Source organism: Harpia harpyja, chromosome 8, assembly GCF_026419915.1.
Source record: "Harpia harpyja isolate bHarHar1 chromosome 8, bHarHar1 primary haplotype, whole genome shotgun sequence".
In the NCBI taxonomy this organism is placed as follows: domain Eukaryota; kingdom Metazoa; phylum Chordata; class Aves; order Accipitriformes; family Accipitridae; genus Harpia; species Harpia harpyja.
In genome coordinates, this window is record NC_068947.1 from 10,988,135 (window position 1) to 11,101,346 (window position 113,212).

Genomic DNA, 113,212 nt, shown 5'->3' on the forward strand with positions numbered 1-113,212 from the left:
AAAATTCCACCCATGTTTCACAACATATTCCAGTGAAGGCTACTGTCACGTGAATTTCAGTATCTCTAGGACAAACAGTGCTGAACCTGGATAGCCTCAGCATCATGAAAATTATCTGCTTGAGGGGTCCACAGATGCCGATCCAAAGCCCTTGTCAGCCTCCCGCTGCCCTGCCTCGTGAACACAATCCTTGGGGGAAAGTTCTGCCGCATTTAAATGAAACTTGACTTGCACATTACTTGTTCAGACAAGCTACGAGTACATATGACTCATCATTTCCCTACTTTGTTTTGCCTGTTAAGCAGCCATCAGCATTTACATCACAATTGATCATAAAAGAGCAAAAACGATGTAGCAGTTCCAGCCTCACCCCTTGTGAGTTACTACAGGAAATTTGCAGTCCTCCCCCAAAACTCTCCACCTTAATGTCCCCACTTTGAATATTCAGTGGAGAAAATGTTCTCAGAGCTCTACATTTCTCTGCATTTCTTGCCTGTGACTTTTTCTCCGTTCAGTGATATCCTTTGGCTTCCCAGTACCTACCCTCACAGTTTTGGGCAAACAACAAACATGATGACCTGTTGTGAAGGGCAGACTAGCACAACCCAAAAAAAGAGTTTATAAAACTGAAAACAACCTAGTGAGAAACCTCAATGCACAGGCACAAAAGCTGTTTCTTGCTCTTTCAGGCTGATCCAAAAGCTCCAACAGCATCACTCTCTAGCCAGGTAGCTCCGTGATACAAAGATGGCATGGTGAAATGCCACATCAAATTGGCTTTAACTGCAGCAGTTTACCTAGGTCAGCTATGTAACCCTGGGTGCACTTCACCTTGGTTTTGTCTTGTCTGCTAGAACCATCCTGCACGGTGAACTGCAGCCACAGCACAACAAGGCCACAATAAGGCTGAGATACAAGAGCCTGCTGTAGCTTTGGCGTGGTGCTGGAGCTGGCCCTGCAGAATGCTCTACCCTTCTTGGTGAGTACAGACTGCCATGGCTTTCCTCTTTTTTGGGGAAAAAAAGTTTCACCGGCAAACACAACCTAAGCAATTTGGATGCAAACACAATTTGAAATGGCAGGAGGTAGGGTATGAAGGACTGATTTGCAACCGCAGTCACGAGGAGCCCTGTATGCATTTCATACTGTGCAGTACAAACGGTCTGACTGCAGCCCTTCAACATCGCAGCAATATTTGCAAAAATCTTGTCTCATTTCCTTGCCTCCCCATGCTTCTCAATACATTTTTAAATAAGTTGTTCTAGTCTGAAGGGGGTTTTTTTGTTTCACGTCTCAGAATGAAAAAAGGCTTGTTTGTGCTTTACAATCCCAAGGGCTCAAAGCATGTTTTTCTTTAAAAGTTTTACTCGAGGGAAGATCTTATGTTAAGAGGAGTACAGGTGCTGCGATTTTAAGGCACGTACTATACAGGACTTGAGTGCTAGCTATCCTGGGCAGATGTTCCTCAGCTTCATCCTGTCACACAGTACATGTGCATTAGCGATAGCTGGATGGATAAATATGTGCACACCCACATCCATGCAATTGGAGCACTGCACTTGATTTTTCTGAAAGCACCCAATTTGTCAAGGAACCCAGGAGAAGCATACAGAAAGTGCCAGCATCTTGCTATAAACAGTGTCTGGGGAGGGAAAGAGAAATTCCAGTCATGAATGAGAAATCCCAGCGGCAGCTTCACTTTCTGTCTGATGACAATAAGTAAGTGCCTTAAGAGTATCCCTGTGTGGGGAAGGCACAAAAGAAAGATTAGAAGGGGCAGAAAGTGTCAGACCTGAAAGTAGAGAAATGTCATGGAAACTGGAGATGTCTGGAAAGCATGTGATTTATTAATGATGTTAATTAAAGCCAGGTCTGAAGCAGGGTTTAGGTGGACTACAAGTCCCTGTTATGTTACGGATTGTTTTGTAGTCCATGCCAACGTTAAAACTGTGACTTAGTAAACCTTGCTTGCTGGTTACCTATTTTTGGAGGCAGCTGTCTCAGTGGACTCCTGCAGTTCTAGGACTGTCCATGCCCACCTCCCTCCTGCCTTCCACACCAGCCACGAGCCAGCGTCCCTCTCTCCCGGAGCGGCAGGCTGGGTGGGTATCCCCTGAGTGTACTCACTACCATCTCTCTCTGGTGCAGTAGCAAAACGTTAGGGAGCTACTGAACAAAACAGAGGTGCAAATGAAATATTAAGAGCCTGTCCTTGACTTGAGTGACTACGAGCAGTAGAATACTATAATGCTACCGGTGACAATGCATTTCTGCTGATGTGCTACTGTAATTTTTCCTAATTAAACAAAGCCAGGTAATTAAATATGCAGAGAAGGCAATTCACTCATTTTCCATCACAAATGATCACTGGCTGTACTGAGTATCTTTTGGATAAAAGCCACGAAAGAAAAGAAAAAAAATGTTTGTGTGTGGGCAATGCTTAATATTCCATCCTTGGTTTTGTTTCCTTTTTTTTTCTCTGAACAGCAAAAATTTATCATTTTCTTTTTCTTTAAATAATCCTTCTTGCTGTTGGGACAACTCCCTTTTAAGGCCAGTTTTTTGCTCAGAGGGAATGTTGACTGCACTTATAAACACCCACTTCCTAGGGTTTATAATAGTAACAGCAACATAACCTGAACTATAGTTTCAGCAACATGCGGCAAACACATTCAGACTAAGGCTGGCCTACCAGCTTCTTCAGAAATGCTTCGGAAGTGTTGGCGATAACACCGTGGTTTTATTTGCGATCCTCACAAAGTCACATCTTTGAAAACCTCCTGTCTTTCTCCTTTTTTCTTTGAAAGTAGAACCCTGTGCTTCCAGCTCCAAAATGCATGGTGAGAGTATTTGGATGGGGCAGTAGACACTAAAGCAAGAAAATGTCACCCTCTTTATAACTTGGGAGTTTTAGGTGGGTGCAAACTGTGATCATGGAGAGAATTTCCAAGAACTACAGTGAAGACCAGATTTCACCATATGTGTTATTCTGCTCAAAATATCCACGTTATCTCCAGGGAAGGTGACAAAAAAGCCTAATGACTTTTCAGCTGTTAGGCTGCCATCCCCAGTGCAACTTACTGTAATCTGGTTAATTAGCTTGGTACTTTGGAAAAAGATCTGGTGTAATAGGGTAAAAATAATTTCCACTTCAAAAGTATGCACTGCAGTTAAAAAAAAAAGTCCAAAAAGATTAGACACATGAACTGCAACCTCCAGAAGTACCACTGACTTCCAAATATACCCTGCACTAACATGCCATCAACACTGAGCCAGGGAATGATACCGGTGTCTGAACTTTACTGGCCTCACTGGTGACTGCAGATACGTCAACCTTTCCAGTCATGCAGGTTTGCAATTGCTACCTTGTATTTAAGCTATTGCCTATGCATTTGTGTCACCTCTCAATATTTCACACCATGACGCCCATTTGCCAGGAGCAGGATGTGCAACTTCAGTGCCGTACCAGCTGAGCAGATCCTAAGGGCCTGATGCTGAACTTGTTCACATGCTCATAAATTAGGAGCAACTCCGCTGCTCATGGTGACACCGAAACACACAAGCCTGGTTCTTCATACCTATTGCATGGTTTCCAAGTGGATGGCTGGGAGGCTAAACGTAAAATGATCCACCCCCACCTTCCTGGAAAAAAAAAAAAGCGTCAAAACCCCAAACCAAAACCCCAACACATGGAAACACATCAAAAATGTGTAGGGATTGGGGAGGAGGGGGAATCCTTGCTGAAAACAAAACAATCTTCTGCCAAATGAGTTGTCATGGCTTTACTATAACATTCCCACAGAGAGGAACAGAATTTTCTTTATTGTGAAATCTTCGTTGTGAGCCTTGCTGCTCCTGGGAAAAGTCATATGTCAGAATAGAACAGTGTTTCCAAATATGACTAGTCTGAACAGATAAACAATGAATGTCAACACAGCATTCAAGGAAGTCTCTATCTGCAGTTAAATCCCTTTCTGAGGGAGTTTATATTCTTGTTCTGGTAGTACTTGCACGTCATGAATACCTATAGAGGTGCCTGCCTTTGTACAACAGGCCCTATTAAACTCCAACTAGAGTTCCTGGGGTCCCAGTTACGGGCAGCCAAAGCATCGGCTGCGTCTAAGAACATCCTGCAGCATTATCTGCTGAGTTCAAAACTTTCTATTACTTTTTCTTGAGGCTCCATGGTGCATAAGAAACTGACAAAATTAATATTCTTGTTGACTTAGGGTTTTTTAACTGACTAAAAACCTGATAATTTGGGGGTTCAATCTCATTATCTCCCAAATTTTTTTGGGGGGTGTCATACACCCACTTTGGTTGTTCTGGGGCAGGGAGTAGCAAAGTTCAGAGGACCACGAGGAAGCAGAAGGAAAGAAAGATTCCAGTCCTGTGCCTTCTCTCATTACAAACACTGGGACCAAGCTCATCTCATCCTTCAACAGAGGCGAAAACAAAATGTACTATTAGGAGGAAGTCTTTGAGAAGCAAAACACCACTGCAACAATCCTGCTCCTAGGGCTGCTGCATTCAATAGCTCTTTAATGCAACATGCCTAGCAGTCTTGGGCAACAGGTTTTCTACCTCACGCCACCCTCTATTTCAGTCATGTATGCTTTGACCACCAAATCACAGTTGTGTTTCTACTCTTTGGACGTATGACCTTCCATTTCTTTGCAGCAGAGCAACATCACTTTAACAAAGGAATGCATCTCTCTGTTGCCCAGCAGTCTAAAACTTAGGGGTCAGAGCAATCTGCAGGTAATAAATTTGGGTCTCCCACTTCCTCGGGCTATATTCTAATTTTTATAGGCTGTGGCAGTAAAGGCAAGAGCTCTTCTGATCAGCCTCCAAAGCCTTCCAAAACCCAGATCCTCTCCTCTGCCTTCCAACTTCTCTTAAATATAGACGACAAACTCACTTTCAGTTCTCTGCAGGCTTTGTAGAAGTGCCTTCCTTCCCTCAGGGCTGAGAAGCCACTCGAGACACACCATTTCAGAGACTTCTGTTCAAACCTGATTTTCACTTGGAGAGGGGGGGAAAGGCTGGCCCTAAATTCCACTGTGCTTCAACTCCCCATCCGCAAAACAGGGACGCTACAGGACAGATGAAAATCCCCCATACTTAGAACATGTATTCTGGACAGCAACTTTCTTTTGTGGTCCCGCAACATAGCAGAAGTTTGGATCCAAGAGAGCACATTAAATCACGCTGTCCTTGTTGTTAGGGGAGAACTGAATGGAGTTTGGCCACTGGAAGGGTTTTGTTTTTTGTAACACTATTAAACACAAAGAAACCCAGAAGCTTGGCAGCCTATTCCACCATGTAAATCCATGTCTTTCTACATTACCAGAAAGTTCACTTGAGGTGAAAATCCTCTATGAAAAATTCGCTTCTGAAATACCTTCTAACCAGTACCTCAAATCCTTTTTTCATCATTATCCACCATAGGTGAGGAAAAAAAATGGGGTACCACTAGCCTTTGAGAATGGCATGAAAGTTTCAGGGGATTGATGACAAGACCAATGGGATATACACTGCATGATTAACATCCTTTATTGTTTGGGAAGCTCCAGTGACTTCCATGTTACTGCCACATACAGTGACCATCCCAGGACTTCAGTTATCTCTCTCTTACTGTGTCAGGTAAGCCACAGGCTGTTAACCAAGTGTGATTAAGTGCCTGTGCTAGTTTAGTTTAAGAACTTAATGTGCTTTAGCCTAAAAGCTGATAGCTCCATTTAGCAAGCAAGCAAACTCTGCACAAAAGAGCACCCAAAACGTGTGATGCAGCATGCCGGCATAAGCTGTAGCGATAGCTGAGAGCAGCTAAACCTCGATCAGCAGCAAAGTCATACCTCTCAGGAAGCTGTCAGACCCAGGATTAACAGTGTAGCAGAAAGGATCGAGAACCTTCATGCAAAGCACGCAGACAGGCCGTTCAACAGCGGGTACAACTTACTTTCACATCTTTATCTATCTAGCTAATCTATCTATAAGTAAATAGAGGGAGATATTAGGGAGGGTTGTCGCAATTCCTAATCCTACAGCTCATGAGTCAGTTCTGTAGTAACCATGACAAACACCACCACCATGCTTTGCAGCAGTTGCCTAGGCTTACAGAAGAAGACAAAAGGCAGTGGCAGGTTTGTTTACTTTTACATTCATTCATTTTTTGCTTATTGGAAAGGCTGCAGCTACAAAGTTGAGGTATTCTTGGCTGTGCTGCTGTAATTTTAATGTCTTTTATGTAGATGTTTTGCAAAGACTGCAATTATCCAGAGTTATCTCAGTGCCCTGCGTAAGTCTACAAGACAGACTCTACTGTGTGTGTATCGCCCAAGTGAACTTCATGAAACAGAGAAAGTACACTCAAGGAAAGTAACAGCAACTCCTGGTCTCAGTATACAGGATGCCCTGGTTCAGCTACTGATACTCTTCTCGAAAGAGGCACAGCTCACCTCCCTGGATTATACAAAACAACCAGCAAACAAGCACAGGCAAAGAGAAGAACAAAAATACCCAAAGTGTCTGGTATAGCACATACATCTAGTGGAACAGTATACTGAATTTCTAGAGGTGGGGGAACGGAAGGTATAAATCCTTCCTTCTATGAGACAAAACAGATTAAAAGAAAGGGAAAGTTTCCTATACTCCATCAACTCTTCCCCTCACATCTTCCCAATGCTTGCCCCTCCCTAAAATCCTCAGCACCTACCCATTCAGGTACTGGTTGGCCAGCCTTAGGGCACAGGAAAACTACCTACCTAATGATTCATCACAGGTCCCTTCACAACTCTGCACTTTAAATAAAACTAAGCTTTAAAGAGAGATATTATCACCATAATGAATGAATTAATATTATACGTGTGCCTCCCTGCAATTTACTTCCCCTTCCAGAGTTAGTGTGTGTTTCAGAAGATACTGCTTTCTTGTAGCTAAAAAGAATCAGAGATTCACCATATTAGTGATTCTGCAAGTGTCTTTAGATGGGAGAATTAACACCTACAGCAGGCAACATGATTGACTTGAATCACAGCACCACTACCTTTCAGGAGCTTGACAGACACTAATTTTGGAAAGGTGTTTTGCATGGAAGACTGGCATTCAGAGCACATGGAAGATTGAGTATGTGCGGGTGTTACTTAGCAACCTACAGAACAAAACTTTAAGAGTAGCTAGAAAAATTACTAACTTAAAAGGATAAAGTTTGTTAATGTGTAGGAGCAGCAACTGTTCTTCAAAGCCTTCAAACTAAAACTTGCTGCTGTATACACAGACAGCCACTATCCTATTAGCCGAGCAATGGTGTGCCACTTCCTTAAAATTAAGAGCGGTCATCTTGTCTTCTGAAACCGTTCAGCATCTTCTTTGAGCTACCACTAGAAGCTGTAAGCCACATAGCAAGAGAAAAAAAATGTCAATATTGAACTGGATCTCAAGACTTTTTACAATTTTGGTTAAGTGCTTTTATGAGCAGCTGGCTAGCCACAGACAGGATAGATTCAGAAGTTGTGGAGCTCTCCAATGCCGAGGACCACTTAAGCTCAATACTTCTTTAGTGGAGCTTTGTTTTGCATACACCAACAAACAAGGTCTAGTTTTTCAGTTTATTGTAAAAAAAAAAAAAAAAAGATGTGACAGTACAAACAACCCCATGGCAGACAGACTCTACGAGTGCTGTAGCACTGTGTCTAAGCACTTCTATGCTACAGGACTTGTGTTATGACCCTGTGTGAAAGGCCCAGATAAATATAATACAGAGGTCCCAGGGCCATCCATCTTGCCTGAAACACCACTTCAGAAGACCAATTTTCACTGTCAACTCAGAGGAGTATTTACAGAGTAAAAATGCACAAACACACCAACATCATTCAAGTCGGACACCAAAGTAACACTGTTAAGAGGGTACTTCTGGTGAGGAGTCCCAGGTGTGCTTATGCCTTTGGGAAAGTGCTTGCTCATGCTGAGGGAAAGAAAAGGTGCCTGCTGGAAGGTTTCCAAAAGACTGCTCCAAAACCCTCAACACCTTCCTTCTGCCCTGACCTTCCACAGGTAGCTCCTTATGGAATTCCTTTGTGCAGAGCAGAGCTGGGAAGACAGACACAGCCCAGGCAGCCCCCATCAACCAAACAGCCCCAGAAAGCAGTTGTGCGCAAGACAGAATCGACCCAGTTATTCAGGACAGCAACAGAGGTCCCAAATAACAGATGGTTTCCATAGTTTAATTACAAGCCACCTGCCCAATGGACAATCCCATCAGGAATGGCTGTTCACACTTTTGGGCAATTAAAGCAACCCATTCACCATTCTGTTCTATTTAAAGCCTGGTTTTGGTTTTTTTGGTGTGTGTCTCCCCCCCACCTCAGGTTTTAAATTTGTTATTGCCATTTTAGAAACTTAATGACTCCAGCTTTTTTTGAAAAAACTTACAGAATGTATTTGTTACTACTATGTACTGATATGGCAGCACATGCTGTAAGTGCATCAAAGTCAGACTAGATGCATCCTTTCAGTTCTTTGAATCTTGATTTGCATAGAAAGAATAAACATAGCCAAGAAAATAAAGCTTAGAGTTCACAGAGCTATTCATCACAGAATAGAGAAATAGTAGGCAGTGAGGCTTTCCTAGTAGTTATCTGGAGCCAGAAAGTAAAAATATTGTTCTTCCTGGTATTAAGATTTAAATAGATATTCAAGTAAATTCTAAAAGAGTCAGAGGACCAGAAGAAATATCAGTGTGGGAAGGTATTACATAACCTGAGACACAACAGAAAATACAAAATTATGAAAGTGCTGTGATCTCCTCCAATCCACCAGTCCAAACAGATCCAACTGCCACTGTTGTCTTAGTTCCCATTATTTGCTTGATGAATTGTGCAGAAAAAAAACCCCAACCAAGTCTGAATGTCAAACTTCAAGCTCTGCCTTTGGGAGAAGGGATATAGCTGAGTAATTTAGCAGTTGTGTTCTCACCATTTACTGCCTTGACCTGGCTTCAGAGATGCTGTGTGATGAGAGGGACCGCTTTGGCCAGGCAAGAGCCTTGGTCTCACTTTCCTTTCTGAGAAACAGCACACACTCTAGTCAGTCCTCACCCTCATGAGCATCACAGTGTAAGAAGCATCATAAAAATACAGCCAAGGTTACTGTTGGGAGTGAAAGCTCAAAGAAAATGGAAACTGAGAACCCCACTAAGGTTGAGCACATGGAAAATGGCATGTCACAGGATCCAGTTTCTTCTGTTGAAGCTGAGGGAGGACTTCAGGCTGCTGTTAGCAGCAGTTTAATCAGGAGCAGTAATGGTACCCTCAGTAGGGGAGAGGAAAGGATAAGCATTTATTTATGCCAGTTTCACTGAAATCCATACAGAAGAAAAGGAACAAAGAACTAAAAAATAAGTATCACAGTAGGAGGAGTAACCACTTTTACATACTTCCATTAGCTACACTAGACACTGAAAATAAAGCAAGAACTTCAGAATAAGGTAACAGAGGAGGGTGTGTGCTTTTTTTTTTTAAAAGGTGTCTGTATACAAAAGCAAGTAGCATGACAGAAAACCAAGAGGAACCAGAAGTACCTGCCCACAAAGGGGATTTCAACATCGTAAGTTTAACTGAAACAGTGGGGAAGTGAAACTGAATAGGAGAGGGGCTTGATGCTAAACATCAGGTTGATCTGCTTTTGAATTGCTTTATGGTGCTTGCCATATAAACAGTTGGCATAGACATACTTTATTCTGACATGAATCCTTAAAAGCCCAGTTGAACATCTATAAATACAGGAACAAAGCAATGCTATAAAAACTGCTGATATCTTAATACTGTTGAAGCTAAATGAGCCACAGAAATATTGCAGAGAATAATATATTGCCATTTTTATGACTATTGTGCATATGCTGGTCAAGACTCAGGAGGCTATATGGAATGAAACATCAGTAACAGCACTGAGAAAGTGCCAGTTAATTTAAGAAAGACTCAGTTATATCTAAGTCTTTACCAGTTTTGCAAAGTCAGAGACCTAGATGCCAACAGACTGGCATTGAGGAAAACAACATATAAAGCAAAGGACAAACACTTGTTCAACCTTAATAAGTAGCTTTCAAAGCTATATAGACAATCCACAGTTAATTTCAAGGGGGAGTGATTATTTGCACCAACTATTGGCTGTAGGCAATTGTCTGTATATTTTTACTTAATGTAGGAATGCGTAAGTGAACATGTATTTCTTGAGCATAGTCAGACTGATGCAAGTACTGGGGGGCTGTCTATACCAGACATTATAATAAATAGCTTTATACTCCCTAGGTCCTAGAAGACTTGGTGCAAACCTAGTTTGATACAGTAAACAGGAAAAGATACACAGTTCTTTGCATAAGAAGTTTTATTTGTTTTAGCAAAAGCAGAGTTTTTAACAGCAGCACTCACTTAAGAACCCTTCTGCCTCCTGAAGCATTGCCCTTCAAGAGGAAGAGTTCTGGATGCCAGCTGATCTAAAACCACCCATGTATAGTCCAACAGACAGACAAGCTTAGCCAAATCATACATTCCTTCACCCTTTGAGTGACCATCACAACTCTCCTGATATCCACGGTGAAAGTGCAAATGGCACGGAGCTTGCCAATGAAAGGTTAACAGTACAGACTTTTGCTCTACAAGCTTCCCCATTTACTACTGTGACTGTAGTCCAGGTCTGAAAGGACAACAATCCCCTGCTATTCCAGGCTTACTCTTCTCAAATTGAAGCTGCTGGTTTTGTCACTGCATGGCTGGATACAGTGCACAAATGAAGTGCACTAGTTTTGGTGCTGCTCAAGAAACAAGACATCCAGCTGGTATCAGCACTGAAGACATTATCTTATTCCTCCCCAATTATTTCTAGGCACCTTCTGTGTATAAGCCATGCTATGTGCAGCACATGTTTTAAAAAAGTCAAACCTATAAATAGCTCCCCACTACTCTCTTCTCCAAAAAGATTTCCCTAACTGTACAGCACACACATATATAGCTCTCCAACTGAAGTAAAAAAAAAAGTGAAGCACCATTACCAAGGCAAACTAATGGTTACATAGGTAGCAGGCATTAACTTCTGCCTGACAGCTACTCACACTCAGGTAACACTTCAATCCCTTGAACATTTTTTTTCCTTAACTAGTTTCAGACCTAACCTGGCTTAGAGCTCTAGTTGACACCAGCTGGATCCCTTGTGTGAGAACAGAGGGGGAGGCAGCAATTGGACATCAATTGCATTGTCTTCCTCAGAGATACAAGGGAGGTAACTTGACCAAAAAAAAAAAAGTGTAGATAACCCTCCACTTTGTATTTCCAGGCAGCTGGAAACCCAGCAGACAATGTAGCTGTTGCTTAACAAACACAGAAATCTACATTGTATGCCAGGTTCATGCCCCAAACCTGGACAGTCTTCCCATACAACCAATAAAAACAGCTGTGCACACCACAGTTCACAGTACATTTCCTCCCCTAACACATAGTAGTCATGCAATCAGCCAAGGTGACTGTTTCAATACCTATCCTTTGCAGAAGAGGTTAAAGATTCTTCATTGAAAAGAGTGAAGTTCAACTACCTTCTTAGCTCAAATTTGCAAATACTCTCATCAGTTTTGATTACTACAAGCCCCAAGACTAGGCTACAGAAAAGACTGTTGCTTTCCAATAAACAACATCCAGGTATTTAATCTGATTCCCACTGTGAAGTAGATCCAACACCTCAGGTGGGGCCACACCTCAGAAGTTAACTTGTTAGCACTGTGAACTTGCTCTGCACCCAGGAGAGAAGATAAAAATCCAATAAAAAGTCTAGATAGAAGATATGAGATGTCATCAGAGACCCAGTAGCCAGATGTAGCTGCTGATTGTAAAGACAGAATCTACACTGACTACTGAGCGATTGATGGGCAACTACAGGTTCTGGGTTGACCGATCCACAGCATTAATCCGACAGGACCTGCAGAAACAATTAGAAAAAAAAAGAAATCAGTATATGAAACAGTTCTGTAGATAAGCCTTCTTAAAGAATTTCCTACAGTTGGTATTACACAGATTTCTTGTAGATAGTAAACAGAAAAGTGTGTTGCCAGAACAGTCACCTCAGGTATGCAGTCATTAGCTTTTATAATTAACAAGTACTCAGTGTTCTGTATCTTTATTCTGAAATAACCTCTCATTCCCATGTACTAGTAAAGACCTTCTCCCAAAAACAGATAAGAAATGCTCACAAATATGAAGTAGAATAATAGCAGAACCAAAGTCACCCTAAGCTTCTCCTCAATCCTCAGACAATATTCTACAAGCAGCCATGAATTATTCAAAAACAGGCTGTTCTTACCCTGTCAGAAAGGGCATTCAGTAAATAAAAGTAAACTTAAAGGCACAGAGGTAATCCCAAAATGGGGAAATGTATCCCACATTGCAGTGAAAAAAAAAGTACAATTCCTACATAATGTAGCAGAGAGCAGGAGGAGGGCTGCTTAGAGTTAATTTCTATTAGAAATCAGTGCAGCATTTTGAGTCTTTGCATAAAAACTCCCGTTCATGGCAATTTGAAATCCTTTCATCTCTGGTGTCAAATGCAGGAATCCCAGCTCCTTTCTACCAGCTCAGGAGCCACTATAGCATAGTGCAGCACATCTGAGAAAGATCCCAGTGGATACATGCCTAGCTTGGCCTTCCAATGGTAACCGAAATATACTCTAGGTAACTCCTTGAAGTCTTTGAGTAAGCATTAAGGTTTTTACATTGCAAGAATTAAGCCAGTAAAGACATAAAATGGCTATCAAGTTAGAACTGCTCATTAAGTATTTCAAGTATTTGTTTAAATAAAACATTTATTTGGGAACTGGTGAGACTTTCAACTTTAGTGACAGAGTATTTTAACACTGTCACTGGCCTGACAAGTCGTTTTTTAAACACAGAACCATAAGTGACAAGAGCATTTTTATGTATTTTTAATCATGTAATTTTTTAGAGCAGTTTTACCACAAATGTTTGACTAGATTGTAACAATAATATCAGTGATTAAAGACTGGTCTATTGGAAAGGAAATAACTGGAACAGCTTGCTATCAAATACTTCTGGAAGAGTGGTTGCTGTTATGCCCCCATTGTAAGAGAAGCACAAGAGGTGCATGCATACACCACTGAACTTTTCCACAATGCAGTTTCACAAACATCATTTATTAAGCATGAATCAACATTATTTAATCCCTATACAGTACCGATGCTAACCTCTGGAGCTTGCACAACTGACAGAAGTTTGCCAGGAATAAGTACGTAACACTGAAGCATGAGAGCAGCAGCCCTGAAGCTGGGAAACAAATACTGGCATTTCTCTGCTGGAGAACTCACCTCAGTGATTTTCATTTACTGCAACCTGCCTGCTTCTCCCTCCTTTTGTAGGCAACACTTTTACACTTCCCTGGCTTCAATTGTCCTCAAGAGAAGCCAACATAACCCTCTACTGTATTGCCACCATGCTCCAGCCTAGGGCTAGCCATCCCCGACCTCAGAACAAGCAACACTCCCAGCTTCCCTCTCAGTTAGGGCCCAGCAGCATGCAGGAGGAAAGGGTCATCCTACCCTATCCCATACCAGGACAGAGCTTTTCCACCACAGGCACTTCTGGCTTGTGGCCACTCAGGGAAGTCAGAGGGAATATCTCCCCTCTGATCCTCAGTCAAGCAGGATCTGGGATAAGCCAGAGAAAGCACAGTCACTGTGTCTTCAAGGAGAGGCCAAGAGGCTCAGCCAGCAGATTTACAAGACTCTTGGTGTTACAAATGCTTTTTTAAATTAAGAATTTTTATTTTAATGAAAACACTTCTGATTTATCATCAACTATTCAGTCATTTGTGCATTTTAGCCAGGCCCCTTGCATCTGTAAGAGGAGCAAGTGAAGCGAGGGGAGGAACAGAGCTTCAAACCCAGACACCACCCTCCCTCTGAGGGCAGGCTATGCTGAGGGGCAGCCACCAAGCAGCATTTAAGACCCCCAGAGCACTGAAGCAGTGGGGCACGCATGTGCACCCACCACAGGAAAAGGTCAAACCCCCCAGAAGACGAAGGGTTCATCACTTCAAGTTCAGGGCTCTCACAGGAAAGGAAAGGGAGGTGGTTTGTGAACACCTCAGAGATGCAGGGGCTCTTCATGCATCCATAACATGAAGTCTCAAGCTGTACCATAAGCCTGGGCCATGGATCCTCAGATCCAGTTGAGCCATGCCCGAGTTTGATATTTGTGCAGACAGGAGTCTTACTACTTCATGAAAGCAAGAAATACCAAGTTACTGAGAAAACCCCCACCATCTGTCATCTATAAAACCTCTACGTGAAGCTTTTGACACTGGTGAACTGCACTAATATGAAGGTTTATTGCCAAAAATGCAAGTAGCAACTAAGCACATCACCACATCAAGTAAAAATTAGAAAAAAAACCTACTAGATGTGTGTTGTGCATCAAATAAAAAGGCAGGTGACTAGAACACTTGTGAATCACCTCCTAACAGACTCCTACCTTTACTTGCTGAATCAAGATACACTTAATATGATTGAATGACATTTATGTAGATCAACCACGGCAAGAAAGGTAACTGATACATACACCACTGTAGTTTTTCCAGTTTGAATAAAGCCAATAACTCAGTTTTTTAATCAAAGGCCTAGCTGTTGAGTTGACAGGAAAGAGAACAAACAGGTCCTCAACAACCAGCTTTGCTGTGAGAGTCATATCATGGGCTAATACACTATAAGGATAGGGCTGGCACTGACAAGCATTAAAATCTGTAATGAAAACAGGGAAAAGCTATTCAGCATAAAGACCAAGGAAGGTGGGGAAGGAAGAAGGGAAATGCCAATTACTTGGGTTTGAACAATAGTTCTTCCCATGAAGTTACTGAATTTGGTAAAAGTTTTTTCTTCTGGACAGTGCTGCCACAGGTTTCAAGTGAACTGAACACAAAGAAACAGGTGCCATTTTACTAGTTTGCTTAGAATCCGTATTGTGATATTTATAACTCGGGCAGGGGGATGCTTTCAATAAAGAAGTCATTACCTGGATGTTGGCTTCAGTAACTTCCCAAACAAAGCAAGCCAGCAGCTCTGTAAGTTCAGAGCTGACAGTTTCACCAAGATTTAATAAAGCCATCACCAGGGACAGCCAAAACACTTAATTTCAGTGCACTGGCACTGCAATTGAAGAAATATTTCTCCATGCTTAATGCACAATACAAAGGAATTTCAGTATTTACCAAGCATGCCAAGAGCTTCTAATTACCTAATATGAACTTAGGCAAAGAGCCATTATGTCTTAAGATCAATGCATTGTTTCAACCAAGTAGGCATACACTTTATAAAGGAAATGCATAACTGTGGAGTTCAGCTATGCACTGCAATACACACTACTTAATGAAATGGGAAAGTTAACCGAGGCGGTAACTTTTTTTAAAAGCCCACAGTAATAATACAGAAGGTGAAACCAACATTAAATACAGGTGTCTAATTAAAACACATTCTTACACACATGAATTCCTCTGCAGTTACGTAATTACACCAGGGCCAGGATATCTCTGCAGCAAAGTGTGTTTTCAGTGATTCCAGCTCCTGCATACCTCAGACCCTGTGACTGTAGTGGTCAAACCCATTCAGACCAGCTGATGGTCACTTGACTCTCCGCACTATTTATACATTGCTCCATTAAGTGAAGCTTCTGATTGGGCTGAATAGATTTACGAAAATCCTGCCCAAGACATTTTTTAAATTGCTTTGCCAGAGAACACTAGAATGAGCAAGCCTAGGGAGGTATAAAGTTGGCACAGCCTTCTAAAACAACTTCCTAAAGGCAAAACCACTTGCATTCCCACAGGCCAACTAGCTAGCTTGTTTTTAAAACTTAATTGCTGATAAATGCAAACACAGTTACCTTTAACCAGGACCTATTTTTGAGTTGACTTCAGACAGTCTTTGAAGGATTTGATACAAATAGATAAGAAACTGGCATAGTTGTAAAAACCCATAAAGGATGCTGTAAATAATTATTTATTCTAGCATGCAAAAAGCCCGCTACAGATCAACTCAAAATAAGTTATACAGGCATAAATAAAACAGGTTTGATATGGAGTTAAGCAAACTGTTCACTGAAGTTGATGGAATAATGAATAACTGAGCCTACAACTTTGAAGAGTGGCACAAAGCTTCCATGGAAGGGTACATGCATGAGTTAAGGTTCCTAAGCTAGGGGGTTCTGTATGCTATGAAATTATAGAACTTCCTTTCTGTAATGCCTGCATCAGGACCACACTGTTCTGCAAGTAGCATTCAGTTGTTAGCTATAGTTAGTAAGTGCTTATACCCCAGTGCATTGTAACTGTCCATTGGATGGTAATATAATATGAGAAACTGAATTAACTTACCCACCAAATCACAATTTTGCAAGCAGTAAGGTAATTTTTTTATACAGACAGCAAACAGTGCTACTGAAGTTTCTGTTTAGGTCCGCAGTGTTAAACAAACACCTTGCCAGAGGATTCCAGCTCAGTTCTTTACAAGACATATGGAAGGTAGCTTTCTGCACGCTAATGGTATTACAGAAACACCTACAGTTAGATCTGCTTGTGTGGACACAAACCCAGTGTTCCTATGCATAAGGCAGGGTTACAGTGCAGAAGATTGCCAAAGCAGAAGAGAGGTGACAAGGGAAAGCGAGAAACCACACTCTCCTCCCAAACTGTGCACCCCTGGGCTCCTCTTTTTAACCCAGACCTACACAGGGCATGAGACACAGACTGTTGGCAGCCCCCATGCCTGTGCAATAGGTTTGCCAGACTCGCTGCACATGGATATTACAGGCATACATCAGGGTATAGCACATATATGAAAGAGGCCCACCCAGCCATTTAAGAGGCAAATGGTTGGTGCTTACAGCATATTAACATTGCTGTAGCAGAGATGCTAGGCAAGATTCAAATGTCAAAGAATTCTTTTGTCAGATCTTTAGCTAGCTTAACTTTCTTTTCTAAACAGCATGCATGCACCTTGCAACAGCACACACCCAGTATGCCAAATACTAATAATTTGACTAACAATCTAACTGAAACACGAGTAGAAACTAAATGGGGTAAGCAAAAAATACTGTATTTTAGTGCAGATATGATTCAGCTGAGATTGAGACTAAGTACTACTAAATTCTGATGCTGGCTGAAGTTACACAAATAAGCCTCTCTCAATACCCCTACAGCACATAATCTTTGATGGCTGGGCTCTAAAAGCCCTACTATGTCCTTACCATGCAATTCAATTCAAGCTACCATGCAGTTCAAGCTTGCATAGTAACCCAGTCTGTGTGGAAAACAGGGGCCCTCATCTTTAGTAACACTGTCATTTATTTATGCCGGATACCTATGTGCAGAGAATTATCAGGGAAAGAAAATATCAATGTGAAATGGCAACCTAGTGAATAACTGAAAGCAAGCCAGGGATGACACAAGTTTGATCCAGAAGTTGGTTAACAAGCCAAGTGGCAACAATTCCTAAGACTAATTCCCAGCACTGACAGTGATCCTTCCGTATACTCCTCCAGGACTTACTTTAAAGATAATTACTCTTCCAAGTGCAGTTAGTACTTACTTCAGAGGAGAACAGCATTCATATGTTACTTGAACTTTGCAATATAAGGCACTTGATTACTCAGTGATTATTATTACAAAGCCACCTGGTCCTGTATCACACCCTAACAGGCAATATGACAGTGGTGAATATAAATTAATTTACTGTCCTTTTCCCCACCCTCTCCTCCTAATTGCCTTCCTGTGAAGTGAACTCAGCTGGGGGAGATAAACATCTCCCCCAACCCACTTTCAAACAAATGCAATATGAAGTTTACTACATTTATGCTGTAAACTTAAACTGTTTCTGATCACCTTACTATTCTATAAGGAAAATAACTCTGCCGCCCAAGCAGACCTGGGTAAACTGAGGAAAGAAGATACAATAACTACCTAGATAAGAGTTTTAAATCAATTGGTTGTAAGCCTGTAGGATGGGGATCCTGGACTACAGACATGGTTTGGGTATTATATTGCCTTATGGCTCAGAGGGACTCACTTTCTCACTCTGAGACATGGAGTGAGATGACAGCCACCTTCCCCGGTAAATGCTAGAACCATCTCAACAAAAAGGAGAACAAGTCCACCCAACATGTCACACCTGTTATGTTATACAGCAGCAAACTTTACCCTGGAAACACAAGGGGCAAGTTACACATTAGGAAGGTCTGAGTGTTACATTATCCACATATAAATTAAGAAGATGCAGAGTCTACAACTAGAACATACATCTTAAGTAGTGTTAAGGTAGACATCTAAAAAAATCATTACGGAACATTAAAGCTCTCGGAAGCCTGGAAATATGAACATAACTCCCAGATTACAGTAAAGATGCAGTTAAGGTCTTCAGAAAATTTGAAATTAAGTTAGAATTGGTATTCTAGGTAAGTGTTCTCCAAATTATTTAGAAGATGAAGCACCTCACAACAACAAAAAATAAGGATGATAACACTTAAAGAATTAAGAAATCTTCACAAGAGAAATCTGAAAGCCAGGGACACATTTTATCTTGTCTGAAGATTATCACATGACAACAGCATGCTACTATGCCATAGAGACCTAAATGCATGTTTATCCCACAGCTCACATGACTTTGCTTCCTTTAGACCATAAATGGTAAAGAGGAATATGCCCAGCAAAAGAGCAACAGGTACAATGTATTAAGAAGCTTCCCAAAATAGATGTCTGTTCTACAGAACCAGTGCTAATATTTACCAATATTAAATCCACATGAAGCACTACACACCAGCAAGTCACACGCAGGTTACAGACACCAATTCACACAGCTCTTGATCAGCAATATGCTATGTTTAACTTGAGAAAGCAGAAATAGTGATGTGTAAGGGACACTGGCATCAATGCTTTAAAGATACTAAATTTCTTACTCCAAATTGGTACTCCTAGGCATATTGTGGAAGAAGTCACACAGATCTAGCTTTACAAGTTAACCAGCAGAGGAGTTTTAAAATACACACAGGACCAAGAGTCCATAGGGAAACAAAAAGATTGTGCCTTACTGGAACAACCATTTAAATGAAGATCTCCTCCCCATATATAAATATACAGACACATACACACACTTGCACTGGAGTGATGAGATTAGGTAAACATGGACAAACAAGCACAGTGGCAGGGGAGAGAGATGGCTGTCAGTACTACTTTACCTTCTTTGAGCATTTAAGCAGAAAGACCTATTTGGATCTGGGACTGTACTACATGGGCCATCAACTGAGTTATTAAATAAGGCCCCTCGTGCTTGACATCATACAGATAATTAAGAGGCAGGCAAAAGAAGTAGCTGCATCCGTCAGTGCAAAAGCACTCTGTACATACTGCTAAACGGTAAGTTTTTAGAAAATGTCACATTAACTAAGGTAAAAAGGCACAAGTCTGGGGTAAGTCTCAAGGATGCCAGAGATGCAGACAGTACTACTATTGTTGCTGATAAATTAAAGGCTATTTGTAACATACGAAGATGACTTTCATGGATTTTAGCAATGTAATACTAGAAGAGGGAGATAAATGGGATACTGCAGAAAAAACATAAAGCCACAAACTTAATAGGTCAAAAAGTATACATGACCACATTGTAGTATGACAATTTAACTTTTACTTCATCCCTTTCTCAAAGAGGGAAATATGGAACCTGGAAGAGAAGACTGAACTTGCGGAAATATTTTGTGCAAGTGATAACTACCATGAAACAGAATAGAGGAGGCACCAGCTGGAGAAGCCTCTTCTCCCATGGTAGATACAATCTCCAGGCTGTTTTACCCAGTCAGAATCTTGCCAAGATTATCCTCTAGTTTTTCCATAACATGAACTGTTTTTAGACCATCTCCAAGAAAAACACAAAAATTAGCCAAGGACTGTTTTTGTGTAAAATGTAACTGGAAGGAACCAAAAGAGTAGCTCATTTGAGTATCCAATTCATTGGGACAAGATACGTCAAGAATCTCAGGAATAGTCAGAGATTCAAAAATATATCCACAACAGAAAAATAGCAAGCAGTATTGTCCTTTGCTAAGGTGATCTTAGAATGAAGAAGGCAAATTTATTCAGGGCAGGCAGCAACTATGGTAATAGGAATTTACAATACTGAGAAAACAATAAGGACTAGCATACCAGTGGGTTTGAAAAAGGACTCATGAAGGGAAATCCCAAATAGTATGAAATATCAGTAATATTTAATCTTGAATGGATTGCTAATAGGTTCAGGTTATGACAGAATAGTAGACTACACGAATCACAAGGTTGTCTCAGTTTTGAACTGTATATTAAGCAATATCTCCTACCAAAACTTTGAGATTAACACTGCACTACAGTGTGTAGTGGACAGTGATTAAACTCATTCTGCAGTTTGAGAAGCTTTTCTTGGTGAGTTATGAACACTGCATTACAACAGCAGATCTTAACTGGAGCTTCTCATGAGGACTCCTGACCTGGTTCAAATAAGCACTACTTCAAGGGTACATGAAGTGCCCACATTACACAGGAAGGATTTCAGTCTCCAAGTGGAGAACTCTGCTGAGAAGCCATTATTCCCAGTTCCTAATACATACTTAAACTACTCAAAACAGACTGTGACTACAGGCCATGTTATAGAAACATGGGCTATACCTGACCATTTAATCCAGTTTGATTTACTGCAATGCCCACTCACTAGTCATTGTTAAATTCAGCTGCTTAATAGGACATCTTATCTTAAATGCAAGTATTACCTATTCCTAATAACACTGCAGAGCATGAGCAAGTCCTAAGTATTCCTCTGGGAAGTTTTACAAGTTCTGTGGGATTGTTTGCTTTTTTATTCCAAGTATTTAAGGTATTCAAGTACTGCATTATCCACAGTACACTAGAGTAAACAAGAAAGCCTTTTTGAATCAGGCCTACTCCAACTCAATAACTTCCTCCCCAAAAGGGTTTTTCATTACCAAAGATACAGCATGAAGAAATGATGGCAGAGTATACTCTAAAGGTAGAGTTTTAAAGACCAAGCATCTAAGCAGCACAGTGAGGCTGACCAACCAAACCAAAAAACTTATTGTACATCTGAACACTATAAACATCTCAAAAGCCCAGAACTCAAAATGAACTTAGAGTAAGTATGAATTAGCAAGCAGAGGATACAGACCAACCATTTCACATGTGCATTTGCATCAGTATTGTGAATTAAGATTGCACTTCAGAACAGATATGGCTTGATGAGTGAGGTGGTCTCCATCTCCCTACAGCTGAAAGACATACTGACATAAGTATATCAGTACACATTTTGTTTAAAAAAAATCAGTAGCAATCTCTGTAATAAGCACAGAAGACAAGTGGCAAGGAGTTCTATATTCATTCACAGTAGTCTAACAGCAAGGTTACCTGAAGAAGGGAAGTTACATTCACTGTAAAATAAACCGCACAACAGTCAGGAATGTGTCGGATCCATTACTGCAATTAAATTTAATCTTTGAAGCAAAACCTTTAGAACTAGATTCCTGTTACAGGTCAAGATGACATTAAGAAAACTTAAATGTGGCCATATTAAATTTAGATCTCACACGGTATACTTTCATATACTTAATATCAGATGAAAAGAATAAAAAGGAAAGATGTCTTTGTAGTATAATAGCAGTTTAAAATTGTAACTATTATTAAAGCATATTTTAAAAACACCAGGTAGATTTGTCCTGATAAACCATTTAGTAAAGTCTAGATACGCCTGATATTTTGTAATACACAGCAGTAACACAGGAACCACTATCAAATAGCCAGTCTCATTAATCCTCGCTCTTTTCTAAAGGTGAGGGAGGAAGCCCAAACAAAAACATGCACATGAACAATTCTGATAGGCAGCAAGGACGACAGGCACTCTTGACTTTCCATTCTATGTCTTCTAATGGCATGATCAGCTTCAGACTAAATCTTAATTCTTTTTGTTTCTCTGCCCATGAGAGATTCACAACTACTGCTGTGAACATGCAAAGTAAGGCATGAAAAAATTCCTTTTTCCTGTCAAAGACTGTAAGGAAGGCTGAACACCTTACTAATAAAGCAGAGTCACTCAATTACAACCTTTAGAGTTACCGATAACACAGCTTTTCCACTCTAATTGTTTTCTAACTATACAGCATAGTTAGCACTGTATATAGTGCACAGATAAGAGACCTGGGAGTTACATTTTCCAACACACATTCAAAACATTTTCCCATCATCTGTGTAGTAGCATTTTCTTCTAAATGAAATGTATGTTGCCATTTGGAGGCTTGCTTCACCATTCCACTGCAGTAGCCTTCTAAAGGCTCCCAGGGGAAACATCTCCCTTTTGCTGGCAGAATGCCTCATGCAGCATCACTGGGTAACCAATGGGGAAATCCAGTGCACTATATGAATACAAACATCAGCACAAGATAACAATTAGGCAGCAGAGTTGCACATATCAATAAACTAGAGGAAGTGTATTAAAACAGTCACTTTGGAGATAATGCCATTCAGAGCCTAGATCCTGGTATATTCCCAGCTTGCATAATGTGTACATAATCACAAGTAGTACATGTACAAAAAATCCACTGCAAAAGTCAGGAAGACTATAGTAAAGTTGTTTAAAACTAAGGCATTCTAAAGAGGCAAAGATTCAGAGTACAAGACAAACATTTTCAGTGAAAGTAATCCACCTGACATCTCAAAAAGAGAGACCCCCTTTTAATAACTGATGCCTTCAAGAGAACTTACTCAGCTAAAACTATATATTAAATCCTAGGAAGTGCAGCACAAGTGTTTTGTACCACATCTTGCCATAACAACTGGGAAATAACACTACAGGTTCTAGTGGGTTTAACTGGTTTCAGTATTACTTACATGTGCTGAACAATTAAATGTGGCCTAAAATTTGTCAGAAGCTGTTTCTAACTACAATGTCTAGCTGACATACCACCAGTGGAGTAATGAATCAGTCATACACAGACACATCATTGGAAATTCTCCTGAAAAATAACCAGGCACTTCATCTTAAGGGCAAGAAGTGCAAACTATGAGGGAAAACAGACTGAAGCAAACAAGCATTCCCATCCAGCACTGCTTGAGAGTTCTGTTAGTGGCAGGACAGAGGAGTTCAAAGTTCACTTTCACAGTTGATGTGGGTTTCCTTTAAGATGCCTGGAAAATGACTATGTTGACCACATCCACATTCTGAAATACTTTTTTGAGAACTCCTAACGAAGCTTCAGCCAAAGGAACAGGAACTGACTCATTTGTACAGTACCCATCCACTGCACAGTCACTCTCAGATGTGTGCTGGAGATGCACGTGGGCAGGAATAAAGCAGTCAAAATTCACATTGTATTTGAGAGACTTCAGTTAGGGATTTTTGTATTGACATGCCAGCACTCTGCATGAAGGTGTGCTCACAATGCATCTTTATCACTACAGCCTGCCACTCACTGTCAGTGTCAGCTCTGCTATTTCCGTTTCTGAACACAAATTTATGTACAGAACTGAAAACTGTGAGCTGAGCTCAAGACCATGAGCTCTCCAGTGTATTTTACTATTTGCAACTCAAACTGGCCATGAACAAAGAGATAAAGATAAATGAGCTAGCATGCTATGAGAAACTGTGTGTAGAGTGGAAAAAAAAAAGTGTACCATTTCAAATGGACTTGACTGTACATACTGTGTGAGAATCAGCTCATCCATAGTTATGTTTTACTACAAGATAAAACAGTTCTGAAAGTGAAACTTGAAGGATCAAACAAATCATTCCAATATTTCCGATTCACTTGGCAATCTTCAGTGCATTGGAAAATAGTATGCAATGAAGGAGGCTCTGTACAGGACATGTATACTACCAAGTATCACCTTGCGGCTGTTAGCTATGTATAGACTTGCAGAAAACAGGCATCCCATTTAAAAGTCAGCTTTCTACAAAATAGGTGTGCCACTAAGCCATTGTTTAAACCCACCGAAACTGCACTGAATCATTTCCCTGAATAGCATCACAATGAAGTGGGTGTGTTGTTTTTAAATCAAGGTGTCTGCTAAGCAAGTTCCTTTAACAATTTTTGATTATCAGCACATCCCCAAAGCATAAGATGTATCTCCTAAATTCCATAAAAATTGCACTTACAAGCACAGGATACCAAAGAAGCAACTCTGCACCAAACAAATTAGGGAAGGTAAATGCCAGATTCCAGGAAGAAAATACCTTTGGTCTGACTACAGAACTATGCTGCTCAGGATATCCATTAGAACCTCTGCTGCTCATATCTAACTGGGCTTCTGAATGCAACCCTTTAAAAAAAGGTTAACCTGACATCCCAGAAATAGTTTTTCCAATGGTTGTGGCTCTCCCAGCTGTCACAAAGAAGCAGCTTTATCTACAATGTACAAGTGTTTTGTTCTGGTGGTTCCCCCTCCCCCCCCAAAGGAATATTTTATTTGACTAAGCTTCCCTGCCCATATCTAGGCACTTTTTAATTGACATTCACTTATGTGGTATTGAATTGCATACTGCTCCTCCACCACAGAATTACATGCTCTTAACCTCAGCCAAGATGTTAGAAAGTTCCAGTAGGCCAATTTATCAGGCAGCAAAAGTATATTGAAGGTGTTGAAACCAAACCAGTCAATCTCTGAAGTTACATGTTATTCGTGGGGCATTCTGGCTACAACATTCACCTCTTCAGGCAGAAACTCCTGGGGAAAATACAGCACTCAGCTTGTCAATACAGCTTTTTTCCCCTTCCCTACCAGATCAGATAATCTAGCAGATGTGTTCTGTGCCTAACAGGAGAGCAAGACATGCCATGGTACTTCACAGTTAAGAGGCAATTAGACATTTCTTATTCAAATATAATGCCACCTTCTGAACTCATTTTCTAGTATATGATCCACATATCTTTTTCAGAGGAATTTTTGCTATATAACAGTGCTACTAAAATACGTCATTTCTAAGAAAGAGAAATCTAGATAGGTAAGTCATAAGAGGTTTCTTTTGTGGCGTAAGAAACAAGTGGTACATTTCAGTTTTTATTACATAAAGGTATCTCCTACAATAACCTTGCTGCTATTACTAATAACTACTAGAAGACAAGACATCACCTTTCGCGTTCAGAAGTGAACCATTCCTCCCCATCATTCTACGTACCGAAAATGAGTGAACAAAACCAGCAAGGCAGTTGCAACTTTGAGCATCATCCTGACATCAGTGTCCTTTCACTAAGATTGTGTATGGATTTCAGAGTCCCAGAGGCTCATTCTTCCTGCAGCCATGAACCAGTTGTGAGAAAGCACTTTGGTTTTCTGGATGTGAAGTGAGATTTTTGCCTTCTCCAGCTACTGCATAACAGAAGGTCTTAGTGAGACCTGTTTGATATTCCTCAACTAACAGTTTCTAAGCAGTTTGAGGCAGGTGATCACCCAGCTAAAGCAGTGCCACTATTGAGAGTCAAGCTCATGCTGCACCTGTTTGACCAAGGGTAGCATTTTTATGTTCTATATATGAAGATGGAAAGCTTGGATATCATCAGTCATTTCAACCTCTCAGACATCCAAGCATCACAAAGCAGAGCTGGACTACTGCAGCTGACAACAGTGAAGGAGACAGGACAACTAGTAGCATTCAAGTGAACAACTCCCTTAAAAGAAAAAGGGACAAGTAAATCACAGACAACTTCCACCAAAAGATTGCCTACACTAGGCAGCAGACCAGCAGCAGAGTGGAAACAAACCAGTCACTTGACTTCCAGTTCCTCACCCCAGCCACAAGGCACATCCTCTTCTCTACTTGCACTAACAATTACTCCCAAGCATTAACGACACTGCACTGCAGCACTGTTTAGCTGGCACCTACTAACCAAAGGTCAAAAACCTTTTAAGGATGCTCAGAAACCAGAAGAAAAATTCCCCTAAGCAAGGATCAGGGCAGTTCCCTGGTAAAGCAGTTTAATACTTTCATAGCCCATACTGCAGTTTTTCCTCTCCAAGAGCATCAGAGTTTCTAACACCTTGCTCTCCTTGTGTCCTACTCAGGCTCTCCCTATTGCAACTGCAAGTACTATTATGCAACTTACGTGAGTGCTACATTTCCTATAGTTTCCGGAAGAAAGAATAAACATTGGATTTCATCCTCATTCCACAGCTGCTTGTGGGGAGGGAGGCCTCCCATCCACTCCTTCCTCCCCTGAGGAATTTCAGCAGAGGGACAGATCTCTCCCAGCCAGGGCTCCAGCTCAGCTGCAGAAGCCGGTGCCGCAGCATGCCTACTTCAGCTACCACCCACCCAACCCCACCAGGCACATCAGGCACTTTGCCTACATGTCATTTTGTATGACAAAATACCTGCCCGTTTAGGGAGCTGGCATCCAGAAGGCTGGGTTTGCTATTGTTAGACATAAATTGGAAGCGCCAATTATTGACGATAATCTCAATTTTTTTTTTTTCATTCACTAGGGACTACAAGTGCAGACTTCATTTTTGAGGCTCATTAGTAACTACAGTGCAAATTGATCACTACTAGCACACATACTCAAAGCCCAAACAGTATCCAGCAGAACACTATTACTGTCACTTACTTATTGAGAAGTCAGTGCTTTATCAAGCACCTAAAGAAATACCCACAAGCTTTAAGAGACACACTCAACTGATTTAGGAAGAATTATGCACTAAGTGATTAGTGGTACTACAAATGTAGCCATTAATGATGAGTATTTACATATTACACCTCTCCTGAATTCATTCAGAAGCTTAAATAAGGCCATAGGTTTGAAGAGTTAAATATTTGTTGATGCTACTTGAGGATCTCCCCCATGCAAAGGTTGTCATTTTACTAACTAGTGAACTTGGTTAGAACTTTTGCAACTTGCAAGATTTGCCTGAAAATTTATCTTTCCATGTGTTAACTAATTTAAGGAAATACCTCAAAAAGAGACCAAATTCTCAATTCTTTTAATTTCCAATTTGCTAGCACAAACTTCCCCTTTGTGCTTGCAGGTGGATACTGGCAAATACCTCCTGCTTTTATACAAAACCAGGAATGTTATCATATGTTCATATTCACATGATCATGTCCCATTCAAAGCATTCAAACACCATTCTGTAAAGCACACCTCCAAATGCCAAACCTTCCTTATCACAGTATCCTACCTTTTAACTAAGCCCAAAATATGAAGTGAGATTGTGTACAAATGTTATAGAAGTGTAAGTCTGTTCTTTTAAATATTTTCAATGGAATTATTCAGTGTTTTGTTTAATGTCTGTTCCCCCCCAGTACAAATTAAAAAGACAAAGCAAAACAGGCCCCTCAAAACCACAACTACTCCAAGTATTTTCAGTGAAGATACAGACAGCATTTGCTAATAGAAACCATTTCATGTTTATTGCCCAACCACACACTTGTTGGGCAAGGGCAGCAAAAGATTAGTAAAATACAAATACTTAATTATTCACAAGTCATCCAGACCTGTGACGTTTTCCTTAAGGTGTGAACAGCTGGCTGCAAAATTTAGACCAGATGTTGCTCTTAAAATGAGCACTGATTTATAAACACAGTTTCACCACGACCAAGACAGCTACAAAACTGCACAGCACTATGCACCTATTTATAGTAGATATTTCTGATGGTGAAGAAAAGTGAAACATCTGGTTCAAGATGATTATGAAACAGATAAATCTCATCACTTAATAACTACAGAGCATAACTTTTCAATAGCACAAGCCAATGTGCAAGAAAGAACCCCAAAAGTCTGCAGAAAGCTACTCGCACATGTATAAGGCATATAGTTGTGAAGATGGGGTTTAGAATGACCATTAAAAGGCCAACAATTTTTTTCTTCAAGCTGTTGATTTTATCTTCTCATTATGTAGAGGATAAGTCCAATCTGCAGATTCACTGGGAGACCTGCATTACTGTCTAGTACTAAAAGCAAGCATGTATTGTTGTAACACAAGCATTCACATATTCAAAACGCAGGTTTTGGGGGTTTTTTCCCCCTCCCTCATTGACAAGATCTTTGGAGACAGCCAGAAGTTAACATGGATGCATGCACTAATAAGAGTTTGGCATGGCTGGATGTCAGGACAAAGCCAAATGTTTTAAGTTATGTGCATATGACACTAGGGTAAAAGCATGGCTTCTGAGTGTGATCAGCAAGACAGCAGCAAAACCTGCAACAGAACTACTCTGGCCTATAAAACTTATTTTATTTCTTGAGTGAACATTAGAACAGATCAACCATCATGTGCTCTAACAGAGCAATAAAGCACATATTAGGAGTAGGGAAGAATCTGAACAGGGGTATACAAAAAGTAGGCAAGTATTTCCATTTGAGAAACATGCTGCCTGCTCAGTGTTTCTAGGCAATAATTCTGTCAGATCATCAGTTTCCCTGGTTCAATACCCCATCCTATAATACATAGTATGAGCTGTGCCAATAGTGTACTTCTTCCCTAAACTTAGATGCTTGTTATCCAGCAACTTGTTGTATACTATAGTCGAAGATGAAAATTTTCGCCTTTAAAAAGAAATCAGACTCTGTAGAAACAGAGTAATTTCTAGATTACAGACAGTGCTCTCCTGTGAGCCATAACCAGTCCCAAGCTCTATTTAGGCAACAAGATGATCTGATTCTTTGAGACAGTGAGGGGAATATAACAGTGCACAAGCATATCAGCTTGAAAAGGAGGTTTAAACTGTTGTTCTTGGGCAACTAGTTGCAGTTTAAATTTATCACTAGGAGTAGTCAGGTTAGGCATCATCTTTGTTGTTAGGCAAGGCTACAGAAGGCAAGCTTTTCTACAGGGAATTGCACTATATGCCTGTGTCAGTTATCTTTAAGAACATGTCAGAAACACAGCTATCAGGATTTGCTTAAGAACAGTTAGCCTAACCCTTTGGGCAGCATGATCATCCAGAGAACCTCTTATGCACCATACAGTTCTTTCATTTTCACACCTTCTATTTGTAGGTCATCACTCCATCATCAACTTCAAAGCCATGCAGCAACTCGGTAAAGTTTCTGGAGTCAATTCATTCTTAAACTTCACTTCATCCATCTGAGCCATAAAAACAGATTTTTCTGTCCTGCAACTTCTAAGAACTTCTAAGATACTGATATTTGTACCAGTAAATCACTTATTTAAATGTTACTCCTCATCAGCCTTTATGAGCAATACAAGATATTCGTAGAAATGAGTGGATAATGATGTTTTGGCATTATGAACTGAAGCCACTATAGTTACATTTATCATGTGCGTAGGAGACAGGAGTATTTAGATATACACTCCACCTCAGTCTACCCATCCAGTAGCTTAGGTTTAACTTTTTTTGGTGCTGAGGATTTTCAATAAGATGTTTAAAGCAATATTAACAGCCTATCACAAGCCTATACAAGTGCTACATCTCTTACGCATGTATTTTGAAAGGTGTTTCCTTTCTCACAAATCCCAAGGAAACAAGTAACATCAGTTCAACACTTCAGCTCTTGCTGCGAGAAGTAATTTGTAAGAACAAATCAATTCGGACATAACCTGATCACCCCCCAAGACAACTACTTCAGTTATATTACACTGCATTTCTAACAGCTATAGGTGCAGAAGAACTATCTGCAGTACTAAAGTTAGACAAGTGAACAAAAGGTTTCTGCGTTTATATAGAATGGCTTCCACATAAAGAATCCAGTTTTCAATTAGAATATAGAGGGAAAAAAAAACCCCCTACTGCTCAGAGAACTGCAGTCAAGATAAGTAAACCAAGGGGCAACTCCTCCTTCCTTTTACTATATAACAAATGCAACATATCTTCAAAGATTGGAAACAAGCACCCTTGCTTATTAAAAGCTTTCCCTAAGTTAAAGGTATCTAGAGGTTTAACAGCTAACCCAAAAAACAATTCCTGGGCAGGGGAAAGAATAACATTCTAAGAGGTGGTGAATCATAGTACTACCAAAAGCAATCCCCCACTGCCACATTTTGGGGAGGGGGGGATCTATTCAGACATTGAAGTGACCTATGTAATCTAACCAGTTCAAGATGCTTGGGGGGGAGCACACACCATGCATTGGAAGTTTCCATAGGTCACTGTAGCTATTATGATTTCTGATCTCCCTCACTCAAAAACCCATTTGATCAGAAAAAGCTATCTGTGTCCAGGAGGTGGGTGCATGTATGTGTGACACAGTAGTGTGGCATGCACCAGCACATTGTCTAAGAACATCAAAATTAATAAGCAGTCCAGAATTTGCCATTATCTGACAATTCTGTGTAACACTATTCAGCAGTGTTGTATCACACAAGCAAGCATCTCCACACATACACACAGTCTTGCCATCCACACAATCAAAACATTTTACAGAATCCATCCACTGCTGAAGTGCTACTAAACAACTGAATAAACCAGGGACAGAAGTGAGCCAGCCACATAACCCTTTCAGCATCTAAGATGCCAGCTGATGCAGACTACAACTGTCACCGTAAAAAAAGCTAGTTTTATGCATATCTCATGTCTGCCCTTCTCTATATCAGTCAAACACCACCACTTGCAATCATTAATAAAAACAGTCATCATGACACACAGCAAAATTTACTTGTAGCAGTTTTAATTTCAGATTACCCCCCAGCATTTTGTAATTCCAAGTGTTTTCTTTTTAGAACAAATATTTTCATTATATATGCTCACAGAAATCAGACAGCAAAAACATACTAACAGAATGAGCATAAAATGTGGTTTTGCATGAGATCATATACTACAAAACGTAAGGGGTTTTTTTTTTTCATGAATAAACTGGAACAGTCAACAGTATGACACAAACCAAAATACAAGTAACAGACATGATCTAAACAGAATTAGACTGGAACATGTTTGTTTAATTCCCAAAATTTCAGTTTATGCTTAAATCAGTCAGTCTTCACCTCATACAAGTATTTCAAAACAGGTGAGTGAAACCCAGTGGGAGGTAGCTGATCATTTTCTTAATGGACAACAAATAGACCACAGTTACATTTTTTCGAGCTTTGACTATTTAAGCAGAGTAGTATGTGCTTTTTATTTTCAGGAGAGTGGGGGGAAGGGAGCAGGGGGACCTCTGGCAAGAATGCTAACCTTATGAATTCTTCCTCTGGAATTTTAATTGGTAAATCTATAAGTAAAAACGTACCCAGCTGCAGGGAGCTGCTCCCCAGCCCCACCACAATCACAGAACCTCAGAGCCTTTTGCTCAAGCCTGAGAACAGAGCATTTTCCTTAGGTGGTATCCAGCCACACCTGAGCTAAGAAGGAGACTCTGACAACAGAAGTTGGGTTACAGTCTTCCCTATTTGCAAAGGCACAGTGCCTCTAGAAGACATGCTTATCTCAAAATCTATTCTTTTTATTGCTTCTCTTATTAGACATTTCCTACTCATTTTTGCAATAAATTTAGCTACACAACAACCTTGAGCTCTATTTTTATATACAGCATTGTTCAAAGAGCTTCCAAAAATTGTATTAGGAAAGAGAGAAAGGCCTTTGAACAATTAAGACAAGCTTCATAACAGAAATGTAATCTCAACTCTAGCTAGTTTCTTTTTTTCCTTTTTGGAGAAATCTTCATGTGGGAAACAGAGACAGATGAAAGCAAGAGATTTAAAAATAAGAAAACCAGTGGTTTATGCATCAGGACCAACCGATAAGGGCATACTCTGGATAACACCTTTTAACTTGTAACTATTACAGCTCAAAAAGAAAGTAAAAAATAAAGCTCACCAAGTTCACAGCAGATTTGAAACATAAGTTACCATTTCCACATAATACATCCACTCTTTACTGACCAATCGGCAAGGTCTACAATATATTACAGGCACTACTGTTTCCCATCTGACTTGCAGGCAGCTTTCACTGTAACAATTAATATACCGTATTTCAATAAAATTGAAAGAAACATTTTCATATGCACCCGCACAGTAACTTGGTTTCTTTAGAGTTTCTAGGATCGCACTGTATTCAGGAGTAAAAACCAACATTCTGAATATTGAGAGACACATGTAACACTACATGTCTGCCTTGAAGAGAATAATGCCTCTGAACTATATTACATTTTTTTCTAAATACTTAGGAGGATATTAAGTAACAGGCACGTGGGAAGTTGTATCTAGTTTTAACATGCAGAGAGCAAGCGATTTTGCCTAGCTAGTGGTTTAAAGTCACTTCAGTTTCCACGCACGAAAAACAATAGCTAAGCAAACTTCGCCCAGCCTGCCGCTCCAGCCTTCCCCTTTCGGCAGGAGCCCGGACCCCGGCACACGGCAGACATTTCGCTCGTCACAGCTCACACCTGAACACCACCGATCCACGCTCGCACCTTCCACGGAAGGCGAAAGAAGTTCAGCCACGACGAGGAAGTCGCGGCCACACACGTGCTAGAGTTCCTTTTAGCCAGACAGGGTTCCGAGAAACATCCGAAAAAAAGCTTCCCCCTCCACGAAAAGGGGGGAAAAGAGGAGGGGAGGGGGGAGAAAAGGGGGGAGGGAGAGCAGGGAGAGCGGGGAGACCCCCGGCGCCCCCCCCCCCCCGCCCGCCCCAGGTGCGCTCCCTTCCCAGCCCGCGCTCACCGCCTCGCCTAACCGGGAGCTCACGGCCGCGGTACAGAGCCCGGTAACGCCGCCCGCCCGCCGATCCCCCCGAAGCGGGCGCAGCCGCTCCTCACTCACCCGTGCCGTGCCGAGCGGAGCCGAGCGGCGCTTCCTGATGACAGGCGGCTCCCGTGCGCCCCGAGCCCCGCCGGGCCAGCCCCGCCGAGGGGCGGCCGCGCTGCCGGGGCGGGCGGGGGCGGCCGCCGGCGGCGGGCAGAGCCCCGCGGCCCTCCGGCGGAGCCCGCAACCGGCGGCGAGAGGAGGCGGCGGAGGCGCGGGGCTGCGGGCCGGGCCGGGCCGTGAGGAGAGCGGAGCGGAGCGGAGCTGCGCGCCCGCCGCCGCCGCACGCCGCTCTTATAGCGACCCGCCAATTAAGGTCGGCCAATCGGCGGGCGGCAGCCACGTGACGGGGCAGTTCCAATTACCGCGGAGAATTTTCTGAATTAGCGGGGTTACACAAAGGACACTCATTGAGGGGGAAGGAAAAAAGGGCAGCGAGCGGGAGCGGGAACGCCCAGCCGGAGCCTGCTGGTGATTTAAAGCAGGAAACTCCCTCGCCTCACACAGACACGGCCGCATTCAGCACCGGCCAGCATCTCCGCGGGAGGAATGTCTGGCGCACATTACGCTAATCCTCGCCCCCGAGGTTGGGTTTACACAGCCATCGCGGCCATCGCCTCGCTCTCTTCCCCCTGCCAAGGCGCTGGATGGATTGGGGGGGGGAGCGAAAACCAGCACCTCCCGCCTCACCGCGGAAAGAAGCCCCGTTTGTTAAATCTATCAAAGTGTTTTCAAGTATAAGCTGGAAACGGCTTGCAAAGCAAAGGCTGGTGGTGAGCGGTGCGCCGGCACCGCTCCGAAAAACTTTTGCGTGCAGCCGATCACGCGAGTCGATAGAAAAGGGAATTATTGAAAGGCGCTGAACAATTAACCATTACCGGCTCTCCGTGCCAGAAAAATGCGCCCATGCTAACTAACGCTTTACGCCTATATTTTGAGGAATCGCCGCGAAAAGAGATGAATAGCATGTAAGAAACAGACTCTCGCTTAAAAGCAATACCGAAAGCCTCACCTGCCCACAAACCCTCCAGCAACACAGGCCAACACCTCCGAGCACCTTCGACGCCTGCCTGGGATAGGCCACCGAGCCGCGCTTCATCTCCATTTTCCTACCCTAAAGAAACACGTGTGGCCACGAACATCACACGGGCGCAGCGAACGCCATCCGAGGCACAACCGGAACAACGGCGAGGCTGCCTGCCGCTGACAAGCCTTGCCAATCCCAATTTATGGGCAGGAAACGTATGCCAGGACAAACCAGTCGAGATGACTCAAATCGCCTCTCCCCCACCCTCCTGTTCCACAGAACAACAGCCCTCTTTAGCAACGGGGAGTAGGACCTCTTGGAGGAATGACTCAAAGTTGCTCTCGGGGGTAGGGGAAAAAAAACCCCAACAGAACAGAAAACACCCAATCTCCCCCCTTTTCACATTACATTAATTAAACACACAACAACCGGCTTGAGGTAATAAACGCAATCAAGACAAAGAAATCTAGTTTTACTGCAAGATAAGTTTACTGAGGTCGAACCCAAGGGAAAACTAATCTAACCACATTTTCAAATTGTTTGGAATATTCCATAGCCCAATGAAACCATAAAATGACAAAAACATCCTATCCTAGAATAGCATGAGGATAACAAAAAAATGCTATGTTTAATTAAAGGCAGACGACCTAATAAAAATTTCACACTTGCACTGTATGCATATAAAACTCAGTATCGGGTTTTCATCTATTGTAATTTTTTTTTTTTAAGAAAATGATCATACGGTTTAACCTTCAGGTGGTATTTTTTATCTTTGATTAAAGTGATTTGATTAGAATATCAGATATTAGAATACTTCAAAATTTTAGTCTTTATCCTGTCATGACCATTAAGCCAGTAAATGATTTTAAGTAACAGATAGTCAGATTAGCTTATGGTGAGTTACATGTTCCATCTTCTTGAGGGACAATGAGGAAATCTCTCTCAAAATGGCCATGGGCTTTCTATTAACATAAAAAATGGGAGACGAACTGCCCACTCTTACTGGAAGTTTAATGATAGATAACAGAATTGAAGAAGAGACCTAGGACAACAGGTGTAGCTGAAGAAATTAGGGACTGGAAAGCAAACTGGCCAACACCTCTCTGATGATTTTTTGAACCTGACTGTATCTCCTTCGTGAAAAAAGCTGCAGCTTCTCCTCCACTCCTGCAATTGGAAGGTTGTTCCAGAAGTCGCTTCTGATGACTTGGACCTTTTTTTTTTTTTTTTTTTTTTTTCCAAAATTTCCATCTTAAACTTATTCAGGGCCAGCTGTTGGCACAACATCAAATGATCAGCATTGTCCTCTCTTTGCTAGAACAGTGCTTTTCCTTTTCCTGTGCTATACCACAAATGCCCCCATTCTTCCATTCTGCAGCTTGTTGGTAGACAGCAGTCATATCTGCCTTCAACTGATATTTAAGCCTAATGATTTTATCACACTTCATCTCTGAGTTCTTCCCAAAGCATTTATAATGAGGTTCTTCATGAAAATAATTTAGATTAAAGCAATCAAATTATTTCACTGTTCTTTTTGAATGGAAACTGTGACTCAGATGAGCCAAACACAAAATATTCCACCAAAGTATTCTATGTATAGCATTTGTGTGAATTCGTGTGGCTGAAGCCAGCCAAATAACATAAGTACTCCATAATGGAAAAGCTGATTAACCATTATAAATACCTCAGAAGTACATTTTAAGGTAAATTCTCATAATATCCCTGTGAAATGGTAGACCTTAGTCTCCTTTGAAAAATGAGAAAAGAGAGGCCAAATGACTTGACCAACGCCACAGAAGTTTCTATCAGGAACCAAGTTGCATCTAAGGAGCTGTTGGCTCCCCGTCCCACACTGCATCTCCTGGAGCACGCTGTGCTTCTCATTCCAACCTAATGCCGAGCTGGATGATCTGCAGTCACCTTCTATGTGGCTAAAACATAACATTAAAAAATGATAGCAGCTGGTGCCTAATGGGGCGAGGCGTGCTTTCATTGTTGACCTCACTGTTGAGAAAGACTTTTTTGGTAAAGTCAGTATATTTCATGGTGATAGCCTTTTAACTTTTGTTAGAGGGATTAGGGTCAGAGGCTGAGACTTTTGTCCTACTGCAGAAAAGGAACGCAGAAAGGTGCATCACTGAATTGCTGGCAGTGATGGTCTAATTTCAGCAACTTGGCTATGCAAACATGACTGAAGTTCAGCTGGATTCTGTCTGTTGTACTTTCTGGGAGAGGGGTACTTCATTTTAACACAGAAACACGATTAGAGCAGGAAGGGAGAGAATGAGGAATGTGAGAGGGAAGGCACTGTTCTCTTCACCGCACTCCACGCACCCTCACAGACAAAAGTGCCCACCTATTCTCCTACGGTTTACTCTGTTGACTATTTCCTCAGGAGACCTGTTTTTCTTTATTGTTCCAGCAGAGCCTGTTTCCTGCTGTACTCAGCAATTCTCCTCTCCCAATAGGGAAGTTTCCCTATTTTTCCCTTTTGACTTTCTCACCTTTGTGTCTTGGTCCAAACACAAGGGGTAAATTGCCTGATTCCTTTTAAGATGCTCATCATTGGTATCGGACACAGAGGCCATCCAGTTGATGACACAGGTAAGGGGGCCTGATCCAGTAGAGGTTTCAGCACCCCACAGTGCTGCCAACAGCCACCACCTACCACACCTTAGGAACTCCTGTTCCATATGGAGTTAGACAGCCCAAGCTAGACAGTTCCCATCTTGCATAAAGCAAAGATGCAGGAGAAGGAGAGGAAAAGGCCACAAAGAGACCATGCGGGCAGACCACCGTTCCCTCTCCAGGTCAAGATTATTCATGACAGTACTTTGTGACCAGGACTCAAAGTATGGAAGTCACCTCAGGACTGGGGAAAAGAGCAGATGCTCTGTCCTTCGTGCTTCCCTGAGGAGGGGAGTGAGCTCCACAGTAAACAGACACCACCCTTAATGCTAATTGCACTGAAGGCCCTCCTCTGCCGGAGGGGAAGAGCCCAGCCCACAGGGAAGCACCCAGCATCACCGGGACGTGTGAACTAAGTACACAGTCACAGACCATGGACATGTGTGGATATATCCATAGTTTCCTTATAGTACGTATACGGAAGCATAGGGTGTTAGGGAGAGGAGGAAGAAATGAATTTTTTCTTTTCTCCCCTATAGATCCCCTTTCCTTTTCTTGGGATATCTCTTGCCTTTATTGAAAAAGTAAAGCTTGTAAGCACAGAGCTAATGAAACATGCATCATTTAACTAGTAAGTTAGTAAGTTAATCTTTTCTGGGTAAACAAGTGATCTAGGCTCTGAGGATCTTTTTTTTCTCTTTGATTTCTACCCTTAAGCTACCACCTATTTGTCTCTTTTAGTAAGAGTGGAAGGGCTGCGTTAGCATGCTTGGTTAGAAGTACACTTTCCCACCAACTTACACAAGTTGTGGTAGCTATTGTGAGTGATTCATAGCATCAGTGTGCATGAAGTCCTCTGTGCACACATGTGTCAACTTTCAGAGGCACTGAGCTGCTGCTGATTTCCACTGAGATTGTTGGACTGCATCACCTCTACATACCAGATCTCTGTAAACATCTCTTTTTCATGTATAAAACATCTCCTTTGAATGCTTCTAGTGTCTGATCACAGAACGTGAGCTGTGTTCAGCCTTCAGCTCTTAGGAATCAAGGCTTGTCAGGTACAATGGTGAGCAGAGCCGTAACATTCATACTTCCAGTGGTGGGTGAAGACAGAAGACTGCCATCACCCATACAAAGAGGCATCTGACACAAGCTGTAGGAAGCAGGGCACACTGCTATCTCTTCTTGGGGAAAAGCTTGCTAAGGTCTAAAAGTGAGATCATTAAGACTAATTAAGAAAAAGACAAAAATAATATTAAGGTAAGCTTTTCCGGTACTCCATTTCAACAAGAATCCCTATATATGGTTTCCTCAAAAATCTTTTTTTTTTTTTGAAAGACAGACTCACAAATACAAGAACTTGAGCAATTTTAGCATCGCTTGCTGTAGCTTTGCTAAACTGCTAAAAGCAAGCACGTCTCAAGACCAATACCGTACTGTTGTCTGTTAAAGTAACATGAAAAACAGAGTACTGCTGCTGCCTCCATACCACTTGTGAAAAGGAAGTCTTATTAGACTCGTATCAACATAAGTAATACAGCAGCTTGAAGAAGGATTTCATTTGCTCTGTTTTTAAAGAGCTACTCAATTTTTTCAGACTACAGTGACATAAATATACAGTGGGTGAGGGTGGGGGTGGTTTGGGTGGGAGAAGGGGAGGATGGAGGAGGACAGGGTTTTATGCCAAGAGCTGAATCATAACCATGTGAGTAATTTTGCGTGTTTTTTTTTTTCTTAAGGGTATGAATCAAATTAAATTTGTTTTGCTGTGGGTGAAGGAAGAGAGAATATAATAGCATGAATCAGAGCTATCATCAAATATGTGGCACAGACCAAAAATTAATTAGAATTACTGCCACCTTCTAAAAAGTTTCTGCCATAGATGCAGCAATTTTGTTAATCAATATAGTCCATTTAAAAAATTCTCAGGAATTAAAACCTTTCAATTACTTTCCTCTTCCTTTTTATTTTTTCCTACTGTAAGAGGAAAAGATTAGCATCTTTAAATCAAATCCTGCTTAATCTGTTAGATGCCCTTTTGCTCCAGTGGCAAAAGAACTGCTGCTAATAATGAAAAGTAGATATTAGACTACATGTAATCTCATCAGTCAGGGCTAGCTTGAGGATGAAAGTCCATGGAGTGCATGCTTTACCACTTTAGCACAAATGCTTTATTAGGCATTCTAATAAAGACAACTTATTTAATGAAAAATGCAAACAGAAAACCACTCAATATCCCTTTGTCTCTTCCTGTAAGAGTGAGATAAAGTCGTGGAAAAGTGTGTGTTAGACACTGGACTTTTTGCACTTTGGAATAGCCATTTAAGTATGCGATACTGGGAAAACCGTAAGGGGCTCAGAACATAAAACCTCTTTCTAAAGAGGCCAACATAGGTACTTGGAAACAAAACCATGCATTATTAATTATTAGCTAGATAGATAACCAAGGACATATGTATTTTTGTACTAGGTAAGAAACCACCAATTCTGATAACTAAAAAGGTAGTGAGTCTTTGACCTCCAAGTTCCTAGTATGGAGAAAATGGTATTTAATTCACTGTCCAAAAAACACAATAAAGCTACAGCAAGACTTCATTTGGAATCAATTCCTCCCCCTAAACAACTCCAGATCTTTCCCATAGTAATACTCTTGCACGTGCCCAGCAAAAATCCCCGTAGAAAGGACTGGTATACAGCATGTTCGGGAAGTCGGCTGAACCATGAGCCTTAAAGACGCGATTCCCAGACAGACAGAAAACTTCTGCGGAGACCTCTGCAGCTGCTGTGACTTTCCAGTGGTGTATGTGGGGGAAGGAAGAAAATGGAAGATCTCTTGGGTAACCTGAGCCAAGCCCCAGAAGAAATAACGTGTGCGTGCATGTGTTTTACAATCCCCATTCAAACTGGCCTGTGAACAGGAAGCCAACACCCGCTCTGGAGCGAGGTCTTACCCTCACCCTGCTCTCACACCGGCCGAAGGTCACAAGCTCCGGCAGGAGCAGTGGCTGGGGCTCCTGCCTGCTGCCAGCTGACGCCACCCCATTGACGTTCACGCCAACGTGCGAGCCAGCTTCGTTCCTGTTGACGTCTCCTGGTGGTCTTCAAGAACAGTCAATCTACCACTTAAAAACCAAAACTAAAGGGGCGCTTTAGAGACCTGGCGGACAGACGGTCTGCCCACGGGTGGTCAAAAAGTTTCATGGCCAACAGCACGTGTGAATTCCCTCAACTCTCCTGCTGGAAGGCCCCCTTTGATTGTTTCAAACATTAAGTTTGCTGGCCAGGCAACTTCCTTGCTACCTTGTGGAAGTTGTCCCTCCCTTTTGTCAGTATCGCTCAGTACCCAGTTTCATCCAAGCCTCTGTCAGTTGCCAGGTAGTACGAAAGCCCAGCCAACTTATCAGTGCTGGGTGAGAGGCATATTCGAACATGTCTCACGCGGATTATCAGAGCCTTAAAAGCGTCTCACTCTTACCTCACACACGGGACATATGCGGGGAGGAACAAAATAACTCAGAAGACTGCTTTGCAATAAACCACCCAGGACCGAAGGATTACTAGACTGTAATCTCTCTGTGAAACACAGCAATAGAAACTCTCCGACAAACCTTCAAAATCCCTCAAAACATAGCAGTAGAAATTCTCCTGCAAAGAGATCAGTGCCATGCTGTTGCCACCAGTATTTTAAGAGTGCTTACGGGTGTGGTGGTATAATAAGCATGTAAGAAATTTTTTCTTTATATTCACAATCTCAAGGAAGGTCAATTCTCCCTCACTTTCCTCAAGACAAAAATCACTGATGTTCCCTAATTGTAGCTTTTACTTGCAATGAAGAATGAGCTTCAAGTAGAAATAAAACGCAAGTTGCCAGAAGTTAGCCAGAGAAGATGCTGAATATCTCCTATTGAAGGATAAACCAGCATCTTTACCATATGTGTGGTCATATTTATTTATGACACAACAATATAGATTACCACAGGTGGTGGGGTTCTTTTTACATTTCTGGTTAAATTATTTCTCAACTACTGTGCATAAACCAAACTCCTCAAATGCTCCTTCTCCTTATTTTGGCATACAATGGCAGAGCCTAGTAGGACTGCTAACTGTCCTCCATATGATACACACCCCTTGGTAAAGTTAATTCCCAGCTTTCCATAGCAAATAGCTGCCATTTCTTGCAGGTGGTAGACAGATAGCTTCAGAAAGGAAAAGAACACTTTTCTTTGGCAAAAAAATCACTCTGTATCAATATAGCTCAGAGCAGTAACATTCCCAGACACTAAGCAGAAAGCTCTCACGCTCTGATCCCAGATACCAATCACGTTTTGAATAGTATTATTATCATATATAATACAATTTTGTATGTTTTAGCTATGAGGCTTTAAACTAGTTGCTAGGAAGTATCTTTGCTACCTGCTCTTCTCAACTGCCTCAGTGTGAAAATCAAAAGAGAGCCTGTTATCTAGCCACTTTGGCTACAAAAACAGATCAAGGGTAGAGAGTAATTTTTATCCAAGTACAGAAAAAAAATATATTTATGCGCTTGGCAAAATCTTTAGGGATTTATCTAAACACCACAGATTTTGGTAGAAAACCCCCTGCAAACTCAATGTACACACATTACTAATACTTATTTACTTCAATGGCTTAAGAGATATTTCTGAAAGTAGCTATTGAAAACTGAAATTCTGTTTTGCTTTCAAAAGTCACACATCCTGTACATTTCTAGAATTGCTGAAACAGTTCAAGAAAAACTGATGGAAATTCCATTTGAAAATGCCAACACTTGCAAATACAATTTGAAGCATGGGATGGGAACATGATCAAAAACAAAGCGCAAATATTTCTCCATGATTATATATTTTGTTTCTCCAAATCTATGAAGGAAAACTATGGGGGGGGGGGGGGGGGAAGTTGCAGTTGTAGTCAAGAACATAATACACCACTAAACGCATAATAAAACACAGAGCTTTTTTCCTTCAAAACTCATAGGGACAGTACAGCCTTGGGTACATATTATTGCTTGCCCTCCACTGCAATTTTTTTTTTTTTCTCCTGCCCTGTTAACTTTAAAAGGCAGTCCAGGACTATGATTTTTGGTGAGTTCAGAATGGATACCCATGTGAGCATTTAAATTAGCGTGTGATTCCTGAAATCTGTTATTTGAAATTTGTTTTAAGACATGTTCCAGGAGAGGTCTTAATATGGACGAGAGGCAATTCTGATCTTGCACTTTAAACACAGTTAACAGGAGGTGTTTGATTTGCATGGATTAGTGAAGCCTCTGCAGGCTAATTCATATGCGTACAATGGCTTCTGCACCCAGAATTACATCCAAAGGAGGGCCACAATACTAATAAACACAAAATTAATTTCACACCTCCTAAATTACAAGGCAAGTCTTATCAGTATTGGACTGTAAGCTTCTTGGGGCTGAGACAGTCTTGTCTGTCTCTCTTGTAGAACATTAATCATGCTGTGGGTGCTTACAGCTAATGAGATGCATGTAAATCTATTCTGATGTGGTTTTTTGCCACTTCAGACTAGAGAAGAGTCACACACACAGGCATACTCTTACCTCTCTACCTAATGATACACTAATGCGTCTAATTGAAAAAACAAGTCCTGATAGGAACAGACCGACTTTGTTTTTGTTTATGCCACCCAGACAGAGTCTGTGGCTATACATTGCAAATAGTTGGCAAAACCTAAACCGCAAGTATGCAGCAGCACTGTGAGTAATAAAGATAATGTTTGTATTTTGTTTATGAAGAGCTCTAACCAACACACTAAAGCAAGCGTACTGAAACCAAACAATACTCAGATCTTTAGAAAAACTTCGGAGGATTCAAATCATGTAATTTAATCCCTTTGTTCTTTAACAATCTAAATATCACTTAAAATTCACAAACAGTAATTCCATATAAGTTCTCTAAGCTGAAAAATGGGATGCAGCCAGTTGCCCTTTTCTATCCCAACTATTAAAGTTCAAACAAATCAAGTTCTATTACTGAGGGAAAAACAAAAAACACCTTACAAAATTCCTTTGCCCCAAAGGTTGAGAAATGCTGTATTGCTCGGCCAAGATGGAATTCCTCCATATCTGGAGTCAAGTGAAATGTCCGGGTATCTCGTAGTTACTTCATTGGGATGAACAATCTCCATACGACTTTGACAACACACCAGTACTTCTGTGTGGAGTGCATGGATAAAAAATGTATTCTATACTTCTCAAAAAACCTAGAATTCAAAAGATTTTCCCACTAAAAAAAAAAAAGAGCAATAGGAAAGGGAGAGATGCTGAGGTAGGACTTCTTCCTAAAAGATAAATTTCCAATTTGGCTCAATATTGGATGCTAGATCAAAATGCTGTTATTGACAAGCATGTTGTTTTTATTTAGGACAATTCAAATAAATTTTATTTCCAGATCTACCCAGTGTTCTCACTTGCCAAAAGCTAGTGAGAAAGAGCTTTGTGTCACATCAAAAATAACAGCAGGTTTCCTGTCCTCCTCTTCATCCATCCTTCGACTTACTGCAGCAGGTAATTCTGGAGGCCCTCTGAGAATGGGGTCGTATTCAAGTCTTGGGGACCAGTGCTCTTGCCCTGTGTATGGGGCTCAGCTGACAGGGAATTCAGAAAGGAATCCCCTTCCTGCATGCAGAATTTGCAGGGTTCGGAGGGAAGGTTATAGCTCCTCCAAAGTAATTCATCAGTTCACTCATACAACAGCGTATTTTGGACTGCAAGCAGATTGCACTGAAGAGTAACTGCAGAGTGGCAGAGTGTTGTTCTCTATGACCAGTGAACTAACAACAGTCATGTCCTGCCAAGCACGGCTGCATTTTCACTACCCTGTTAACATGCTACCAGCAACTCTGTCGAGGCTGAATTCCTTGACAATACACAATCAGAGGCATTTTGAGAGTGCCCCAACTGGAAGACAGATAGAAAGTCAAGGATCCAACTGGTTCCTCCCCACAGGGCGCACCAGAGGCAGTCTGGACAGCTGCGCATCACAGATTGTCCCTGAAAAATGTTGACCAAAACTGCCAACACATACCTTACAAGGCAGTGAAGCAGAGCCTGGTCTATAATACCACTCTCTCCAACCTCTATGTGTCACATAAGTATTCAAAAGAGCCAGCATAATCATCCCTGCAAGAAGTTGCAACAAAATGTGGTGAGCTTGGCTCGGAGACCTCCCAACCACACTTCACCTAGAAGAGAGAGATGTACAGCCTTAATCCAAGCCACAACTAGCCTCCTCCAGCACAGAGCTGAGACGCTTAGTTTCCCAATCCATGGTTCTTAGCTTCCACAAGTAGCCTAGACCTCTCTGCAGAAGCTGCCAACCAAGAATCAAAACCAGAATTGCCAGGTGACCCAGACCTGCCCAGCAATCAGGTGCTTAAGGAGGGACAATACTGGCCTACTGTTATCTGCCTGAACAGCCAGCTCTGGGTACGTCTCCCCATTTTATACCTTGACTGCTATGACACATGACTATGGCTGAAAACCTGCTCTGGTAGAACCTCTCTGCTAGCAAAAAATGACCACAAATGACATCTTGAAGAGCTACTCCACACACATGTGGAAAAGTCCAACAGAAATACTCACTTCCAGACAAAAAGCACTCCAGCAATACTAAATATTTTGCTCTAAGCCAGCTATCTTGTCCTAAGGGAAATCTTCTGGATATCTGGCTAGGAAGGGCTTGGAGAAAGAGCAGAGATTGCCTTATCCTCATGCTATCGACTCTGCAATCACCATTGTAGGGAAGGTTGGGTTGGCGGGATCCTTCCTTACTGGTTTTCTCAGGGACAACCTTGGCAAATATGGCACTGGAAGATAACATCCCTTGTCCGATTATCACACCCCCCCCCCCCAGGGACAATTGTGAAACACTCCTGTGGAAATCCTATCAACCTGTAGCTGGAGAGGAAGGACCAGCACAGGATGCGTCCGCATGTAGGAGAGAGCATGAACAGCAGAGCAGCAACTAAAGACAAAAAAAGAATGCTCCAGGAGTAACTAACAGGTTTGCAAGGATGACTTCCCTGCTTCCATACCCCTAATGTTTCCTTTCTCTTATGCACCCACCCCCTTTTTAAAGGGAGCCATGCCACAACCATTACTGCAATTAAATTGACAAACCTGAATCATTCCTTAAGCCACTGGGAACTCTGTACAAGCTGTGAAGCGTTTGTCTGGCCAGTACTCCCAAAAGTGCCACCTTGGTAACTTCTCATCAAAGTTCTTTAAGCTCCCTGTTTGCTCAACTGCCTAAAGATCTCATTCACAGACCTCCACTGGGAAAACACATGCAAACAGCCACTAAACCCTTCAAAAGCAGATGAAGAGCGACCAGCGTACCTTCTTTCCTTCATGTTAGGGACATCACCAGTTCTGTTATTGAACACCCCCTGCCCCCAATGCCCAAATCACTCTCTTTCACAAGGGAAATCCTTCAGTTAAATCCCTCCCAAAGCCAACTCCAGGCATCGCTGCACAGGCAGTATCAACACTCGGTGCTCACCCACACCAGTGGCCATGAAGGGCATGCTGGCTACATATTCAAAACATACACATAAAGAAAGGTTGCACATTTAGGTAGACCAAGAGCTCTGCTTCCACCTTCCTGCTCCACAGCAGTGCTCCCGCGACACAGATGCAGCAAAGTTTGGCAAGAATATATATACCCCATGCCCAGGAATCTTTTGATTTCCTGCAAGCTCCAACTGTCCTGCATTTAAGTCCAGGAGAGCTAACCACTTACATGCCTCCACAAACAAACATTCTCGGAAGCAGGTGAGATTAAAAATATACTATAACAAACTTATTTTAAAATACGTCTGCTCAGTCAAGTCTGAAAGACAAGTGGTGCTGGTACATTAAGGTATTCCTGTTCATACAGCAGCTTAAAAATACCTGATGTATTGCTCTTTTGCAATATTGTGTCTCGAGCCAATGCCAATCGCTCTTAACTCTCAGACACTGAATGGACTGCACAACACTCTTCTCAGAGAAATACTACTTCATTTTTAGATTTTTTCCTTTTAGTCTTATTCAACGTACAAACGATTAGGTTATTTTCTCATCTTAATAAATGATGTAAAACCTCCGGACATATGGTAGCATTTGTATACTTCCAGGCAAGCGGTGATAACTTTCAAATGTTACTTCCCCTCCTCCTCCACTACATGAAACAAATATACTGGAGCCCATTTAAATCTTAAGTGACAAACATATTTAAGAGAGACTAATTTCAGTTAAAGTTTCCAAATGTCAGATGTATGTGTTAAATAATTATATTAAAAAATAAAGAGCAGAAGAATTCTCATTCTCATCACTGGTTGATAAAGAGCCTATATTTTTCCACTAAGGATTAAACAATTTTACGAAACAATGCTCGTGCTTAAATTAGCAAGGAATAAACAAATGTCAGCTCACACTTACAGGGACGTATGACAAGTATCATTCATACTAACTCAACAGCTACAAGATTAGAGGATTGCTGCTGCCTCATTCACTTTTGTAAGTATCAATCCACAACTGCTTCACTTTTCTTTTTCTAGTTTAAGATCCATAGCAGGGCTCAATTTTTGAGTAAGGTAATGGTTACAAAATGGCTGAATACTAAGGGTAAGATTTTTCAGAAGCAGAAAGCCACCAAATCTCAAAATGAAGGTTTGGTATCACACACATTGAGATACTTAATTAGGAGGAGAAGCCATCTCTTAAGACTCTGCCAGTTGTTTTCCTTGGAAAAACAAAGCTGCATTCCCCCACCAGCTTTTTGCATTTACCAGATTCTTCCCTATTTTTGAGAAATGTGTATGTCCTCCCCAAAAGTACATAGCAGAGTCATACTGGAACGGTTCAGGCGTCCTCTCTGACTGAATGTTATACTGTCATCCATTATTACTCAAGGCTGGTCATAATGTGCATTAACATTTATAAAGTTGGACTCTATTCAGCCTGTCCACCCAGTAGCTGACTAACTGGACATTATTACTTGAAGAATAATCCTAATAAAAAGGGCAAACAAAATAACGTGAGCACTGTAACCCACTCTATACCTGTATTTTCTCAAACCCAAGCAGTACTAATACCGAATAAATTGACAAGTATTTCATCTATAACAGCTTCTAAGCTTTTTACAGAACAAAAAGAGTGAGGAGTACGCAATTACTATTATTTTGCACTTTCATAACTGAAAGGAGAACTTTAAATAGGCAAATGTTTTCTGCTAGTTAGAGGCAAACTCTTGTTATTCCTTTAAATTAAAAAAATGCTGTGTGCTTCAGGGGGAAGCAGGCACCAGTAACAACAAGCTGTTCACCACTTGTGAGCCAAATGCTCGCAAAAATACTGAACACAGAATACATTCAGGGCTGCAGCGAGACAGAGGAAGAGCGAAGAAAATCAAGAGGGAGAGAAACACATCTTTCTCCACCTTGGCCGAGTCTAAAGAGGACAATTCTTACCCCAAGATGTCACTTAGAAGGCTCTGCTTCCAGAAAGTGCTTTTACATAAATTTGTATGAAGTTAATGGGAAATCAAAAGCATCTGACCAAAGAAATGCTCCACTCCTGCATGGGAGCTGGGGGGGGGTGGCGGGTTAATGCGGAGAACCTTTAGACTTTGCCCAGAACGACTCCTATTTTTGCAGCCAAGGCGAGCTCTACGTTTCGAGCTCGACTGCGAGACGACTCCGGCAGCGCTCGGCACGACCCCCCCCCCCCCCCCCCCCGCCCGAAAAGCATCGTGGGCTGTATCTTTAAAAGGTGTCAGAGGAAAAGCAGATGAAATGCTGTAATCCCCACCCACCGCCGTGTCACAGCCGCCGCTGCCCACGCACCCCGCACACCCAGCATCCTGAAAATCCGCCCTGCCCCACCGACCCGCCGCAGCCGGGCGACGGAAAGCGGGGCTGCCCTCCGGGCCCGCCGCCCGCCCCCGCTGCCCCCCGGCATCCTGTGAGGGGGCCGCCGCGCCCAGCCGGCGCTTCCCCGACCGCCCCCGGCCCCGGGCCCGGGCCCGGGCCCGGCCCCGCCGCCGGTGCGACCCGCGGGGCCCCCCGCGCCGGGGCTGCCCCGCTGGCGGGGGGCCGGGGGGGGTCCGGGGGCAGCGCGGAAGTTCCCTCCCCGGGGGTTTGGTGCAGGGCGAGGGCCTGCTGCCTTAAAGGCTCTCGCGGAACAGAGCTACGCGGAACGAACCCCGAAACAGGCAACAGCCACCACCCCCACCCAGTAAATTCCCGTGTTCGCTCGCTGGGCTAAACTCTTTTTTCCAGCCGGATAGGTTTTTTTGGGGGGGGGGGATTCCCCCCCTGTTCTCAGGAAACATTTACGTCGGTAGCTACAAAGCGTTTTGTGGAGACTGACGAGAAGTTCTGAAAAGAGCTCTGTCTTCAAGTAAGGAGAAGGCTCAGCTTTAGCACGTATCCGACAACGGTTTGCACGACAACCATCCGCAGTGCAAAACCTTCAGTGGAAAAGCTGTAACTCTGCGAAGGAAGAGGAATTCAGTGAGAAGATGAGCAGGTTGGGCTATGGGGAAGTCTGTTTCATTACACCTTCGGAGTTCTCACAACAGCACTCAGCAAAGAATTCATCCGATAGCAGACCCTTTAAATTCAGCGAACCACTGAAATGAATTTCTTCAATATTCTTTGGAAAAATACACAATCCTATAAACTTTTCATATGGAGCGGTCCGTAAGAGATCCCGTGTAGCCATTGCTCACAACCAACTGTACAATTTGAGCATGCATGGATTAAAATACAATTAAAACCATAATTGCCTATTTGCAAGGTTTATTGCAATACTTCAGATCTGGCCTCTCCTCACGAGCAAACTTCCTGTAGGTTTAGAGAGAACAAGACTGTATACCCCGCTCCAAAGAGCAGCGATTCCTACCCAGCAGCTCCAAAGCAGCGGGCAGTCTTATTTGGAAAAGAGCAATGAGTTTGTATCACAGACGAAAAGTAGAGGTTAGAGGATTAAAACTTTTCTATTGTGCAGTGCACACTCAGATATTTAATAATTACATAAATGAGGAGAAAACATTTGGAAAAGTGCGTCTTGAGCTTCTATTACTATGACAGAAGAGAAGATGTGCAATAAAAACAGGCCTCTATATTTTTAAAGAAAAAAAAAAATCCTTAGGAAAACAACATCTTGAGCAGTGGCACTCCACAGTACAAACTATATTAACTTGTCATAATATGCTGCTTCTGTTGGTATGAATTTTGATTGAATAACAAACTAAACATGAGCTTCAGAACATACAGTAATACTGAAGAGCTTGGAATACAGCCCTTGGGAAAGAACCCCTAATGTGGATTCTCTGATTCTTCTTGTTAAGATGTAAATGATTGCCAACCTCAGCTGCAGGTCACCATTTTGGGGCTTACCCGTATTCTTCTCTTATAAATGACAAATCATAACACTGTTTTTAAAAAAGCACAAACACAAATAAATTCCTCAGAAAAGGTGATTCACCATAAAGCTAGCTATGATCTGAATGAACAGGGGAAAAAACCAAACTTATCAAGCTCCAGTTTTCTTCATTTAAATTGCAGCATTTTTTTCTTCATTTCAGTCTTATTTTGCTTTCCGTAAGCAAGTACTGAGCCCTGATTTTGCTAAAGAATTTTGCACATCATTAGCATCGCTTACTAACTCTTTTCGTACTTCCTTGACTTTAGTAATTTTATAATATGGGACATTTATGATGCTTGGTATGGCACCTTCTGTGTTCAGGCGCAGAAAAATCGATCTCATCAGCTTCTGCACAGTGCAATCTGCTATTGCTGGTCAAAGTGGTACCTGTGGTGGCAGGGGGGGAAAATGGCAAGCTGCCAGTGACAAGCCCCATGCAAGCAGTTCCCTACATCTAGCTCTTGCGTTTTATAGAGTATCTACTTTCTTCTTAGGATGCTCCAAAAGTACAGAGACATTTTAATATCAAATATAGTTTCTTGCTTATTTCTTTCCCACTGTGAACTGACTGGGTATTCAGCCCATGTAACTGAGGTTTAGAGCATGTGCTGCAATGACAGCTTTCAATTGAAATGTAAGTGTGTTGTGGCAAGACTTTCAGTTCTGAATAATCATTTGTCAGAAAGAGCGATTAAGTGTCAGAGCTCATGACTATTTTAGAAGCTTATTACTTCTATCAATGCATATAGTCGTAAGAGAATTTTTTTTTTCTTCTCAACTGCTAAAGGGAAAGCAAAATTGATTTGGGAAATAGCTCACGTATATTGATGTTAGGTACTAACATGCAACACCTGATTTAGGAAGCTTTAGGTATTTCCAACATTTTATTATAGTCCAACGGATTCTGGGAAGTTAACGAACAGCATTTCCCAGTTATCCAGCCATATTACAGATGATTCTGCTGGTATGCTTTTGCATCAAGACTAAATCTGACAGTAATGTCACATTTCAGTAAATGGAGACTTCTTAAGAGTCTTTTTTCATCGTGTTGGAATAATATCAGTTTTCATCGAGGTGGATTTTTTCCAGTGTGTCTCTGCACACTATTAATCACCCCTTGCAGGATATGGTATCGTGTAATCTGCACTAATACAGCAAACACGCATAATACATCAGGGAAAAGTGAGAAACTAGAGGAATGCCGAACTTTGCTAGAGCTGCCTCGAAACAGCCTCTTTTTTTTTCATTTTCGGGGCGGGGGGAAACCGGCACGAAGCCCAGCACATGACTCTCCAGTTGTAAATCCACCGACTTAGGGAAGCTGCCGGCGGAGGGAGGGGGGGGACCCCGGGGCCGAGCCCCAGCCCCGGGCGGTGCGGGGCGGTGCGGGGCGGTGCGGTGCAGTACTGCCGGCCCTCCGCCGGGCGGCCGCCCCCCCGCCGCGGCTGCGAGCCCCGGGCTACGGCGAGGGCGAGCGCTGCTGCTGCTGCTGCTGCTGCTGCTGCTGCTGCTGCTGCTGCTGCTGCTGCGGGAGCCTCAGGGCCACCGGGGAAAGCCCGTAATCGCCCCGCTCGGTTTGCCGTAATAACGCCGGCTTAAAGCAGTAAGCCTTCGGACTACTTTAAAATTAAAACAGCCCAATAAACGATCAAATAATACGTCTAAGAGGATCTTAAAGACACAAGGAGGATTTTGCCTGGCGATAGTAAAATTTCACGAGGTTGTTTGAGTTTTAGTAGGCGACTCGAGTCTTAAGAGATTCGTGTGAATAATACCAAAAAGGTCTAAGCTGCTTAGTTCCTCAGAAGTGGAAAATCCTATTCCAGATTTCTGATGTCTGCGCTCAGAAGTCTGCTCGTAACTGGGAAAGAGGGGAAAGAAGAGGTTTGATCTTAAACAACTAAAACACTGTCCGATTGAAATAGAACACTTAAGGAATGACTGTTTTGGTGTCAAATTAAGCCCTGAAAGACATGTAGAGAGATCTTACTAAAATGAGTAACAGCAGGGTCTGCCCTTTATCTAGTAATAAAAAAAAAAACCAAAAACACAAAACCCAGTCTGTGGGCTTCACTCTCCAAAGTTAATAAAAACAAACTATGAGAAAATATATAGTAAAACACCTCATTATAATAAATATTTCATTGAAATAATGTGATTCAGCTATTCTTTATTGAGATTTTTCTTGACAAACTGATTTTATTTATGAAAGTAAGCATCTCTATATAAAGGTGTTAAGAGCTCATGCTCTTGCAAGTTTACTCAGTACAGCTGTTGAACTCTTAAGTCTTCTTCCACGACTCTAAGGAAAATTAAGTACTGCAGATGTTATCCTTTCTAATGCCATATACACAGAATCAGTTCCTCATTTGCAGGCAAGTTATTTATTTTTTCCTACTTAGCTTCAAGGCAATCATGATCATTAGGCAATGCCAGGGTTAAATAAACATGACCTAACGTGATCACAAATCAGAATTTATTTGAAAAAGATATTCTCCCATCAATAAGTGGAAATCTAGGAACTGCACTTGAAATATTTCAAACAAACCCCTCTCCTCACATGCAAACATGTTAAAAACACAAAGGAAAAGGAAGAAATATACCTGAAATTAAAGTATTTCCTATCTTAGAGACATATTTGAACTAGACAGGCTACCTTGCCAGGACTTTACAGATGCTAGTGCTCATAGACAATCAATAAATTAAAGAAACCCCATAGATTAAAAAAAACCCACCACAACAGCAGCAACAAAAAAGCACTAGATGAAAAAAACAAGGACAAGAAATCAGTACTCTCTGAAATAGTTTTATATTTACCCATTCCAGTTTTACACATATGATCCTCTCTCATGCCACAGTAGCGTCCATATATAAGAATATGAGCTGTCTTGTGTACATGCGTGCACCGACAGCACTTCTGCAGCACGCAGCCCGGACAAGCCCACCTGCCAGGAATTCCCCTACGGGCAACTGCACGAAACGTAAGATTTGCATCCATTCATAAAAGATCACCTTGCTTAAGACGAAGGCAATGTGGAATAGCTTATAGGAACTTGGGGTACTTTCAGACTTGATACCTAATTTCGCCAGAGCCCCAAGCCTATGCAATTCCCAATTCTTATTGAGAAGGGGATCACTGAAGACCAAGTGCCTCGTTGTTGGCCCTCATGGCAAGTAGACCAGCCTCTTCAGAGCAATCTCTGCTAACCAGAGTCATTATTGCCTGACACTGTTTCATTTCACTAATCTTTCCTCACCTCATGAAACCTCTCCTCCTCCCATCCCATAAAAAGGGAAAAATATGTCTTGAAATCCTTCAGTAGAGAACTACTGCCAAAGAGTATTTGAAACCGAAGAATGCTCTCTGCGCCATGATCTAGTACGAAAGCCAGCTTCACAGCTCTTATCCCTCTTTGTAAATACACTGTTACCACTATAAACCTCTTTGATTCTTCCCATGCTTCTTGCAATTATCCTCCCAGTCTGGCACTCGAAGCTGGGTGTTCCCTCAGGCTTGTGTGTGATCAAGGTCCACTGAAGTCAACAGAAACAGTCCTCCACCTATCCCACTACCCCATGCCAGGGTCTCCTTACCCCAGATTAAACATCATGTGTCTGAGCATCTAAGCATCAGCTGGTGTTATAAGACAATACCAACATCCCACAGCCAGCTTGTCACGAGTAGAGACGTTTTTAACAATAAGAGAAACATCACGAGATTAAAAGTAATTGGAAAGTCAGGCATCTTTATCCCTCTTGTGTAGAGCACCAGCATCTTATGAAACACTGCCTATACTGATAAGAAAAAGTATGTCTCAAATAGTTTTTATTTAAGTACTGCAAAATAGTAGACAGGAATAAGGTTACCAGTAAAATATGGAAATTTGTATGATGGCTTTTTGAAATAAAAGTCTTCTTCAACCCTAGACCATGAGGAGTTTTCCAGAGCTACAGGTGGGAGCTGGGAACACTTGTCTGTCTTTTGCATCTTAAAAAATCTTGAACGCATCTTTTAATACGAGTCCTTCAAAATTTCGGAGAGTATCTGAGATCTTTTATTAAAGAGAAGCAATGGTAAGGAAGAACACATTACACAGTTACATTAAAAGTGAAGGGAGTGTGGCACAATAGCCAGGCATACAACCAGCTGAAAACCACTTTTACATGTCACACTCACGAGGTATTTTTATTTTGTAATTTTTCACTTACAGTAAGTGCACTTACTACTGGTTTTCTGTTTTGTTTTCTTTCTAAAACATTATATAAAAGGAATCAGGGAGTCAGAGCCTTTTGAAGCACCCTCATCATGTGAGAAGACTCTTTCATCAGGTTCTTAGATACAAACAATGAAAGAAAAGATGCATGAAACCGAGATTGCTCGAACAATCCTCCTCCCCAGTCATCTGTTTAGCCTCTGCTACGTATGTTTTGGGTTATGGTCAGCAGAGTTATAACTACTTCAGCTTTTGCACATCTCTGGGGTTTTTTTTAAGACATATTTAACTACCAACACATACAAAAGCAGCTACCCAAGGCTGAACGGAGTTTTTATCCTGAACTGTTGTACTGGTCCTTTAACTTTCTATGACTCATAGTTTAAGTATTTGGGAATTCCCCTCTAAATATGAGTTTGACACACTTGCATTATGGAAAGTTATTTTATTCAAAAAGTAACAGAACGCAACATTCATGCAATACCCAGGACTATATTTAGCAACACACAATTGGTCTTTTTTTTCCCAATAAAGCTTCTAATTAAAGACAGATTTTAAAAAAAAACCAAAAACACGAGAACAAGACTGAATAGCAAAAGTAGCAGCATTGAAAGAGACAATCAGTGTTACACACCCAAGGAAGTCAGGAATATTTCTTTTAAACTATTCAAACAATGTTAGGGCTGTTTACCTCCCCCCTGCACCCGGACCCCCCAGTTGCACGTAAGAGTATAGCACAGCTTCTCTCTTACCTGTGTGCTGAAGTCCCTTCTTGGTGGGCTGACTAGTCATCAGCGATCACCTGACTAAAGCCTGGAAAAAAAATAAAATCAAATCAGCTGACCACCCTTGCTTGCTGGCTTCCAGCTTAAATACTCCTCTCCACAGCACTTTGTCATGTGAGGCAGGACAGAACCAGCTGTCATTGCTTCAGAAAAAGGGAAACGGGCCCCTCCGTTTCCACCTCCTTCCTTCCTCCTCTCTCACTCTTTCCTATCTGTCCCTGCCTCCAACCTCCTCCCTTTCTCATTCTTCCACTTTGCTCATTCACTGCCCGCCCGGCTGGGGTCTCCCAGGGGAAGCCGCATTCCACAACGTACAAGCATTTCCCCTGCATCTCGAGGTTTCTCAACAAGCTGCCTACACACTTCTACTGAAAAAAAAAAAAGAAAAAAAAGAAAAAAATCAGAGAGAGACAGAGAAAAGGCACCACATTCCACAACCCTCAGTCAGCCCTGGCAGACTACGAGGCATTTTCAGTCACACAGCACAAAATGCATTAGTCAGAGCTGAAAGACCACACACTTTGTACCACTACCATGCTAACAGAGAATGGTCTGAGCAGAGCTGCAGGAAAAAGGAAAGGAGGGGTTCCTATCAGTGCTTCCATTTGACGTGGGGTAGCCACCTAAATATATGAAAAATTTGCAGGAAAAGGCCCAAAGTTGACATTCCTGGCTGAAACAATGTGACTGTGGGCAGCGGGGAAAGCTCTCCGCTCATGGAACGCGACCTTTGCCGAAAGGACTCCCCCTCCAGCAGAATGTGTTATTCCAAAGACTGCAAGACATTATCTAAATCAGAACTTCTATCTCCCCAATGGTTTGTTCATAGGAAATACAAGCCTAGAAAAAGTGAAAGTAATACTGCATGATTCAGATTCCCCGAAACCACATATACTTTCAATTCAAACTTTTCTCTTCTTCAATGCTCCTTATAGTTCTGCAACTATATCCATCTATGGAGTTTTCTTTTCGCTACTTACGCAGTTTCAACCCTCCGTGTATGCGGAGAATCTGATCAGCAAGGAAGGAGAAGAGAGTTCAGTGTAAAAAACCCTCCGTCCTAATCCAAATGACCTAATCGCTCATCTATCTGCTCACTGCTTCCGTCCCCCACACGCACTTCTCTATTGCTTGAAGGCATTTTAGGCGTACATATATGGCTTAGAAGAAAACACCCCTTTTCAAATCACATCAGAGAGAGCAAGCACACTGCACTGGAGCACATGTTTCTGTCCACTGAGACCAGAACCACAGAGTCCCCAGCCCTGAATTCCCCGCTCTGCATGGGGACTGTCCCTAATGCACCCTGCGAGACTCAGGGGCTTAAGTCAGCGTCAGAGAAGTGTAGGGAGGAGGGGGGGAAGAGAGAGGACAACCCTTAACTGTATGCACCAGAATTTCTCTTTAGGAAAGTCCATGCTTTAATGAAAGGCTGATACTAGATACCATAAAGAAACTTTTATTTCTGTATGCACATGACTCAGATACATTTTCTGTGTGGGTTATGTGGTTATGTTATATTTCATCTTAAAAAACTGTTTCAGAGACCTTTAAACATCAGTTTTAAGAAAAACTTGATGTGTTTATGTACAATGAGTGTTTTTAAACTGCCTTTTATTGCACAATGCTATACAGAGCAGAGACACTAATGTCTGTTTTCATTACAGATATAATTTGCATCTAATGCTAAACTCAATAATCTGTAAAAATATTTTAAATTATTTCCCTAAATAGTTCCCAGAAAAGTAAACAAACTGAACCCTTCAGCAAAACAGACCCTCTTAGTTATAATATTGTTATTCTTCCCCTTTTCTCATTTTCTTGATCGTGAAAATACATTTACTCACTATGTTATTGACTTAGATGCATTAGTTTACAAAACAAATGGTAGCTGCTGCTGTGCGGTATTTCAGCAGAGGAAGGCTATCCAGAACTGCCTCAGAGACTGAACACTGTCGCCATTATAACAAAAGCATTAAAATGAATAATTCATGAGCAGAGGAAGTACCCTACCATTAAAAGGCACTGACTATTTCATGAATTGTCCAAAAGCTACCCCTTTTACTGCCCAGTTCCTCTAACTAATTAATTATTCTTCATTTTTCTAAAATGGCATAGAGTAGTAATTAGCAGAAATACATAGACCAGTTTTAGGAGATTCTCTTGAGAAGTAAGAAATGAAAGCTGAAAAGTGAGCCAGAGAGAAAAAAAAAAAGAAGAGTTTGTGTTTGATGATGGATATATTAAGGAAACAGGACTTCGAACTTCAAGAGGCTTTTCCAAATTGCGCTTTTGAATCTTGAAAAGGAAGAACATAGCCACCTGTCCTTTGCCTTTATCTGGTACCTTCCTTTTCAGGATCCCAAAGCATCATGACAATGCTCAGGAATTAAAAGGCCTCATTAGTGAGTGCTTGCAAAACTTTTCTCCTGTTTAAGGCTGCAGAACATAAAGCCTCAAGAAGATGAAGTGATTTTCTCCAGGTCATACAGGAAGGCTTGGAGACTGAGGCAAGAACAGAGCTTCATCCCCTGGTTACCAGTCCTGTGCTCAACAAAAAGGCTAACTTCCTTGCTTTATACTAACAAGCATCACAAGGTTCAATAGTCCTGCAACTTTTAACCTAACAAAATGAACTGTGGTGCACAGGTGTTTTCTGCAGGGATAGGGAAACAATGTGATCCACTAACCCAACTTTACACCAGAAGAATTTACAAACTTAGGTTTTGAATAACATTTTTCAAGGAATTTCATTTAGAATAGCAAAGTACATCTGTTCATGTTTCACTGCTGCAGAAAAAGCACGTACTGTGCCTGGAAAGAGATTTATTTGTAATATACATTTTCAAGCCTTTCAAGACATTAAAAATTGGTACACTAACATCGATAAACTTCTCAGATTTCATCTGAACCAACACGTAGTTCTTAAAACAGCAAAATTCAAGAAATTGTATCTCTAAGTCATTTTGCCAAAGGGACAGCATTCTATAATGTTGAGCAAAAGCCATCCTAAATAGCTTTACATACATGGGTCGCTTTTAGGTGTCCTACTCTCTTGCACTATTGAGATGAACTCAAATGCAATTCTTATTCCAAGGCTCTCACTGCAACAAGTTCACTGATTATGTGGTAGCAAGCCTATTAATACTGAGGTACAAAAACATGTCCCCAAGGTGGAACGTTATAGATGGAATGATAACATTACGTGTAATTTTGTAAGACCAGACACTGTCACTGGTCAATTTATTGATGCTCCTGGGCTTTTTATTTTTAAACCAGTCAGCTTGTTTGCAGAGCCTTGGTAGCCACTTTTCTGATTGTGACTTTCAAACTTCTAATTCTTAAAAGAACATTTTTTTGATTCCAATAGCATCTATTTGAGAAAGATGCTCTCCTGATCTGGTATTAGATGGATGACTTTTGTTCTGCCAGAAATGTGCTCTTCAGTCAACTCAGAGCGGCTCCCACAGCAAGTCCTTACAGGAATAAGGAAATGCTCTTTAGCAACAGGAACAATCTGTACAGTTAAACATATTTTTAGTTTGCAGTCCCCAAGGAACTGTGGGGAGAATTGAACTACAAAACAAATATAAAACCCCCCACACTTGGCTGTTAGATATAATTAATATAGCCCAGCTCACAGCAAACAGGTTTACTGTAACTAATAGACTATTTCAGCACAAATGACCATTAATGGTTTGATAACTTGTGGCAGGAAGAAAGAGGAGGAAAAACCACAAAATACTTACAAAAATTCTTCCAAAGATGGCATGAGAGTTCACTTTTTAAAAATTGCACCCAAAAAAGCAGTTAGTTAAAGAAAGAAGAAATGTTATGAACACTTCAAGTTTATCTTCTTCAAAATATCTATCTTGAATCAACACTACAGGAGAAATTCTCTGTTGATGTAAACCAGAATGAGTATGTCCACCAAACCAGCAACCTCCATCAGGACATCCACACTACCGAGTCACTACCTAAAAACAAGTGTTCTGGAGAACAAATAGCATCAAATAAATTATTTCAGAGAAAACAAGTGTCAAAAGAGAAAGATTACCACTACTTCTACCTAGAGGTAGATTAAAAAAAAAAAGTCTTAATGTCCATAAGCAGAACAAAATTTTCAAGTGCAAGGAACTTAATCAGCATTTTGCTATTTAGACAAGCAAGGAAAGCTGGATGGGAAGGGAGAGGAGTAGCATTGTACCAAAGGAGACTTTAGTACAGTAATAACGATCAGATTGGTACATTGTTCAGTATGCATGATTGTCTGAAAACTACATTGCAGCCCTAAGCAAGAATGAATGGAATTATATATAAATACACATCAAAGTAATAGTAAGGTAACAGTCAAATGCAAAAGAAAAATTTAAAGAAATCAGAGGGAAAAGAACTGTCCAGCTATCCAAGAATAATCTGTCTGATCGCTGTATACCAGAAGTCTGGTCAGGCAATGTATACAAATTTATATCTAGGAGCTTAGATATGTTTAGAGAGTTTTGATATTTGTTTTTCCTCCAATCATAGCTGTTTCTAAGAGTCTATACATTGAGTAGACTTACGTTCCACAGAGCACTGGTGTTCTGCCATACTAGCTGTTGTTTACTCGTATCGGCAAGCATCAGTCATGTAGACTGTGCAACTCAGCACAAATACAGGAACTATTCACAGACCTTTCAGTACTACAGAGGAACAGCAGAACTATTAACTATAGCTTTAAAAGAATAACTTTTAGACATTAATATAAATTAATGTTATAAATTAAAAATAACTTTTAGAAGACATTTTGAGAGCTAAGTAGAGGCAGGCAACAGTAGTGAAGGGCAGCAGAATGGCAACTTCCACCTTCTTTATTATTAAAGAAATACTGTAGAGGAGATGTCTCACTACAACTACAAGATCACAGAATGGTTGAGGTTGGACGAGACCTCTGGAGGTCATCTTGTCCAACCCCTCTGCTTAAGCAGGACCACCTAGAGCATGCTGCCCAGGATCGGGTCCAGGCAGCTTTTGAATAGCTCTCTGAACAACCTGTGCCAGTGCTCAGTCACCCTCACAGTGAAAAAGTAATTCCTCATGTTCAGATGGAGCCTCTTGTGTTTCAGTTTGTGCCTACTGCCTCTGGTCCTGTCACTGGGCACCACCAAAAAGAGTCTGGATCTGTCCTCTTCCCTTCAGCTAATTACATACATTTATGAGATCCCACTGAACCTTCTCATCTCCAGGCTGAGCAGTCCTAGCTCTCAGTCTTTGCTCATAGGAAAGATGCTCCAGTCCCTTCACCATCTTAGTGGCCCTTTGACGGACTCTCTCCAGTCTGTCCATGTCTCTCTTGTACTGGGGAGCCCAGAACTGGACCCAGCACTGTGGCCTCATCAGGGCTGAGTAGAGGGGAAGGATCACCTGCTTTGACTTGCTGGCAGCACTCCTCCTAATGTAGCCCAGGATACCATTAGCCTTTTTCAAGGCAAGGGCACATTGCTGGCTCATGCTCAGCTTGGTGTCCACCAGTACCCCTGGGCCTTTTCTGCAAAGCTACTTTCCAGCCAGGCAGGCCCCAGCATGTACTGGTGCATGGGGTTGTTCCTCCCCAGGTACAGGACTTTGCACTTGCCCATGTAGGTCCTTCAGAGGTACAGGTCTTTCAAAAAGTTATGAAAAGTTGCATGCTTTGACTAAGGTGCGCGCTGCTTTCATTAACACCATTGTTTCTTACTTTCAACTACAGGCTGGACTTTATGAAAGAGGTTTTACTTTCCTTCCCTCCTTGACGAGGAATCCCTCAGGCTCATTACTCTCGCCTTCTCTCTCTCAAATACCAGAGTTATTCCCTGGAGTAGAAGCGTTAAGATTTTAGTGACAGTTCCATTTTTGTTACCTTGACATTTTCTGCCTCTTACTTCCACACTTTTTCAGCATTTTGGGACACTGGGCTTAGAACAGAGAACAACAACAACAAAAAATTTAAAAATGTACCTAATTAAAAGTAGTAAACTTGTTCGGGTATTTGTTTGTAGTATTTCTCGTGGTGCTTTCAAACAGAATGGAAGCAGCAAGAGCACTTACTCTCTTTGACTTTGAGTTTGACTGATGAACTAGTAGCATTCCATTGCAGTCTCTGAAGTGTCAAACTGTCGTAGGAAGAGTAAGGAGAGTAGAAACTAAGTACTAAGGAGAGCAGAGAATGTTTTCTTTTAGGTCTCATTATCAGACAATCTACTGCCAAATGGGCTAGCTAGTTACAAAACAAACAACTTCACTGATACAAAAACAGTAACAACAAATTCTCTTCAGATTTTATGGTTGTGATTCAGTTCCTCCAGTCCAGGTCTCCGGTGTCATGTCTCCCCTGACCTCCTGCAGCCAGTCCTCCAAATGGCTCAGGATCTGCACCAGACCTGCATGCCCATGCAAAGGCCTGGGACATGCTGCAGCACCTCGAAGAGCACTAGACAATGATGTGTAGGCAACTGAAACCCACCCTAAGCACCCCAAATGACAAACGTGACTCTTTTTCATGCACATAGTTAAATAAGTTGGGTGAGACATGCGTGTAAAGCAACACTCAGTCCTCTGTGCTGTTATCAGCAACAAAACAGTCCAGAGAAGACAGAAGTTGAGAGCGATAGGGAAGAAGAATCAGTTGACTCAAGCTTTGTGCTCCAATTTGCAACCAACTTCCTCCTTTCCTCCTTACTGCAGTAATCCTTCCTTCATAAAAGACAACAAAATCTCTTTATTCACACAAGTGTATATGTTGTCTGTCCCAAAGTAAGAGCAGTTGTGTTCAACAATAAACTAGAAGCTACTTATAATTGAACCAGGAAGGGAGGCAAATCTAGGCCATCTTACCACTACATAAAAAGGGAGACAAACTATAGCACAAAGTTCACTGAGAACCTTCAGATACTGGCAGCACAAGCAAATCAGCCAAAACATAACAGGCTCCTACACCTGTGCCTCATACTACTGATGAAATTTCATAGAATCTATCACACAAAAACAATTACATTGCCAGGGCTTGGATCTTCCTTGCATCTTTTCCAGTGCCCTACATATTTTCAATTCCTGTTTTATGCTCTGAAATATTTACAGACCCATGATTTTTCTAATTACAAAAAAAAAAAAAAAAAGAGGGAAAAGTATCTTCAAATATTTCTTCTTTATTATCAATACACTTTTTAAAACAATGAAAAGCATCTCCAGACCAACACACCTAGGGAAAAGACGAACTCGATCACTTGGCTCAGAGAGGCGCAGGGGTATTGTAGCTCTGAACTGGCTCCATAGGGACTAGCAGCAGTGCAAGTATATTGGCATGTATTCTACTTCCTCAGAAAGGCCAATCAAGGGACACAGTACCAATGATTGCTATCATTTCTTCTGCGGTGTTATCACAGCATGCTGTAGTTTCAGACTTTTGGTGTTGTGATCCTCTGTTTGATATACAATACTAATTTTGTGATTGTGGCATGAATGGATATCCTTAAAGTCTCCTTTTGGGGCTTAATGGCTATTATGTGACATGTCTGTGAATAATATCATTCTGCTGCATGTAAGCACACAAACAGGAGGACAAAAATATCTCTCTCATACCTAAACTGTTCCTATGCAAGTGAGTATTTCTTCCATGTATACAAACCCAGGAAGAATATTTGTCTTGCATTTGTCTGTAGGAACAGTATTTTTCAGCATACTAGTATCTTGTTATGAAATCTCAAGCAATGATTATACTCAAAATGAAAAGTCCTGCAGTAATTCCCAGTAGAAGAGAAGGTGGTGGATTTCAGGGGCTCCTTATCTATTATTCTTGTTCAGTGTTACCTTACCAGGATTATTCAGGACATCAAAAACTTAACAGCATAAACACAGACTGATGACCAGTAATCAGGCACTCTAGGCCTGGACTTGTTAGACGAAGCTGTCTTATAGCTATTTAATGCTATAATTAATAAGCAGTGATGTTCTGCACAAGAACTACACTTGCTTTTATTGGTGCTGTATCAAAAAAATTAAAGCATGTTACATAATACCAAGAAAGTTGTCTTTTTTTTTAAAAAAAAAAAAAAAGACATGAGAGTTGAAGTTCTCTCATCTTTGAGAAACTGTCATTAATTTTTTCCATCTAAAAAGTTTCAACAGCTTATTTCAAAAACTTATCCTCTACAAATGTGAGGCATTAATTAAAATTCAAATAGCTTGTTCACAGTTTTCATGGCTAGAAGCCTAACATTTTCAATAGCATGTCACTAGTTAAATCAAATCCTGTTTAATTTGAGAATCACGGGAAAACAAAAACAAGGAGAGGACCTTGACAAACTGAATGAAAGCCAGCTTTCAAGCAAGGGTGTAGAGGAAGAACAGGACAGAAGAACAGAACTGACGACATCTACCTGGACTTGTGCAAAGCATTTGATGCTGTCCCACACAACATCCTTGTCTCTAAACTGGAGAGACATAGATTTGACAGACAGACCACTTGGTGGATAAGGAATTGGCTGGATGGTCACACTCAAAGAGTTGCAGTCAATGGCTTGATGTTGAAGTGGAGACAAGTGACAAGTGGCATTCCTCAGGGGTCGGTATTGGGACCGGTGCTGTTTAACATCTTTGTTGGCAACATGGACAGTGGGACTGAGTGCGCCCTCAGCAAGTTTGCCGACGACACCAAGCTGTGTGGTGCGGTCGACATGTCGGAGGGAAGGGATGCCATCCAGAGGGACCTTGACAGGCTTGAGAAGTAGGCCTGTGTGAACCTCATGAAGTTCAACAAGGCCAAGTGCAAGGTCCTGCCCATGGGTCGGGGCAATCCCAAGCACAAACACAGGCTGGGCGATGAGTGGATTGAGAGCAGCACTGACAAGAAGGACTTGGGGGTATTAGTGGATGAAAAACTGAATATGTCCCAGCAATGTGCGCTCACAGCCCAGAAAGCCAACCGCATTCTGGGCTGCATCAAAAGAATTGAGACCAGCAGGTCGAGGGAGGTGATTCTCCCCCTCTACTCCACTCTCGTGAGACCCCACCTGGAGGACTGCGTTCAGCTCTGGGGACACCAACATAAGAAGGACATGGACCTGTTGGAGAGAGTCCAGAGGAGGGCCACGAAGATGATCAGAGGGCTGGAGCACATCTCCTATGAGGACAGGCTGAGAGAGTTGGGGTTGTTCAGCCTGGAGAAGAGAAGGCTCCAGGGAGACCTTACAGCAGCCTTCCAGTACCTAAAAGGGGCCTACAGGAAAGCTGGAGAGGGACTTTTTACAAGGGCATGTAGTGATAGGATGAGGGGTAACGGTTTTAAACTGAAAGAGGGTAGATTCAGATTAGATGTAAGGAAGAAGTTCTTTACTGTGAGGGTGGTGAGGCACTGGCACAGGTTGCCCAGAGAAGTTGTGGATGCCCCTATCCTGGGAAGTGTTCAAGGTCAGGTTGGATGGGGCTTTGAGCAACCTGGTCTAGTGGAAGGTGTCCCTGCCCATGGCAGGGGGGTTGGAACTAGATGATCTTTAACATCCCTTCCAACCCAAACTAGTCCATGATTCTATGACAGAGAGAAGGAAGAGGAGTTTTCAGGTCCTACAGAATGTAAAATTCACTTATGTTATACTAAATATAATGTCCGTTGCACCTAAACAATAGGATTGAAACCCATGATTTTTAGAGAGATTATGTCAACTACTTTCTAAATATTTCAGGTTGTTAGCCAGATGGAGGTACACGCAGACTTGCCAAGTGACCAGCTTTTTAGAACTCTTTTTAACAAATTATCTTAAGTAAACTTTATTGCTGAATTAGTATTCCCAGTTACTTAATGTTTTTATGGAATCATTAACAAAGTAAAAGGGCATACAGGTCTGTAAAATACTAGTACTTCTAAAAATGTATGATGCACAAAAAGCTATCTTAAACAGTGTGAAGTTGAGCACTCAAGAGGCAGATGGGGCCAGACTGAAGGACCCTTGTGCAACCTTAAGTCCATCTTCCTTTATGTGTGCGCACACCATGATAACGGTCTTCAGTTATTGTTCAAAACCTAGTGGTTTTTTTTCTTGTACAGGTCCATCCCATTCAGTGCACAGGATCATTAGCTGTTTGTTCAATGGGCAAAATTATATTTCAGTTTACTCTGCTATTCACCACTTGGCCATAGACTTTCCTGCTGTATCCTATTTAACTCCAGCTTTGAGAGAGAGAGCAAATTTCTTCATGGGCTTATCACCGCCATATGTATACTGTGAAAATTACTTCAATAATATTTATAAGCACCATCTCCCTATGAAAAAAGGAACAAGAATTATCTTCATTTCACACCTGGGGAATTGAAGTGTAAAGAGAGTAAGGCCTGGATGACTATGGTCACCCAATTTAAGCTATAGCAAATAAAATGAGAAACACTCCTAGGTGACCTTAACAGGCTGAGCTGTATACTGCAATGGTTCAACAGCTGCTTCAAAACCACCTCAGCCATCCCCAAAGCAAGACCCTCCAATGGCTCTTGGCTAGGGGCAAGCATCTCCAAGTAAGTTGTGTCCAGCCAGGAGTCAGAGACCTTCAAAATGCAGCTATCACTGACCTCACTGAAGGAAAAGACTGCTCAGCACTGCCAAGAGTCAAGCACAGTCACAGACACTCTGAGTAGGGAAACCAGCTTTTCAACAGCCGTGAGGGACTTGACGGAGGATGTCTTGCAGACCTCTGTGACTGAGGCAGGAACAGAGTCCCTGGGCAACACTCAGTTGTCCTTCCCTTAAGTCATTCTTTCTTTGCAAACTTCTCTCATTCACAACACATCTTTCAGAGTCTATAGCTGTCAAATCCCCATGCAAATCTACCTGAAGTAGTGAGTAGAGGAAGAAAGTCCTGTGGAATAAATATTATGCGAACATGTAATTAGATCCTCTACCATGGCTATATAATCAGAATTACAGTGAACTAAGACAGCATTGCCAAAATTAATTCTGACCTTGGATAATTTTTTAGCACCTATCTTATTATTTTACTACCTTATTATTGAATGTATTTTTATTCAGTATTTTTTTAAAGCCCTAGGAAAAAAATGTAGAACAAATATTCATAGCAAAGCGGCCTGACCGCAGCACAGAACTGGATCCACACTACAGCCTCTATCGTTTGTACTAATGGAGGGAATAACCACAGCAGTAAGATGCTGTCTTCCATGTAAGACATCATTTTGACAGTGGGTCAGCTACAAAAGACATCTAGGAAGGTACGGTAGGCCATGCTCAGAAATCTTTGGCTCTTCACAGCAGAGAGCAGTGTACTTGAGTTGCACACAACTTTTGACCCATTTCCTCAGCCTTGATGTCTTCTGCTTTTACACCCTTTGTTTTTTTCCCTACCAGAGGTGGTGTTCATTCACTCTTAACCTTCCAAGCACTGGCCCTCATCACTATTATCATGCTCTCCCACTGTCTCCAGTTCCTCATTTCATCCCAGTCTCTAGTCCACCAGGTTTCCAAATCCCAGTTCTCATGTCCCTCTTGGGACTTCTTGCTTAAATTCCCTATTTTCCTGCCCAAGTGGCCACCCCTCCTCTCCCCAGCTGATTTCATTTCCCTTGATTCTTCCCCATCTCAGGTCTTTGTCCCGGACGTGGCTCCTCAGGGCCCTTGTCTCAGTGTTCTGACACAGATGATGTTCAGCCCCAGTATACTCAGTCCCCATCGCGACCATTCTTTCCCCACTCTGTACTTCACAGTCCATCTTATGTGTCCACCTCATAAAAGTCAGGATTCTTCTTGCAAGGCTACAAGATTATCTTAAAGAGGTTCTTTGATCTCAGTTGTAATTGCCAGGGTCTGCACTACTAGGTACAGCAGGTTATTTCCATGTTCAGGTATACTTGTCAAGAGCAAAGTAAAAGGACATTGCCTCACTTCCAAGTTTCAAATCCCTATCTCATAGTACAGACAAAACAGTGCTAAAACTACAGAAAACAGTCACAAATAGCTGAACATACTTCAGCTAACAATTTAAATCCTCCCCCTTCTTACCTCCCACAAAATGTGCCCAAGGCAGAGATGTGACATGGACAATTTATGTGGTGTGGTGGAGTCATGCTCTAAAGCAGAGCAGGCTCCTGTGAGCAGATGTCCATCTATGCATCTTTCCATTCTCTACCCCCCAGCACAATCAATTCTGCTCCATGCCCTCCAGCACAGACAAGGAATGAAGCTGGCACATTAGCCCAAGTCAGTAGACCTCCAGTACAGTTATGCAGCTCAGAAGTTTTGCCTTGCACATCTGGTTCCATCAGCCAGACTCAAGTGAACTGCAGCGATGGGCCTCAAAGTGGAGTTGAACAATGCAGTGTTCAGAGGCATGGCTATTAGAGAGTGACAGATAAACAGAGTGCAGTAGCCATGGAAAAAAAAAAGCCACTTTTTACTGTTTCCCTTTTCCTCGTCCTAGAACATAGACCTGTCCTGTCTCTCCCACCAGATTGCTCAGTCCCCAGCCCCACCTTTCCCAGCAGAGCATTTCCGAACGGCTGGCGGGGCAGGGTGAGCTGGGCACAGTCCAGACCACGCCATCTAAATGCTTCACACCGTACCTCTCGATAAGCATGGCACGGGAGAGGAGAGGATCTTCCCAAATATCAAAATGGAGACTCTGAGCTGTATAGTCGTCTTCTGCTTCCTGATTTGCAGGATCAAACCAACGGAGATGGCTACAACTAAATCCTAGAGGATGTCTGTAAGTGAAAAAAGATGTTTCCTAGATGAATTTTTCAGTTCAGATTTACAGCACCATTTAAAGCAGGTTTTTATTATTTACAATTTTTATTGCATTTTGTAATAATTTTTTATTATGTGTATTTTTGCAAAATGCAGCTATTTTCCAGTTTTTAATGTACTGAAAAGCTGACTTAAAAGTTTACATGAATTAAATTATTTGGGTATAATTACACTTCTATCCTTTTTAAAAGAACTCTTAATCCACTTGACAAAAAAAATCTTTTTGTTTTAAAAAACAAAGAGACGGAGCCAAAATATGCCAGATATTGTGCTGGAGTTCCACTTTTAAAAAATAAAAGCTAAGGATATTTTTCTAACAAAGCTTTCACAAATTATCCCTACTTTAATTAAATCCCTCTTTGCTGGAAACTATCAAAATGCCATTAAGAGCACAAGACAGTTATTATCTTTCAGTCTTTTTGCTTTTTGTATAATACAGTATTACCTAAGTTTCAGTGATTCTTGCTGCGTTATCCACCTCTCCTTTAAAGAAAATACTCTGTAACCATAGCGATACTTTCCCACCCTGGTATTATTTCCCGCTGGCTTGTTCTAGGCTTTTGCACGTTGCAACCATCGCAATCTTTGGTCCAAACCGTCAACTTCTTGGCAACTCTTAGCAAAATTAGCGTATCTGTAAACTACGAAATATGCAGCTTTACATTTTCAAAACAAGATTAATACACAAGTTCTGAATAAACTGAGTATTTAAAATCATAACACTACTATGTATGATATTCTAATAGCACAAATACTAGGTGTTGATATTCTAGATGCTATCTTCTAGTTTTATCATTTTCTACAGAGCAATGCAGCAATCTTTCCTTAGATAAAAAGCAATAAGCAGCTTTGTAATATCTCAGTATTATTCACTGAACTCACAACAAAACATTAGGTTCACGCTTCAAACCTACCCCGTTTTTAACTGAAGTCATGTAAAGGAACACCAGCTATACCATCTATGCTCGACCAGTTGGACTTCAGGTTCATAAATGCAGCACCAATTCTGCAAGGCCTGAGACATATGCTTTCATTTTGACATCTAAGCACTCACACAGCCCACAGAAGTCACAGTATGCAACGAAGGATTTGATGACTATGCTACAGAGGGATGATCTTAGTCCTGTGCGTAACTTTTTAATGCTACACATGTAAGCAGCCATACTAGCGTGACTTACATGTGTAGTTATTTGTAGATGGACGTGCATCAGAAGTACAGCAAGCCCAAGTCAAACAGCCCCAGATTCCTTATATTATTTCACCACTCTTCATCACGTAATCCCATTAAGCTTCTCAAGTCTGAGTGGACTATCAATGTTCTTCTTGATTGCTACTTTACTGTAGAATCTATAACCAAAGAAAAATATTTTTTTCCAAAAAAGTAAAAGCACACAACAGAACAAGGTCCTAAAAAACCCACTTAAACCTTACAGAGGTTGATTTTGTTGAACACGTTTTTAACAGTATTTTAACTTGTTGCATAATAATCACAACAAAAGCACTCATATATTTTGAGATTTATCTGAATTTTTCTACTAATTGAGTTAGTTTTCATAAGCTGAATAGTAAGGTACAGCCAGCAAATCGTGGTGAAGCAGCACAAAGTACATTTGAGGGCAATGGTAGTTTAATATGTTAGTGTATTACCGTGCATCCTCTCCTCACACATCCTGCTGGAGTCAATAGGGCTTTTTGTTTGTATGAATCACCCAGTAATATTCCCTTAGTATGTTCTGTGTACAGGTAGTTCCAGAAAAGGAATTAGACAGATGGGAGAACTACATTTACAAATCACCTACTGAGAGAGGCATTACCATTGAAGAAAAAACATTTTGTCTCAGTCATAACGATAGAAACAACCAGAGGAAGTTGGATAGGTATCATATATATATGTGTGTGTATATATGTATACACACCCCCATATACTTTTTATACACATATACACACACCCCACATATTTTTAGATATATACACACATATATAAAACATATGGGATATATATCAAACAAATATTCAAATGGCCTAATACATTTATGAAAGCTGACAAAAAATAAAACCAAAAAAGAAAGGTTACTCATCAAGCCAGTATGAGCTACCTAGCTTTTTTTGAGTCTGAAATGCTACAAAAGAAAATGATGGTAAAAAAAAATTTTTATAGAACAATTATTCCAGGAAGTAGAGGAAAGACTACAGACTACCTGTATCAGGAACAGTGTGGCCAGCAGGAGCAGGGAGGTGGTTGTTCCCCTGTACTCGGCACTGGTGAGGCCGCACCTCGAGTACTGTGTTCAGTTTTGGGCCCCTCGCTACAGGAAAGACATTTAGGTGCTGGAGCGTGTTCAGAGGAGGGCAACCAAGTTGGTGAGGAGCCTGGAGCACAAGTCTTATAAGGAGCGGCTGAGGGAGCTGGGGTTGTTTAGCCTGGAGAAAAGGAGGCTGAGGGGAGACCTTATCGCTCTCTACAACTACCTGAAAGGGGGTTGTAGGGAGGTGGGTGCTGGTCTCTTCTGTCAGGTGGCTGGAGATAGGACGAGAAGAAATGGCCTCAAGTGGCACCGGGGGATGTTTAGATTGGATATTCGAAAAAAAATCTTTACTGAAAGGGTTGTCAGGCATTGGAACAGGCTGCCCAGGGAAGTGGTTGAGTCACCATCCCTGGAGGTATTCAAAAAGCGAGTAGACAGGGTACTCCAGAACATGGTTTAGTGGGCATGGTTGATGGTTGGACTCGATGATCTTGAAGGTCTTTTCCAACCTAAATTATTCTATGATTCTACCCTTCCATGTCTATTGTTTTAAATGTTGTTGGGTTAAAGCATATTCTAATTCATGGACACATCATCTATCCATACACATGCAATTCTTCTACAACTATAAGCCAGCTGGGGCTACACACTAGAGGAATATACCCTAGTCAGATGGGCCAATATAGGATCATGCTCCTGATGGGAAGGGGGGGAATCTTTACATCATCATTGCCTGTTTGTTTTTTAAAAAAAGGGAGGTAGGTCTTTATACATACAGAAAATAAAACAAGAGTCTAGATTTGGAAATGGAAAGGAAATAAAGTGATATGATTACTTTTATGATAACATCTACAAAAAAAGACGAAAGGAAGTTATACTTTGTTATTTTGGTACTTTGCCTAGCAGAGACATATATTTATGAGTATTCTTCATAAAATTTACTTAGGCTTTCTTTTTAAAGAAAAAGGTGAAAATCTGAAATTAGTGTTTCCTATGATTTAGCTATGATCACTAAAAGATTAGCAGAAATACAGAAAAGAAATGGTAATTTTGTCCCCAGAAAGCCTCAAAATTAAGACTGTTATAACTACCAGAGTAGAAAAGTACCCTATCACTGTACAGTAAAATACTACTTTGTAGTAGCAGAGTATTTTAACAGCTGTTATGCTCAATTTGTGGATTTCCAGACAGAATCCTTCAGCTGGGGATCAAAAATTATAAGCAAAAAAGAGATAACTTCATTTTCTTTTTCCATAAATGAAGGCAGCAATAGATTTATTAAATTCTAATTCAAATCATGGGGTTTTAACATGTTGATCAAATGCATCACAAAAAGCAAACATTAGTTGCTTTGTTTAGTTTTATGAGGAGTAGGAAATGCCATTCTCTCCCATCAAGGATTTTCTGAATGTGTCAACTTCATTGGTCTATTAACAACAGATGCAATTACATTTTATACTAAAATAATCAACTATACTCTTCCTTGCTGTAAAAGCTATTTCGTTTTGAATGCACACATTTTGGTTAAGTTTTCTCATAACCTAAAGACACTATTTTCTAGAAGTCACCATCCTCATCTGGAAATGTGTGGCATTTTGTTGACTCTTCATTTGATTAGCGACCATGAAATGATAGAATTCTCAATTTTTGGTGAGGCAAGGAAGGTGGTCAGCAAAGCCACCACTATGGACTTCCGGAGGGCAAACTTTGGCCTTTTCAGGACACTGGTTGAGAGTGTCCCTTGGAAGTCAGTCCTGAAGGGCAAAGGGGTCCAGGAAGGCTGGACATTCTTCAAGAAGGAAATCTTAATGCCTCAGGACCAGGCTATTCCCATGTGCCACAAGACTAACTGCCGAGGAAGACGACCAGCCTGGCTGAACAAGGAGCTTTTGCTAGGACACAAGAAAAAAAGGAGAGTTTACCGTCTTTGGAAGAAAGGGCAGGCAAGTCAGGAAGAGTACAGGGATTTTGTTAGGTCATGCAGAGAGGAAATTAGAAAGGCAAAAGCTCAGCTAGAACTCAATCTGGCCACTATTGTAAGAGACAACAAAAAATGTTTTCACAAATACGTTAAAAAGAGAGCCAAGGAGAATGTCTATCCTTTATTGGATACAGAGGGGAACATTGCCACCAGAGATGAGGAAAAGGCTGAGGTACTTAATGCCTTCTTTGCCTCAGTCTTTAATAGTAAGACCAGTTATCCTCAGGGTACTCTGCTCCCTGAGCTGGAAGGCAAGCACAGAGAGCAGAATATACCCCCCCTATAATCCAGGAGGAAATAGTTAGTGACCTGCTATGCCGTCTGGACACTCACAAGTCTATGGACCAGATGGGATCCATCCAAGAGTACTGAGGGAGCTGGCGGAGGAGCTTGCCAAGCCACTCTCCATCATTTATCAGCAATCCTGGTCAACAGGGGAGGTCCCAGAGGACTGGAGACTTGCCAATGATGTGATGCCTATTTACAAGAAGGGTTGGAGAGAGGCTCTGGGGACCTATAGGCCTGTCAGCCTGACCTGGGGAAGGTTATCGGGGAAGATTACGGAACGGTTCATCTTGAGTGTGGTCACATTGCATGTGCAGGACAACCAGGGGATCAGGCCCAGTCAGCATGGGTTCACGAAAGGCAGGTCCTGCTTGACCAACCTGATCTCCTTCTATGACCAGGTGACCTGCCTAGTGAATGAGGGGAAGGCTGTGGATGTTGTCTACCTGGACTTCAGCAAGGCCTTTGACACTGTCTCTCACGGCATACTGCTTGAGAAGCTGGCAGCTCACGGCTTAGACAGGTGTACTCTTTGCTGGGTAAAAAACTGGCTGGATGGACAAGCCCAGACAGTTGTGGTGAATGGAGTTAAATCCAGTTGGTGGCCAGTCACAAGTGGTGTTCCCCAGGGCTCGGTGTTGGGCCCTGTTCTGTTTAATATCTTTATTGATGATCTGGATGAGGGGATCGAGTGCACCCTCAGCAAGTTTGCAGACGACACCAAGTTGGGAGGCAGGGTCGATCTGCTTGAGGGTAGGGAGGCTCTACAGAGGGATCTGGACAGGCTGCATCGATGGGCTGAGGCCAACTGTACGAGGTTCAACAAGGCCAAGTGCCGGGTCCTGCACTTCGGGCAGCGCTACAGGCTTGGGGAAGAGTGGCTGGAAAGCTGCCCGGCAGAGAAAGACCTGGGGGTGCTGGTTGACAGCCGGCTGAATATGAGCCGGCAGTGTGCCCAGGTGGCCAAGGCAGCCAACGGCATCCTGGCCTGTATCAGGAACAGTGTGGCCAGCAGGAGCAGGGAGGTGGTTGTTCCCCTGTACTCGGCACTGGTGAGGCCGCACCTCGAGTGCTGTGTTCAGTTTTGGGCCCCTCGCTACAGCAAATACACTGAGGTGCTGGAGCGTGTCCAGAGAAGGGCAACGAAGCTGGTGAAGGGTCTAGAGCACAAGTGTTATGAGGAGCGGCTGAGGGAACCGGGGTTGTTTAGCCTGGAGAAAAGGAGGCTGAGGGGAGACCTTATCGCTCTCTACAACTACCTGAAGGGGGGTTGTAGGGAGGTGGGTGCTGGTCTCTTCTGTCAGGTGGCTGGAGATAGGACGAGAAGAAATGGCCTCAAGTGGCACCGGGGGAGGTTTAGATTGGATATTCGAAAAAAAATCTTTGCTGAAAGGGTTGTCAGGCATTGGAACAGGCTGCCCAGGGAAGTGGTTGAGTCACCATCCCTGGAGGTATTCAAAAAGCGAATAGACAGGGTACTTCAGGACATGGTTTAGTGGGCATGGTTGACAGTTGGACTCAATGATCTTGAAGGTCTTTTCCAACCTAAATGATTCTATGATTGTATGATTTACAGAGACACTTAAAGGGAATAGAGCCACTGAGATTAATTTTAAATTTTGAAATTATAACTCAATCCACAAGGCTAAGGAAAATACACTTGTTTAATATACTATTATTTCCTATACACTTGTGAAGGATTTACAATATTTTTAAATAATAACATTTGGCCAAGGTGCTCCTCCCCCAGCCACAAGAAGTAACTTTGAAAACTTTTGCAAGGAATTAAAAAGAAGTCAATAGTTCTCCACTGGAAACTCAGGTGAAAACAATGTATCTTTTAATTCTGTTTCTGTTTATGATAGTTCTGGCTGACATGAGTTTAGCAAGACTTCAAAAATTTTGTTAATATTTGTGCCTCTTCTATAGGTCCTTAATTGCAGTCTTTATTCCTTGCATGAAGCTTCCCTTTCTTGTTCTTCATTCATGTGTTTGAGACCTTTAATATTTATCCCTTCTTTTAAGAGGATAACTGCCCAGAGGTCTATCTTTTGGAAGTTGTGAAAGTCTTATCTTTAATCTTTTTGCATTTTTTAAAACTAGCAAATAGTGTCTTATTTTTAATTGTAAAGGCCTCACTACATTGAGCTTTCAGACACAATTTAAATGCTTCCCCACTAATTAAGAATGAGTATTGTTTTAATGCTACTCTACTCAAAGGATGTTTTTTCCTTTCCAGTTTTCTGAAGTCTCAGAACCATCTTTTGGGAAATCTGCTGTAACTGGATCTCATACAGGGACAGCAAATGATCCAATAACCACTGGAAAAAATAATGAAGTGCTAAAGGAATCAAAATGAGAATGAGCTGTGTGACAGATAGCAGGTATTTGGGGAAATTAGAGAATATTCTTTGCTTATAAATCCATTAATTCCAAAAAAATTTCTTTGTATCCCATTCTTCCTGGAAACATGAGAACCAAACCCACAAATAAACCAGCTTTGAAACTTGCAACCCTGAATCTCAGCAGAAGGAAGATACAGCCCTGTTTGGGACATACACATTAACCATTGTGGATGCAGTGTTCCTATTAGAATGTATTATCACGCAGTATCCAAGTTTATCAATCCTGGCCTCAATTCAAATATGCAGTTAGATGCCTTACTAAGTGCTTCGCTAAACTAAGCCTTTAATGCTATTTAAAACTAACTTAATATAGAAAAGAGCTATAGATTAACTGACACATCTATTGCCTTTTTTGTTTCAATCACTTCTATTTAAGCGCATCACTTAAATCACTTTATCACTCTGGGGAATATAAAAATTGGAAGGGGAGGCAGGGAATCCCAGTAAGTTGTGTTTGACCTGAAATTGCAAATTCAAACACTAGACCATTCCAGACCTCAGGCTGGCTGATTCTTCCAGTCTCATGTAATCCATTCAATAGTTAAGTCTCACTCCCTATTACTCCATAGTGGTTGAGCCTTTTATTGAATTCCTCACAGCAAATCATCTAAAACTGGCTTTGGCTTTGAATGACCATGTGGCTCCTGGAGTTGATTTGGAAATCCAGAAAACAAGACACGCACCAGCATTTGAGCAGTTGGCCACAAAATGACAGCTTCATGCAGGAACTCTGTGGTACAGGCAGCAGTGCCAGAATTCAGCGCTCTCTCATACTATCTGATGTCTTAGCCGTGAGACCCTCGTCTGTCCTTGTCCAATGCCTTATGTCATTCACACTTTCCCACTCTTGTGACAAGAAGAAATTTAGAGATGAGATGTTCCCAAAGTATAGCGCACACACCATTAGTGGGATGCTGGCTACTTCAAAATGATAAATGAAGGCTGCCCGCACAGCCCAGCACCTCCTTTGAAGTACATGGGAAGCTTGCATGGAGGCAGGAACTGCTGGCTCCCTGCAAGGGTACAAAAAAGGGAACCCCCTACCTCTAGGGATTTTCGAAGGGAGGGCACTAGACGTGTTAAGTCCCAGAGGCTCTTGTTGCCATGAGTGCTGTTGCCCAGAAGAGGGGAGTTGCAGATAGAGACAGCTGGCAAGAACCCCTGGGAAGAGAAGGTTGCATAGCACAGCCGAATGTCTGCTACAGCTTTGTGCAAGCAAACCATCTCAGGAATATCTGTGATCATCTCATCCACTGATTTATCCCATAAACACCATCATTTCATCACAGGTGTGTTTCTTCTGGGGAAAAAAAACCCAATACTTACCATTTATTAGAAGATTTTGCACCAACACGTACATCCAAGGAAGCAGAATTAAAGTAATGCATGCAACTGCGATTTCAGTTTTTCCCAGTTCTGGCAGCCTGGCTTTGCCCCCTTAACATGTCTTTTGAAGTGCATTGTGTACATGCAAAGTTTCTTCAACCTGGGGGGGGGGATTCAAACCAGGCAGTCAAATTCCTTTTTCATGGCAACCTGTTGACAATTGCACACCTGAGAGACAGAGTAAGAGCAATAACACTCAGCTCTGTTGCTTGAGTCAAAGAAACCAAAACCAGCATGTGGGTATCATCTCTTGCAGTGCCCCAGACTAGGAGAGAAAGAAGAACCCAGGAATCTTGTGTTCCAGGCAGTGTACTGGAAAGCAGCAGCATCCAACAGCTAATGACATCCCCCTGGCTGTCCCTCACCTACTGCCATCTTGTCCTCATTACCAGTCTGTCTTAACATTTCCCTTTCTTGTGTTCACAGCAAGTTTGGCCCTATTTCTTGCCTGTTTTGCTGCTTCTACTTGACACATGAATCAAACTGCAGCCAGCCTTCACTCACCCATCTTCCTCTGCTGCACAGTGCTTAGGAGCCTGCCAGGGGCATGGACAAGCATGAGAGGGTCTACCTTATCCATGCATCCCATCTGCCAGCTGAAGTCAATGGGACACGCTGGTGCATTTAAGATTAGACGTGCTAATACATAGTAGCATGCAAAATACACTTGCGTACCCAGTCTTCCTTCAGCCTCATGTTTTCTACCTTTGAAAAGGCTTAGCTCCCTTTATTTTTACCCTATTTTCTGCCCCTCTCTGCCAAACAGAATACATTTTCACAATCAAATAACTCCATATTCCCCAACATACAGATTGGGTTTTTTTGAGGCAGAACAAAAGAAATAACTTCTTCCAAGTGGTGCACAGTGCAGTTCTGGAGTCAGGGCAATTAGGCCTACAACTGACAAAAGAAAATGACTTCACATCCCAGCTGAAGAAAGCACATGGAACAAAATGTAATGTAAGAATGACACAGCTGAAAACAAAACAAAGACATGCCATTTTTCATAACAATGCAGATGTTAAGATATTGAAAATATTTTTAGCATTTACTAGGGAACACAAAAAAGAAAAGACCTATTGGGAATAGCAGTCCAGATCTACATTGTTCCCCTATTTTTCATGACATATACAATAGTGTGATTCCCCCCCTTCTATGAATTTAAACACTCAGCTCTGAAACAAACTCTTCATTTTTCCAGAAAAATATCAACATGTTCACTATTTTAAAATATATTCTACAGAGTTTTACCTGAAGCAACCCATTCAACTCTCTGCAGCTGGTTTTCCACTTTCAGAGGCCTTAATAGTCTGTAGATGGGCCTCACCTCAGTCACAACCATGCCTGAGCTTTCACACCCCCACTCCATTTTTAGTTTTGAGTTCTAGTATGCTGCACACTTAAGTCTCAAGAACTCAAAGTAACATAACTCAAAGTGCACATGTTTTATCTTGAAGTTGATTTGACACTGCAGGAGTTGATCACGTATGCTCACTCCATTGTTTGTTATCATCCTTTTCCACTGCCCTCTCCTCTAGAAATTATCTATAGCTGGGCGATCTACACATCCTTCAGTTGCTGAGAAAGGTAACTGCTCCTTTTCCTTTGCATGTGACCCAGTCTTCTGCATACACACTAATAAACTATACAGTAAAAACAGGAAGACCCACTACACCATGACAGTACTGCTCCCATCCCAAGCCACACCAGATTGTAAGACCTTGTGCCTTGCTTAATGTCACTCTGGGCCATCTTGCCTGAATATGCCCTGCACGATGGACCCCTGCTGTGCATTTGTCTTTGTCCCTTCCCAGCTCCCAATGACAAGATCAGTTTCTTGCTTTGCAACTCTGCTCCCTTTCCCCAAAGGGCGAAAACAAAGCACAAATGCAGCATTTGGAAATTCTGAATTCCCCCACCCATCCAAAAAATGGTTTGCTAGAGTAAGCAACTCCATATCTCTGGGGGACAGATAAGGGAGTCCCAGTATTCCCACTATAAGCTGATTCTCCAGTTTCCAACACTTCCTCAAGAACTGGTGTTCATGGCCACCTAACAAACTGGACTAGCTGAGGAGCACAGACAATGCCCCCAGCCTCTCAAAACTCAGCTCCACACTCAAAGAGATGTGACGGCACGGTACTGCCAAACACCGTGATGCTATGCCTCCTGCCCCAGCCCCACGTACATCTTGTGAGACCCCAACAGCATCACCCTTCATTCACACATGGAGGCTCTGCACATCTTAGCAGCACAAATTCACGAGCACCACACAGTCTGTGCAAATCCTGGATGCTCCCTCGAAGCATCAGACTTCCTGAACATACGTTACACAACACAGTCTGTAGCCTCATCTACTCTCTGGGATGGGAAGACAACTGCCAGGAATGGGCAATTACTGCTTAGGTAATTCAGGCCACTTATAAGCAGTCCCAGCAACAACTCACACATAAATAAGGAAGGGACCCACGCGAACTGAATTATGCTGGTGGTGACAACCCATATGCAGGCATAGTGTTTCCTGAGGAGCAATACATAGAGTGACAACGGAGAGGCTATAGGGAAAACAGTGGCAGTAACAGGCTGCTATCTCCAAATCCACACTCTGCATTGAAGAAGCCTTTGGGAAAGAGGATTACATGAACAGTCCTGTCAAGCCACATATAGACTTTAGCAGCTGAGCCGCCCTAGTCTAGTTTATATTGGATAGGAATACAGAATACGTTTTTGTATGAAAAAAGTCTTTAGGCTGAAGCTCTACAGTCCTTTTTCTGGGAGCATAACTTGTTACGGGGAACCACCACACACCACGAATACTTAGTGGCTGTCAAAGCCAATCATTATTGCAACATGTAAGAGGCTGAAAAAAAGGGGTTTAAGTGGACAGAAAGTGCACGTGTGGAGGAAGCTGAACAGCTCTGTGATGATCCCAACTTGTCAGTTGTCCAAAACAGATCAATAGTTCCAACTTTATTCATGCAAAAGCCAACATTTCATATTACATTGTAAGGGAAGAAATGCTGTTTGCATCTCCTCCCAAATTTGTCAGGCAGCTTTGCTAGGACTTCTAGGACATTGCACAGCTAAGAGTCTCCAGTACCTGTTTACCTACCATTGCCACTATCCATGACACAGAATCAGGGGGACATACTAGACCACTTATACGAGAGAAAGAGCTTTGGAAGGCCTGGTTTAGTCTGCCTGTGTTTAGTTACAAACTACCAGACAGGTGTTTCAGAAAGATCTGCCAAGATCAACCAGGAGGTGAAGGAGCTGCGGAAGAGATGCCTGCCTGCTTTAATTTAAGATGACATTACATTTCCAAAGTCATTTCAATAAACCAGAACTTTAGAATAGAGTTATTTGACTTGTAAGCAGCTCTGAGCAGGTTTTGAAAGGCTCCAGAACATGATTTTATAAATACAGAGCATAATCTTGCTTTAGTACAAGGCACCGGACACCATGGAGTTACTTCATAGGACAGCAACCCAAAATACAGCTTAAGTATCAGATATGAACGGAAGGCATGAAATGTCAAACAGGCATTTTTAACTCTCCCCCTCCCACAGGCAGGAGACATGACTGCAAGCAATCAGGCAAAATGGGGCCTGAATGCCAAGCACTGCAGCTCTTATTCCTTCGCGGTCTCCAGATAAACCTGCTTTTGCAGTCAACCAGCCAGGCTACTACCCGTACCCTCTAACAAAGGCACCCCAGATACGTGACCACAGGTAGTCAAGATCACAGAACAAAGTGACAGTAGCCTGTATGGGTGTCCTCTAGCTTAGGGAAAAAACCAATAATCTAACTTAACAGAAAGACGGAAACAGATTGCAAAGGGGCAAGCTGGGAACAGGGGAGTTCCCAAGAGCTCCTAGAGTTTGTAGGGAAAAAAAGTAAAATTTTTCTAGCTTTTCCCTACGTAAGAGGAAAGTACAGTTTGACTTAATTGCAAAGTGGTTAAATGTGAGTAAGCACACATGTAGACGACTCATTTTTAAATAACTACAAAAAGCAAGGAGTTAGAGAAGACACAGTTTAGGACTAGTTTCTTACTCTTAAGGCTCACACGGCAGAATCAGGTCTAAAGGAGTGCTACAAGACTCAGATACCCTGTATAAGCAGCCTTATCTCCAGTCAGGCCTGGTATCTCCCCAAAGTCCCAGCTGCATACACAAATAACACACAGTAAAGGCAAACTGTAATGCAAATGCAAGGTCATACTCCTCTAAGAACACAGAAAGTCGGTGCATGTCTGAAACCCGGGACTGTAACCTGGACGGAAGCTACTTTCATGGAGGTGTTAGATCACTTGCAGGCAGTGTTATGGCAAAAAGGGATTAGGGCAATCCCTAGACACCTAACAGAAATAAACTTGCCAATCTGGCTTTTTTTATGTATGCCGAGATCAACACTAGAATACATAGACATCGGAACTGTATGCAGAAGGTGCTAAAAAAAGTGGAGAAGAAATAGAAAAAGCCCCAAGTAATTTAAGGGATAAAAACTAAGTGTCTTCAAGTGAGAGTTAAGGATTTAAGTCTGCATAAATTATCAGTGAGGATAATTTGTTTGAACAGAGTACCAGGCCAAGTGATGGATTCTCTGTCATCCCCTTAAGTTTTTACAAGACATTGAACACAGCAGAATCTTTGCTGAGCACATCGCTGTGTCCTTTGGCTTGCAGGAAGTTTTAAAAGTTAGCATAAGGATCTTTCTGGCCTTGAAAAACTAGACTCTGAGGGCTGTGCTAAAGCTGAAGACTGAAATCTAAAGAAAATATTTAACATTTTAAACAAATAATGTATTTCCTATTTAAAGAAAACCACTTTTAAAGCCTAAGTATTAAGAGTGGGAAAGCACAAGCATTTCCAAATGCTAGGTTAGCATAACACAAATTTTAAGAAATTATTTAATTTCTATGAAATATTTTGTGTTCATTCTGTAACTGGGGAAAATTCATGTGAATGTCAGTCTCGCCTCCTACCAATTATGACCAAAATATTGCCTTTTACTTCCCATCAGTGACACATGAATACTGGCATTTTTATTTCAAAATTTGTATGTGAGGACAAAGTGAACATATTAGTAAAAGGTTGTGGTTAGTTAGGTAAACTCCCCGTGGTAAATTTAGTTATTTCCTGATCTCACAACTTAGTAAGACAGGAAAGTCTTCTGCCAGCCTCTACCTTCTCGACATATGGCAACTCATTTCAAACCAAGAAGAGATACAAAAAGCTCCCCTTTTGCAATAAAGTAATTAATCACTGTCTGTTAACATTCTTTCCTGCTTTTGTGTCACTTTTTAAAGGAATTCCCCACATTCTTCTTTCAAACTTAGATTTTAGGTATAGTACTAAGCAAATTATTAACATCAAATAAACAATTTAATTCTATGCCTCACAAGGCCATGGTTTTCTGCACATCTTCGCATACTTCCGCCACCCTCAATCCCCTCCCAGTGCATGAAGAAAAATTAACATAGAAAATTAAAACATAAAAAAGAAAATGAAAATACACATAGAAATGGGAGGGGGGGGTGCTGCAGAATCTGTAAAAGAATAGCAAGGTCAAGAAGTGCAGATACTAAACCCACTCACATTAAAAACAGAAATGCAATTCAGTTAATCAACCTATCATTTATGTTTCAACAATGGGTTTCTACATGAATTACAGGAGATACAAATAACAAATATTACAAATGTGAGCTTGAAATTTAGCTTCAAAATACACAAGTATATACATTTGAGGTAAACTTTCTAAATGAGATTAGAAAGACTAATAGTTGGTATGATGGGAAAGAGAAAATAGTTAATTAAAAGAACGCAAAAGAGCACACAGCAAAGGCTTCACCTGCTGTTTAATGTCTTTTGTATTATACAAAAAGCTGTTTTAGAGCAGAGACACCATTTTCTTCTAAATGTCCTAAAATCTATGCATTGTGAAGCATCATGTATGTCCTTAGTAGCAAACAATAATTATTGATTTAATAATAGCCTGGAAGCAGACCTCATGCAATCACGCATCAAGGGATAAGGAGTAAGGCCTCTGAGGTCTCAAAGGCAGCTTTGTCTCCGTAGAAGTCTCAACTTTTTCCAGAAAGAACAGACATGGGGACATACTACAAGAACTAAATTTCTTAAGTTAATATTAATTCATTAGTGACAACTTTGTAACAGCACCACATAATATTTTAGCCACATACTAGCTTCAAACATCTGTTCAATTCAGGTAAGACAGAAACAAAGCTTTCTACATGGCAAAACAGGACAGATTTTTTTAGAACTATGATGAAAATTCATGACTATATTATGAAGCCAATGACACCAGCCACCAGGTATTTGCAGCCCAATTATATGAGAGGCACCCTGAGAAAATCCCAGCTAAACTGTTTGCATTCTCTAATTTCCAACAGTCACTAAAAAAAGAAACACAACTCAAGCACCGAAATACTTGCAGGGTGTATTTTGTATCAAGTGTACACAGTTTAAGCCAACATAAACACCCAGGCCCTGTAAACTAACAGAAAGGCGTAATTCTCAATGATTCATCTTATTTCTCCTCTCCCAATACAACCAGCTACCATGGGCAGGGAGATCTAGCTCTTCACCAGTGGCCATCAAATCCAGCCTTACTGCAAGCTACAGGAGTCAGAAAGGAGCCTCTGCCCTTTGCTTACAGAAGCAGCAGAAGGGATACTTCACCTGGCACCATCTGCAAAAGCCATGGCTTTCTCTGGAGGGCAATTCAGAAAAAAAGCCTAACTTGGAAACTCAGAATTGCCCTAGAAACCCCAATCATTTTCCATTAGCCAGGGAGGAAACACAGTCAGTATTCCCACTAGACTAAAGATAGCCTTTGTGAATGCCCCACCAAAGTCATCAAAGCTAATGCCCTTCAACTAATACTCCAGCAGAAAATAACACTGTCTAAAAGAGGGGGAAAAAAGCCTAGCCTGACAAAGTGGTGCATAAAATGGATTTATCAGAGGGGGAGGAAAAGGATTATTATAACGAACATTTCAGTAAGACCAGCCTGAGAGAGTAACATTCAGTGTAAAAAAAAAAAAAAAAAGAAAAGAAAAAAATCACAGTAAACTGTCTGCCTTGGAATAGAAAAAACGTGCTAGATTTTCAAGGTGTCATGCAAGCCAAATGTCTTTATCAGTAGAGTTAGTGGAAAACCTAGTGACTAAATGGTAACCATGTAACCAGCTTGTAAAATAAGAGAAGAGAAGCTTCTTCGTAAGGGTCTTAGAGTAATACAGGCTGGAGATGGAAAAGGTGAAAGAACATTTGAGACAACTAGAGCAGGAACAAAAACATCTATGAATTTTAATAACAAGACAGCAGCATTTCTTTCATCACATAACCAAAAAAACACTCAACTGCCACTCAAGGAAAGTCCTGTGCTATTTCAGAAACATTTGGTCTAAGAGACAAAACTTTTTATCAATTCTGATACGCTTCTGTATAAAATACCAAATTTTCTGAATAAAATATTCCCCAGTTTAAATGTGGACAATTAGATGGACATCTTTTGACAGAGCATGGCCACTGAAGAACAATAGGAAAAAAAAACTTGCTGAGCAGGTAGCGGTCAAAATTCAGATGAAAAACAGGAATCGTGTAACAAGATTCATTTGACAAAATGACTGTTAAATGGACCTTTTTAATAATATCTGTTTAGTTATTCAGCCATTATGTCTTTTGCCTGGGCTACACCTTTTCCTTTTGTTTTTTATTCCCTAGACCTTTTGATAAATTTTTGTCACAACCTCTGACTGCATTAAATGTAAAGAACCTGATGGACACGTTCCTCTTTCCCACTGAACAACTTAACCTCTACTTCTAGCTTCAAAATTCTTGCCTGAGTGCCACTGCTCATCAAGTTATTTAATGTCTGTGCTTTTGATAACAGCTACATGTTTTTCTCTCTAAAACTTCATTTTTTACACCATACCACTCCCCAAAAGCCTCACAGCTAAGTTTGATTTAACTCCCGAAGAATTTTCCAGCTTCCCAGCTTTGTATCATCCACAGGCTTCATCAGCTTTTCACTATGTTCCAAGACATCACTTAATGAGAAGTAAAACAAAAGGAAATTTCTGTGGGACAAAACTTTCTTCTAACTTGAATCATTAAAATAAAATCAAACTGAAAGTAATTATTTAACCAGTTACAGTTTAAGAACAGCTCAGTAAAGTATTTAAGCAAGTAAGTAGTCCATCTAGCTTCAAATTCTTAAAAGCTTTCTACGTTCTGCTGAATCAAAGGACCTCTAGCAGACTTCTTGGAACAACTGCTACCTTCTGAAAATTTCAAAGCTCATTACAAGCACTACTACCACTCTCCCCCATGCCCCAGCCCAACAAATGCAAAGCAATCCTTTTTTAGGTTGAAATTTTCGAGGTCTGTCTATGCAAAAAAAAAAAAAAAAAGGTGGTTCAAACTTTTTTAAAAAAATAAGTGTTTCTTTTCACTGAAAGACTTCGTGAAAGAAAAGATTCACAAGATCTTTTTGCAAGAAATTCATACAACCATAGAATCGTTTACGTTGGAAAAGACCTCTAAGATCATTAAGTCCAACTGTTAACCTAGCACTGCCAAGTCCACCACTAAACCATGTCCCCAAGCACCACATCTACACGGTCTTTTAAATACCTCCAGGGATGGTGACTCAACCACTTCCCTGGGCAGCCTGTTCCAATGCCTGACAACGCTTTCAGTAAAGATTTTTTTCCTAATATCCAATCTAAACCTCCCCTGGCGCCACTTGAGGCTATTTCCTCTCATCCTATCGCTTGTTACTTGGGAGAAGAGACCGACCCCAACTCGCTACAACCTCCTTTCGGCAGCTGTAGAGAGTGATAAGGTCTCCCCTCAGCCTCCTCTTCTCCAGGCTAAACAACCCCAGCTCCCTCAGCCGCTCCTCATAAGACTTGTGCTCCAGGCCCCTCACCAGCTTGGTTGCCCTTCTCTGAACACGCTCAAGCAGCTCAATGTCTTTCCTGTAGCGAGGGGCCCAAAACTGAACACAGGACTCGAGGCGTGGCCTCACCAGTGCCGAGTACAGGGGGACGATCACTGCCCTGCTCCTGCTGGCCACACTGTTCCTGATACAGGCCAGGATGCCGTTGGCCTTCTTGGCCACCTGGGCACACTGCTGGGTCGTATTCAGCAATTTAATAATTCTTGCAATTATTTTTTGGCTCTGTAGGACAATACTGGAACTCAAACTTGAAAGTTACTATTTTAAATAGAAGATTCCCTCAATAATAGAGCTGTGTATTTCAGTGTATTTCATCCAAAAGAAACTGCTCCTGATTTAACAATTTTAAGAGCACTGGGGAAAAAAAAGAAGGGGAAAAAAAAGAAAAGAAAAAAAAAGATACACCGGGCAAAAGCCACAGAACTCTTTACAGAAATCACTAAGACTTCAAGCCCTAAGAGTCTTATTTACATTCTTATCTACATCCACCTTAGTCATAATGTCCCATTTCATGTGAAAACTAAATGGCTCTATGCTGGAATGGGCCGACTTTTGCATGTTGGAGTCTAAATGTATAGTTAAAAGGTTACATTTGGCAGAGTTGTGAAATACATCTCTGATTTTATCAGAGATGTCCCCTCCGCTGCCCAGTATTTTAAAAAATAATCTTTTTAAATTCACAAAATTGCACCTAACCAGTCATTTTTCCTTTTGTAACATTCCAATATAGACCAGGTTCAAGTAGAAAGGGAGGTTACAGTTCTGTTCTTAGTCTTAGCATTCTCAGTCACCATCTAGAAGTCAATCTGTAGTGATGAAGTAAAACAAAACGTGGCTGCTGCAGTGGAGGCAGCAACAGACGAGGATTTACACAAGATCGTTTGGACAATGTTCAGCAGATCTCAAGTTTTAGCTGGACACAGCACAGAGACATGAATTAACAGCAGTCTTTGGGAGTTAAAAGTTAAGAAACATAAGGCTGATGAAAAAGGATGAGCAAAACATATTGCCCCAGAACAGCTACTGTCTCTGGATGCTGCAACTCCTTGAAATTCCACCTTGCTGACACTGGTCCAAACGCTAAGTGAAATAAAAGGCTCCGATACAAGCCATGCACCACTGCTCCTAGCTGATAGCAGACTGGTCCCCAAAGTAAAGCCAGAGCCCTGCAGTAGATAGATGGGCTCCTTATCTAGGCGGTGGAAAGAGATAAGTCTCAGAAGGACAAACCAGAGTGCCCGGCCAAAACTGGAAACAACCCAGGCCTAACCAAGTGTAGACACTGACCTTAAATCCTGCCTTAGCCTGGACCCTGTGCTGTAGGCTAGGGCCTTACTTCCACGTGCAATCCAGAACCCAGAATTATCTCCCAAGGTCGGGTACCTCTGCTCATCCTTTCAGCAGATGAGCGGGACTCTTTCCAAATGGTCTGAAGGGAAAGTTGGGTAAGTAGCTCAGGTACTTCCCTGACAGGACGGACTTGTGACTACAGCACAATCACAGTCCAGTCCCACATCTCTAAAGATGCTAACCTAACCCTCAGGCTAGCAGCTCTGTGGGGCGAGCAGCCTTGCCTTTCACTCACTGCAGAAACTGTACAGCAAAGAACCGGACCACAGAAACAGAGCAAGTGGAGCCATGACTGGCACTAATGTGGAGAATCAGAAGATTCTTGAGTTCTTTGGTCTTTGGCTTTTTCTAACCACCATGTTCCCAGGAACATTTTACATTAAACCAAGCATGCAACAGAGTTTATGAGCTACTTATGCTACAGTCTTAGAATTCACAAGCCATTCAACAGAACCCTCCTGTTCAAAAGCATCTTCACCATACCCGACAAAATCTTACACCTTTACAGATTCCTAATTTAACATGCAAATGCCCACATCTGCAAGCACTTGAGATAACATGGTTTAAGAAGTTGCCAGTACTGGCTTAGTCTCTGTAATTGATCATACGCATGTTTATCTGTTGAGGTAAAATGTGTTAAACTGAATAACCCTCACAAGGCATTTGCCATCAGAAAACTGATGCAGCGCAGTACCACTTCAGGTAGTCCAGCTTGTTCTGACTGAACAAGCAAAATAAAAAAGGTAGGCAAAGCTTCTTTAAGCTTCATAAAATGACCAGATTTGGGTCAATGGAGTTAGCACTGTTATGTCTATCTTTAATACACTGCTAAATATTCATTCCAATTAGAAATTATTTGTGCATGGAGTAAAGGAACAAGGGTGACAATGTTTACAAGTTTCAGAAAACACCGAGATAGGTCAAAATCTAAAAAAACCCAAAACTATAACATTTGTGTAATTGGGTAGTGATTAAAGATAAAACCGCAGAGAAGCAAAGAAAAAACAGAGAAACAAAAACAGAAAAGAAGGCATATCTAAAAGGAGAAAAAGCAATCGGCAACAGTTTCAGTCTCTGAAATTAGAGGACTTGCAATTTCTTTGCATTCTCAGGAGCCAGCAGGACGCAAGGCTGTAAGAGCTGATGTCAGAAGTACGTCTGTACCTGGCCACTGGGCTCAGCAGAGACCTGATAAGCAGGTTTTTGTGGGCTCTGGCATCCATTTTATCCAAGGTTTCATAAGAATTTACAACTTTATTTGTGAGCAACACAGACTTCATATAACTGAAATCTGAGTCAAGGACAACATGTGACTTTCATTTTGACTTCAGAATTATTATTATTTTTATTATAGACTGCACAACCATGTCAATTATCAGGCACACTAAGAACCAGCCAGATAAAAACAACAAATACGATCAACTATTTGTAAGGCATTAGAGAGTCACTACAGAGCCAGACACTGTCCCCAAAACAAAGAGAGATATACACCAAGTCTAGCTGATATTAAAAAGAAGGGGGAAAAAAAGGTACATATGCAAAAGTTTCATAATACTGAAATATACAACCTGTCTTCTCAGATCATTTTGCATTAGAAAATTGTAACTGAAATAGTTTCCAAAGAACTAATTTCATTCAATAAAAAAAATATACAGCAGTGTCCACTTCCTGAGATAACACTGGAATAAATATTGCTTGAGAAGTGTGCTATGGCTGGTGCATTCTCTTATCTATTTAAGACCACGTGTTATGGTTTTAAGTATGGTTTTAATAGATGTGAAAGTCTAACCCTCTGAGTACACTACTAGTGAAGTTCTGTTCTATGGTGTCTGGTACCAAATTGCTTTTAGAAAAAAAATTAAAACTTACTATCATCTGTGCTGACCAAAATCTCCTTTAATGTCAGGCTGCCAGTGGTTCAGCTTCATTACCTAACTACATTAATTACCAAATAAAGAGGAAAACAAGATTTTTCTTACACTTCTTTTTCTTTGGTATCATATTCCATTAGAGGAAATTAAAATGAAAAAAAATTACTCTTATAAGTATGTTTTGCTATTATTGAACACATAGGAAAACTCTAAAAACTTCTCAAGGAGATGATCAAAATATCTAACCTAACGAGAGGACTGGTTTTTCTCCCATTCTTGAGAAAGAACAGTGTGTTGGGGGTGTTCGGTGGGGTACATAATTAACCCTTTCTTTCAAACAGGCTCTATTGCCTACCTTTTGTAATTTACAAAACTCTGTATGATCTCTTTTTGTATGATTTATCTTTTTATTTCAGAAAAGTCTTTGATTTTACTTTTTTTTTTTCCCTTAAACAGAGAAGTATTTTAGTCTCATTTTTAATACAGCTCTTAGCTTTGTCAGGCAAGTATAGAAAACTTTGTGGGACAATCTGAACTTTAAGTACGAAATAGGCACTTCTTCATGAAATCTTTAAAAATGGGTTTAGCTAGTATTGTCTTGCTAGGTATTTTTATCTTAGTACCACTGGAAAAAAAAAGTGACCTACTAAAACCTCTAGAAATATCAGGTCTGACGCTAACATATAGAATGAGTATATTCAAAGGCCAACTTTGACTTAAGGAGGCCAGTCATCTTTGTCTCCCTTGTCAGTCTGTAGCCAGCATGGACAGACAAAGCCTCCTCTAGAGGGTAATTCAGAGCAGAAACTGGCTTGGGGTGCTCCGTATCACCCACTGCAGAAGCCCATTTATTGTCACTGACCACAGGAACCCAAGCAATCTAACTTTCCTGCGTTAAAGTTAACTTTTGCATGTACCCCAAAATCTATTCCTGTAATTCCTTAGGGGGCGTAGCACTGTGTTTGCACTGATTCTGTACCTCATGGCTGGCTGTACTGACACAAGCTCATAAGCCTTACCACTGGGATACTCTTCTTTATTTTAATTTGTCACTGGGTTGGATGACTACATAATTCTTGTTTCATAACTTCTACATCCTTTTAATATTTAAATGCCATTTTCATGTCTAACGGTCAAATCATCCTTTTTTCTTAATAACCTATTTTCTCCAAGTTCAAGTCTAATATAGCTTTAGTCCTTACGGTCAGCATTTTCTTTAGGGGACTGCAATTCGTCTTTATTTTTAATACTAATAGCCATATTCAGTCAGACCAAAGATACATCTATCCCCATATTGTGTCTTTAGCAAAGGCTGAGAGCAGAGGTCTGGAGAAGAGCACTAGGACAGAGAAAGCTTGCAGGGATGCACCTCAGGATCCCCCCCAGCCTTCAGGGACTGGGCTTTGTTCTTCTAAGCAAGAGGTGATGCTTTGGCACTGAAAGCCCACACCCAGATAAACCTTTAGTATGTACAGTGGCTCACAGTTAAACTACGCACTATGAAAAAAATACAACCTCTTACTTGTTCTGAATCTGTCACTTGATAATTTTATTTGATCCCCTCTGGGTCTTGTACTACAAGACACAGTTAATGAGCGTTCCCTGTTCATTTTTTCCATTACACTCCTATATAGATTTTTATCATTTTCATCTTTAGCTATTTCTTTGCCAGGCCGAAGATTCTTAATTTATTTAATTGCTCTTTATCATCACTGCCACCCATTTCTAGTTCTATTATCTCTCCTTTTTTTCCCTCACCTTTCCTTTAAATGTGGGGATCAGAACTGCACCCAGAGCTCATGACAAAAGCACAGGCAGTTTATAGACTGGCATAACAGACTTCTGTTCTGTTGGCCATTCTTCCCTAACTTTTTTTTTTTTTTTGACCAGTCCTAATCACTTAGCCAATGCTTGGATTTACCATGGTAAGCTCTCTACAACATCGCTTCCTTTGGTGCTAATAGTTTACAGTCTCAATAATAGCAGGATTGTTCTTCCCTGCATGCATTACTTCATAGTATCAGCAGCAAGTTTCATCCCCAGTTACTAAGCATCACAAGATCCCTCTTTAGCTCTTCATAATTAGCTTTCATTTTTGCTACCCTCATTAACTTAGAATCACTCTGCACTCACTTTCCAGACCACCAATACATACGCTGACTAGTGTGATCCCTAGCGCAGATCCGTGCACAACTCTATCGGTGACCTCTGTTCCCTTTTTGAAAACAAGTCATTTATTCCTACCCCATCTTTTAATCAACTATCAGTCTAGGACAAAACTTTCCTCTTATATCAGAGCAGTTTCATTATGCTCAGCACCTTTGGTGAGTAGTTCTCAAAAGACTTTCTGAAACCCAAGCGTACTGCATCAGTTAGATCACACTTACTCACAACCTCAACATTGTCTTCAAAGACCTCTACCAGACCTGTGAGGCTGTTCTGACTCTTTCCTGGTATATCAAATTTGTCCACAAATCCTTTAGTTTTCTTCTTCACTATATTTACCAGCAAATTAGCTGGTATGAATGCCAGTCATACTTGTCTTGTTCTTTCCTTCAGGCTTTCTGGAAGCCTTTTTAAAAACTGGCATCACCTTTGGCACCCTCAACTTCATTGCTGACACAGCAGTATTGTGGTGTCAAACACCATCGTTACCAGTTCAGCAATTTTATACCAAGACATCTTCTAGAGGTCTTGGCTGCATCCAGAGCTGGCAATTTGCTGTAACTCATTTTTATCATTTTATTCTAAAATAAATGTCCCAGCATCACTTTGATTTGGAACAGGTGCCTCAATAGGACCTTGTGCTTCTCTCCCCACAGAGAAGAGATTTTGTCCAGGAGTCTGAGCTCCTGCACAGTGAATGCGAGTATCTCATACTCTTTCAGCAACAGTGCAGTCTTCTTTGAACTTTTAGATCTTAGTTATCTATTGGCCCAATGGCCTTCCTGTTTCTGATGTTTTTGAAAGAGTACTTATGACAAGCTTCTCTGCCTTTTACAAGGGATGTATCAGGCTTTAACTTGTTTTACCGTGTATTTTATGTTTAATTTTCCCAATTGTCACCTTTTTTTTTTTGGAACACCTTTTTGTTTTTGAAGGATATCTTTCTGTTCCTTACAGCCTGCTCAACCACGCTAACTGTTTTTTCTTAAATCTTTTTAAAGGGTCAGAGAAGCAGTTGTTAGGGGATATGCATTTGTTCTGAGTCTCTCCACACTGGCTGCAAGCATTTTACTGTTCCTCTTAGCAGGCTTTCCATAGAAACCCTAACAGGTGTCCTGCTAGCTACTTTCTCTGTGGTAGGCCTATACTGTCAATAACTTACGTTAGAACTAGGCATTCAGTCCCTCCATCTTACCTTCTAGTCTTCTAGCATTTGCATAGAAACACTTCTATTTTGGTCTGACTGCCTATTCTGTGCTCCTAAATTGGACCTGATTTATTCAGGCAGTTCTTCCCTGTTTTCTACATGACCTTCATCAACTACTGTCCTATGTACAGCAATGTTATGGACTTCAATCCCAGAGGCTGTGTCATCTTGACCTGTGTGCCCTTTCTGCTTGTCCTCACACAGGGTATTGGGATTACAGTGCAGACACACTGCAGTGGTCTTTACTCTTAACCTTCCATCTAGCAAGTCAGATGTTGCTTCCAGCACTATTTTGGTAGCCTTTCTATGTCACCAGCACTTCTCCACCAGCTTCTCCAGCACTAAAAGATAGTCTAGACTCCTTTTGTTGTAAGCCACCTTGGCATGTAGTTGGAAGGTTACTGTACGCTCCCTTCCAGCATCATAAATCCAGTTAGTTGCACTCCACTTAGTTAAATGGAGCGTGACTCCACCATGGCAGGAGATGTCCTTCTATCATCTAGAACGAGCACCATGCAATGGCATTCTTAGAGCAAAAGGATACTTGGCCATCACCTGAGAGCAAGGTCGCATCTACAGGACATAATTTCAGGATGATTTCTCCTTTACAGGTTTGACGTCCTCCTACATTAGGACTTAGTTCTCATAAAAGCCAAGTGGCAGCCCGCCGTAAGACAGCAGTGGGACCACCTGCCTGGAGGTTTACTTTACACATTTGCTAATTAAAGATATTTTCCTTACACATATGCCTAGCACGTTGTGACTTTCACAAGAGTCCACTTCAGTTATAGCAATCTACAATAGGCATCTTGCAATGTCGTAACCATCCCTTTGGTTTAACAGCTGTATTAATACTGTTGAGATTAAGAAAACGCTACTTTCTTCTAACTGGAGATCTGGTATGCACCTCTAGCCTAAGAAGTCAAAGTGTCTAAGCCAAATGGCCTCAGACACGCTGCTTGTGCTCTAGGCTTTACTCTCAGTGTATTCCATCTGAAGTTTTCACTTTGTACTTCCCCCTCCAGAGACTTTGATTTAAACCATCCTCATCCTCCTGATAGATGATCTATTGGTTTTCTAAAAATCTGCCTTTGATACTGGACTGGTTGGTTGGTCCCTGTTAAGGTTTCACAAAATAAATAAATATAAATTAAAAAAAAAAAATCTTTTCTCTGTCTTCCATTTAGCATCATTAATCCATGAGCTTAGTACATTTCTCCAGGTTCCAACAAACCATTTTCAAGACAATCCTATACAAGTACTAAGGAGTGAGAAAGTTTATTTTTTCTTGTGTAAAACCCTGGTTACATTAACAGACATTTCCGATAACTGCCAGGCAATCATGCTTTATAATCTAACAGATTACAGCCATCTTTATGATAGTGTGAAATGACTGATTGTGCAAGCCCTTAAACACGGTTTTCTTAAGACAACAGAACACATAACCAGCCACAACTTTCAGTTCAAAGCAGAAGCGCAAGACATTTTTCCAAGATGCAGCATCTGTTGCACTGTTAATGGGAGCTGTACTTACAAATACATCCTGCATCAAATCAAATAGCATTCCATATAACCAAGACTTGCTGATTCAAAATGGGACCTTACATACTTAGATTCCAAATTTAGATTTCTTACTATGAATTCTACTTTCAGCTACAGCAAGTCTGCTGTATTTTATTAGTTATAATGTACACAACTTTCAACACAAAAGAAGTCTTGAGGGTTTCCCACACACACACTGTCACTGCTGTATTTATAGGCAAGATGATTAAACATTTGTATTTTATTGTAAAGGATAAATTGTACTATACAGTAAAGAGAAATGCCATACTAACCGATTCATAAAACAAGCCTGATTTTTCAGTTGATAGAAAATGGTTCTCCTTCCCTCTCCACCATCAAATCTAATTTAAAGTAACCCAGTGTAGTGCAAATACATTAGATACTTAGTAATCTCCAGTAATGGCAGGGAAACTCATCACAAATTGCTGAATGTTATGAATCATCTTGTGAACACATAACTGCTATACACTGCAAAAGGCGCTTTAACAAGTAGTTTCATTCATTTATGTCAATACTTCATAATTAGCACAGAGAAGCGTCTGTAAATTGAACTCTTCAGCATCACACTGCTTAGTTACCATTTTTCTTTTATTTAATATTTTGAACACTTGATGTAATGGAAGACCCCATTAAAATTTTGTGCCAATGACAAATGACATTTTCATTTTCTGTTGCAAATGTGTTAGCACAAACTAACGAACTCAACAATGTTCAACAAAGCCATAAGCATAAGCTGACCCATACTACATACAGTTCAATTGACTTTATCAGGGCTATTAATGTAAGTTTTTAAAGTATACTTAACTCCTTCGCTCAATAAGAAATAATAATTAAAAAAACCCTACAGGGCTGTATAGAAATTAGTGCTGATGCTTTTTTCTCCGCACCTATACCTGAGTGGGTCTCCTCTTAGAAGTAACAGGTGACAAGCAATAACATGATGGCCAGGCAAAGATGGTTAGAAGAGCTCTCCCCTGCAGAATAGCCCTGAAGATCTAGACTTATTCACTTTTTTTTTTTTTTTTAAATTGAAATTAAGAACTGTGATAGCTCTTCAGGGTACTCTATCCAAGGCACGCTGTATTTTGAAAGCATTTCGGTGGGACTCACAAACCCCACTCAGAGATCAGTGGCTTACTATTCACCAACAGAGATACAGCCTCTCTACAGCGAGCTTACAGCTTCAGGGCTGGGGTGCCCACAAGGCTATACCTGAAGTATAGTTTCCTGGATGTTATTTTAAACAGTGGGTAGAAAAAAATCATTTTGATTTGGATTCCAGAATCTCAAGATGCCAAGCTACTGTAATTTAACAGTTTATTGGCGACAGCTGGTTGGTTATACCTAATGGGATGTATGCTCTTAGCCCATTCTAACAGTGCAATAAATCATTCTGTGTGCAACTTATTTTGCAACTGGGGACAACTAAAACTGTGCCCAAGGCCAGTTACTGCAGGGTAGCCAACACAAGGTGACTTTGTCGTTTGTGGTATAACCACGTTCTCTCGGAATCAATTTCAAGGTTTAGACAAAATGTCTTCTTAGACTAGAATAAGAACAGCCAAATGCAAAAGTATAAATATATTCATAAACAGTGATAATTCCACTTTGACACTTCTTACCAGGATAACTTCCCACTCATCAGTTCTAAAAAATCCTCAAGCTCCAGCTCTGAGTTTGTCCCATCCTCCATGGCTTCCCAGGAATCCTGGAATGCAGACCCACGGACTAATTTCTACAGCCTGTGCACATTGATGTGAACATACAAGAAAAGCTTTGCCTCACTGTAACGTTGCTAATTAATGAGAAAAAATAATTACTAAGGTAATCTAGTATTTCCCTTTGCTTTGAAATATGAGAGGTAATCATGAGCTCTTATTATGTACTGCTTAATTTTAGCTTTTTTTTAAAAAATAGAAAATAGTGTTGTAAAATTTTTTTTTTTTAATCTTACAAGATTTAACCCTCAATACCATACACGCATTACCACTGGACAGTTACTTGAAATGCCATCTTCTTAATTACATCTCTGCAATTCTCCTCATACTTTCGATTCTTCAGTACTCATAAAAATAGTACTGATAAGACATCCAAAACATCCAGACACGCAAATCTTTCTATTGCATCTGAAGTTTCTCCATTTCAAGTATATTCAGGTCTGTAAGTACTGCTAGGTTCATCAATACGAAATGTACTTATTTAAAGGGAAAAAAAATTAGTATCTTCATGCAACTTGGTGCTCTGATTTTTTATAGTTAAAATAAACAATAAAAAAGTGAGAAAATCCCACCTCTCCTTGCCTACTGCCTTCAAAGTATTTTTGCTCCTTTTAGTAATCAAATATAGATTTTTCCATGACATTTTGATTAGGCTCTTACTGTGAATACATTAAGTGATAATTAGTCCAAAAATACCCATTGAGCCAGGAACATCAGAATACAGTAAATACTGGGAGCACCATAGACAGTTGTATGAATCACTTTTTACATACCTGTGGTTTTCCAGGTTCCTGTGCTTAGTCATGAGTACACTCTTCATTTTCTCGTACACAGAATATAATTTCTGCCAATTTTTGTTCTTGGCTTCTACACTGCCACCTGTAGTCATACAAGAGAAATTAGAGAAATTAGCCATACTTTATGCTGCAAATCTTATTACCATAACGTTTCAGCTCACTTGTTTTTCTATACAACCATTCTAAAGCATTCCCCTTTGTAAAAGGTGTATTAAGATACTCAAATGGAGTTACTTGCAATTTTCACTTTCATAAATTTCAGGAAGGAAGAAAAACCCCAATCCCAACTCAGTTTAACCCGAGAGAACATTTAAAACTCTTAAAGACGGCTATGGGCTTTACAGGTTTTTATGGTATCCGTGTTGTTTAGTGGACACATCATAACCTTGACAGAGCAAGGTGACTTCTGAAGTGGGAATACAAAAAACATCTGCACTTAGTTACTTGGTAAATACAAAACCTAATTGGATTTGTTCTTCCATCTGAAAAACGAACACAGTTTTACAGAGAGAGAATTCCATGCTCAGCTTAGTTACCTTACATAGGTTGTAAAGAAATGCATACAAAAAAAGGCTAATATTTGGAAGAACATCTCATAGAACTAGAAGTGATCTTGAACTTTTTTATGCAATGAAAACCACTCAATTTATTCCAGGCTTACTGCACTTTGAGCCATATGCCACAGATTCTGCCGAATTAACCATTTACATCAAAGTAAGACCTAAACGCAGAGTACCCACAGCCCTCTTGTTAATCCTTTCCTGAAAATAGGATAAAATAGAAAATTCAAGCCTTCCTGGAAAAAGCAAAGCTTTCTGGTGTTCAGAACGGGGGTTTCACCGAATAACGAAGTTTCAGAGTACAAGCTCTGGGGGAACGCTGGCTTTTGCGTGTGCATGAACTCCCCCTTCTTCCAGTTAAGAATTGCTCCTACCATGCCTGGAAGCAGCCGTCCGAATGCTCCCACTACGTCTCTATCTGGAAAAACGCTCTCAAGTCATTAACGGACGGCAACTAACTCATTTCAGCACGCCGCTGCGAGCGCACGGGTGACTACGGCTGCCCGGGTACCTGCACCCCTGCGCTACCCTACGTCAACGGTAATCGCAGCCACGACCAGACATCTCAAACTGCAATAGAAACCGAAATTAAACGCGATTTTTCCAAGAACAAGTTGCTCTTAAAATAAATTAAAAAAAAAAAAAATTAATAAATAAACCCCCAAGCGCCGGTGAGGGTGCCTGCGCCCCGAAGCACACGTCCAGGTAACCCTCTCGCCCTGCCACGGCGCAGCCACCGCCGGCCACCCCCGGACGGGAAGGCACCCACGGCCGCGGGGGACCCCCCCGGGGACCCCGCCGCCCTCCCAGCCCGGCTGCGGCCGCTCAGGTGCGCGCCGGGCGCCGCCCCGCTTAGCGGCGCCCACGGGCACCCGCCGCCGCCCCCCCGCAGCCGCCGCGGCACCCCGCGGTCCCACACGCCCGCGGTCCCCCCCACACACACCCACCGCCCCGCGAAGCCTCTCACGGCCCCACACGCCGGCCACCCCTCGGCCCCAGGAGGCCCCTCACGCCCACGCCACCCCCACGAAGCCCCCTCACCGCGACGCCTCCCACCCCAGCCACACACGCCGAGCCGCCGGGCGAGGTGCCTCCCGCCGGGACGGTGCCGGAGGCGGCGGCGTGGGGGGGGGGGGGGGGGTGTCACCGCTAAACCCCGAGGGTCCGGCGCCGCGGGGAGCGGGCGCTGCCCACCCACCTGCGCTCGCCGGGCTCCTTCGCGCCGCCGGCCGGTGCCGCAGGATGAGGCGGCGGCGGCTCCTCCTCAGCAGCGCGGCTCCCTCCTTCCCTCTCTCCCTCCCTCTCTCTCTCTCTCTTTCTCCCGCCGCCGCCGCGCAGCCAGGGGGAGCCGCGCGTCCCGGGTGCCGCCGCGCCGTGCCGCGCCGCCCGCCCGGGATTCCTGCGGGAGGGCGGGCAGCAGGGAGGCGGCTCGTCGCTCGGCACAGCCTCCCGCTCCTTCTCCGGCTCCCTCCTTCCTTCCTTCCTTCCCGGGCACGTTTACCGCCGGTGCCCGCCGCACGGCGCGCACCTCCCGCCTCTCCCGGCCCCCTTCCCTTTTTATCGCGGGGCCGGGGCTCCCGCCGCCGCCGCTGCCACGCGGGGGGCAGCGCCGATCGGCAGCCGCGCCGCTGCCTACCCACGGCCGGCCCGCCCCCGCCGCCGCGCTCGCTCGCCTGCACACACACGCTCGCACCGCCCGCCTGGCTCCCCCCCCCCCCCCAGCCAGCCCACCTGTCCGCGCCCCGCCGCCGCGGCCCACGCAGCCGCCCGCCCACGCGCCGCCCACGCGCCCGCCGGCAGCGCCCCGCCGCCGTCCCCCGTCCCCCCTCACCGCGGTCGGCCCCGGGCGTGGGGGAGCGGCGCGGCGCGGCCCGGCCCGGCCCGGCCCGGCCCGGCCCGGCCCGGCCCCCGGCAGCGCTGGGGCTCTGCGGCTCCCGCCGAAACGAGCGGCAAGCCCGGGGGCCGCGCTGAGCCGCGGGGGAAAAGGGAGGCGGCCGGCGCCCGCCCCGCCTCGGGGCGAGAACGGCGGCGCTCGTGGGGTGGGGTGGGGTGGGCTGCGCTGCCAACCCGGGGCCCTCTCCCACCCGCGTTTCTAGCCCCCGAGGGCCGGAGATGTCCGCCTTCCCCCTGGCAGGGAGGCGTCTGTAAGGCGCTTCGGGTGCTCCGAGTGCCTCCTTCCCCTGGCGCCCAAATAAGCGCGTGGTCTTGGCCCGTTACAGATAACGTACATCCTCAGGAACATGCTGGAAGCCCAGTTCTTGATGGCTCTCTGACAGCTGACAGTGAGGGATGACCTAGCTGGAGGTGGTCGGCTCTTAAAAATTTGTTTCGCAATGCTTTCAAATTTTGCAAAAGCAGTGGGTAAATATGTAAGTGTCAGGAAAACGTCTGTATTGCAACTAAAGCTGCAGCTAAACTTTGTGTTGCGTACCTGCTGTCCTAGCTCCTGCGCTAACGGAAGAACGGCCCATGCCTTACCAATAGTTCTCTCATCCTCTGTCTTTTTCCCGATGTATTCGCATTTTGGAAACAAATGATGTATTTAAATTATTGGGCTTGTATCTTTTTTGTTCAAATGCGTTTCACTGTGACACTGACACTAAAAGAATGCGCTAGCACGATCCAGTAGTCCAACCAAGTGAAGAGAGGGTTGGGAGGAGTTGAGTGCATTGATGCGGCGTTGTACCAACTGATACTGTTTTCAAATTTGTATAATAAAAATCTGTTACATTCATTCTTTTCACCGCAATAGGTTCCGCTCTGGCTAAGACAATCTTTAGCTTTCCCAAACATTTTATTCTAATTCTATATTTTGGAACCCAGCCTTTTCAAGGTAAGCCAGAAATCCATGCAGTTGTCTTACAAACTCTGGTATCACGCTGTAGTCTAGCGATATTAAGAAGTAAGCTACAAAAATAAAATGACTTGCCTTTGTCTAGTCTTCTGCACAGTTAAGGCTATTTTCAGTTCCTCTTCTTACGTCTCATAAGCGAGACACCAGACTATCTGAATATTTAATGAATAGTAAACCAGAAGTCTGAGTGTAGTAAAAGTAGCAACTGTAAGACACATTTTTTAATAGCAACATAGACAGGTACTTATCTCAAAGAAGTTTAAACAATTTAATTTCACAAAATTAATAAATATTAATTATATATAAGCACATCTGCAAGCTATTCATAATGCAAAAAGATCAAAATCAAACAAAGCTTTCAAAGCATAAACGAACCTGTAGAGATGAGGATAAAAACTGATACAGGCATTTAGAAAAAGCGTTTTGACTTTACTTCAACCAAGAAAACAGTTCTGGTCTTTCACTCCCAAAACCTAACAACCTAGGGGCACACTGGTGCAGTAATTCAGAAGACAATGTGAACACTGAAAATCTGGGTGCCATAACTCTGCTTACAAAGGCAATTGTTAGACATACAGCACAAACTTTTGTATCTAATAAGTAATGAAGAACGTTTTATCTCTAGGTGGAATATTTTATCTCTAGATTGAATGTTTATCCTCTTTCTCTTTGAGCTTATAATACGTGAGACATATTAAAAAAAAAATGATAGGCTTTCCAGTTTTGCCTCCTCAGCTGGATTTTGATTAGATGTAACCAGCAGATATCGAAAATTACTGACCAGTAAATACCACTCTGAAATTCCATAGTTACCTACAACAAGGTCTGCCAGTGACTTCAAGGACTGGCTTGTCCAACTCTGTCTCTTCAGACAATACGTCAGCAATAGAGACAATGCTGACATGCCTCCAGTCTAGAAGAATTCAGTCATTTTCCACTAAATCCTCCCTAAACGTTTTGTCTGCAGGTGTCTTTCCTATAACAGTTACCAATGTACTAAATTCTAGCAGAAAGTTCTTGTCTTTTTCACTGAAGCATGTCCACTGCACAGGCTGTTCCCTTTACAAAAAAAAGTCATCACTCCTTCCAGGTCTTACACAAAGCTGCTCTTAAATCTAGCCCATCGCAGGACAAATGCTCTCTTTATTCTGATTTTCAAACCAAGAAAACAAGTATTTGGTCACTTCAATATGAATAGTAATCAAATGCTATCATCTTTTTTGCCTTGAGTTTGTGAGATGCAGAAAATTAGATCAGTCATGCACAGACTCTCTTTCTTTCCCCCTTCTCTCGTCTTTCCCACCCACCTTCCGAACAGCTCTGCCTTTTTGTCTTCAGCAGTTCAGGTTTGGAAGAATAAATTCCATTGTTACAATGATTCAGAGACAAACTGAAAGCCAAGTGAAATATTGTTCTCCCAAATCTGACAGGAAAACTTATAGGATGGAAACACCCAGAAGATAAAACCCACTTCTTTTATAATATGCTCCAAAAAGCATTACTTGTCACTTTCCCCTTGCTCCCAGAATATATACAGCAACTGCTGGGTTGCTGTAGTACTGAAAATTTCCAGTTTTCCAGATGATGAGCTGTGACTCAGTACTCCTACTGATATACCTCAATGCACTACCCATTTACTTCATGTGGTGGTAAATCATCTCTCGCTTTCCTTCCACCAGAACTTATTAACCACCCTCTTGTGTCTGCGGGTCTAATCTACCACACCATGTTCTACCTCGTCCATCTGAGACCGGATCAGGTAAAAGCTTTTCTAGTCTAGCATTTTTCTAGACCAGCACCTTATTTCAGTGGCTACCCAAGTGTGCTTACACCTCTGAGAACATGGGCTGTGCAGGTCATCACCTTAAATGCTGCTTTCTCCACTGTCCAGCCCGGACCATACTTCTGTTTATTGGCTAAACAAGTCTGAACGGTTGGCACAGAGCTCTTTCACCTTGTGTCAAGATAGTTTCGAGAAACTACTTCTGGGAAAAGCATGGTTTTTTCTCTACATCCCTTCGAAGAGTCAGTGAGGTGACGAAGCAGATTTTGATCCATTTATACTCAAAAGAATGACTTCAGTCTATGCTACAGAAACCAGAATTCGGCATAATAAAGCCAACAGCTGGTTGAGGAAGAATAGCAGTGTGGGCTCTTTGATGTTCACAGATGAACACGCACAATCAAAGACAAAGTTAGGATAGCACATGATGGTTCTGAGTAGTAGTAAGGAGTTAAAACACTTTCATAAGTACATTTACCAAGAAAATATTTTCTTATAGGAAAGCCATTTTATTTATTGCCCATAATAGCTGCAAAAAATGTTGTATAAAACATTTAACATGCAAGAATATTATGCTAATGAAAAATCTGTGTTAAATAGCCCCTATGAACTACGCATTGCAAAATGTGTCACAAGCAGCTGAAAAGTAATCCTAATTTCAGGCACTCCTCTTGCTTTAATTTGCTATGTACAGTGAAAATGAACACAGTGCAATGAGGGTACTTTAATAACTTGAACCTCTGTGAAAGCTCTGCAACATTCCCAAATGGACATCAGAGACAAAAGAAAAATGGGCAGAGCTATGGCAGTCAAGAGTAAAAATGCTGTTCTAGTTAAAACTATTAATTTAGTATTAACATCTGCTTAGAGACATTCATTTGTCAGTAAGCGCTGAAATTTACCCCAGAGAACTGCAGAATTGGAGAAGAGATTAAGTTCCCTGACATAGGATTCAGAAGAGCAAAGGAAACGAGCTAGCAGAGGGAAGGAACGGTTCATGGTGGTAGTGGGAGAAGTGTGGCCAGACCTCTGCAAGGGTAAGAAGATGTTATAAACCTGCATACTACGTCTAAGAAAATGACACTACAAAGGCTGTGTCTCCAGCCAGGGCTAGAAAACCCGGAAAGCGGCAGCTGATCGGCTCCCCTAGAACAAGCTGTCCCTCGAAGAATCTGCTTTATCTGAAATCACCGGGAATGAATAACAGTTGCCTATAACAACAACCAATATCCTCACGTTACAACTTTCCTCCCAGGTTAATTATCATCCTACTATTAATAGGACCCTCAAAAGCCTTTTTCTCATTCTTTGGAAAAGAATATCTGAGTTATGTTCAGTCATAAAATGTTAAAAAAACCTGGACAACATTTTAAAAGACTTCAGTGAAATTGGCTGTTTCAATTTGATGTTGTTACAATCTTTCCAAACTCATTGTTTCAGAGATACAAACTCTCCAATTATCAGTTCAAGAAAAAGAGAGAGATTTTCCTTCATATCAGTTTCTTCATTAGTGACTATTTCTGGTCTCTTCACAATGAATATGATCATGCTAGCAACCATCCGTCTTGAGCAAAGTAAGGCTAGAGTGTCAATTCCATGGAAACACAATCATTTAGCAAAACTTTTCTATTTCATCTGCTGTCCTTTAAAGTGTTTCCTTTGCAGTCTGTGTAACAGGTTCATGATCAGTGCAGCTCGTAAATTAAACACATGTAGTAGAATCAATATTATACCTTAGAACGGTCTTCACCATAGGTCTACTCAAGCCCTTACCGTGCTCTTCTCCCAGTGGATTTCAGTAGATCTCAAGTCACTTTTTTTCACAGAAAAATACACAGGTTTTGCTGGAACCACCTCTAAGAGGAAGCCAAAAAGCAATGCAATTTACATATAGATTCCCATACAGGTTTTCAAAAAACTGTGTTTTTCCTCTAAAATAGAAGAGTGTAGTTCTGGCAAACTGGGAAATCATTAGATTTTTTTGTCTACTTTGCAACTGATCCTAGCTAACTGTGGATTTACAAATTAGATGGCCATGACCACCTAACTCCCTTGGAAATATTCCATTTTTGTCCACATCAACAGTTGAAGTCATATTTATCTCTACATTTATTAATCTGTTTTCTAATGCAACCATTTCCCTGGACCAGACCTAGTTAGAAACACCACTGCTTATTAAAAGCAGTGGCAATAAAACTGACATGTATTTCTAAAAACTGCTGTGCAAATCAGTATAATTTCTTAATTGGTTAACCAAATAGCTGCCACGCTAATGAGTCACTGCTACTCTCTGTAAACATCTCTTTCTGCCTGGTTACACTTCTTTAGCAACTCCATAGCCAGATGGGAGAGAAATTACAGGGCCCCTCTTTCTGCTCTCTGCGGTCATTACAGCTCCTAACACTGCCATTCACAGACTGCTTGTCTTCCAGCGGTTTGGATCTCTTTACAAGTCTTTAGAATATTTTCTTAAAATTTATTTCTAATGACTCTGCCTCTAACTCTCCATGCAATACATACATTTATAAAGTAGGTATTTTATAATAGTAATGAATAGGTTAATAACGTGATTATCTGCCTAAGGAAGAATTGTAGAACGTCTTGGAGGGAAAGCACGAGAGCAATCCCAAATTTTATATAAGCAAGTTCCAAACTTAATTATGGGTCAGTTTGATACAAATAAACTCCCAGCTCTTTTTGTGATAATGCTCTGAACTCGCAGGTTGTGAAATTGAGTTAACTCCTGTGCAGTGATATCACTTGTTGTGCGAGTACCAAACACTTATCACCATTCAATAGACTTCTTCCAAGATATGAGTATCTGATGCTCCTAAATGATAAGAATAAATATCAAACACTGAGCCAAGACAATCTAATAGAACTCTTACAGCTGGGGTGGCATCTGAAATGATAAAATACAGCCTCCTCACTGGCAATTGTTTCAGTTAGTGGAAACAGTTTTGTCAAATATATGGTGTTTTGCCAAAAAGAAAATGCACTGATACAGCTTTTTATAGTTTCGTGCTGGATAATTTGCCACTGTTTGTGGCAACACAGTATATATCTGAATTGTCTTTTTCCTCTCTGTCAATTCAACCTCATTTGCTGGGTTCTAGATTTTAATTTAGCTCATTCAAGAGGGAAGCATCAGCCACAAAGTTCAGGTTGTGATTTGGGTCACAACTTCCCCGGAGTCTGCTGATTGTCTGTATCGGTGCTTTTGGTTTAGGATCCTCTTTAGACTTCCTCTTTCCTATTCACAGTCAGAAGGGGGCAAAGAGAGAGGTGGTATCTCCTATTTTGCTTCTGGTCCGGTCACGCCAGGGTTGCATTCCATTTCCTTGCTTGCTTGTGAGGGCTGCATCCATGATGAAAATCAGCAGAGCTATGGAAAAACATGTGCTAATGCTACCTAAACAGAAGTTGGTATTCAGATTTAAGAGCGGCCCTTTCCTTATCATAGCTTTTTTTCTTTACTTCTCCACGCTGAAGGGTTGCATCTTAAATATCTTAATATAGAGGGTATTCCTCATGTGGAGTAAGTAATTTCATCACTAGGTCTAATACAGGGTTGAAATTATTTTACCACCTACATTTAATCATAGACTCATATGCCCCAATTACTTCACAGGTGCACAAAAATATCAAGATGAATAAAATTCCCTACACATGGTTCAACATCCTTTTCCAACACTTCTACATGCTGAATTTTCATTTGTTGTTAGCAATAACTGATTTTTAAACAAGCTACAGTAGGAGATGGAACATTTTATTGCCAATTATACAATGAATGAATGACTCCTGAAAACAGGTTGGCCAAGTTACAAGGCACTAGCTGGTAACCACTTTATCAAATAACAAAATCAATCCACACAAAAAAAAAAAAAAAGAAAAAAAAAAGAAAAAAAACCCAAACCACAAAAACAGGAAGAGCAATAACTTGCAATTGCTCTTGGAAATTGCAAGTCTTAAAAGTAAAATCTTCAGACTCTGCTCCTCTCCTGAGATTAATTTTCATAAAGGTCAAATCAATACCATAAAGGTTAAATCAATACCATCAAGGGCAAAAAATGAAAGCTGGACAAAGAATGCCATCACCATTTCTGTTCCTTAGAGTTGCTATGGATCATCTACTTATTGTTTCAACCAGTGTAGGAAAAGTAAGATTGTGAATTCCATAGGAATGTCTAGCAGTCCGTTCTGTTCCCCCAACACAATTGGGTACCATACCCCAATGGCCCTGAGATATTACTGCAAGGAACTTTATTAATAACAACTAATAATGCACAAAGATGACCTGTCAAGCTATATATATAGGAACATAATATCATATGTCAGAATAGAGGATCGCAACTGTTCCTTTTTGGTTTTAAACTCAATGGTATAGCTTAGGATCTGATTCCATGAGTTTGTCACCATGCAGGTCCTTTGTCTGACTAGAATGTGTTAGAAATTGGTCATTTACTCATAAGGATTTCCTGAGGAGTCCAGAGAAATAAACTTTTCTGTGGTCAAACCTCTCAATTTTCCCAGAATCACAGAATGTTTGAAGTTGGACGAGACCTCTGGAGGTCATCTTGTCCAACCCCCTGCTCAAGCAGGACCACCTAGAGCTGGTTGCCCAGGGCCATCTCCCAACAGCTTTTGAATATCTCCAAGGATGGATACTCTACAACCTCTCTGGGCAACCTGTGCCACTGCTCAGTCACCCTCACAGTGAAAAAACGTTTCCTGGTGTTCTGATGGAGCCTACTGTGTTTCAATTTGTGCCCATTGCTTCTGGTCCTGTCACTGGGCACCACCAAAAAGAGTCTGGATCTGTCCTCTTCCCTTCAGCTAATTACATGCATTTATGAGATCCCACTGAACCTTCTCATCTCCAGGCTGAGCAGTCCTAGCTCTCAGTCTTTGCTCATAGGAAAGATGCTCCAGTCCCTTCACCATCTTAGTGGCCCTTTGACAGACTCTCTCCAGTCTGTCCATGTCTCTCTTGTACTGGGGAGCCCAGAATTGGACCCAGCACTCCAGGTGTGGCCTCACCAGTGCTGAGTAGAGGGGAAGGATCACCTCCCTTGACCTGCTGGCTCTTGGCAAATGGTGATTTTGCATCAACATTTCTGTTCCAAGTGTTAAAATTAATTTGGAGGGGTCTTGGTGTCTTCTGCTCCTGGGGAAATGTGCAAAAGTGAGATATCAGCAATGAACAGGGGTGAGCAGTGCTGGGGCAGGGGACATCAGAGACCTGCCTTTGTGAAACCTCTGGAAGAAATAAGGAGGCACATTGCTGCCAGCAGCTCCATTGCAGCCATCTGGGCACCGTTGACTGCAGAAACTAATGGTCTGCCTCACTCCCTGTGCATGATTGTACTAGAGTTCTCAAACAATCCTCAAACAGGATTCATTTACGGAATTCCTATTTTGCTTCCAAAATGGTTTGGGTTTGTTTCTTTTTTAATTTTGCCATTCCTTTTTTAATTTATCAGGAAAGCCAAGGGAAACAGCATTATTGCCTAAATGTCTCCTTCCTATGGTATCTTTTTAAAAATTGCTTGGACAGGAGGGAAAATGTTTTTATATATATATATATATATATATATACTTAATACATAAGAAGATTATTAAAAGCACTAACAACTTCAGCACAGGGAATTTTCAGGGAAATTAATGACTAGCCGAGGTTAATGGCCCTCAGCTTCACATTGGCCCATCAACTCTCCCAGTCAGTCATTAATTCCCAGGAAATGCCATGTGCCTTGATTGTTATTGCTTTAATACATTAAATTCAAGTTAAAGGCTTGACTTAATGTTTAGCCACTATAAAGTAAAACACAAGGAAGTGTTCCCACTGGACATATTCACTGTCAAATATATTTTTATTTACCTTATTTTCTACAGGTATTTAAATAGAGGAATTGAATACTCATTTACCAATTTGCTTTGTTTTTACCACTCATAATAGTACACAAAAAATCCTCCCTAAATCTTTGTCATTTATTTAATATTTCACTAAAGATATCTTATCCGAGTTCAAATATGACTGAATGTGCAAAATATAGACATGACTATATTTAATGATAAGATGAAGAAATTAAAAATTGATCAGAACTAGTTTTGTTGTATTTAATTAGTATCATACTAGTTTTATTATTGCAGAAAAAAGACACCATGATTTTTTACAAGCTCCAGCAGAAAGTGAAAAATCAATGACTGTTTTGGCCCCAAACCAATTGAAAAGTGGAAATCTGATGATGCTAGTTGTTCTTGTGAAATTTCTGCCATTGTGACCTCTCTCACAGAGAAAAATGCTGTGGACAGGATTTTTTTTTTTTTGCCATGTTCTGATAAATCTGAGTTGGATTTAAAAAAAAAAAACAACAAAAACCAACAACCAAACCCCTCAAAACCCCACCTGGATTTAAAGTGAATTCTGGTCTAAGAGCATGGTTTCCAGCAATGCTAAAAATATCCTAGGTTTTTTTCTTGAGTCATTTTATATGTTACTTAATTATTCTTCAGATGTGCTTGGCCACATTTTTAAACACAGCCAGTTCATTTTCCTTCAACACATGAAGAGAACAGATGAAGAAACACCTTACTTTCTTTAATATTACACTCAAACTGTTGGTGTTTCTATTTCTCTATTTCATTCAATGGCCAAATAATGTACTCTTTCCACTGTGGAAAATAGTTGCACATGGCCTGAAAAAACATGTTTGAGACTTATTTTAACATTTCATAGACAGACCTAGTTTCTGGTGCCGCTTCATTAAAGCCAACAGAGTTATGATGGGGATAAATCTGACTTGCTGTAATGTGACTGTATACTAAAGTGAGGTTTGATTTGATGTGTACATAAAAGCACATCAGAATCACTACTAGATTTCTGCATTAAGTTTTCAGGGGTCTGGCAAATGTCACGCAGCCACTGTCATGCATTGTTCAAGACAGTATACACTCAAAACTCCTTGGAATGTGAGATGATGCTAAGTCAGGCCAAAATATGAGACAAAAGCTGCTTATAAAGGGATTCAGACAACTTAGTCTATATTTTGACTGATACTCTCCTGATGAGTGACTTTGTATAAGTCATCTGAACTACCTCTGCATCAGTTTTGCCAGACTGTAAAATGAGAAAAATGCTCATAAGGTAAAGAGACAGAGAGAAGAAAAAAAAAAAAAGGTTATTGTCACTTTGAATTTGATACTCCACACTGGCAGTCCTGCCAATACGACGCTTGTAGTGTAATTCTGCGCTACAAGCAATTCCCCGTTCTCTGGAATCAGGGGCTGGGACAAGTTGCGCACTGGGGTCATGCAGGTGTTGGAAGCACAGTGCAGAGACACCCACGCTGTTCATCCATAGTTGGCTTTGAGTTGGAGCCAAGGAGGCTAGCTAGAACCCAAATGGTTCGTGCAAAGCCACTGGCCATGTCTTCACCCAGCTATAGGCGATCTGGATTACTCACCTCATATAACAGATAGCTGGCTGCAACGGTAATGTCGTAAAATCTCCCAAACGGCCCAGTCCGGCACTGCTAAAACATACACAAAATATAGTCAGCCTATGCTCATCCCACCTGCACAGGAGGGGAGCTAGGGAAAAAAGCCACAGAGAAAGAAGAAGAAGAGGAAAAGCAGCAGGCATCCTGAATGAAGGTTTGCGGCCACACTGAGCTCCCACCGCACAGGTCTGCCTGCAGGCTCGGTGCATTGGGCCCCCACCTGGCTCTGTTGTAGACGGCATCTTCCTAGCTGGGAAGAGCCCTTGGACTGCATGTGAGCCAAGCGCTAGCTTCAGATACGATGCATAAATGCGAGGTACCTTATAAAATTCCGTGATTTCGCATCTGCTTTCCTGACTGAATAGTCTCACCATACAGGATGAAACTGTTCTAAATGCTCCATTCTTGAAATCAGTGTTTCTTGCCTTTTCCTGATGAAACCTTTGAGATGTATTGGGTAATCCATCTGGATGTTTACATTACTGCTGTCAGCTGTGCCTCTTTACAAAGCTACCAACTCTGCTTTGGATGTGCCACCTTCCCCTTTCCCAGTTGCTGTTCTTCCCCCACCTTCAGTACCGTCCTTATCACCGTGCCTTTGCTCGGCTAGGGGACGTGATCATGGACATGCATCACACCACGGCACGGAGCAGGGGACAGGCGGTGGCATTGGGCCCCGTTGTGAGCCACAGGCTGTCCTGCAGGACTCGGGTAAGCACCCCACAGGAGACGCGCGTTCCTGGCTGCGTGTCTGTCGCAGCCTCGCTCCGCTCAGCGGACGCACCAGGTCCTGTGCCAGAGCCAGCAGCCGGCCCTCGCACGGGGCTCTGAAGCAGGACAGGGCCCCGGTGTCGCAGATGTGCAACAAGACGTGGAAGCAAAGGAGGTTTGGGAATAGAGGGTACAGGAGAGGCACAGAGGAGAAAGTTTGTAGTGAGCGTGGGGAAGAAGTTGACAACAGGGGGACGGGGCTCTCGTTTGAAGGAATGCGGTGAATGCAAGTGGTCATCACAGCTCTCAGCACCTGAAATTTTTGGAATTGGTTTGCAGTGGGAAAAAGTGGGACTGTGCTGGGAACTAAACCATCATTTCCATCCTATTTCAGGCTCTGCCTTTTGTGGTGATGGAAGCAACCTTCCAGACATTAGCTGAACAGGAGCCCGGCACAGGGAATTACGGCCAACTCTTCAAAGAGCCTGAAGCGAGGGCTTTCTGTGTGGTTGTAAGCTGATCCCATTGGTCTCAGTAGGGTGTTCAGGCTGAAGGCTAATGATGATTATTGAAATGTCGACATTAGCTATTTAATTGCACGGCAAACAAATATCATACATCTCTATAGGTTTTTTACATTTATAAAAAGAAAGTGTTTCATCTACTGTGGTAGGTAGATGCAGTGTCAATCAATTGCTAGAGCTGCTACAGATCTTCACCTCAAAACTGTCTGAATCAAGGTATTGCTTAGTTTGTATAAAAAAAAATCCTCGATTTTCCTATAGGTACCACAAATGTAAACATTTCATAGCTGCTGAAATCACTTGCTACGCCCCCAGCCAGCTGCAAAAGTATTCACAATTGATATTTTTCAACAATTGGTTATTATTTATTAAAATATTATATAAGAAAATTTAATAATTTATCCTATAATAATTTACTTTATAGTAATTTCTACAATATATTGAACTTTTCCTCAGTACAAATAACGGTGTCAAACCAGAAATTGTAAAACAGGGTGCACTCTGAGGTAGGTTGCATCGAATCTAATAAAAGCTAATAACAATAATAAACAAACACAGCTACTCTCTGAAGGCACTGGGTTGCGTAGGGAGCAATGAAAAAAAGCCGTACGTGAGAGAGCTTGTCTCATAATTCTCTAGTTTCTCTTAACATCAGCCATGGCCAATGTGTTGCAGGGTTTTTCAAACAATACTGCTGTGTCTAATTAAAGCATAGTCCTACCTGATCCAAAGTGGAGAGATTATTTCTCAGGAGCCACAGGGCACCATGGCCATCTGATCTTCCTGCTCAGGGAGACGAAACCCTGGGCCGGAGGGGTGAAAGGATGGCAGGGCTAGCGGTGCGCTGAAGGGCCACACACCAGCAGCACATCCCTGCCATCGCCTGGGGTTCCGTTTCAGCTCAGGAAGGTCCACGCGCTTTGGGAGCTGCTTTTTGCAAGCACGGTGAGATGCTGCATCTTACCACCTGTTTTGAAGCCAGGCTGTTGTGATGCCTCCAAGAGTCTCATCTTCAGCCTCTCACCTGGGACTGCAACCCTGTATCCCACTGACCCCGACAGCTGTGATGGGAGCTGACAGGCTGCAGGTGGGACTGGCTCTCCTTCTTCCTTTTAGCTCAGGAAGGAGATCACCACCACGTGAGTCATGCTTGCAATCATTTTATTAATACAAATTAAAAACAACTGCTACAACCCACTCACCCTCCTCATTCAGTAACATACCATCAGACACCTTTCACACCCTCCCTCTCATTTCACCCATTCTAAGTTTTTCCAAAAGATTAAAAGCTGATAACACTGCTGGCCCAGTCATGTTTTCCTCTTGTCAGCTAGTACTGTTTACTTAGTAGACATATAGGATTATATGTGTTCTTCTTTTTTTGTTTCAAATGAAACTTTGCTAAATACAGCCTGAAATTGCAAATAACTTGCTGTGAAGCTATAGTAAGCAGTTCAAAAGAGCATTCTGGCAGTGAAATTATTTTTAGCCAATTACGTTCTCTATCTCTGCCTCTCTTATCATTGCCACCGCTCTTTAAGCAAGCTGCTTGTTAACATTTTAGAAGTAGCTCACAGAGGCCTTGATGTGGTTTTACGTGCTCTTTGCCTTCTAAGGACTCTACCTGCAAGTTTTGTTTGCATACAACTCTCATTAGGCTAGGTCATGCAACACCAGGGTACTGTACAGCTCACCCAATAGCCTAATGCACATTGTTATATAGTTTTGAATTATGGTTTTTAGCCTGTGTCCTGCAGTCCATTACCAGGTGCCCATCTTTTTTAATATTAACAATCAACCAACATCTAGGCAAGGACTTTCTGAGGATGCTAGCACAGCATGGTTGAAATCTACTTTGACAGATTATCTCAAACAGAGGGTTTGTATTCTAGGATCCATTAAATGAAAAAAAAAAAAATTATAAAGTGTGCTCTTTCTAGATATCTAATACTGTCTTAGTTTATTTGGCCTCCTGAGTTGCTTCTCGGCAACTTCTCAGCTCTGCCTGAAACTTCCTCATGCTGTGCTGCACTTTTTGGCAAAATCCAAGTCTGACAGGGAAGCTTAGCCCACAGTGCCTTTGCACGGGGAGTCCACTCCCCTGTGCAATTCTAGTTCCATCCACAATCTCTTTTCATATGTTCATATTTATACAAAGGAAGCCTTTATGCTCCCAACTCCATTTGATCTTCCATGTTGTCCCTCCACACAGCTTAGCTGCTTTTTATTCAAATCCTCCCCAGATTCAATTCCATTGTGCGTTGTAGATGCAGTCCCTTGACAGAATGAACTCTCTCACAGCTGTAGAAATTATTGTTCAATTGTCTGTTCTGTTTAAAATGTCAGGATTAACTGTTACCCAGCTGGTCATCTGAGCAGGAAGAACTACCTAATGGGCTCACTTACTGCTGCCTGGTGCACGGGAGATGTGAGAGATTTCTGCAGGGCAGCCGGGCAGCGCCATGGCTTGGTAGGTTGAGAATGAAAAACTCTGGTCAATTCCTCTCCTGATTAAATGCCACCTCTAACCTACAAATATATAAATGAGAAAATATGAATTTGAGGTTAATTATAATTTTCCATTAATAAGTCAAACCCATGTTTTGTACAGAAAAAAAAAAAAAGTTAGTGCTTTAGTGCTGGAAATAATTTGTTAACCAAAAAACATGGCTGAGACTTTCCAGCTTCAGGATGTGTGCCTTTTCAAAACAATGCTAGCACGCAGCTTCACATATGGATCATGGGTGCTGAAATTGCTCTCGCTGGAATTTTTGATCCAGTTCTACTCAAAGTCCATAAAATGCATAGAAAACCAGAATTTTGAAACCAAAGATTTTTGAAACTTGGGAAGCACAGATTTCTTGTTTGGATCCATACTCAGATTCGAAAGGACAGACTAGTTTGAAATGGATTGACTAATGCTGTTAAAGATATTACGGGCTTTCAGTATAAATACGTTCTACAAATCTTCTAAAGTTTCATCCACTGCCAGTCTTACTATAGCATTTCGTCTCCCAGAAAAGAGATCATGGTTTTGAGACATTTGTCTCAGTTTGCTTGCCAGTTTAAACTCTTTTCCTAGTTTAAGATAATTACGTATCATTTAAAAATAAATTTACAGAAAAAAAGTCCCATAAAGTTGTTTGCAATCAATTTAAATAATTAGCCATAGCTGTTATAACGTTAGACTAACAGTATCTGCAGATGATATAAATTTATCATTTGTTGATCATGGTTCAAAACATAGGCAAAATCCCAAGAAATTATAATCCAACATTGAGTGTATAGAATTATATTATTACAACTGAACTGGAGGGGAGTGCTGGGATTTGACTGCCTGAGTTCATTCCTGGGAAAAATATCAGCCAGAAATCATAGTTGGGAGACCCAGAAGGTGTTGCTTGCTGTCACTTATTTTAGGCAACACAAGGACATAGCATAGAGATTAGCCTGATCTAAATGCAGGAGAGTATTAAGGTGCAGAAGCCTCCTGTACTTCCCAGAGAAAACATTATTTATGATCCACTGGGAAGAGCTAAACTATGTTATGCTGAACAAATCATCTAGTGGGGAATGACCGGCTGGGATACCTTTGGCGTTTACTTAGAGCCAGTCTTTGTATTTTGTAGGGCCGGGACAGCTTTTGCTGATACATTGTCTCTATCCAGGAATATTAATATTAGACTAAAAAAATAAACTAAAGGCTGAAATGGAAGTTTGTACAGTCCATTATTATTACTAAAATGGAAATAGAATTTCTCTCTCTATGCATCCCCAAATAGGTTTCTGTTCTGTCTAATTGGCCTGAGAAGTGAAACAGAGTTGCTTGCTACAATATCTGTTTTCATCTATGTGCTAATCTAACGGGAATTCCATTTAATCTGTCATTAATTGTAAGACTTCACAGACTGGATACAAATTGTAACTTTTAAGTAAGTACTCCTTTTAGTGCCATACAGGTGTCATGTTCTGCTAACTATGAACTAAGATGCTTCAGTATGATGCTGAGGGTGCAGCAATTTCCATCATTGTATGCAGTACTGGAAGAGCACAGGGTGTCCTGCGTTTTAGGATACCGAAATGTTTGTCTTCTAAAAGATCTTTTCCAAAAGTTTGTTCCTTTTAAAACTTTTTGCTTTCAAAATGTAGCTTTCCAAGTTTGCTGTTGGATGTCTTTTGTTTTGTTTTAATGAGAGCAAAAGTTGTCAAATATATTCTCTCAGTCTCAGGTGTGGGAAAGCTCTGGTAAATCTTGCCAGCAAGGTAAGTATAAATTACCACTGATTCTAATTTCCTACCTCCCTGGAACACCAGGAAATCAGTGAAATAGCCACTGATTCTTGCTCCATCATTTCCTTCCCTGGTTCATCCTGTGATCCTCCAGGCCAAGAGCAGATCCCTGATGCTAAAAGATATAAAACTCCTGCACCTCTGTACCTGGTATTAATTGTGGTTCCTAGCTTCTTTTCTGGAGAAAGAGGATTAAATTCTGGCTCCATTGCAGCCAGTTGCAAAACACCTGCCAACCTCAATAGGGCCAGAATTTCACCCCAAAATTTCACTCCATGCTACCTGTGAAGTTTCTGCACTGCATGGTGTGTACCATGTCCTCAGCCGGACCTCCGAGTGCTGAGCTGCCAGAGCTCTGCGGGACCCCGGCAGGAGGACTCCAGAGTAAGGAGGGCA

At 41.7% G+C, this 113,212-nt stretch overlaps 1 long non-coding RNA gene across 3 annotated transcripts; it reads right to left on the reverse strand.

Moving 5' to 3' along the window:
• Nucleotides 1–10,365: 10,365 nt before the first annotated feature.
• On the reverse strand, nucleotides 10,366–96,432 carry LOC128145162 (uncharacterized). 3 transcript variants are annotated; one of them, XR_008236362.1, is made up of 5 exons: nucleotides 96,351–96,432; nucleotides 94,569–94,674; nucleotides 93,700–93,785; nucleotides 53,836–53,896; nucleotides 10,366–11,964 (listed from the first exon to the last, which is right to left on the reverse strand). It is a non-coding gene; the product is annotated as an uncharacterized LOC128145162 (long non-coding RNA). The 3 variants fall into 3 exon arrangements; XR_008236363.1 differs by lacking the exon at nucleotides 96,351–96,432 and adding an exon at nucleotides 95,527–95,782; XR_008236361.1 differs by lacking the exons at nucleotides 10,366–11,964; nucleotides 53,836–53,896 and having other exon boundaries at nucleotides 91,768–93,819.
• Between the last annotated feature and the right edge of the window lie 16,780 nt (nucleotides 96,433–113,212).